This window comes from Taudactylus pleione, unplaced genomic scaffold (genome assembly GCF_031769625.1).
Source record: "Taudactylus pleione unplaced genomic scaffold, aTauple2 ptg000556l, whole genome shotgun sequence".
Taxonomy (NCBI): domain Eukaryota; kingdom Metazoa; phylum Chordata; class Amphibia; order Anura; family Myobatrachidae; genus Taudactylus; species Taudactylus pleione.
Window position 1 is genome coordinate 1,299,430 of NW_028284958.1, and position 144,179 is coordinate 1,443,608.

Here is a 144,179-nt window from a genome sequence, read left to right on the forward strand (position 1 = left end):
TGAAAAAGATATTGAAAAAATATATATAAAAATACCATTAACCATATTCCCTGAGCACACTGCCCGTATCAGAAAAATATACAAACTTAGAAGTATCCCTGTACCCATAGCTCTAGAGATAGCAATGTAATCCTAAATTTTCATTTAACCCGCGTGGTGCCAAAGCATCCAATGTAAAAATCCAACGGGATTCACATTGGAGTAGTCTGCGGGACCTATCACCTCCTCTAATAGATTTTGGAATATGATCAATGATCATGTATTTTAATGAGGCAACACTGTGACCACTTGTGGCAAAATGACGAGCCACAGGCTGGTCACTGCTCCCGGAAGATATGGCGGCCCTTATAGCCGACCGATGTAACGCCATTCGTTCCCTCAAAGTTCTGTCAGTTTTGCCGACATAAATGAGCCCACAAGGGCAAGTGATTACATATACGATAAACCTAGTGGTACATGTCATCAGGCACCGTTTGACATGTACCACTAGGTTTATCGTATATGTAATCACTTGCCCTTGTGGGCTCATTTATGTCGGCAAAACTGACAGAACTTTGAGGGAACGAATGGCGTTACATCGGTCGGCTATAAGGGCCGCCATATCTTCCGGGAGCAGTGACCAGCCTGTGGCTCGTCATTTTGCCACAAGTGGTCACAGTGTTGCCTCATTAAAATACATGATCATTGATCATATTCCAAAATCTATTAGAGGAGGTGATAGGTCCCGCAGACTACTCCAATGTGAATCCCGTTGGATTTTTACATTGGATGCTTTGGCACCACGCGGGTTAAATGAAAATTTAGGATTACATTGCTATCTCTAGAGCTATCGGTACAGGGATACTTCTAAGTTTGTATATTTTTCTGATACGGGCAGTGTGCTCAGGGAATATGGTTAATGGTATTTTCATATATATTTTTTCAATATCTTTTTCATATTTTTCCAATTTTGGTTAATCTTTTCAACTTTATCTACATTATTTTATGATTGTCAATTGTCATGATATTGTCATCGTTTATGATGTTCAGATAATGATGGAAACATCATTAAGTTGTCTCTCTGAGTTCAGTAGGTCTTTTTGTAGTATTTACAAGTAAATTATCGACTGCTCTAATATTGCAGATTGATTGTGTCAAGTATTATATGTTGTATTGTTAATGTGATATATGTATTATTGTATATGTCTTTGTTTTTTCTATTGTGGTCCAGTGACTGCGCGTTGTCATGACGAGGGGAGACCAGGCTGTGGGCGTCTCCACTCTCCTGGGGCTGACGCTGTTGTAGCGCCGGTGTGCAGGAGAGGTAGGGTGATGTCATCAGCGGGGGACCTGGTCATGGACAGCGCGCGGCACGGACAGCATACGTGGAGTCTAGTGAGTATAAATGTTTATGTCATTTGTATTGTGGTGTTGTACCTTGATAAAGGGGCTATATTAAAGGCTCCGAAACGTCGGTGTTATACATTACACCTCTTGTATTGTTATATTTGGAGGACAGAGTGCCGCCTGTGTGGACGTGTACATGAGAGGTCATCTTTGGCTGACCTTTTCTTGGAGGGCACCTGCTACAGTATTTTTCATACATGGGAGTGCCACCCTAAGGAGGACTTTATATATATATATATATATATATATATATATATATATGTATACAGTATATATATACATATATATATACACAGTATATATATATATATATAATATATATATATATACACAGTATATATATATATATATATATATATAATATATATGCCTGGACTTTCTATAATGACACTGGTGGTATGTAACTATTGAATAATCTTCTTATTGTTGCAATGGTATATATATATATATATATATATATATACCGTTGCAACAATAAGAAAATTTTATATATATATATATATATATATATATATAGAAGGCACATAACAGGCTCCCCGGGTCAAAGTTCTTAGCAGCGTACATCAACGGGAGGTCCAACCGGGACTTCAACCCCCTAGTATGTCTTCTGGGATCTAATGTTACCAGTCTGTGAAGTTTTCGTCCAAATCCATTTAGTGGAAGGCTCAGAACAGTTTTGCCCAGCGTATGCCAACGGGAGGTTTGTTTGGGACCCTAACCCCTCTAAAACCTGGCCAGGATCAAACTGGACCACCTTGCATTGGTTTCATCCCAATCGGTGCAGGGGTGTTTCTTCAAGTTATTAAGCTTTATTATGTGATATCATCCAAATCCATCCAGTGGAAGGCCCAGAACAGGCTCCCTGGGTCAAAGTTCTGCCCGGCACACTCCGCCATGAGGTCCAACTGGGACCCCAACCCCTCCATTAGATATCCCAGACCAATTTTAACCCCACTGTGAAGTTTTCATCCAAATACATCAAGGGGATGACCCAGAACAGGCTCCTTGGGTCAAAGTTCTGCCAAGTGTACACCAACAGGAAGTCCAACCGGGACCTCAACCCCCCTAGTATAGCTTCTAGGATCAAATGTTACCACTTTGTGAAGTTTTCATCCAAATCCATTCAGTCCATCCAAACAGGCTTCCTGGGTCAAAGTTCTGCCTGGCGCACACCCCCATTAAGTCTGACTAGGACCCCAACCACTCCATTAGGCATCCCAGACTAATTGCCACCCCTCTGTGAAGTTTTTACCAATGAGAGGTCCGACCGGGATCTAAACCCCCCTAAAACCTGTCCAGATTCCAACTGGACCATGTCGATTTGGTTTCATCCCAATCGGTAATCTGGTTTTCATTATGGTCCACAAATATATTGATTGATTAGACTGATGTGCCTGAATAAAGTCATAGAGGGTATATTTACTGAAGGTCGATTTTAAGCAATTTTGATGGAATTAAAATCGACTGAAACCGATCAACATCAATGTTGTGTTTCTGTGGCTAAATCACACATTTACTAATACTTAAAAAAAAAAAAGAGTCTGTTAGTAAATGTGTAATTTAGTCCCAGAAACACAACATCTATGTTGATCAATCTTTGATCGATTAAATTTGAACTTTAGTAAATATACTTCATACTGTATGTGCCAACATTGGGAGATTCCAAATTAGAATGGAGGTGTTGTGCTTGCAGCATACTGAAACTATGACTGCATTATCGTAGGCACGGGCACTTCTGTGGTGGGCATGAGAACACCCCTTCCCTGCTGTGTGGGTTTAGCATTAAAACCTGTCGCAGCAGTGCAGGCACCAGAATGGCAAATTATAATGTTGAGAGGTATGAAAATAAATCTTCTCTGTTCACTGCTAAAATATATTCTGACACTATGATATAAAATATAATAATTATAATAATAATTTGTTTTCCATCTGAAAGTTTAATGCACACTACAGTATCTGGGGAATGTAATAGGGTCCGACTTTGCAAAAGTGATGATTTCATTTTTCTGCAAATTTGCAGCAGGATTTAAAGCTGATTTTTTTTTTTTATAGGCAAGTAGATTATTCCTATAATACTGTAAATCGCCACTTTAAATCCAGCACTAAAATTGCAAAAAATGTTTTTATAATAAAATGAGCTATAGATAAACCATGTGGTAGAGAGTATGGAACAGGTATTTCTTACACTGAAATATTTGAGATGGTTTTCATCTCTGAGCCTGTCACTGCGAATTACCTTCTATGATTCTTACTGTCAGCCATTCCTTAATGTCAACTGCATGTCATACAATAGAGGGAGGCAATGAAGAGGAAAATTGACCTTGCCTTTTAAGTTGGTGGACAATACTGAAAATGTAACTACATTAATGTATTTTTTTAATTTTACACTTTTAACTATGTAAACATTGATCATGAGTGCCTGTATCAAAGCCACCAACATAGGTTTATGAGGCTATAGACAGGTACCTTTAAATGAAATTTTATTCCCTTATATTAGACACCAATGGTGAGCTGTATGTATTTATATTGTAAACTGTTCTAAAATTTAATTCGATGCAGTAATAAGTCTTAAGCTGCATACACACGTAAAGATTCTCTGTCCAACCATGCAACTAGTTGATTGGTTTAAATGAAAATCTGGTAACGTATGGGAGTAAATGATGATCAGCAATTTGCTCCTAAATGCCAGAAAACAGATGAAAATGGTCGTCACCGAAGTTTGTTAAATGTTTGATCTAAACAATTTGTTCAAACAACAGTTTTTATCCATTTTCCGGCGTTTGGGAGCAAATTGCTGATTGTCATTTGCATTCGTACCTTACCAGATTTTCATTCCAACCAATCAATTAGTTGGATGGTTGGACAGAAAATCTTTACGTGTGTATGCACCTTAAGAGACAATAGGAAAATCATTTATCCATGCATGTATAGTTTCTGTAATACCACAAGTTTACAAAATGAGACATAACTGCTGGATCCCAATATACACGTGTGTGAAAATATGAACAAATAGCAAAGCAGATGCCTTTATAAGCAGCTGTATTTATGTATATAGTACCTTTATAAGGTGCTGTATTATGGGCCTGATTCAGAGCCGCTCGTAAGCGGCCGCTCGTTCGCTATGAGCGATGTTCGCACAACTGCGCATGCATATGGGTTGTAATGCGCATGTGCAAACCAGTCATTGCGGTCGGGAATCGTGCGCTCACAAAACAGCGAGGGACTGCTAATTTGATTGACAGAATGTACCGTTTGTGGGTGGTAACAGGGGAAGGTGTTTGAAAACGGGGGAGTGGAGATCCGAACGCAGGCGTGCCAAACGGTAAAAAGGGCATTTAATGGGAGTGCATAATTAGTAAAGGAGCGTCATCAACCACGTCACTTGGTTGTCTTTTAGCCTGAACTGCTCGCAGTGATAGCGGTAGGAAAAACCTACCACAAGCACTGCGAGCAGTTCAGATGCCTTTCGATGTACCCGATTAATCAAATAAATACTGGGGATGACGTGTGATGCGAACGGCAAAGGGGCGTCTTTACAAAACAGCGAGCGCATTTTTCATTCGCTCGCTCAGACATAGAGGCGTCAACAAACCGCAATGAGCGAGCGCTCTATTTAAATAGCCGGCCCCTTTTTGGGAACGACCGTCCGCAAATAGCGTCCGGCTCTGAATCAGGCCCTATGTTCATATGTCTATATATCCATAAGATGCTACATGTATGTATGCACCTCCATTAGGTGATGTAAATATGTCTGCTGTGATTGCTATTATCTTTTAGTTGTATGTCAGCACCATGTGTGCGTAGCATCATATAGTGAGAATAAACAAACAATACAATATAAATAAACTCAAACTGACAGTGCAGGGCAAAAATTAAACAGTGAGATAATGATGCAACAAAATGAGACACAGTTATTAACAGTAGCAATCTGTGTCCCTGTGCCTGGGAAGGGTGGACAGAAAGGATCAGAGTCTCTGACTATGAGTGGGAGCACACTGGAGACAAGGATAGTGTAGGGTGAGAACCAAAAGGGTGGAAGGCCCTGCTCACAAGAGCTTACAGTCTCAAAGTTGAGGGGTAAAACTGGAAAGTGAACTAGGAAGAGTTTAGTAGGGAGGATAGAGGATGTGAGTTATAGGTGTGAGGCGTGTTTTCAGGGCATGTTTGAATCCCTGCATACTGGTAGACATTTTGATCGGATGGAGAAGAGAGTTCCAAAGGTTGGGAGCAGCATTGGAGAAGTTTTGGATGTGGGTGTGGAAGGAGGTAAACAGCAAGGAGGCAAGGCACCAATCAGAGGAAGAGAGAGCGAGAGGTAGTGTAGATGAGGTAAAAATGAAGAAGGGCAGGTGTGAATTAGTACTTTGAAGGTAACTGAATTTTGAGGGTGACAGGAAGACAGTAAAGAAGTTGAAGGAGCAGAGAGGTTGAATCAAAATGATGAGATAGAAGGATGAGATGAGCAGCAGCATTGAGGATAGTTTTGAGAGGGCAAGAGAGAGCGGAAGACCAGAGTGTAGGAGACTACAGAAAGTCAGATGTTAAGATGACAAGGGAAGGAGGAAAGACAATAAGCTCAGTCTTAGACTAGTTGAACTTACGTAAGAGCTGGGGTATCTAGTTACATAAAATAGAGAGACCTGCATAGATGAGAGCAAGGGTGGGGAGGAGAGGTCAGGGGAGAAGAAGTAGATTTGTATATCATCAGCATAAAGGTGGAATATTAGACTGAAAGAGTTAATGAGATCACCAATGGAGGAAATGTAGAGAGATAAGAGTTGGGAGCCAATGATAGAACCCAACAGGAAGAGAGGGAGAGGTAAAGTTGGGAGTAGAGACATAGAAGGAGCGATTAGAAAGGTAGCCATACAGTCATTAAAAGGTAGTGTCACAGAGCCTAAAGACACTACAAAAGGCTACTGACAGTTCAAAAAGGATCAGAACTGGAAAACTGACCCTTAAACTTAGAAGTCATTGGTGACCATGGTAAGGGCAGTTTATGTGGAAGTAAGGGGGTGAACTGGAAGACAAGTCGCTCCAAGAGTTATTAGGTAAATGGGAGAAGAGAGATTGGTTGGTAGTTTAAGAAGGAGTAAGGATCCAGAGCGAGCTTTTTTTTTAGAATAGGAGATATGAGGGCATGTTTAAAGGACAAGGCAACTGTAACAGTGGAAAGAAAGAGGTGGCCCAAGGTGGGGATAAGTGTGAAGATAGAGCACGTGGAGTAGATGGGAGGCACTGGGATGAAGGGGGCAAGTAGATGGGAGGACTATTAAAGGAATCAGAGGACTTTGTCACCAGTGACATAGCAGAAGGAGAAAAGGGTATGTTGGCTAGCAATAAAAGGTAGAGAGAGGGGAGCAGAACAAGGATTAGAGGAGGAAATGTAATGATGGTAGCAATTTTGGAGGAAAAGTAAGCAACAAATTTAAGGATCATGAGGGAAAGGGGTAGGGGAGACAAAGGAGGGAAGTGATGGTGGTGAAGAAGTGTCAGGAGTTGAAAGATTGAGACTTACGGATCCATGTACTAAGCCTTGAAGAAGTGATAAAGTGGAGAGTGATATACCAACAAATCAGCTCCTGTTTCACTTTACTGGCTGTGTTTGAAATATGGCAGTTAGGAGCTGATTGGTTGGTACATTATCACTCTCCACTTTAACACTTTTCAAGGCTTAGTACATCTCCCCAAAGATGAGAAATGAGAAAAGTTATTTATAAGGTGCTGTATTTATATCTATAACTCTATAAGATGCTGTAAGTATGTTTCTTTGGTATTGCATGTCTATACCTTTATATAGTACTAGGTGTATGTACTGTATATACCTCCATGATGTGCTGTATGCATATGTATACCTCTATAAGGTGCTTTATGTATGTCTAAACCTTTTTATTGTGATGTATGTATGTCTATACCTTTTTATGGTGATGTATGTATGTCTACATCTCTATAAGGTGATGTATGTATGTCTATACCATATTGTACGCATGGCTATACCACCACAGTATGATGTATGTATATATACTGTATACATTTATAAGATGGTCGGTATATGTATGTCTGTAGCTCTAATAGGTGCTGTATGAATGTCTATACCTTTATATGGTGATGTATGTATGTCTATACCTTTATAAGGTGGTGTATTGTATGTATGTATGTATGGCTATACCACCACAGTATGATGTATGTATATACATTTATTAGATGGTCGGTGTAGGTATGTCTGTAGCTCTTTAAGGTGCTCGATGTATGCCTATACCTCTGTAGTAATACATAAGTTGCTGAAGGTTAACTATGCCAGTTTTGCAATGCCTTCTATCGCTAGTCTCTGCATAGGTATTCCCACTAAATATAATAAGATGCTTTCTGAAAAGAATACCGGCCTACTTATCACCCTATTGATAACATTAGCATTGAGCCCACGTTTACCAGCCAGATGGTAAGCCTGCCACTACAGGTAACATAAGATAAAGCTTATGCAAAAACAATAATCAAAAGCTTAATAATCACCATTAATGTTACCTAAACAAAACAATAAGATGTTCTTCATCTTCTTCAATCTGTTGAGTGCTACAGTATATATATGGAACATCGTCATGATGATTTTCTTTAGTTTTTATCCCATCTAAAACTTTGTATAAAATGTAATTGGGCATTTTAGAATTCATGTAGTCTTATTGATTTGCTAGTTGCTCACACAAAGGCAGGATAAATCTCCCACAATGTTCTGTTCTGTTTCTTGTCTGATATATTTTACATAATAGAACCTGTCAAAAATTAGATTCAGGTATCTATTATATTGTAGCAACAACAACTGCAGTATTGATCTCTTAGCATCTACTAATAGCCATGTGTTTGGTTTAATGTGCAATTCCAGTAGTGTGAGTTCTGCATTAACTGTTACAAAAACGACACTACAACACAAGCACATGGCCTACGGGGATCTCATTCCCTTTAGAATAAGATGTTAATAGAAATGGAAAATCTATAAGCAGCCCTTGTGAAGCTCCTTTTTTTTCAATGAAGCAAAGTAGAATGGACTCCAGGGTACTTATAGCGATGATTTACAGTGTATGAATTAAATGAATGACATCTCCATTGTTTAGACCAGAGATTTAATTTAAACCTAAAGAGGTACATAAAAACCTAAAAAAAAAAGAATATCATTAGCTAGCATATAAATTATTTCATGTTGGTTATCGTTAGTTCTTTTTTACAGATTTTGGTGGATAATCTTTTTTGGTCAACATGATGCTAACTGCATAGTGTAGAATATTGGGCAGCTTAATAAGAAGCTCAAATATAGTGGTATTGACATTGGATGTTCCAGAGATGGTGAAAATATAACATAAAAATGCCATGTTTTCTGGATGATAACCTCCATTCAACACTCTAATCACATTTGACATGTGTTTCTTATACAAAGGAAGAATCAGTGTGTTAAGGTTTGACCATAAAATTCTTTGTTTTAAAAAATGTCCCAATGGTTGATCTATGTGGTACAGTTTTTGTTATGTTCGCTGTTCTCAACAGATATTGTTTTTCTGTATGATGCCTTAGTTAAAATTTATTTAGTGATGTAATTAAACTAAAAATGGATGACAATCAATTCCAGTGCTTATTTCATATGAAAAGGCAATATGTGCTGTTGCAGTGTGGTGTATGTGACATAAAGGGGGCACTATGTGCTGTTGCAGTGTGGTGTATGTGACATAAAGGGGGCACTATGTGCTCTTGCAGTGTGGTGTATGTAACATAAAGGGGGCACTATGTGCTCTTGCAGTGTGGTGTATGTAACATAAAGGGGCACTATGTGCTCTTGCAGTGTGGTGTACATGACATAAAGGGGGCACTATGTGATGTTGCAGTGTGGTGTATGTGACATAAAGGGGGCACTATGTGCTCTTGCAGTGTGGTGTATGTAACATAAAGGGGGCACTATGTGCTCTTGCAGTGTGGTGTATGTAACATAAAGGGGCACTATGTGCTCTTGCAGTGTGGTGTACATGACATAAAGGGGGCACTATGTGATGTTGCAGTGTGGTGTATGTGACATAAAGGAGGCACTATGTGCTGTTGCAGTGTGGTGTACATGACATAAAGGGGGCACTATGTGATGTTGCAGTGTGGTGTATGTGACATAAAGGAGGCACTATGTGCTGTTGCAGTGTGGTATATGTGACATAAAGGAGGCACTATGTGCTGTTGCAGTGTGGTGTATGTGACATAAAGGAGGTAATATGTGCTGTTTCAGTGTGGTGTACGTGACATAAAGGACGCACTATGTGCTGTTGCAGTGTGGAGTATGTGACAGGAAGGAGGCACTATGTGCTCTTGCAGTGTGGTGTACATGACATAAAGAAGGCACTATGTGCTGTTGCAGTGTGGTGTATGTGACATAAAGGAGGCACTATGTGCTGTTTCAGTGTGGTGCATGTGACATAAAGGAGGCACTATGTGCTGTTGCAGTGTGGTGTACATGACATAAAGGGGGAATTAAGTGCTCTTCCAGTGTGGTGTACATGACATAAAGGGGGAATTATGTACTCTTCCAGTGTGGTGTACATGACATAAAGGGGGAATTAAGTACTCTTCCAGTGTGGTGTACATGACATAAAGGGGGCACTATGTACTCTTCCATTGTGGTGTACGTGACATGAAGGGGACACTATGTGCTCTTGCAGTGTGGTGTACGTGACATGAAGGGGACACTATGTGCTCTTGCAGTATGGTGTACGTGACATGAAGGGGACACTATGTGCTCTTGCATTGTGGTGTACGTGACATGAAGGGGACACTATGTGCTGTTGCAGTGTGGTGTACATGACATAAAGTGGGGCACTATGTGCTCTTGCAGTGTGGTGTATGTGACATAAAGGGGGCACTATGTGCTATTGCAGTGTGGTGTATGTAACATAAAGGGGGCACTATGTGCTCTTGCAGTGTGGTGTATGTAACATAAAGGGGCACTATGTGCTCTTGCAGTGTGGTGTACATGACATAAAGGGGGCACTATGTGATGTTGCAGTGTGGTGTATGTGACATAAAGGAGGCACTATGTGCTGTTGCAGTGTGGTGTATGTGACATAAAGGAGGCACTATGTGCTGTTGCAGTGTGGTGTATGTGACATAAAGGGGGTAATATGTGCTGTTTCAGTGTGGTGTACGTGACATAAAGGACGCACTATGTGCTGTTGCAGTGTGGAGTATGTGACAGGAAGGAGGCACTATGTGCTCTTGCAGTGTGGTGTACATGACATAAAGAAGGCACTATGTGCTGTTGCAGTGTGGTGTATGTGACATAAAGGAGGCACTATGTGCTGTTTCAGTGTGGTGCATGTGACATAAAGGAGGCACTATGTGCTGTTGCAGTGTGGTGTACATGACATAAAGGGGGAATTAAGTGCTCTTGCTGTGTGGTGTACATGACATAAAGGGGGAATTATGTACTCTTCCAGTGTGGTGTACATGACATAAAGGGGGAATTATGTACTCTTCCAGTGTGGTGTACATGACATAAAGGGGGAATTAAGTACTCTTCCAGTGTGGTGTACATGACATAAAGGGGGCACTATGTACTCTTCCATTGTGGTGTACGTGACATGAAGGGGACACTATGTGCTCTTGCAGTGTGGTGTACGTGACATGAAGGGGACACTATGTGCTCTTGCAGTATGGTGTACGTGACATGAAGGGGACACTATGTGCTCTTGCATTGTGTTGTACGTGACATGAAGGGGAAACTATGTGCTATTGCAGTGTGGTGTATGTGACATAAAGGGGGCACTATGTGCTCTTGCAGAGTGGTGTATGTGACATGAAGGGGACACTATGTGCTCTTGCATTGTGGTATGCATGACATGAAGGGGACACTATGTGCTCTTGCAGTGTGGTGTACATGACATAAAGGGGGCACTATGTGCTCTTGCAGTGTGGTGTATGTGACATAAAGGGGGAATTATGTACTCTTCCAGTGTCGTGTACATGACATAAAGGGGGAATTATGTACTATTCCAGTGTGGTGTACATGACATAAAGGGGGAATTTTGTACTCTTCCAGTGTGGTGTACATGACATAAAGGGGGCACTATGTACTCTTCCAGTGTGGTGTACATGACATGAAGGGGACACTATGTGCTCTTGCAGTGTGGTGTATGTGACATAAAGAGCACACTATGTGCTGTTGCAGTGTGGTGTATGTGACATAAAGGAAACACTTTGTGCTGTTGCAGTGTGGTGTACATGACATGAAGGGGACACTATGTGCTGTTGCAGTGTGGTGTATGTGACATAAAGGAGGCACTATGTGCTCTTGTAGTGTGGTGTATGTGACATAAAGGGGCACTATGTGCTGTTGCATTGTGGTGTATGTGACATAAAAGGGGCACTATGTGCTCTTGTAGTGTGGTGTATGTGACATAAAGGGGGCGCTATGTGCTGTTTCAGTGTGGCGTATGTGACATAAAGGAGGCACTATATGTTGTTGTAGTGTGGTGTATGTGACATAATGGAGGCACTATGGTGGTCATTCAGACCCGGTCGTTAGCGCCGATGCGCTCGGACAGGGTCGATGGCCCCCTACAGAGCATGCGCACAATGGCGCCGGCGCCGTCATGCGCATGCGTGAGACCTGCTACGACCGACAGCGCCGGTCATAGCGGGTCTCGATCCAAAGGGGGTGAGCTGTCGATGTTGATTGACAGCTCACCCCGTTTGGAAGGCGGGCCGGGGGGTGGCAGCCCAAATGGAGGCGTTCCCACTGACATCACTAGTGATGTCTGTGGAGAGCTTCCGGCTCAGACAGAGCCGAAAGCTCTCCGGGGTTTATGACAAGGGAGACCCTACCCTAGGGTCTCGTCGTAAGCCCCGATTGTCCCGATGGTCTTGACCATCGCGACCATTACCTTAGGCGGTCGTAATGCTGTGGGGGTTAACCCACAGCCTTACCACCGCAAAGGAGGACGTCTTGAAAATTCAAGAGGTACTCCCCTCATTCAGACCGACTGGATGCTCTATGCAAACGGCTCTGAATGAGGTCCTATGTGGTCTTGCAGTGTGGTGTATGTGTCTTAAAGGAGGCACTATGTGCTCTTGCAGTGTGGTGTATGTGACATAAAGGAGGCACTATGTGCTGTTGCAGTGTGGTGTATGTGACATAAAGGAGGCACAATGTGCTCTTACAGTGTGGTGTATGTGACATAAAGGGGGCACTATGTGCTCTTGCAGTGTGGTGTATGTAACATAAAGGGGCACTATGTGCTCTTGCAGTGTGGTGTATGTAACATAAATGGGGCACTAAGTGCTCTTGCAGTGTGGTGTATGTGACATAAAGGGGGCACTATGTGCTGTTGCAGTGTGGTGTATGTAACATAAATGGGGCACTAAGTGCTCTTGCAGTGTGGTGTATGTGACATAAAGGGGGCACTATGTGCTGTTTCAGTGTGGTGTACATGACATAAAGGAGGCACTATGTGCTGTTGCAGTGTGGTGTACATGACATAAAGGGGGCACTATGTGCTGTTGCAGTGTGGTGTATTTGACATAAAGGAGGCACTATGTGCTGTTGCAGTGTGGAGTATGTGACATGAAGGAGGCACTATGTGCTCTTGCAGTGTGGTGTACATGACATAAAGAAGGCACTATGTGCTCTTGCAGTGTGGTGTATGTGACATAAAGGAGGCACTATGTGCTGTTTCAGTGTGGTGTATGTGACATAAAGGAGGCACTATGTGCTGTTGCAGTGTGGTGTACATGACATAAAGCGGGAATTAAGTGCTCTTGCTGTGTGGTGTACATGACATAAAGGGGGAATTATGTACTCTTCCAGTGTGGTGTACATGACATAAAGGGGGAATTATGTACTCTTCCAGTGTGGTGTACATGACATAAAGGGGGAATTAAGTACTCTTCCAGTGTGGTGTACATGACATAAAGGGGGCACTATGTACTCTTCCATTGTGGTGTACGTGACATGAAGGGGACACTATGTGCTCTTGCAGTGTGGTGTATGTGACATGAAGGGGACACTATGTGCTCTTGCAGTATGGTGTACGTGACATGAAGGGGACACTATGTGCTCTTGCATTGTGGTGTACGTGACATGAAGGGGAAACTATGTACTCTTGCAGTGTGGTGTATGTGACATAAAGGGGGCACTATGTGCTCTTGCAGTGTGGTGTACATGACATAAAGGGGGCACTATGTGCTCTTTCAGAGTGGTGTATGTGACATGAAGGGGACACTATGTGCTCTTGGAGTGTGATGTAATGTATTTAACGTAACGAGAGCACTAATGTGCTCTTGCAGTGTGGTGCAAGTGACATGAAGGGGGCACTATGTGCTCTTGCAGTGTGGTGAACGTGACGTAAAGGGGGCACTATGTGCTCTTGCAGTGTGGTGTATTTGACATAAAGGGGGCACTATGTGCTCTTGCAGTGTGGTGTACATAACATAAAGAGGACACTATTTGCTGTTGCAGTGTGGTGTATGTGACATAAAGGAGGCACTAAGTGCTGTTGCAGTGTGGTGTACATGACATAAAGGAGGCACTATGTGCTGTTGCAGTGTGCTGTATTTGACATAAAGGAGGCACTATGTGCTCTTGCAGTGTGGTGTATGTGACATAAAGGGGAATTATGTACTCTTCCAGTGTCGTATACATGACATAAAGGGGGAATTATGTACTATTCTAGTGTGGTGTACATGACATAAAGGGGGAATTTTGTACTCTTCCAGTGTGGCGTACATGACATAAAGGGGGCACTATGTACTCTTCCAGTGTGGTATACATGACATGAAGGGGACACTATGTGCTCTTGCAGTGTGGTGTATGTGACATAAAGAGCACACTATGTGCTGTTGCAGTGTGGTGTATGTGACATAAAGGAGGCACTATGTGCTGTTGCAGTGTGGTGTACATGACATGAAGGGGACACTCTGTGCTGTTGCAGTGTGGTGTATGTGACATAAAGGAGGCACTATGTGCTCTTGTAGTGTGGTGTATGTGACATAAAGGGGCACTATGTGCTGTTGCATTGTGGTGTATGTGACATAATAGGGGCACTATATGCTCTTGCAGTGTGGTGTATGTGACATAAAGGGGGCACTATGTGCTGTTGCAGTGTGGCGTATGTGACATAAAGGAGGCACTATGTGTTGTTGTAGTGTGGTGTATGTGACATAATGGAGGCACTATGGTGGTCATTCAGACCCGGTCGTTAGCGCCGATGCGCTCGGACGGGGTCGATGGCCCCCTACAGAGCATGTGCACAATGGCGCCGGCGCCGTCATGCGCATGCGTGAGACCTGCTACGACTGACAGCGCCGGTCATAGCAGGTCTCGATCCAAAGGGGGCGAGCTGTCGATGTTGATTGACAGCTCGCCCCGTTTGGAAGGCGGGCCAGGGGGGTGGCAGCCCAAATGGAGGCGTTCCCACTGACATCACTAGTGATGTCAGTGGAGAGCTTCCGGCTCAGACAGAGCCAAAAGCTCTCTGGGGTTTATGACAAGGGAAACCCTACCCTAGGGTCTCGTCGTAAGCCCCGATTGTCCCGATGGTCTTGACCATCGTGACCATTACCTTAGGCGGTCGTAAGGCTGTGGGGGTTAACCCACAGCCTTACCACCGCAAAGGAGGATGTCTTGAAAATTCAAGAGGTACTCCCCTCATTCAGACCGACCGGATGATCTGTGCGAACGGCTCTGAATGAGGTCCTATGTGGTCTTGCAGTGTGGTGTATGTGACTTAAAGGAGGCACTATGTGCTCTTGCAGTTTGGTGTATGTGACATAAAGGAGGCACTATGTGCTCTTACAGTGTGGTGTATGTGACATAAAGGGGGAATTATGTACTCTTCCAGTGTGGTGTACATGACATAAAGGGGGAATTATGTACTCTTCCAGTGTGGTGTACATGACATAAAGGGGGAATAATGTACTCTTCCAGTGTGCTGTACATGACATAAAGGGCGCACTATGTACTCTTCCAGTGTGGTGTACGTGACATGAAGGGGACATTATGTGCTCTTGCAGTGTGGTGTACATGACATGAAGGGGGCACTCTGTGCTGTTGCAGTGTGGTGTATGTGACATAAAGGGGGCACTATGTGCTCTTGCAGTGTGGTGTACATGACATAAAGGGGGTACTATGTGCTCTTGCATTGTGGTGTACGTGACATGAAGGGGACACTATGTGTTGTTGCAGTGTGGTGTATTTGACATAAAGGGGTACTATGTGCTCTTGAAGTGTGTTGTACATGACATAAAGGAGGCACTATGTGCTGTTACAGTGTGGTGTACATGACATAAAGGGGGCACTATGTGCTGTTGCAGTGTAGTGTATGTGACATAAAGGAGGCACTATGTGCTGTTGCAGTGTGGTGTATGTGACATAAAGGAGGCACTATGTGCTGTTGCAGTATGGTGTACGTGACATGAAGGGGGTACTATGTGCTTTTCCAATGTGGTGTACGTGACATGAAGGGGGAATTATGTGCTCTTCCAGTGTGGTGTACATGACATAAGGGGGAATTATGTACTCTTCCAGTGTGGTGTACATGACATAAAGGGGGAATTATGTACTCTTCCAGTGTGGTGCACATGACATAAAGGGGGCACTATGTACTTTTCCAGTGTGGTGTACGTGACATGAAGGGGACACTATGTGCTCTTGCAGTGTGGTGTATGTGACTTAAAGGAGGCACTATGTGCTCTTACAGTGTGGTGTATGTTACATAAAGGAGGCACTATGTGCTGTTGCATTGTGGTGTATGTGACATTAAGGAGGCACTATGTGCTCTTGCAGTGTGGTGTATGTGACATAAAGGGGGAATTATGTACTCTTCCAGTGTGGTGTACATGACATAAAGGGGGAATTATGTACTCTTCCAATGTGGTGTACGTGACATGAAGGGGACACTATGTGCTCTTGCAGTGTGGTGTACGTGACATGAAGGGGACACTATGTGCTATTGCAGTTTGGTGTACATGACATGAAGGGGACACTATGTGCTCTTGCAGTGTGGTGTACGTGACATGAAGGGCACACTATGTGCTATAGCAGTTTGGTGTACGTGACATGAAGGGGGCACTATGTGCTCTTGCAGTGTGGTGTACATGACATAAAGGGGGCACTATGTACTCTTGAAGTGTGGTGTACGTGATATGAAGGGGACACTATGTGCTGCTGCAGTGTGGTGTATGTGACATAAAGGGACACTGTGTGCTCTTGCAGTGTGGTGTACATGACATAAAGGGGGCACTATGTGATCTTGCAGTGTGGTGTACGTTACATGAAGGGGACATTATGTGCTGTTGCAGTGTGGTGTATGAGACATAAAGGGGTACTATGTGCTCTTGAAGTGTGGTGTACATGACATAAAGGAGGAACTGTGTGCTGTTGCATTGTGGTGTACATGACATAAAGGGGGCACTATGTGCTGTTGCAGTGTGGTGTATGTGACATAAAGGAGGCACTATGTGCTGTTGCAGTGTAGTGTATGTGACACAAAGGAGGCACTATGTGCTGTTGCAGTATGGTGTACGTGATATGAAGGGGGTACTATGTGCTTTTCCAATGTGGTGTACGTGACATAAAGGGAGAATTATGTGCTCTTCCAGTGTGGTGTACATGACATTAGGGGGAATTATGTACTCTTCCAGTGTGGTGTACATGACATAAAGGGGGAATTGTGTACTCTTCAAGTGTTGTGTACATGACATAAACAGGGAATTATGTACTCTTCCAGTGTGGTGCACATGACATAAAGGGGGCACTATGTACTTTTCCAGTGTGGTGTACGTGACATGAAGGGGACACTATGTGCTCTTGCAGTGTGGTGTACGTGACATGAAGGGGACACTATGTGCTCTTGCAGTGTGGTGTACGTGACAAGAAGGGGACACTATGTGCTCTTGCAGTGTGGTGTACGTGACATAAAAGGGGCACTATGTGCTCTTGCAGTGTGGTATGCATGACATGAAGGGGACACTATGTGCTCTTGGAATGTGGTGATCGTGACATAAAGGGGGCACTATGTGCTCTTGCAGTGTGGTGTATGTGACATAAAGGGGGCACTATGTGCTCTTGCAGTGTGGTGTATTTAACATAAAAAAGACACTATTTGCTGTTGCAGTGTGTTGTATGTGACATAAAGGGGCACTATGTGCTGTTGCAGTGTGATGTATGTGACATAAAGGGACACTGTGTGCTCTTGCAGTGTGGTGTACATGACATAAAGGGGGCACTATGTGATCTTGCAGTGTGGTGTACGTGACATGAAGGGGACATTATGTGCTGTTGCAGTGTGGTGTATGAGACATAAAGGGGTACTATGTGCTCTTGAAGTGTGGTGTACATGACATAAAGGAGGAACTGTGTGCTGTTGCAGTGTGGTGTACATGACATAAAGGGGGCACTATGTGCTGTTGCAGTGTGGTGTATGTGACATAAAGGAGGCACTATGTGCTGTTGCAGTGTAGTGTATGTGACACAAAGGAGGCACTATGTGCTGTTGCAGTATGGTGTACGTGACATGAAGGGGGTACTATGTGCTTTTCCAATGTGGTGTACGTGACATAAAGGGGGAATTATGTGCTCTTCCAGTGTGGTGTACATGACATTAGGGGGAATTATGTACTCTTCCAGTGTGGTGTACATGACATAAAGGGGAAATTGTGTACTCTTCAAGTGTTGTGTACATGACATAATCGGGGAATTATGTACTCTTCCAGTGTGGTGCACATGACATAAAGGGGGCACTATGTACTTTTCCAGTGTGGTGTACGTGACATGAAGGGGACACTATGTGCTCTTGCTGTGTGGTGTACGTGACATGAAGGGGACACTATGTGCTCTTGCAGTGTGGTGTACGTGACAAGAAGGGGACACTATGTGCTCTTGCAGTGTGGTGTACGTGACATAAAAGGGGCACTATGTGCTCTTGCAGTGTGGTATGCATGACATGAAGGGGACACTATGTGCTCTTGGAATGTGGTGATCGTGACATAAAGGGGGCACTATGTGCTCTTGCAGTGTGGTGTATGTGACATAAAGGGGGCACTATGTGCTCTTGCAGTGTGGTGTATTTAACATAAAAAAGACACTATTTGCTGTTGCAGTGTGTTGTATGTGACATAAAGGGGCACTATGTGCTGTTGCAGTGTGATGTATGTGACATAAAGGGACACTGTGTGCTCTTGCAGTGTGGTGTACATGACATAAAGGGGGCACTATGTGATCTTGCAGTGTGGTGTACGTGACATAAAGAGCACACTATGTGCTGTTGCAGTGTGGTGTATGTGACATAAAGGAGGCACTATGTGCTGTTGCAGTGTGGTGTACATGACATGAAGGGGACACTCTGTGCTGTTGCAGTGTGGTGTATGTGACATAAAGGAGGCACTATGTGCTCTTGTAGTGTGGTGTATGTGACATAAAGGGGCACTATGTGCTGTTGCATTGTGGTGTATGTGACATAATAGGGGCACTATATGCTCTTGCAGTGTGGTGTATGTGACATAAAGGGGGCACTATGTGCTGTTGCAGTGTGGCGTATGTGACATAAAGGAGGCACTATGTGTTGTTGTAGTGTGGTGTATGTGACATAATGGAGGCACTATGGTGGTCATTCAGACCCGGTCGTTAGCGCCGATGCGCTCGGACGGGGTCGATGGCCCCCTACAGAGCATGTGCACAATGGCGCCGGCGCCGTCATGCGCATGCGTGAGACCTGCTACGACTGACAGCGCCGGTCATAGCAGGTCTCGATCCAAAGGGGGCGAGCTGTCGATGTTGATTGACAGCTCGCCCCGTTTGGAAGGCGGGCCAGGGGGGTGGCAGCCCAAATGGAGGCGTTCCCACTGACATCACTAGTGATGTCAGTGGAGAGCTTCCGGCTCAGACAGAGCCAAAAGCTCTCTGGGGTTTATGACAAGGGAAACCCTACCCTAGGGTCTCGTCGTAAGCCCCGATTGTCCCGATGGTCTTGACCATCGTGACCATTACCTTAGGCGGTCGTAAGGCTGTGGGGGTTAACCCACAGCCTTACCACCGCAAAGGAGGATGTCTTGAAAATTCAAGAGGTACTCCCCTCATTCAGACCGACCGGATGATCTGTGCGAACGGCTCTGAATGAGGTCCTATGTGGTCTTGCAGTGTGGTGTATGTGACTTAAAGGAGGCACTATGTGCTCTTGCAGTTTGGTGTATGTGACATAAAGGAGGCACTATGTGCTCTTACAGTGTGGTGTATGTGACATAAAGGGGGAATTATGTACTCTTCCAGTGTGGTGTACATGACATAAAGGGGGAATTATGTACTCTTCCAGTGTGGTGTACATGACATAAAGGGGGAATAATGTACTCTTCCAGTGTGCTGTACATGACATAAAGGGCGCACTATGTACTCTTCCAGTGTGGTGTACGTGACATGAAGGGGACATTATGTGCTCTTGCAGTGTGGTGTACATGACATGAAGGGGGCACTCTGTGCTGTTGCAGTGTGGTGTATGTGACATAAAGGGGGCACTATGTGCTCTTGCAGTGTGGTGTACATGACATAAAGGGGGTACTATGTGCTCTTGCATTGTGGTGTACGTGACATGAAGGGGACACTATGTGTTGTTGCAGTGTGGTGTATTTGACATAAAGGGGTACTATGTGCTCTTGAAGTGTGTTGTACATGACATAAAGGAGGCACTATGTGCTGTTACAGTGTGGTGTACATGACATAAAGGGGGCACTATGTGCTGTTGCAGTGTAGTGTATGTGACATAAAGGAGGCACTATGTGCTGTTGCAGTGTGGTGTATGTGACATAAAGGAGGCACTATGTGCTGTTGCAGTATGGTGTACGTGACATGAAGGGGGTACTATGTGCTTTTCCAATGTGGTGTACGTGACATGAAGGGGGAATTATGTGCTCTTCCAGTGTGGTGTACATGACATAAGGGGGAATTATGTACTCTTCCAGTGTGGTGTACATGACATAAAGGGGGAATTATGTACTCTTCCAGTGTGGTGCACATGACATAAAGGGGGCACTATGTACTTTTCCAGTGTGGTGTACGTGACATGAAGGGGACACTATGTGCTCTTGCAGTGTGGTGTATGTGACTTAAAGGAGGCACTATGTGCTCTTACAGTGTGGTGTATGTTACATAAAGGAGGCACTATGTGCTGTTGCATTGTGGTGTATGTGACATAAAGGAGGCACTATGTGCTCTTGCAGTGTGGTGTATGTGACATAAAGGGGGAATTATGTACTCTTCCAGTGTGGTGTACATGACATAAAGGGGGAATTATGTACTCTTCCAGTGTGGTGTACATGACATAAAGGGCGCACTATGTACTCTTCCAATGTGGTGTACGTGACATGAAGGGGACACTATGTGCTCTTGCAGTGTGGTGTACGTGACATGAAGGGGACACTATGTGCTATTGCAGTTTGGTGTACATGACATGAAGGGGACACTATGTGCTCTTGCAGTGTGGTGTACGTGACATGAAGGGCACACTATGTGCTATAGCAGTTTGGTGTACGTGACATGAAGGGGGCACTATGTACTCTTGAAGTGTGGTGTACGTGATATGAAGGGGACACTATGTGCTGCTGCAGTGTGGTGTATGTGACATAAAGGGACACTGTGTGCTCTTGCAGTGTGGTGTACATGACATAAAGGGGGCACTATGTGATCTTGCAGTGTGGTGTACGTTACATGAAGGGGACATTATGTGCTGTTGCAGTGTGGTGTATGAGACATAAAGGGGTACTATGTGCTCTTGAAGTGTGGTGTACATGACATAAAGGAGGAACTGTGTGCTGTTGCATTGTGGTGTACATGACATAAAGGGGGCACTATGTGCTGTTGCAGTGTGGTGTATGTGACATAAAGGAGGCACTATGTGCTGTTGCAGTGTAGTGTATGTGACACAAAGGAGGCACTATGTGCTGTTGCAGTATGGTGTACGTGATATGAAGGGGGTACTATGTGCTTTTCCAATGTGGTGTACGTGACATAAAGGGAGAATTATGTGCTCTTCCAGTGTGGTGTACATGACATTAGGGGGAATTATGTACTCTTCCAGTGTGGTGTACATGACATAAAGGGGGAATTGTGTACTCTTCAAGTGTTGTGTACATGACATAAACAGGGAATTATGTACTCTTCCAGTGTGGTGCACATGACATAAAGGGGGCACTATGTACTTTTCCAGTGTGGTGTACGTGACATGAAGGGGACACTATGTGCTCTTGCAGTGTGGTGTACGTGACATGAAGGGGACACTATGTGCTCTTGCAGTGTGGTGTACGTGACAAGAAGGGGACACTATGTGCTCTTGCAGTGTGGTGTACGTGACATAAAAGGGGCACTATGTGCTCTTGCAGTGTGGTATGCATGACATGAAGGGGACACTATGTGCTCTTGGAATGTGGTGATCGTGACATAAAGGGGGCACTATGTGCTCTTGCAGTGTGGTGTATGTGACATAAAGGGGGCACTATGTGCTCTTGCAGTGTGGTGTATTTAACATAAAAAAGACACTATTTGCTGTTGCAGTGTGTTGTATGTGACATAAAGGGGCACTATGTGCTGTTGCAGTGTGATGTATGTGACATAAAGGGACACTGTGTGCTCTTGCAGTGTGGTGTACATGACATAAAGGGGGCACTATGTGATCTTGCAGTGTGGTGTACGTGACATGAAGGGGACATTATGTGCTGTTGCAGTGTGGTGTATGAGACATAAAGGGGTACTATGTGCTCTTGAAGTGTGGTGTACATGACATAAAGGAGGAACTGTGTGCTGTTGCAGTGTGGTGTACATGACATAAAGGGGGCACTATGTGCTGTTGCAGTGTGGTGTATGTGACATAAAGGAGGCACTATGTGCTGTTGCAGTGTAGTGTATGTGACACAAAGGAGGCACTATGTGCTGTTGCAGTATGGTGTACGTGACATGAAGGGGGTACTATGTGCTTTTCCAATGTGGTGTACGTGACATAAAGGGGGAATTATGTGCTCTTCCAGTGTGGTGTACATGACATTAGGGGGAATTATGTACTCTTCCAGTGTGGTGTACATGACATAAAGGGGAAATTGTGTACTCTTCAAGTGTTGTGTACATGACATAATCGGGGAATTATGTACTCTTCCAGTGTGGTGCACATGACATAAAGGGGGCACTATGTACTTTTCCAGTGTGGTGTACGTGACATGAAGGGGACACTATGTGCTCTTGCTGTGTGGTGTACGTGACATGAAGGGGACACTATGTGCTCTTGCAGTGTGGTGTACGTGACAAGAAGGGGACACTATGTGCTCTTGCAGTGTGGTGTACGTGACATAAAAGGGGCACTATGTGCTCTTGCAGTGTGGTATGCATGACATGAAGGGGACACTATGTGCTCTTGGAATGTGGTGATCGTGACATAAAGGGGGCACTATGTGCTCTTGCAGTGTGGTGTATGTGACATAAAGGGGGCACTATGTGCTCTTGCAGTGTGGTGTATTTAACATAAAAAAGACACTATTTGCTGTTGCAGTGTGTTGTATGTGACATAAAGGGGCACTATGTGCTGTTGCAGTGTGATGTATGTGACATAAAGGGACACTGTGTGCTCTTGCAGTGTGGTGTACATGACATAAAGGGGGCACTATGTGATCTTGCAGTGTGGTGTACGTGACATGAAGGGGACATTATGTGCTGTTGCAGTGTGGTGTATGAGACATAAAGGGGTACTATGTGCTCTTGAAGTGTGGTGTACATGACATAAAGGAGTAACTGTGTGCTGTTGCAGTGTGGTGTACATGACATAAAGGGGGCACTATGTGCTGTTGCAGTGTGGTGTATGTGACATAAAGGAGGCACTATGTGCTGTTGCAGTGTAATGTATGTGACACAAAGGAGGCACTATGTGCTGTTGCAGTATGGTGTACGTGACATGAAGGGGGTACTATGTGCTTTTCCAATGTGGTGTACGTGACATAAAGGGGGAATTATGTGCTCTCCCAGTGTGGTGTACATGACATTAGGGGGAATTATGTACTTTTCCAGTGTGGTGTACATGACATAAAGGGGGAATTGTGTACTCTTCAAGTGTTGTGTACATGACATAAACGGGGAATTATGTACTCTTCCAGTGTGGTGCACATGACATAAAGGGGGCACTATGTACTTTTCCAGTGTGGTGTACGTGACATGAAGGGGACACTATGTGCTCTTGCAGTGTGGTGTACGTGACATGAAGGGGCCACTATGTGCTCTTGCAGTGTGGTGTACGTGACAAGAAGGGGACACTATGTGCTCTTGCAGTGTGGTGTACGTGACATAAAAGGGGCACTATGTGCTCTTGCAGTGTGGTATGCATGACATGAAGGGGACACTATGTGCTCTTGGAATGTGGTGATCGTGACATAAAGTGGGCACTATGTGCTCTTGCAGTGTGGTGTATGTGACATAAAGGGGGCACTATGTGCTCTTGCAGTGTGGTGTATTTAACATAAAAAAGACACTATTTGCTGTTGCAGTGTGTTGTATGTGACATAAAGGGGCACTATGTGCTGTTGCAGTGTGATGTATGTGACATAAAGGGGTACTATGTGCTCTTGCAGTGTGGTGTACGTGACATAAAGGGGGCACTATGTGCTGTTGCAGTGTGGTGTATGTGACATAAAGGGGCACTATGTGCTCTTGCAGTGTGGTGTTTGTGACATAAAGGGGGCACTATGTGCTGTTGCAGTGTGGTGTATGTGACATAAAGGAGGCACTATGTGCTGTTGCAATGTGGTGTATGTGACATAAAGGAGGCACTATGTGCTCTTGCAGTGTGGTGTATGTGACATAAAGGGGGCACTATGGGCCTGATTCAGAGCCGGTCGCTATTAGCGCTCGCTCGTTCAGAAAAAGGGGGTGGCTATTCAAATGAACCGTTCGCTCTTTGTGGTCTGTTGCCGCCTCTATGTCTGAATGAGCAAACAAAACATGCGGTCTTTTTTTTATAAAAACGCCCCCTGGCCGCTCTCATCATACGTCATGTCCGCTATTTATTAGATTAATCGAGTACATCGATCAGCGTATGAACTGCTCGCTATTCTTGTGGTTGGTTTTTCCTACCACAAATTTGTGAGCAGTTCTGACTAAAAAATAACTCATTGACGTGGTCAGTGATGCTGCTGTATTAATTATGCACACCCATAAAACGCCCGTTTTGACCTTTAAGCACGCCTGCGTTCTGATCTCCACTCCCCGTTTTCAAGCACCTTGCCCTGTTACCACCCACATACGCCTCCTCCTGTCACTCATATTAGCAGACATCCGCTATTTAGCGAACAAACGATTTTCAGCCGCACTGACTGGTTCGCGCATGCGTATTACAATCCGTACGCATGCGCAGTTGGGCAAATATCGCTCGGAACGAACGAGCGGCCACTTACGAGCGGCTCTGAATCAGGCCCTATGTGCTGTTGCAGTGTGGTGTATGTGACATAAAGGGGCACTATGTGCTCTTGCAGTGTGGTGTATGTGACATAAAGAGGGCACTATGGGCTTTATTCAGAGGCGGCCGTACGGTCTACGACCACACGGGCCGCCTCGATGTTTGTCTAGTGCGCATGCGCACGAGGGAGCCGGCTCCTTCGTGCGCATGCGTGAGACCCGCTCCGACCGACAGCGCCGGTCGTAGCGGGTCTCATTCCAAAGGGGGCGAGCTGTCGATGTTGATTGACAGCTCGCCCCGTTTGGAAGGCGGGCCGGGGGGGTGGCAGCCCAAAACGGAGGCATTCCCATGGGAATGCCTGCCCTTTGAGGGAGGCCCCACTGACATCACTAGTGATGTCAGTGGAGAGCTTCCGGCTCTGACAGAGCCAGAAGCTCTACGGGGCTTACGACAAGTGTGACCCTACCCTAGGGACTCGTCGTAAGCCCCGATGGTCGCGATGGTCAATGACCATCGCGACCATCACCATAGAGGTCATTAGAGCTGTGGGTGTTAACCTACAGCCTAACGACCGAAACAGATGCGGGCGGTCAGGATGCAAGCGGCCGCCCAGTTTCTGAGCGACCGCTTGCATCCTCCGACCGCCTCTGAATGAGGGCCTATGTGCTGTTGCAGTGTGGTGTACATGACATAAACGAGGCACTATGTGCTCTTGCAGTGTGGTGTATGTGACATAAAGGAGGCACTATGTGCTGTTGCAGTGTGGTGTATGTGACATAAAGGAGGCACTATGTGCTCTTGCAGTGTGGTGTATGTGACATAAATGGGCACTATAAGCTCTTGCAGTGTGGTGTTCCTGACAAAGTTGGCAGTATGTTCTCTTACACTGTTATAGTGCCACCTTCATGTTAGGTACCCATCTCTTGCACTGTGGTGTACCTCACATAAAGTTGGTAGTATGTGCTCTTGCACTGTTGTGTGCCTAACATGAAGGTAGCACTATGTGCACTTGCAGTGTGGTGTACGTGACATAAAGGAGGCACTATGTGCTCTTGCAGTGTGGTGTATGTGACATAAAGGGGGCACTATGTGCTCTTGCAGTGTGGTGTACATGACATAAAGGGGGCACTATGTGCTCTTGCAGTGTGGTGTACGTGACATGAAGGGGAAACTATGTGCTCTTGCAGTGTGGTGTATGTGACATAAAGGGGGCACTATGTGCTCTTGCAGTGTGGTGTACATGACATAAAGGGGGCACTATGTGCTCTTGCAGTGTGGTGTACGTGACATGAAGGGGGTACTATGTGCTTTTCCAATGTGGTGTACGTGACATAAAGGGGGAATTATGTGCTCTTCCAGTGTGGTGTACATGACATTAGGGGGAATTATGTACTCTTCCAGTGTGGTGTACATGACATAAAGGGGGAATTGTGTACTCTTCAAGTGTGGTGTACATGACATAAACGGGGAATTATGTACTCTTCCAGTGTGGTGCACATGACATAAAGGGGGCACTATGTACTTTTCCAGTGTGGTGTACGTGACATGAAGGGGACACTATGTGCTCTTGCAGTGTGGTGTACGTGACATGAAGGGGACACTATGTGCTTTTGCAGTGTGGTGTATGTGACATAGAAGGGGTACTATGTGCTCTTACATTGTTGTTTGCCTAACATGAAGGTGGCACTATAAGCTCTTACACTGTGGTGTACCTCACATAAAGTTGGCAGTATGTGCTCTTACACTGTTGTTTGCCTAAAATGAAGGTGGCACTATGTGCACTTGCAATGTGACATGCGTAACATTCAGGTTGCACCTGGAAATTGCATTAAATAAATCTACAATCTGAATTTACTATGGGGTTTATGTATCAAACTACGAAAAGCGTGGAGAAGTGGAGCAGTTTCCATAGCAATCAATCAGCTTCTACCTATTACTTTACAGACTGTAATTGATAAATGCTACTTCAAACCTGATTGGTTGCTATAGGGCAACTTCTCCACTGGTCCACTTCTCTACGCTTTGCACTGCTTGATACATAAACCCCTATATATCATTAATTTTCTGACGCTGCATTGAATATATTTGTTTTTGCACACAGTATACTGCTTTAGCTAATCTTTTGCTGTGGTATTAAGACCAGATTATAACATTCTGCCTTTTGGGCAATGTGGGCACATTCTCCATAAGTGAGATGCTCTGTGTTTTTTTTATTTAAGGTTTGTGTTAAGAATACTGTACATTACTTGAAGCCAAGAAACTCGCTCATGTTTTCTTTTAGGCTAGAAGCATTAAGTGGACTTGGGGCCTGATTCAGAGCCGGACGCTCTGACCAGAGCGCTCGCTCTGAATCAGGGCCCTCCTCCATTAAAATGGAGCGTCCTCCTGGACGCTCGTATAGCTGTGGGTGACCACCCACAGCATATACGAGCATCCAAAAAGATGGTCGCGATGGTCTTGACCATCGCGACCATTGGACTTGCGACGGAGACCCTGCGGTAGGGTCTCCCTGCCACAAGCCCTGGAGTGATTTTGGCCAAAATCACTCCCACTGACATCATTAGTGATGTCAGTGGGGCCGGCTTCAGACGGTAGGCGTTCCCATGGGAACGCCTCCGTCTGGCAGGCACGCCCCCGGCATGCCCACCAAAGGGGGCGTGCTGTCAGTCACCATCGACAGCACGCCCCCTGTGGTGCGAGACCTGGAGCGACAGCTTGGCTGTCGCAGTCCGGGTCTCGCGCATGCGCACGATGAAGCTCCCTCCGTCGGGCGCATGCGCAGTGGGGAACATCGACCCACTTGCGAGCGTACTGCCGCTTGCGAGTGGATCTGAATTACCCCCTTGGACAGTTAACCTTCAGACTTGAAAGTTAATTTACAAGGTAAATTAATGTAAAGAGAGGGAAAATATAGAAGAAGAGTGCTTTGGTCAACAGGGATCATGCCAAAATCTTTTTCCCTTTTGGCAAAGAGAACATCTGAAGTTTGACAGTACGCCACACACATTTTCTCCATCAGCGACAGTTTTTATTCGGCTACCTTACCTACCAAGTGTTTTCCAAAACTACTAGATTGTGAATTAATTTGGGCAGAGACATATAACATTTTTCATGTAATTGCATGTCCTGTGCAGGGCGGAACTAGGGCTGTGCGACCGCTGCTGGATATAATAACAATGGAACATCATCTGTATATGGCTTACAGGTTGCCTGGAGAGCTCCTTAGTATGCTCCTGGAGCTCAATTTCCAGGTCCCCTCTTTCGTGAAGTCATGACGTCATGTATGCTGGGGATGGAGATGAGGACTGGGCAGTTCAGGGTGTTTTAGTGCCCTGCTACGGCACTGGTACTATGCTTGTAGTATGTTACTCTCAATTTACTGGACTGCATCATTTGCTGGTGCTTTACAAATAGAGAATAGTAATAATAATAATAATTATTATTATTATATTTGAGGCAATATAAGGTTGCTTGATTATTTAATTATACCCAGAACTCAAAATGAGTATTCCATGGGTATACTGATGAGGGGGATACAAAGAATGGTATTTGAAGCTACTTAATGTCAACTTAAGATCTTTCTGAACATCCATGTAGGCACTTTCCCACTCACATAGAATGGTGCCAATGGAGCGACTTTACTAAGTTATGTGAGCCAAGCTCCCCATGAGCCAACGGATATACTATACCTTCATTATTGAGTCAGGGCCTTGATGCATAGGAAATTATTCTGTTTTGGAAGTGGTGGCTAGGTACAGATCCCGAAAGACTCCTTATATTGGGAGTAAACTAGTTTTCTCTAATTTTATTCAACCCATCCACAATATACAGTTTTTGCTCCATGTCTCAAGTGAACCTCCTAGAACTATGACAAGATCAAGCAAGTTTGGGGAGTCCCACAGACTCCTGGAAGAGTGCACTTCCTGCACACTTCCTATTGAAATTGGATGGAGAGCAAAATGATTTACAGTATATTGTGGATTCATGAGGGGGCAGAGTTTGCAAGAAAATTCAGAATGCCATTTCTACATGAAGTAGCGATGGGTTGGATACGGGATGCTGGTGGTCGGGATCCCGTCGATCAGAATCCCAATGCCGGTATCGCAACAGGGTTAGAATGCTGACACTTGTCGGTCAATATTCTAACCCTCCCCCTTTCCCTACCCCTAACCCTCCCTCCCTGGTGCCTGACCCTAACCTCCCCCCTAGTGCCTGAAACTAACCTTCCCCTCCCCACATCCTAAACCTAACCCTCCCCCTTAGTGCCTAACCCCTAACCCTCCCCTTAACCCCAGTACTTACTTTTGGGATGTTCGTTCAAACAACAAATGATATATCGATAGCGCATCGGTGGTTGTGTACATCTGATATGTATGTGAACGATGTCGGTCACATTCATATCAGGTCATCCCTGCAACATGCCAATGCCGATATATCATGTAGATATAATAGTGCACCTGCATGTGTGTACAGGCGGTCTGCCAACCGCCCATACACTGGCTACAGGGACCACACACAGTGACATCAAACCTGGGCGGGCAAATTTAAATGCCTGTCCAGTTGTGATGTCTGACCAGACATATCTAGTGGGCGATTATTAAGTATTAAGTATTATTAAGAATTATAGCTTATAAATCAGCCGCCCAGTCAGCGCCATGGCCGGTTGGCCGCTGGGTTGAGTAAGTGTATATCCAGCTTAAGTAATGCTCAACTTCGCCACCTCAGAGACTAAAGGATGGGAGGGAGCAGGTTAATAGGCCACATGTCAATTGTCATATATGTGTTTGCTTGCTCCACTTCAACTCTCCACTTCAACAAATGGCCAAGCACAGCAGCTCTCCAAAAGCAAATATGGAGGAAGCAGTGGGAATGCACTATCCTTTCCTCCATATTTGCCTTGAAAATTGCTATGTAAAGTTTTACTGCATCTTTATACATAAACAACCTGAAGTTTTTTTTTATTATTGTTTCTCTCTTCTTGCCACCACACACGCACACATGATTTAATGCTAGACAGTGCAGCCGCCAGTCAACAAGCTCCTTTCCCATTCCAGGCAGTATAACTTATCTGGCTCTCATCACATGAGGACGAGAGGTTCTATCAGGATGACTCATCCACTTATTGATCTGTCAGTGTACATGTGAGGGGAGCCTGCAAACCTGCTTTGTTGTAAGGGAGCTCCGAGCAGTTACATTGAAACAACCTGAGCCAATAGAGTCTTCAGCAGACTACACTGTTCCTTCAGAAAGTTGAAAGCAATGTGTCTGTGTGTTCAGAGACTTACAAGGACATGCAGTTTTGTCAAGAGCTATCTGCTTTTGTGATCTGAGCCCTGAGACGTTTCAAGAGAAATTGGGTGTCCTTTCATGTCAAACCCACACAATTTTCACTGCAGCTGAATGTCTGTTCTGTTGATGCATATTGACATAGCGTTAACAAAAAAAAGAGCTTTGGTTTTTACAGCATAATCAATGCAAGAAAGCGTCTTGCAAAGTACCGAAGGTCAGCTATTATCATTATAATGAAACATTTATACTATGCCGGCATACACTGAAGCTTTATAAATGGGGTATTAATTATGGTGGTATAAACAGTAACAGCGAGAGACTCATACTTGAACCAGTCCTTAGTTTAGGTAGCAGACAGTATGGTTCTGAATTATAATCTAATTATTAAAAACAAAACAAACCTGTATGAGCACTATAATACTAAGCGTTATGAGATGTATTACTGTGCCAGTTGAATGGGATGTAGTTTATATCCCGGCGTGTGGGATGCTGGTGCTCAGAATGCCAGTGCCGGAATCCCGACACCAGTCAGAATCCCGATACCGGCATACCGACTGCCAGCATCCCGATGGCACGTAGTGGGTTAGGCACTGGGGGGGAGAGTTAAGCACTAGGGGGGAGGTTAGTTTTAGGGTGCGGGGAGGGAGGCTTAGGGGTAGGGTTAAGGTACTTACCGGCAGCTGACGGTATCTTAACCCTGTCGGGATGCCGGCGTCGGGATTCTGACCGCCGGAATCCCGAGCGCCGGCATCCCGTACGCAACCCAGTTGAACATATTGGGGCTTATGTATAATTGGACGCATGAGCACTTTTTTTTGGTGTAAAATATGCATTTTTGTACGCCAACTGTGCATTAATATACATCTGTATACAGATTCCTTTGCATCTTTGGGCCTGATTCAGAATCACATGCAGCCGCGTCCTTTGCTGCATCTGTGTATTATGCTAATGCCAGGACTGCTTTCATTAATACTGAGATGTCCACTTGCAGCCTTTTACGATGGTGAATTTCCTTCTTGGTGCGTCTTAAGCCATATGGCGGCCACAGTTTCTCCATCTGACCATGACCTCCTGGGTGAGTTGCTGTGTTTCTTTAGCTACTTACAGCGACATGTCCACATCTGCTTAGCCTCCTCCCCTCCCCCCCGTTACCTCCCAGAAGCACTCAATGAATTCCACATGTATAGAAGGAAAAACACTGGGCCTGATTCACTATCGTACGTAACTGTGAATACGCACGTAATCGTCAGATTGTTTCGCACTGTGCATGTGTACGCATCGCAGTGCGCGTGCGCGAACCGGCCACTGTGATGGGGACTGCAATCACGCTGACTATGCAGACCCATTGCAGAGTGATTGACAGGAAGTACCATTTGTGGGTGGTGGCGGGGGGGGGAGTCACACTCCGTTGCAGGGGCGTGCATAAATTATCCTCTGCGATAGCCTACGCAATCTGAGGTCTCATAGCGTGCGTGGTTGTTAGCAATTTCTGAGTAAGGTCAGAGCTTGTGCAAGTGTGGGTGAGGCTGTGATGGTACTCGATTGTATCGATGGTTTCGCTATTTTGCTAAGTATTATGGATGTGTGTAAAGTGGGCGTCCTTATGTAGTGCTGGGTTTGCATTGCGATCACAATAGATTAGCATACTATCGCAGTTGAACTGTGTGCATACGCAATATTCCGATCCGTTATGAACCAAACCCATTGTCCAATTGTCCGATTGTGCAAACATCGGCATTGCATATGACTCTGAATTAGGTCTCTTGCGCTTACACCACTTACACAGAGAGGCGGAACTGGGATGCACATATCAATGCATACTGACCGAGGAAGTGTTAGGCACAGGTTTATTGCTGTGCTGGCGTTATCACTCACCTGTCCTGCTGATATAATCTAAGCAAATTGCTGCAATAACAAACGTTCTATCACTGAAATAAGCAACAGAAACTCTTTCTTATCATTGCATATTAGTATATAGGGGCCCAAAAAAACATACTGGTTGGGGCAGGGATTTATGCGATTGACAAATATGGTGATGCTATGTAAACAATATTAGTAAACCTTGCCCTACCTACGCCAACTGCTGGTACAGAAGAAGAGCACATGAGTGGGCAGTTCTCTTCTCTCTGCTACCAGTGCTGGCGGTGCACAGTTGAAATTAATTTATGATAGGGTAGGTGTGGGCATCGAAAGGGCACATGGCAGGGTTGTTGGCAAATAATTATAAGTGCAGTTAGAAGTGTAAACTAATCCTGCTTTTTAAAGTAGCACTACAACCTAGCAGAAGATAACCCTAAGGTGCTCTTCACCCTAGCCAGAGCCCTGGTAGTTCCAGCCACCGTTTTCTCAACGCTTTTTCCTCTTAAAGCCCCTGTTGAAAACTAGGGGAAGGGGAGTGATGACCAATCACATTCTGCAATCAAGAGTATTGGAAGTAAACGGCTACACGCACTTTAGTAGCCCCCACAGCTCTGGCTCTGTGTAGGGGGACCTTAATAAATATTTTGCCTAGGTGGTGCAGTTTTAGGCATAATAGGCATATGCAAATTGCAAATTGATTGTATAGTTCAAACAGTAAAATATGAATATAAGTATAGAGTTTTGTAAACTAATAATCTGTAAATTATTAAAACAAAGAACAAAGAGTGGTACTCTGCAAAATAATATTTACTAAACTCTTTAGAGAATTACATTTCCCTATCCAAACTACCCTGTAGATACATAAAGCTCTGTTCTGGGATTTACTACATAATCTCCTGTTCCTGTCAGTCCAGCACCCTCATACCCATTTTCATCTGACTAGAGTATGACAGCTGCACTGCTAGATCATGAGTTAGGAGCTAGCATAGATGCTGCACTCTGATCTGCTTGCAGGGGAAGGTAGGGAATATATTAAACATAGTATGATGGAGGATAACAGAACAACACAGTTCTAGTCAGAAATGATGTTACAGATGGAAACGGATGTTGTCATAATTCCATTATAACTATATAGCACAGGCTGTAAATTCTAAGCAGACCATTGTTTTGATCACTTCAGTTTTGCATACTTTGTTTTGCGTTTAATTACATGGTATCCCAAATCACAGATTTTAAAGACAGTTAAACACACTTTCACATTCATATTACAAAGCAACTTATCAGTGACAACTGCCTCATAAAGGGGCATATTTATCAGTACTAGTTTGCACCCTAAAACAGAAATTTTTGGGGCAAATACCAGCAAAAATTAGGTATACCAAGAAAGTAAGAGGGCCGGCCAGTGGCGACACAAGGGGGGTGCGTGCCGCACCCGGGTGCCACCCGCCGAGGGGTGACACCAAGGTGAAGACTCCCCCATGGTGACAGGAGCTGAGTGCTGCTCTGTAGTATTAAGTGCAGCACTCGGCTCCTGACACTGCACACAACGCAGTCCGCCCCTCCTGCACACCCCCCGGTAAGAAGCACGGGACCACGGGATTCGGGCCGTGAGGCCACGCCCCCTTACGGCACACAGCACCACTCCCCGCATCAGGTGACACCGTGGGAGAGACGCCACTGGGTGGGACCGAAGCGGAAATTGAAGATATCTGCTGCAGTCCCTCCATTTTGATTAGCCCAAGCAGTCCTGATAGTGGCTGCTAAAATATGAAATGAGCCAATAATCTTTAGCTACCATTAGCCATTGTAGCCTAGGAGATACATTATGCAAAGTTTTTGGTTCCTTCCCCGGTAATGTCGGCTTGCACATACATGTGCCAGGGTCCGAACCTGGAAGTAAAGTGACCACAAGCTCTTATCGGAGTCCAGGTTGACTGTGATTTAATACATACTGGCAAAAAAAAAATCCTTATTGCCGCAATTTGCAGCTATAAAGAAATTTAGTTTTCAGGAGTGGACCACATTTAATAATAAATATTCCCCCAATGACAATAAGGATGTACTAAGTAGAGGGTTTCTGTTTGATTTGCAAACCACCACATATCACATGTAGTTTTCATGACCATATTTTGACAGATAGGCTAACCGCTGGTTTGGAGATTGAAAACTGAAACTGCGTGTAGTGTTTGGCGGCTGTTTGCAAAATCCGAAACGGCCAAACAAAAAAGGCAAAGTTTTTAGGTAAGGTTCTGACAGGTGAACCAGCGTGCTGTTTCACCCAAATGGCCTGTCACAACAGATAAATAAATAAATAAGGTAAGGATTTATAAAAAAAAACAACAATTCAATTATGGGGAGAATAATAATTTAATTATAAACCAACTAATATTAATTTGTTATTTTATTAATGAGCCAATATAAATATTGAATTTTATTACAGGGCAATATTAGACACAAGGACAGTGTTAATGTATTTATTTATTACAGGTGTAATATATATGTATTATTTTAAAACAGGTAATATAAATGCATTATTCTATTATGGGGTTAACACTTCTTGATGTATAATATAATATTAACAGTATATAGCCCCTGTCATAAATTAATACATTTATTTACCCGCCATTTTAAAATAAAAAAATTGCCCTTATGATATGGTGATTTCTGCTAATTACATTCTTAAGGATTTAATGATTTCTCTTTGGATTATAAATTCTTTCAGCAGGTGAGAAATGCAATTATTTTTAATGGACCGAGCAGTGTGTCAAATGTATTATTCTCCAATGTGCCAAAGGTGTCGATTTGGCAGTGAATTTGCAGCTGTTAGATTGACAGATAAACTTTAAAATATTGTCTACATGAAGTACCTACTTATGTGCTGTACTGTGGTAAATGACTATGGAGTTAGTGGCACTTGTCTACCACTGGGGGCAGCACAGGAAGGCCTCCCTTAATTCATTAACATATATGAAAGATAAGGTAACCTACAGTATAGTACAGTAAACTTAACAATACTTCTAATGTGTAATTTAAACATAATTATTCTTGAATGGATTAAGAGTTTATTTTTTATCAGTACCATCATGGACTAAACAGTAGATGAGGACCCTGTATTTCTACAATAAGATGGTGGACCACAGTTTTGAATAGACTGGTTGACTCTTGACAAAACCAAATGTTATAAACAAAAAACAAAGCTTCTGTCACATCTGGAGCAAAGGAGATGAAGGAAATTACTTTGGAGTTTTGCCAGTTGGCAGTAAATAGGCAGACGGATAGTGGTTACTAATTGCTATTGTGTGTGCAATAAAATTCATTCTTCCTACAGAATGAAGCTCTGAGATGTAGCCAGAGGAAATGTCTTCAGATTGAACAAATTAATTGAATGCTACTCTTACTCCAATTTTAAATTATTATTTAAGGGGATGTAGACACCAGAGCATTTCTTTGAAATGGCTCCTTCTCCCTGATTAGCAGTAGAGTTTGATCCATTTCCAAAAACAACCAACATTCTCTGGGCATATCCTTCATGACCCATTCTGAAGGACATCTGCAACATTCATCCCATAAAGTGCCTCTGCACCTACATTCCCAATACGGCAGTATCTGATTAATATATAGCGTTTTAGGTTGCTTACTCTAGAAGTCACAGCTGGGGTCTAAGAGGAGGAACCCCACCTTGTTAAGGTGAGTGCAAGCTTTAGAGAAAATATGCCTTATGTCTGACATTCCCTACAAAAAAGAGACTATACAGTCCGAATTCACGCGAAAGGGCTCTGAGCAAAATTGTACGAATTTGGGCTCAGAGCCGGTCGAGAGGGGTGTGAGATGCGGTGCTGTTGACGATGCTTTAACACCATGGCAACGGCAGTGCGCACTCTTCGCGGCTAATTGGATTGAGCCCTTATAGGAGCTAGATATTTGGTTGCAGGTTGTGTGTTATACACTGTACACTGTATATATACATTTTAAAGGCCTATTTCAATAGAGGATACAGTCACCATGTCATAATGCCGACACCAGATTGTTGAAAGTTATGATGTTGATATTGTTGAAATCTCAACATGGAACATGCCAACATCTGCAAATTAATGTTGCAAGGTTCACAATGTCGATAATTGAAATGGCAACATTCTGAAGAATTCCGATTTTAGGGTTAGGCTGCGGGGTGAAGGGTACGGTTAGGGATTAGCGTACTTACAGCTGGAACCACTGGATTAAATGAAATCCACATCACCTGGCATCGCCTGTTCTGGAGTCAAAGCTGCACCGCCGGAGGTGAATGGCGGTGATTGCCACACTGCTGGCGTCCATTGTTTTGTCGACATTTTGAGCATGTTGACATTTCATCAGTACTGAGTCTGACATGTTGGAATAGTCAATGTGAACATGCTAAACATGTCGACATGCTACATGTCAACATTCAGACCATGTCGACATTACGTCTGAATGTTGACAAAATACAATGAAGCCTTCAACAGCAACTCCACTGATTGAGTTAAATGTTCCTGTTTACAAAACGTCTTCTTTCTCAATTTATACAACATTTTAAAATTAAACTGACAATAAAATTAGCACCTGCTGTTAGGAAAAATGGATTACTGCCATATTTTTACATTTCAGTAATAACACTTATCTGCTATTCATTAGCTTAGTCATCCTTGTTATTTACATTTCCTGCAATTAAATGATGTATTAGAATTCCGGGAAATTATATCAATGCAGAAAAACCTTTACAATGCACACTTTCAATGGTTCATTTTGAGTATCAAACCTTTAAACTAAGTACTTCTTCAATAGAAAAAATAATAATAATATATATATATATATATATATATATATATGTATAACTTAAGGCTATGAAGCATACATTTTTATGGGTAAACCAGCCAGTATAACCAATACTAACATGTTATTTTCCTGTTCCCAGTTACCTTGCTGCAATGTACAGATGTAGTAGTTTTAGCAATCACAATATTGTTTGTCTGAAGCACGTCCTTTATCCATATTATTTTGGTGGATATAATAGAAATACATAAATGTACGAATTATTCCATTAGCCCATTTTCAATTTTCATTTCCCAATATCAGATTACACTGCATTTTCATATTTTTCATTTTTATTTTACCTCTTCTGGTGTCACACTAATCCCTTCTGCGCTTAGCTCTTGTGTTTCTTTCTGTGGATTTAGCATGAGTCTTCGTTTTTTCCTTTAAATTGACAGTTTTATTATCATAAGCAATTCCTTTTCCGTATTTGACTGTCCCCGCTAAAATTAAAGTAAATCTTAGTTCATTTATCTGCCTTATCTATATACACAAACACGTGTGGGAATGAATTTGAAAAACATTCATCTCTTTGGTACTTTGTTGCGCTAATAGCAATTGTAAATACAATACTGTTAATATGTCATCCCACCCACGTGAATCCCACTGAAAGTGACATGAGACCCTAAATCGTGTCACCTGGCAATGATAATGCAAACTATCACTATGTACAGATGAAGAAACTTCATCTGTGGCAGTAGGCGGAACACATTTTACTGACGGTCTGATTTCAATGGAAGCAGTATCCCGCCAAGTCTTCCAATTCTTCTAAATGAGAATAATCAGCGTTACGTTGCCATATGAAACATAAACTGTGCAAAAATATTTGTGCTATGTGTAAGTCAATAATTAATAGGTTTTAGATGTAGCTGGTTGTTTTATTTCTAAAGTCTGCATATACTGTAGGAATATTCAGATCTAGGTATGCAATATACTGTGTGATCTATAAATGCACATTATGAATATTTTATAGTAAACATATTAACAGTCTAATATAATAATCATAAAACCTTAATATAATATGTATATATTAAATGTATGGTCAATACATCATTATTTAGTCAATGTATATTAAGCACATGTATATGAGATTATATTTAGTGTAATAAAGATTGTCTTGGTTCAAGCATACAGAGGTCTTCAAAATGTCCTGTACATCTAGTAGTGAATAGGACACTACTATCAGCAGAGGTATCATTTATTCATGTGCTATAGTCAGAGCATTTGCTGTATCATGAATGTATCAAGTAACATTGTTATCCGGCCATTCTTTTTAAAATGCCCAGTTGTGCATAGTCATCTCATTTAACTCTTGTCCATCAAATGAACAGATCATTTTGAAGACTTTCCTGAACTTGATCACTAACATGAGACATATGGGTTTATGTACTAAGCCTTGGAGAGAGATAAAGTGGATGGAAATAAAGTACCAACCAATCAGTCATGTTACAGGCTGTGTATGAAAAATGACAGCTTAGAACTGATTGGTTGGTACTTTATCTTCGTACACTTAGTCTCTCTCCAAGGCTTAGTACATAGACCCCATAATGCCCAGACTACAGTACACCAAGCTGTGTGGCTCAGTCAGTGCCATGAGTCTCTTTTCAACAGTATTGTTTCCAGTGTTATGGTGTGAATATGAGGACGGGTGTTCGGGAGAATGTTGTGGAAACCTCGTAGGTGCTAGCAGTTCTTCATTGTGATAGACCTCTGTAATTAAGCTACATACTGTAGATCTTATGGTGACTCTGCAAGTACAGATCATGAAGTTACAATTGTGTACAACAAAACTTGTGTTGGCATGTGAATGTATAGGTTTTGTGTAATAAAAATCCATATGACATAAAGCTGCTCCTTGCATATGTCTTTTTTTTTTTAGGGGAGGTGGCAAGTTTTGCAACATGGTCATTAATTAGTAAAAGCTACTATTACTAAAACTTACGTACCATGTATCATTATTAAGAAAATGCATAAAGATGTGCACATTCCTATCTGCTTAATACATCCTGCTCAAGGTTAAATTAGCTTCTATAATGGGCTGAAGATTCAGTGACACTAATTTCATATAATCATTTGGAGCCTATGGGGTAAATGTAATAGCCTGCGACTTGCAGACATTGGCGACTTCCCGGTGAAATTGACTGAAGTTTTAAAGGAGCAATCATTAACAAGGAAAAACCAACCCGGTTTGGCCTTTTTAAATGATTGCCCCTTTAAGACAACAGGCAGACTCATCGAGAACACGCCCATGCCTACAAGTCACAGGCTATTACATTTACTCCTATGTGCTAATATTGTGCCACTGGCTACAGTTTGATGATGTAGTAATGGTCACAAGTAACACCAGTAAATAAGCCCCAATAGACAGGCTAAATATTGCCGTCACCAGAGAGGCTTACCCATGAGATCTTGCGAGACGGGGAACCCGGAAGTTACTCTGGGACTCGGCTGTTCTCTGCAGCACCATGTTGGTGTGTGGCTTACACACACTGGAATATTGGCACAGCAGAAGAAAGCCAGAGACAGGGAAAATCCCAAACTTAGAGACCACTGCACCCATGGGAAACCTTGGCAGAGTAGTATAGCGACCATAAGAAGGAATGTTGCTACCACCAGAGACTCCACCATGGATGTATCATCAGGGCAGTTCCCTGACTACTCACATGGCAGGATCCACTGTGGTAACATGGTGTATAGCAGAGGTGTGGAAGACCACCCTCTGTACCACCCAACCAATCCAACATCTATATTATAGACTCTTTGCACACAGACTTGGCTAAAGGAGAGCACGCAGCATCTGTGGCAGTATTACCTGGGACTACTACATGGTCCATTTTGACTCATCCAGGAATACTGTGTGCTTTGCTCTTAAATCACTGTGCATTTTTCTTTTGATATGGGCACACATGTATAATTTTTAATGAGAGCCTTTGATCTCACTTGCTTTGAATATTATTTATATACTCTGACATACATGTAGGGTTGAGTGCTATACTTGTGTCTATTTATAATTAGGCTGGTACCTCCATACAACATCAGTACCATAATCTAAGTGTGCAGGGAACCCCTGGCATTTTCATATTTAGTAGCCTCTTTCCCAGAGAACTTAATGTGTTCACTAGTACTCAGTTGCCATCTGGTCTTGAGCACCTAGCAATAGTTGCTGACTAGTATGTTTGCAATTAGCTACCGACAAAAGAACAATAGAGTCAAATTAGACAAAGTCATGTACAACAGGCAACAGTGGTAGAAATCAGGGTAGGCAACATGGAATGATGGAATAAAGCAAAGGACAGCAACAGTAATCCAATTAGACAATAACACCCAAGACGGATAGCAACACCTATAATTGACAGCCAAAAGATGCCAGTCCGCGACTTGCATAAGCTTTTTCTTTTTATGATACGGGTATGCGTTTGAGTGGTTGAAACCCTGCATGTGGTCCATGAGAAGGCCACAATCGGTTAAGTAACGTTGCTAAGAAGTCACCGGACATGTATGTATATTACAGATGCCACAGAGTACATGATGTTCACACTCTCAGTAATACTCAAAAATAATTAAGACAGCTTGCAGGTGGTTAACTTTAGCGGTCTTGCAAATATATTGATTTAGATGGAACGACTGTATGTACAGTAGCTTGTACAGGCAGTAAATGTATTGCGTTTGCTTAGTTATATATTGTCTGTTCAGGTATATATTTAATATGCAGTTATGATCATGTGACACATACACAGACACACAGTAAGACATCACCTGGTAGCAATTTAACTCAATGTTCAACTAACATCCCAAACAAATCACGCTCCAGAGCCCCCTGGCTGTTGTTTGATACACATTATATGAATTTATACTGCACAACAATTATTGGTATGTTTGCTAAATAACTTTTTTTAAGTTTGCGCTGTTTTTTAATGTTACCTCATGTAATTTCATATATTAACAGAAATATGACAAATTTTCACTTGAAATCTAATAAAAAATACAATTTATCTAGTAAATGAAGTACTCAAGAATTGATATAATAGAGGGGACGGCATATATCACCACAGACCTACTTCAGAATCACTTATCATTTAGAATTAATAATATGTCGTCTGTAGAAATTATAGAGAATTGCAGCTTTTCTAGGAAAATAAAGTGTCCAGCCGCTGAAAGATGATAACGGCCTTTTCTTGCATTTCAGATAATGATTGTTAATTACATAATATAAATCTATAAGTGCTATTGCTGACTGCCGTCTGTCTTCTCACTGCAGGTTTACTCAGCTAACGTTGCTGCGCAGTGATTGTGGGAGTTATGAAACAATTAGACCATCTGTTACAATCACGGGAGAGATACTACCGATGCGATAGGATTCTGCCTCTTGTCTACCATTTATCATATATGCCAGACAATGTAAAACTGTTCATCCAATATGCTAAATAAATAAAACATAGTTGCTAAGAGTGGAATCAGGATAACGTTTGTTTATGTATTTTTTTTCTTTGTCAGAAATCTGTTCCTTTGCCTTTTGGACTTCAGTGAGCTTAAATGTAAGCAACCAGGTCACAGATGTCATTTTTCTGTCTCAAGTTGGACAAATAAGAGCTTTCATCTAATTGGTTGTTATGGAATACAGCACATGTCTATGTATACTGTAACATAATTTTATAAGATAACCTCAAATGTGACAACATTCATAAAAACTATTATTGGATCTGACATTTTCCATAAAAAACGGGCCTGTCTACCCGTTATTCTGCTTGCATTATTTGTATCTATCACTTGTGTTTGATTAAAATGATGTGGACAAATATATATATATATATATATATATATATATATTATTGGCTATTTGTTGTGTAAGACTTGTATTGTTAGAGCCAGAGCTTTTATATGGTAATTTGTGTTGACAAGGAAGCAGTATGAAATATATCGGTCAGTCTGATTTTCTGGGAGAGTTAAGTGTATCTTATTCAAGGGATCCACAATGCTGTATGCTGTAGTGGCAATGACTCAGGCACTTTGTAAAGGGCGCAGCTACTTCTATCACAAAATTTGCCCATTTCCTATCAGTCTCTCATTCTTGGCAGGGATTTACACCTTCTTCTCCAAGTTATTATTTAAGTTTAAATGATCTAAAATTGTTTGCAGAAGGCCATTGTGTTCCTGACTACCGCTGATTTCTTTTAGTGTTATGTCTAGTTTAGTAGCAATAGGCATTTTGTTAATATGTAGTTACCTACTGGTAAACTGCAGGTGCAACATCTGTGCTGTAGTAAACAAACTATTCTCTGTACTGTAGAAGTGACAAAAGAAAAAGAAATATATAATACAACTGCAGGTTTTGCTTGTTGGGTGCACAGAACAGACTCCACATGGAATGCAATCAGCACACAATAACCAAAAATGTGTATCTTTTCAATGGATCGCTTCAAAGCATTACACAACAATATGAAGTCAGCACAATATCAGAAATGAACAGTGTTTCTGAAACAGGGTCAGAAACTGACTTAAACGGGAATTTCTTTATGCATATTTACTAAGATACTGAACAATTGTTTAACATACTGGGTTAAACTAATGTCTTGTTAATGGAAATGTACAATTGTTCTTTTACCTCTGCACGCTTTCCGGGATACAATGATGTGTATTTTGACACATTTATTTTTCGATACTGTTTACAAATAGAATATTTATTGATACAATGCCAAGGAACAATCTGTTGCATCTATAGTTAAAATGAATTTAAATTTACAAGTCCATCAATTTGTCTACAATAAAGATGCATGGCAATAATAATAACAATCTGTTTATATATTTTGTGTTCTTGGAGTTTACATATTTATATTTTATTGATGCTTTACTTGTTATGTATTGTTAGAAAACTTAATTGGATTATTGAAATAATTTTGTTCTCCCTCAAGAATTGGTACTTTAGGGTGGTATTACATGGCAGATTTTCAATGATGTGCATTCCCAACTAATATAGTGCTATGGTCCTATTTGTGGCATGTGTGAGTGTAGGTTACACACTCCTCCTCCCCATCATAGCACAGAAGACATTGTAGCTTCATCTTCAGATATGAAGCACACTTACTTGACCTGTATTTCCATTTTACATCCATGTGACTTAGCCATTATGAACATTGCTGTACACATTTAAATGCCACCCTTGGGCACACAGAGGGTTATAATATTGCTCCAAGGAGTTAATCTGCACTAAAACCCTAGCAACCATTCAGGTATTTGCTTTCATTATCTAGCCTTCGCTAGACAGATAATAGGTCATTTCAGATTAGATGCTAGGGTTTCAGTGCGAATTTGAACCTTTGAGAAATGATAATAAATAATTCTCAGTATCGGAAACATTGTACCTATAGTCATAGATGCCAATTGTCCCTTAATTTCATGTGACTGTATTTTTTCTCTTAGAAATGCCTCCTTTTCTCGGTTTTGAAAAGCTACACAGTACATGTCAAGTCAAATCAAATGATTAATGTATCGGGCATTATTGGTAAAGTAGTTATTTTGACTTCAAAACTAATTTAGTTAACCTGAGTTATTAAGTTATATTGATTATTTGACATGGGTGTATTTCTTGGTATCATATTGGTGGCTGGATACACTCTAGAATCCTCAGTCAAAAATGACTAATAGACTATAGTTATGATGAATACAAAAACACAAAAAAACTATTTACTGTACTGCAGTAAAAATAGAGATGGCCATTGACAGATGGTAGAAACATATTAGACTTTTGGGACATCTAGACATATGTTTGGGTGGCAGAGAAAATACCTACACCTACCAATCCATTAGCTTGAATTGCTCTGCCAACATACAACACAGATAATTCCCAGTATCAACCTCTGCTTTTAAAAGCAGGGAAATGTTTATTTCCGATAATTAATAATATTTTGTGTGTCACTGTGTTCCTCAATAATATTTTACCAGGATCGAATTGCACCTACTGTGAGTTGGCATAGTTTAAAATACCCAATCACATTGAAAAAAAAAACACGTGAATTAAATTAAACACTATCTGAAAAACTCATTATTATGCATTAATATACATTTTAATATGTGAGTCAATTCAATTAGAGAAAAGTCAGTGCTCTAATAATTTTGGGTAATGATATATAAGCTATAATAAAACTAAATGGTTTTAAATTAATGTAAAACAGTAATAATGACTAAAACATAATATATTTGTTTTATCTGCTTTTCATAAAAAAAGAAAATTAGCATTCAGATAAAAATCCCATTTTAATAGAGCACTTTAAAAATGCATAAATTTGCATTAGAATAGATGCAGATATTGAATTAAAGAAAAATAATCCAGTATTATTATTCCTTCATTTAATAATAACAATAGTTGTTTATGAATAGTGTAGCAAATATATAAGAATCATCATTATTTTAGCATTGTAACAGCTCACCAACATTTTCCATGTGTCACCTAATTTTCAGCTGCAATTTTAAAAGAATGGAGAAAGGTAAACGTACTAATAGTTTAATATTCCCTGTCAGTGCCATACTACACTCAACCCAATAATCAAGTTTTCCAATGTTATACTAATTAGTTGTGCTAACACATTAAACTTACTATGTCATTTTACAAAGTTAAAAGTACTTGTTACACTTAATATAGTGCTATTTTTAACTTATGCTATCAGCCATATCTATTATTTATTTATTTTATTTTCTATTGCCCAGAAAGGGGTATTTATGTACTGTACATGATGCTCTATATTGTGTTCACTTGCAATATAATGTGATAAAGCAAGCCTAAAAGGTCGAAAAAACTAAGGACAGTTGAGAGATACTAAGTCACTTATGTACATTAGCAGGCCTTTTATACTCGTTAGCCTCATATTTTAATTAATGTCCAGTAGAGAAGTTATTAATCTCACATATCAGTATTTTATGTGTTCATTGTATTTTATACATAAGAGTGGGAGTGCATGGTATATACTAAAATCAGCAAACAGCTTGATATTAGCAAACCCAGTGGCTAGTTATGCTGTACTATATTCAACATGCTGTAGTACTCTAGTACTAGAGCATGTAGAGTACTGAGTTGTATTCCAGTTGTACAATATGTATTGCATCAAAAACTGTATGTGGGAAAAAAATGCTTTTTAGATTCTAAAATATATGGCACTGACATTCAGCATTGCTGACACTGAACATGCAAACTCAATAGTAACTGTAGTAAGTTATGTTACTCCATTTGTTTTATTCACTACTCATAAGCTTAATATTGAACTAAGAAAAATGATCTTCCATTAGGCTCCATACTACTCTCAATACGTAAAGAAGACACATTTCTTCCATATTTGGGGGGCAATTTGGAAGCATTCACTTTTCGTTTCACTTTTGCAGCAAAAAAAGTGTTATGATTTTTATTTTCGTCAGCCATAAAGGCTATAAAAATATCTCATGTATAAATTATCAATGTTTACAAATATCACTCAATTTGTTATTATTTTACATTTTAATGTATGCTTTACATTTACAAAGGTAACGCAGCAGAGTATACTTAATTTTATTAATTAAATCTTTCAGAAAAAGATCTTGTGCCCCACTGTTGTGCTAAAGCGCAAATGAGAGAGAGAAAGAGAGAGATAGGTGATAGCTAGATATTAGACACATAGATATGGGAGATAAAGATAATTGATAGATAAATATATATTCAATAAATAGATAGATAGATAGATAGATAGATAGATAGATAGATAGATAGATAGATAGATACTGTAGAGTAGTGCACACAACACATGTATAAAAGGCACTTAATATATGATATATTTTTTTAGCATATTTTTCATATCTGTGAAAAGAGCACAGACCTTACAAGTGCTTTCTCCGTAGAAAACAGGATGTCACTTCTTTCCTTGACATTCTCTCATCTCAGTCTGGCTAGATGTTTTTCTCTTGGGCAGTGCCTTTGCGCTCAGACTAGAAAAATCTGTAAAGGTAAAATGAATATACTGGTATGTTGAGTCACATTGTAGTATACTGGGAATTTTAATAAATGATTCAATAAATCAGACATGGTAAAAGCAGGAATATCACTGTTGAAAAATAATTCCAACTATACGCTTGTTAACATCGCCTAATAAAGTATTCTAATAAAGTGTTTTAGTGATAAGTTTTGAAATATCACATCCATCTCATTGTCCATGTAATGAATCAAAAATAGAACAAAGGTTAAAAAAATATATTGCAATACTATCATTAAAGCTTTTGTTCATTGCATACTCTTTCATTCTCTCTCTCCTCACATACTGTATGCTACTTTTTGTGATGATGTGTGCCTACAAATAATACTATGGGTGGAATTAATTAAGTTATGGTTTGGTACATCACGCCTCTAACAACTGCAACTGACGTCAGTGTTTTCTCTGTGCTCACGATATACTACAACCTAGCAAAATCCACTTTTTTCACCAAACCCTGAGGACAAAAATAAAAATACAACATAAATGTCAAACACTCCACAAAATGTGAGTCAAGAAGTGAATGTAAATTCTGAAAAACTTTAAACATGAGTATTGAAGAATTATTCTGCAGAAAGTACAGAGACCCCTGAGTAAATGAGCCACAGATAATTATATATATATATATATATATATATTTATTTATTTTTTTAAATCCAGCTACATTACATAAATAACGTACCAGATTCCAAAAATTATTTGTAAAAAATAAAATCGCTTAAGGTGATGGTAATACAAGCACAATTATTTTGTTGCTTTAGTTGTATTTGGCAGTACAAAGGCACGGTGGTTGGTATTGCTGCCTCACAACACTGATGTCATGGGTTCTATTTTAACCAGTGCATTATTATGTAGTTTGTATGTTCTTCCCATATTTACATGAGTTTCCTCCCACTCCAAAAATGTACTGGTAGGTTAATTGGTTTATGACAAAATTAACCTGTGTGTGTAGTAAATAAGTTAGACTGTTTAAAGTACTGCATGTTATGAAGATACTGTGTAATTACAGGTCAGCAATAACAACTAATCAAAATGTATTTGGAATTATAATTTTTTAAGGTTTTTTTTTATAAAAATAAACTATGACTGAAATATAATAATTATATTTCAATATAATGCCAAAACAATTTTAAAAATAAAATTATTTTAGAACCCGTTTGCATGAGAAAAAGATATAGATGAAAATATGATTTTGCAAAAATTACACAAATTGAGTAATCAAATTAATCAAATTAAATTAAACAGAAATACTGATTTACAAACATGTAAAAAAGGTATAAGTATGAGCACATATAAAATAACTGATCCCTTATTTTGTGTTAAATGTGATTATGCCTCTTCTTTGTGTCTTTTCCAATACCATGGAAATGCTAAAGACACCATATTGGATTTGCATAATTAGATATCTTGATCTAGTCAAGTTGACTGATACTGTACATATAATAATTGCTATATGTTATTTTCCTTATAACATTCCATTGAAATAATTCCTACAGAGTACATAATTTTAAAATAATTTTCAACATATGATTGCAGTTATTATAGTCAATCAATCATTTTAGGTGTTAGCGGCAAAGTTAGGAAAAGAAAAAGAAAATTGTATTTTATGTTATTTATATTTATTTTCTGATACAATAAAATTTCATTAATGCCTATTCATTTGAAATAAAGAAATTATCGCGACTACTTCTATATTCATACATACCATATATATTTATATATATATATATGTGTGGGTGTAACACTTTTCATAATAATCAATTCATCCATTCGTCAACGTAAGTTATTGAAATAGAATGATGACAAAGACGACAGAATGTAGTTTCAACAGTCTATAACACAATTTCATATGTGCGGGCTGAACTTGGGATCGCTGTCCAAAGGTCTGGTGCTGAATGTGCTTGCATTAAAATGCCACTCTTCTGGCTTTCTTAAAGAGCATTGGTTTTAAGTCTGAGGGAGGGGATATTTAATAATTAATATTTTTTTTTTATCAAATTGCTGCAAGCTTTATCAGACAATATTTATAGTGTTATATTCAATTTTACAAAAAAAATAACTATTTTGGTAAAATTGGTACACACCTAGTATTCCACACAAACTAACTTATTCTCAGTGTTTAAAAAAAATTAAATAAAATAAACAGCAATGCCCATTACAACTCCTACAATAGAAAGGCGTGAGATTGTTTTAAAGCTACAAGTAGAATACTTTTTGCTGAGGTGGTTTTGTAGATTAGTTTGCTTGAATTGAACTGAGGATCTATTCACTAGGGTGGTGCTGAAAGTACCTTAATGAAAATCTCTGGTTACCATTCAAACCAACAGTACAAAGCCAGGCCAATCTACCTGCTCAATTATTAACCACAATACATTACTGGAGCGATGGCTGGAAGATTAAAAGTTCACCATTTCTTATCACAATGCCTTATCTCTATTCAACAGATGGAAAAACACACACAACACATACACTCTGCACACACAACACACATACACACAAACTGCACAATATATATAAATGCATGGGTAATGAGACTAAATACTTAAAGACATATTTCACTGTAATTTTTATATATAATTTTTTTATATTCTAGAATTTTTTTTAATGAAAGTTGCATGTTTTAATTATCTCTGTAGGGTTAAATATTAATCAGTTTCCACTCACATACTAACTTTGATGGGTGTTTTTTTAGCATTTATCTTTCAGTTTTGTGTATGTTTGAAGATATATATATAAAATGAATGTATTACTGTGCAGAATAACACTCTGCTGTATATACATTTAGCTGTGTGTCTGGGAAAAGGGGCATACTGTATGACCAAAGCAAATACTTTGTTAGAACTAAATGTAATTGATATATAATGTAATTTTGTACCAAGGATTTTTTTTCTCTGCTTTGTTGGAGGAAATCCAGAAATCCACACAGTCCAGTAATATTACATTACAATGCACTAATGAAATAAGGATTTTCTAAATCTCATTATCATCCAAGCATTCTGATCTGTTTATTTTCTATTAATACACATTTTGGAAATGTACAGCTGAAAGGAAAAACACAACTCTTCAGAGCCTTGTTCAGCCTTTGCCTTATGCCATTAAGTTAGACACAAACTACAGTTTGATATTTGAGTTACATGAAAGGTCTGCAACATAAATGTTTGCATGATTCTGGAATTAACATAGTGCAGAGAATGATACTATTAAAAACACACTACCACCAATCAAATACTAGCCACACAAAGTTAGCATGGTTATAATAAAGTATCTCAGTCTACAGTGACATCCTGATGATCCATCAATTTACACAACACCTATATATATTAGATCTAATTTTTAATACATTACTTCCCAGTATTATTTGTCAGCATATAATATGCTTTAATAGTGGACATATCTCTTCATATAACATCTGTTCGTAGTTCTCTCATATAGCAAATAGCTAGGACACCTGTTCAAATAAAGCAATTGATTTTTCCTTTCTGCACAAAACTTTAAGTTCAGAGTGAAGAGACATCATCTTCTATATTTGAATCAATCAATAAAGCTATGATCTGCGTGATGTGTGCTGTGTACAGTACATGTTCAAATACACACAGGCATTAGCCTATCTCTTACAATATATGCTCTCTATGTACTTAAGACTACTTGCAGAAATACACCTAATCTATCCATCTGCCTGCTAGTTTGTTTCTTAGTCATTCCAGTTATAATAGAATAGCAAGTATCTGGTTTCTTACCTCTTTCTTATGTAGCTGTGTGTGTCCTTCTTTAAAGTTTTTAGATGACTTCTGTTCTCTTTGCAACAGTGATCTTGTTCTATTGGCTGATTTGTGTTTCTTTAAGGAAAGAGGATTTCACTTGATACTCTGTAATAAAAAGGAGGTGTGGGGGGAATGTTCTTCTCTGCCCAGACACCTGGCAATTATATCATGCCAACTTCATCAAGTCTTCATCTCTTCATCAAGATCGTGTTTAGTCTGGAGCTTCTTGGAAACTGAGCTAGGGAAAAGAATTGCCCCCCATCTTTATATCAGCATCTCAGACAATAGCCAGGGCTAGTGTTGCAGCTGGAGGCTGTCTCTTTAAACCTCCAACCCAAAGGTGGCCTGTCACATCCATGGACATCTATGACGTCATCTGATAGAAGCATGAAAAAAATCCCTTTTCATAACAAAAGTCCCAGGGCGACCATGGCAACAGACTGCAAATGTCACTGTATATCCATCAGGATGCTGCTAAGCAGCTTTCCCTTTGCCTCCCACATTGCAGAGAAACAGTGTGAATCTACTGCAATTAGCACTATTGCCAAGCTTCATTTGTAATGGGAGAGGAAGTCATTGTGAGTGTGGCATAGGTTGGCATCAGTTATATTAGCTGCAATTTATCTTTTCATGCTACTCAGCTGTTCCACTCCTCTTCCTGTATGCTTTAATCCAATGCGCTCCTTTCTCTATGCTTTGTTAATGGTATAATGTGGGCTGCAGCAAGCAGCAAGCATGATGCAAATCCCCTCCTTCAAAATTGCATTATCCAGAGAATACAGAAAAAGATACATTTGGTATCTTATCTCTCAGAACTGTCACTTTCTCTCTTGTGTTAATGCTTCACCGGTGACCATCTGTTTCAAAATGAACAAATATCCATTTTTGTTTTGTTTTTTGTAAATACTGGCATTTTATAGTAATTTTATTAGTAACTGAAAGTTCATTGACAAGAAGTGAATATGTGAATAATAAATAGCAGCACCTTTTTTAGTACTATATATACTATATAACAGCTCCATACTCATAACCACACCCTACTACACTAGCAATTGCACACAGAAAAAAATAGTTATAAAAGAACACAGGACAGAATAGGCACTGAAGTTACTACATGGCTATTTTAAAAACAGATTTACACAATTGTTATATACTGTAATCTTAAATAATATAAAGTAAGGTAGATTGAGAACAGTTCAAAGTTTACTTGCTATATTGTTTAAATGTTTTAAAACAATACTAAATGACCATATTTACCAAACAGTAAAATGTTAAACAGTAATTAAATAAAATGCACATAATAGTGCAGAGTCATATAAAATGCACATAATAATTTGTTTTATTGAAAGGTTTATTCAATTTTGTTTCTTATTACCTGCCACCCTATGCGATTTTATGTTGTTAATTATATTTTAACATTTATTTTTTAACCACAAATTTATTTTATTGATACAAATAAACAGAGTAAAAAATACAATAGTGTGCATATAATTAATCACTATGCCATAAATAAAATAATAACTACATGGTATGACTGCCTTTAGCAATATTACATAGTCAATAATGTACAGTATATCAGAGAAAAATACTTTGTAGTTTTTTCTCCATACACTATGAAAGTTTTAAAAAAATAGCCCATTGCTTTGGTAAGCCAATAATATTCACAGTGGGGATATGAGTGGGCGTATATTTACCTTTCAGAAAAAAATCCTAACACTGTAATATCCCACTTTTACATATATTTGTTTTGTTGATCTTTTACAAAAATATTAAATGGCAGATGCTTTTTTAAAGCACTTTATTCCTGCATTAGAGCAGAACTCCACTTTTGTAAATGAAGACAAATAAGTGCCCTTACACAAGTGGTTTCTAAACTTAATTATTTTCATTGAGTTTTTTATTGTTTCATACCATTAATGATATCAAATAATATGTTAATGATTTGCACTCTCCCAACCTCCCATAAGCAGGATTTGTAATATGCACTAGTAATATTATTACTAAATTGATTTTGTATGTCGACATTCTGACTACAGTATGTTTAGGTTTTTGTTATCAACATATATTATGTGTGTGTCTATCTTTTGCATGTCAAAAATGTGTCTGTGTTTTTAATGTCGGCAATTTGATTGAGTCAACATTTTGACATGTCAACATTTTGACTTATATTTATTCAATGTTGACATTTTGACTGTGTCTACATTTGAACTGTTGACCTTATGTCCCTGTTGACCATGTTGACATTTTGTCAGCCGACATTTCGATTGTCTAAATATTGACTACATCCTGCCACAACACACTGCTTGTGATGCCATATTTGCTGTTTGTTATTTTAATGTTTTAAAACAAAAGTTACTGCACAGGTAATATCTAACAGAGCCATGATGTCACTATGGAGGCTCCAGTGCATAGATACAATTGATTACTAGAATTGTCATGATGGTTTGGTGAAGCCAGATCTCTACAGATCATATCCACTGGGATAACTCAAAGATTTGACTTTTTTTTTTCCAAAGATAATCATTTATAAAGCAACAGCAGAACACAGTGCAAAGGCCATTTACTTCTGATTGTATTGTGACATTCTGGACCCATTATTACACAGTTCCATTCAATTCAATTCAGACTTTATTGTCATTGAACAAAACATAAACATGTATTGACAACTTTTTTCTGCAGATTACACACATTTTATCTCAGCAGGATGCAGATGAGTAAATATTAGTTCAGAATGGGAGATAGACTGGAGCAATACATTTTACTGCGATGGATTACGTCCAGATTAAAATCAGCTCATATTGATGCAATTGCGCATGTATTATAAGGTGTTCCAGATTAAGTGTCAGGAACCAGGAGTGGATCCAGGAGATGAGTGGGCATCAAGGTCATATCCCCCTGTAACACTTCTCCCCTGCCCACTACCATTGGCCACTGTTTAGCAGCATAGCAGTGCATCAGATAGGGAGGACAGACAATGTTGATGCTCAGCAGGAGCAGTCTCCTTCCAAAGACATGCTGCTGTGTGCTGGTCTGGGGAGGGTCCTGTTAGGCTGCTGCCACTGGGCAGCAGCAGTCTCTGTTCTCCCACTGCCTGATGTGCCACTGCGGTGTTATATAGTGGCCAGCGGTATTAGGCATGGGAGAAGTGATACGTGGGGAAAAGGGGGGGAATTGCCTTGATCACCCTCCCTGGATCTGCCACTGTTAGGAACCAGTGCTAACAGGGGCGGGTGAAGGCATGGGTTGACAGGGCTGTTGCCCAGAGAGCCATAGCCTAAGGGGTGCTGTCCTGCAGCCCCAACTGCCACCTGAACTGTTGTCGTTAAAGATCCCCTTCGTCTGACTAAGGCAAGAGTTGGGGCCATAGGCAGGTGCATAGCCAGGGGCAGGGTCACAGGCAGCGGCATAGAAGACCTCAAGGATAGCAAGTTAGTGCTAAAGGTGTGAGGGGTGGTTTCAGTGCGATCTGTGAGGGGTGGCTGTGTGAGGGGGCAATGTGATCTGTGAGGGGGCAGTACGATCTGTGAGGAGGGGTGTTGTGTGAAGGGGCAGTGCGATATGTGAGGAGGGGTGCTGTGTGAGGGGGCAGTGCGATCTGTGAGGGGGGCAGTTCGATCTGTGTTGAGAGGCACTGTGTGAGGGGGCAGTGCGATCTGTGAGCAGGGGGGCTGAGTGATCTGTATGGGGGTCTGTGTTAGGGTGCAGTGTGAGGAGGAAGTGTGATCTGTGTGGGGGCTGTCTGAGAAGGCTGTGTGATCTGTGAGTAGGCAGTGTGATCTGTGAGCAGGGGGGCTGTGTGATCTGTGAGGGGGGTCTGTGTGAGGGAGCAGTGTGATCTGTGAGAGGGCAGTGTGATCTGTGAGGGAACTGTGTGATCTGTGAGGGTGTAGTCTGATCTGTGAGGGGGGTCTGTGTGAGGGAGCAATGTGATCTGTGAAGGGGGTCTGTGTGAGGGGGGTCTGTGCGAGGAAGCAGTGTGATCTGTGAGGGAGCAGTGTGATCTGTGAGGGGGCGGTGTGATCTGTGAGGGGACCGTCTGATCTGTGAGAAGGCAGTGTGATCTGTGAGGAGGTTTGTGTGAGAAGGCAGTGTGATCTGTAAGGGGGTTTGTGTGAAAAGGCAGTGTGATCTGTAAGGGGGTTTGTGTGAGAAGGTAGTGTGATCTGTGAGGAAGGCTGTGGGTGGAAGCAGTGTGATCTATGAGGGGGGCAGTGAAAGGGGGGGGATGTGAGGGGACAGTGGTACCTGAGAAGGGCTGTGTAAAGGGAGGAATGTGAGGGGGCAGTGGTATCTAAGAGGGGCTGTGTAAGGGAGGGTATGATCTTAGAGGGGGCAGTGTGATTTGTAAGATGGAGCAGTGTGATCTGTGAGGGGGCAGTGTGATCTGTAAGGGGGTAGTGTGAGGGGGCAATGTAATCTGTGAGGGGAGCAGTGTGTGCGTGAAGCTATGGGGAGCAATGTGTTGGTGAGGCTATGGGGAGCAGTGTAGGGATGTGCAGGCCCGGATAGGTTCGAGTTTGCACATTGAGTTCGGATTTTTCCCTCCAAAAAAACGGAACTCAGAAAGAGGCTAAACGTCATCTTACATGGACGAACATCATCTTTCCTGGACTTTTGTCCAGGAATGATGATGTTCGTCCTTGTAAGATGACGTTTAGCCTCTTTCTGAATTCCGTTTTTTTTTAGGGAAAAATCCGAACTCAACGTGCAAACTCAAACCTATCCGAGCCTGCACATCCCTAGAGCAGTGTGTGTGAGGCTATGGGGCCAGTGTACGTGTGTGTGTGAGGCTATGGGGAGCAGTGTGTTGGTGAGGCTAAGCGGAGCAGTGTGTGTGTGAGGCTATGGGGAGCAATGTGTTGGTGAGGCTATGGGGAGCAGTGTGCAGGTGAGGCTAAGTGGAGCAGTGTGTGTGTGAGGCTATGGGGAGCAGTGTGTGTGTGATGCTAAGGGGGCAGTGTGCCTGTGTGTGTGTGAGGCTATGGGGAGCAGTGTGCATGTAAGGCTATTGGGAGCAGTGTGTGTGTGATGCTATGGGGCAGTGTGCGTGTGTGTGTGATGTGAGGCTATGGAGAGCAATGTGTTGGTGAGGCTATGGGGAGCAGTGTGCAGGTAAGGCTATTGGGAGCAGTGTGTGTGTGATGCTATGGGGCAGTGTGCGTGTGTGTGTGATGTGAGGCTATGGAGAGCAATGTGTTAGTGAGGCTATGGGGAGCAGTGTGCAGGTGAGGCTATTGGGAGCAGTGTTTGTGTGAGGCTATGGCGGCAGTGTGTGTCTGAAAATAAATTCTCGCTCTGGGCTCCACTTGGTCTAGAATTGGCCCTGAGTCCTAAGTCATAACATTCCATAGGGCTTAGCTCAGTCTAGGGACTCTTGGTAGCTGCCATGTCCTTTACTATCAGGAATTAAAATGAAGAGAAGAGAAGTGAGCAGATCATTAGGAGTGAAAAGGAAAGTTAAGAATGAGATGTTATAATAGTATTGACGTGATTTTCACTAGTACCCACCAGATGTGTTTCAATTACAGTAAAAAATCTGTAGTTATTGTGCTAAGTACTTGTGCAGATTAAACATGACATTTCATAATAATCATCTCTATGCTGATGATACTCAAATCTACCTCTCCCCCTCGCTCCTTACCCGTATCTCCAACTGTCTCTCTGCTATCTCTTCATGGATGACCCAGCGCTTTCTTAAACTTAACATGTCTAGGACTAAGCTTATCATCTTCCCAATCTCTTCCATTACCTCACTTCCACAATTTCATTATCCATTGATGGCACAACTACTGTAACGCCTCTAGTCCCAAAGAGCACTGTTTTGGAGTTCTCCTAGACTCCTTCCTCTCCTTTAATCCAAACATTCAGCACCTCTCGCAGTCCTGCCATTTTCACCTAAAAAATATTTCCAGGATTAGACCCTCACCCAGGATGCTACTAAAACCCTCATCCACTCGCTGGTCATCTCCAGATAGACTACTGTAACATTCTCCTAACTGGCTTCCCAGTCCCCCACCTCTCACCACTACAAGCTGCCCTCAATGTTGCTGCTCAGCTCATCTTCCTCTCCAAATGTTCTACATCTGCTTCGCCTCTCCTTCAAGCCCTACACTTGCTCCTCTTCCCCTTCAGATGTCAAATCAAGGTTCTTACACTCACCTACGAAGCCCTCATCCAATCCTCTCTCACTTACATTTCTGAACTTCTCTCCCTTCACACTCCCACCTGTCCACTTCACTCAACAAATGCATGCCGCCTCTCTTGCCAACTGATTACTTCCTCCCACTCCCACCTACAAGATTTTGCCCATGCTGCCCATCTTTGGAACTCTCTCCCTCTCCCTATCAGACTCTCCACCTCTCTACAAATCTCAAATGGGCTCTCAAGACCCACTACTTCACCAAGGCCTACCAGCTCTCATCCTAATCCACTTCATGCTCTTTCCTCTCTATCTACCCCTTCTGTGTCACGCCTGTCTGCCTCCCTCCCCTTTAGAATGTAAGCTCTCACAAGCAGGGACTTCTTCCCTCGTGCTTCTCTTTACATTTTCTTCTACTCATTACTCCCCATAAGGGCACCTAACACGTGACTGCCAACTCCCTGCTGCTGATTATGAGTGTTTTAATTGCTATTGCAGCTATGTATATAAACCATGTCCTTGTCCTGCACTGTAATGTGCTGTAAGTTACTTGTTTCTTGTTCACTTATTATTTTATGTACTCTGTAAGGCGCTGCGGAACTCTTGTGGCGCCATATAAATAAAGGATAATAATAATAATACATGACTTCTAAGAGCTCCATTACAAAGGTATATGAGTATATCAACATTAGCAAACTTAGGCCCTCATTCAGAGCCGCACGTTAACAACAGTACGCTCATTGCGTTCCGATGTTGACTAACCGCGCATGCATCGGTGTTACACTGCGCATGTGCGTACGGCAGATTGCGAGCTCAACGATGGTGCTGCGATTAATCGCGGCTGGTCAGTAAAGTAATTAGTGTTGGATTGAAAACCGGCTTGGTATGTGTTTGGAAAGCAGTTTATTGGGATAGCACAAAAGCGTACGCAGGTGGAAATCAGAGCTGCTAATGTCATGATTACACAATCAATTAGCGTACATTTTTGGTGTTTTATTTTGGCCACAATTTGTTGGTTATGGCCTATTGTAACAATAATGTCATCATGTTTTAATTAGCTCCCCTTTTTTTTGGTTTACTGTGGAATTTGCATCGCTATGTGATTTTTTAAACGTTCCTTAAAGAGGCCTTTTTTTTTTTTTAAGAGGGTCAGTTTTTGCCTTTAGGGCCAGGATTAAATATAACCCATTTGTACAATAATGTCACAATACAATGTCAGTTTTTTGTTTTAAATTTATTGTTTAAACACAAACAAATTGGCCTAATATTTTGTTGCCTTTTTTTTGTGGCAAAGATATTTGTTGAAAAAAAAAAAAAAGCCATAACTGGTAACATAAACGTAAATACCAAAATGAAAAACATTTCACAAGAAAGGAGAGGGAAGTTTTGACCAGAAAGGAATATGAGCCAAGCACAGAAGGAGTGTGGGAAAAGTCGCCATTGCTGTCACCGTTTTCTCGCCCGTTTGGCTGGGTGAGGGTGGGCGCCAGACCGGGTCCGGGATGCCATCGGGCTGGCCTGTCCAGAGGCAGATGTTGTGGCCTCTGGACTAGGCACAGGGCTAGGCACATTTGGAGGATTGGCTGATGTTGTGCCAGAGGTGGAGGATCCGGATGTTCCGGCAGGAAGGGAGGTCGGCTCCACCATGTGCTGGCGAACGAGCTGCTCCAAGGCATCGGCGATGCGGATGTTGGCCCTGGTATTTTCCGCCAGGGCCTGAGCAATGGTCACGTTGGCCGCAGCATTTTGCTCCAGGGCCTCAGCCACCCGTATCAGACTGGCGTCCATCCTCTGCAGAATCTCCGTATGGAAATCCGATTTAAAATTGAGTTCTGTGAGGAGGCCCACTGCCTGCGAGGGGGCACGCCCTGGACTGGCTTCTGCAGGGTCCTCAGCCGGATGTACTGGTTCCTCCCCTGCAGAGCCAGCAGAAATTCTGCGGCCAAGGCTCCCCTCTGGAGCAGACTCATCCGCCTCTGTCTCTGTTAGGAAAAATGCGAAAAGACTCACATTAGAATCTACATATTGGCACAATAGCATTTCAGAGTTGGTGACATCACAAGACTTACCTTGGCCAACATGAGGAGCCTCAAAGTCTGGCATGTCCGTATCCATGTTGGACACGCCAAACACCTCCACAGCCTGCACACACCCCTGTGCCAGCTCTTCTAAGTCTGTCAACTCCAATGACACAGGGGTGGGACCCCCACCTGTCCCCCTTGCATGCCTAGCCCTGTCGGCAAGTTTTTGCTTGAGACGATATTTGAAGTCTGCCCATCTGTGGAATGAAATTGGAACCATTATCCTTTTTTTTACAATGGGGTTTGTTTATAGGATGGGAAAGTGTTTACTTACCGCCGTTTGACATCCCGGGCTAGACGGACATAATCACCCACCCTATTGACAGCAACGGCGACCTCCTCCCACATTCTCCACTTCTGGCTTTGGCTCATATTCCTGGCTGCCTGGGGCAGGATGTCAACGCACTTCTGGATCAAAACCTCCATCTCCTTGCTTGTGAAATGTGGCTGCCTTTTTTTTTTGCCAGCTTTGGCGGGTTGACTGGGGCCAGCAGTCTCTTCCATGTCATCCTCCTCACCTATTTGGGTAAATATGCAGATTTAGCCACTTCACAACTTGCACAATATTATGTTTTAAAAGAATCATTGAGACAAAATGCATGAAGGCCTTACCGCCGGAATTTTGGCCATTGTTTCCCTGGTCTGAAGCCATGTCTCTGCTTCCAGAATGAAATCAACCAGAAATTAAATGTGATTTCGTGACGTATTTATACATGCGTCCTTAGTTTGCGGCCGCATCATTGATTGTGCGTCCCTATGATTCATCCTTAATTTGTGCGGGAAAATAAACACTATTTATGGCTTGGTGTGTGTGGAGTCGAGGTTGCGTTGTTGGATTGTTGGCGGTTAAGTTGGTTGGATTTTGTTGTTTGCGGTTGGAGGATTTGGCGGTGTTTGTATTGTTTTGGTTTGCTACAGTTGTTTTGGTTTTCCGTTCGCATTTTTTTTGTTTATTTTTTGCCATCGTTTCCTGATTTGGTAAGTTTTGTGCAGTCTAATTTGTGGCCAATTGGTGTCTACTTCTGGTTTTTTGTTTGATATTTTTTTTTTCACACTAATTTCATCTATTTTAGTTTGTTTTGGCTTTCGGACCCAAAGACCTTTTTGAGGGAAATCTTATATATTCGATTTTGGTAAGTCCATTATTTTTCTTGCATTTGCGAACTAATTAACGCATTTTTGACTGTTGGTGTAGTGACTTGCATTTGCGAACTAATTAACGCATTTTTGACTGTTGGTGTAGTGACTTGCATTTGCGAACTAATTAACGCATTTTTGACTGTTGGTGTAGTGACTTGCATTTGCGAACTAATTAACGCATTTTTGACTGTTGGTGTAGTGACTTGCATTTGCGAACTAATTAACGCATTTTTCGAGGCTTATTCATCATGTAAACCAGTTTTGCTTTTCCCTTTTCCATTTTTGGGGTCCATTTGACCCCTATTTGACGTACGGTGTGCAATGTCGTTTTCATCGATGGCCAAATGTGTGTTTCGCCTATTTTATGTGTTGGCTTGCACCAATTTGACAAACATAAAATCACCCTCTAAATTTTTGATGTCTCATTTTTGGCTTTTTTACAGTTTATATGTATCATGACAATACCCCGGCATGTAAGCAGCTATGGATGGTATCATAAAGCTAAGTTGTTTTATGTTACTTTTGGGGTGGCTCAAAAGCCTTACATTGTAAACTTTGAATTTCAGGTAGATCTGGGGCGAATTGTTCTGGCCCTGCTCCCGGAAGACGACCAACCTCAAACTCGTCCCAGGCGTAGGCATCGTAGGCATGCAAGGCCCCAGATATTTCGAACACGTGTCACCCTTTTTGGAATGCCCGATGATGAGGTTTTAAGACGCTACCGTCTACCTCCCAAAATCATCATAGACACTCTCTCATTAATAGAAAGTGATCTTGAGCGGCAAATTGACAGTCCAACAGCAATACCACTACTGACGCAATTTATGGCGGTGTTACATTTCTGTGCCTCAGGATCGTTTCAAACAACGGTGGGAATAGTGGCGGGCATCTCCCAATCCTCCTTTTCCCGGATCCTGAGGGCAGTGATGGAGGCACTTTTCAAGCACCTCCATCATTTTATTAAAATGCCTTTGGATATGGGTGCCCTTAGTGTGGCCAAGGCCAATTTTTACCAAATAGCTGGCTTCCCACACATCATAGGGGTTGTGGATGGTACTCACATACCACTTCAGCCTCCAGCACGGCTGGAGGCAATATTTAGAAACCGTAAACACTATCACTCCCTGAATGTAATGGTGGTATGTGATGCCTCCCTCCAGATCCTGTCCCTGAATGCTAAATTACCAGGAAGTGCTCATGACTCCTTCGTCATCCGGCAATCAGGGATATGGCAGAAATTAACCAACCTACAAGCTGGTGATGCGTGGCTTCTGGGTAAGTGGAGACCTTTAGTACATAACAATGTTAAGCTTGATACACAGTGTTCCTGATGTTGTCTATTTTTTTTCACAGGAGACAGTGGATACCCTTGCATGTCCTGGCTGCTCACTCCTTATTTGGCTCCCACACCAGGGCCACAAAGTGCGTATAATTCCGCACTTACAGCCACCAGGCAAGTGGTGGAGCGCTGTATCGGCCTTTTAAAAGGCCGATTCAGATGCCTCCACCGCTCTGGTGGCGAGCTCATGTATGTGCCGGATATGGTGTCTAAAATTGTGGTCCTGTGTGGGATATTTCACAACATTGCCATAAGGAGTGGTGTCCCAATGCAGCCAGAGGATACCTTACCTGAGGATGGCCCCCCCGAGGTTGGTCGGAGGTCAGTATGTGGGGGGGCCATACGCGATGATGTTGTGGCCAGATTTTTTAGGTAAGTTGTAACAAAACTACAGTGTTTATACCTAATGTGTTTGTGTTTGTTTGCGAACATCTAATTTTGTGTTTTTTTCCTCACCATCTTCTGTTTGTTCACATAATCTTTGGCACTCCAACGCTCACTACTTCCTGCTACCCTTACCAAACCTGGATCTGGTCCTTTTGGGCATATATTCTGGAACCCATATCGCAACGCCATGTTTGTGGAATCATGTTGGCATGGTCCTTCGTCAACCAGTTCTTGATTTTTTGTTTTTATTTAATTATTTCTTGGTATGTGTTGTATTTGAATTTATCACTGTGTTCTTTTTTTGGGAGTGACCACTTTGTTTTCTCTGTTATGTTGTGAATAAATGTTTGGAGAGTGAAATGGTCTTCCTTTTTTGGGACGTTAACAGCAAGTGTAACCAGGTTAACACAAGTTACATTTGACTAAGGGGTAATCCAGTACTGACGCCAGTTGAGCTAAACTGAAATATGTTTTCAGCTTCCCAACCCACACCAAAAGGAAGCCTGGCCCAACCTTGGGATTTGTAAGATTGGCCTAAGCAGCTTGCGCACCAACTAGGAACCTGTAAAATGTAGAAATATGTAATTGACACTACACCCAAAAAGGGAAATGACATTGTTACTGTTATGTGTTTCTTGTGTCTGTTTGACATACAAAGACAAAACACAATCTAACTTTTAAAAAAGGGAAATCCTTGCAGGAACAGTCTACTTATGTCAGGCTAAACTATCTTGGTTTTGGATTTAAAAAATGAGCCAGAACGTATATTTGTATGAAAAAATTTATTTTGAAAAGTTAACAAAAATAAAAAAACTACTGGCGAAGGAGGCCAGACAGCCGGTCGAGGGCCACAAGAATGCCAATTACATGTTGGCGCATCTGGCCAACACAATCCGCCACCTCTTGCCGACGCCTCTGTTCCTCTGTGGGTGAGAAAAGTGTGTGGGTTAATACAACAATAGGGAATCCACATTAAAAAAACAAAAACACAACGAAATCACTCCTAGACCTAAAAAAAAAAAAAAAAAGGGGGTGCTGCCAAAAATACAAGGCCTATGTACAAATTCCCACAGGTGTGATATGTGTATGTTGAAATCACCAGGAAGAGGTAAAGGCAAACTGCTAAATCACCAAAAGTCAAGCCACAAAAACACGAAGAAAGGCACGACACATGATTACATACAAACAGTTTGTGCTTTAAAAAAAAACAAAATAAAAACATACCGGGAGCCAAAACGGGAGCTCCGGAAATGCCTCCATGATCCTCCTCGGAGGATCCGTCATTCCCCAAAGAATGGGGAGGAGTTATGATGGACTCCGGGGAGGGGGTAATTGGAAGAGGGGTGGGTGGAGGAGAGGGGGAAGTGGGACGGAGGGGAAGGAGGCCCGACATTTCCGGGAGAGGGTCTGGGAAGGATGGGGAGGAGTGGGGAATAGGGGAAAGATTTGGGGTGGAGTGTTGGCTGGGGGTTGGGGATAGTGGCCGGGAACGCCGTCTGGACGGACGGTGACGGCGGAGTCTTGGCTGTCCCCCTAAAATATGTCAAAGAAATTGCGGTTAGTTTATGGACAAATCCGGGGACCAAAACTAAAAAAAAACACAACCCAAAAAATAAGCCAAATAGGAGTAGAATGAATAAATCAGAAATAGAGGGAAAACATGCACACGCAGATATGAGTACAAATAATAAATAGGACAGACAGGAAAACATGCACACGCAGATATGAGTACAAATAATAAATAGGACAGACAGGAAAACATGCACACGCAGATATGAGTACAAATAATAAATAGGACAGACAGGAAAACATGCACACGCAGATATGAGTACAAATAATAAATAGACAGACAGGAAAACATGCACACGCAGATATGAGTACAAATAATAAATAGACAGACAGGAAAACATGCACACGCAGATATGAGTACAAATAATAAATAGGACAGACAGGAAAACATGCACACGCAGATATGAGTACAAATAATAAATAGGACAGACAGGAAAACATGCACACGCAGATATGAGTACAAATAATAAATAGGACAGACAGGAAAACATGCACACGCAGTTTGCCCCACAAACACAAACATTAAAACCACAATACATAACACTTACTTTCCTCGATCTGCATACGAAAGCATGCCAGCAAGCGGGGCGTTCGCCGTTGCAGGTCGGACCACCTGCGCTCCAGCTGCCCGATGTTGCGGCGTGAGCCGAAGGACCGCAGGCGGGACCGTGCCTCCGCATACGCGGAGCGCTTCTGCCGGTTGGTGATGGGTGGAGGCTGGCTGGTGATCCGGCGATCCATGACCTCCGTAAGCACCAGCAGCTCGCGCCTGGTGAATGCGGAGGCTCTCATGATGGCAATGGTGTTTTTCTTAAAAATCATTTTTGATAAAGTGTGTAAAAATTTTCTGATTGGCTAATGTATTTTGGAAATTAACAGGAGCAATTTTATTGGTTAGTGTATGAGTCATGTGTTCGACAGGGCCAGAAATCTCTGGAGAGTTATGATAGGCTTGATGCAGTGACATGCGTAAGCAAATTTAAATAAAGAAATGAACCCAGGGAAATATGCGGGGATCCACAGCAATAGAACAATTGTTTAATTGTGGTTCACATGTTTTTTGAACAATAAAAGCGAATGTTTCATCCGTACGTATTCTGCGGGTAAACACAAACACGGACAAGAGTAAAGTTTCTTGCATTGTGTTGAAAAAAAACAAACAATTAAGCTAATTGATACATTGATTGGCATGATACGATTGATGGAGGTAGGCAGAATAAAGGAGCAGGTAATCGACATCAGACAAGGCCACTTCCTGTTTATACTTGTGCGTGCGTTCCTTTTAAGCCATTTCGGGGATGTACGCTCGCTATTTCGTACGCTCGTTAGTTAGAGGAGGGGTCGTCAGAGTTTAGGGAGGAATTTTAGATGCGATCGAAAATACGAGCGAGCCATTGAATTTAAATATTTTTGTACGTACGCCTAACGTACGTGCGCCCGCTTGCGAGTGGGTCTGAATCAGGGCCTTAGCCTATACTAAACAGCAATATACAGTTTTGCATCATATAAATACTGACATCACGATTTGGAAAAAGAAATAATAAAAAACAATGGTTTATCACTAACAGTTATTATATTTAATTTTTTATTGATTCATACATGGTTCATTTACTATTTATCCCCTATATGTATATACTGAATAGTAATAAATAAATAAATGTAACAAATTCTAAGCACATAATTGGGGTAGATGCATACATTCCTACTTTTGAAAAAGCATTTCAGGGAGACTGTGAAAGCAACACCTACAGAATGAGCGTGCGTTACAGTGCACGTGTACTGCTACATCTGAGAGGTTGTGTCTTAAAATTTACTTAAATCCAAATGTAAACCAGCCCCAAAGCAGTTAGTAAGATCTATTTGTTGATGAAAACACATGGATTCTTTTTAGAAAATGCATGTAGCCATAGGAATCATTGTGCTTTATAACCAATGCATGGAAATGATACTAACGATCCCATTTGAATCTATATTTCTATTTTTTTTATATATAACTGCTTCATAATGGGGATAAGGTGCAATCAGGGAGATTGCTAGGTGTAAATTTACTAAGATTCGAGTTTGGTCGAGTTTTTTAGTTTTTAAACTCACTTTGCTTCACCAAAACTCAGGTGAGTTTTCCCTTATCAAACTAGCAAATTTGAGTTTTTCAATGGTGAAGCAGATCGAGTTTTTTCTTCCAAATTGCGTGTTTAAAGGAGAGTTTAGAGGTGAGTTTAAGGAGAGTTTAGGTGAGATTACTCACCTGAGATTGCAGTGTTTTCTCTCTTCCAAACTCACCCAAGCAAGCAGCCTGCACATATCAGTAAGAGATGTGTAAGCCGCTTGTGTGTTAAGACCTGTAAAAAAACGGGTTAAATAATTTTACAAAAACAAATTACATAATGTCCCCCCCCCTAAAACTTAACCAGCCCTGGACTTGCCAGCCTGTCCTGGTATCTAAAATTACGGGGAACAAAACGAGTAGGGTTCAATCCTTAAATTAAGTACCAGCACCAGGCTGCAGGGCCAGTCCTGGTTTTAATTATAGGGGTAAAAAATTTGCGTAGAGGTACCCCTAAAATTAAAACCAGCACTGGACCCTTTCTAGTGGGGGGCTGATGCCACAAGCCAGGGGTGCCATTTCACCGGGTGCCCCAGCCACAGCATCAGCCCTGACCACTAGTCAGCCCAGGCCAGGGAGTTGGGGACCCATCCAATAAAGGGGACCCCCTCTCCAGGGCACCCCTGGCTTAGGCTGATAACCGGGGCTATCCCCGCCACCGTTGGGCGGTGGGTGGCAGGTTGATAGTGCAGGTGTAGAGTTAAAAATTTAATTAACAACATTGTCTTTACAGTTGAACTGCAGGTCCCAGCAAGAGAACCACAAGTACCAGCATGTGGGGCATTAAGGGGCCACTGGTACCTGTAGTTCACCTGTAATGAAATGTGTAAAAAAAATATAAGACACACTGTCGAAGCTGGATAATTGGCTGAGACAAGATCAGTTTAAAATGAGACCGCAAGACGCCATTTTGCGAATGGCCGCCTAAGCGCCATTTTAGATAAACTCACACTTTAGTACATGTGGCGATATTACTATTAGCATCATGCGATTGCATCTGTGACCATCGCCATAAGTTACGGTAATTCATCAAAAGCCCATTTCATGACTTTACGTAGTTTGGGTGCTCTGGATAAAGTGTGTATATTATTATAATTCCCCTAAAGGATATATTTCAGAAATGGCTGTACAGTATGTCAAAATTGGATTGCATTAGCTAAACAGAGCAAATGGCCACGTGACAACTAGCTTGTGAAGACAAGCTTCATGGACATAACGTCTGCTCTCACTCCAGGTGGGCCTGCTCGAATACAGCAAGAGGGTCGTTTGTAGCACCTTACATTAGCAGGCTTCCTACAATAAAATACCTTCAAAGCCAAGAGTGTTATCTGAGGTTTGGGTCTTGTAGCTGTGCTAATTTGCATCCACACAGGCCCTGGGAGAACAAAGACCAGTATTTTGGAGCCTGAAAAGGGTGGGGGCTGCTGGGGCATGTGCAAGTCATGGAACTATAAGGCTCAGCATTCCACACTGCTAGGTGTTCACTTAGTTTAAGTGAGATTTAAGTGCACCATTTCTCATACACACATTAATACGCACAACTGCGCTGTTAACTAGTCGCATATTAGCGAATGCATAAGATCCTGTATGAAAACGCTGTTTATTAGCTTCATGCGCATGCATCTGCCCCAAGTTAACTAGCGTCTTTACATCACACCCCGCAAACTTACACATTACATATTCACATAAAAGGTTTAATAAGCTTTAAAGTATAAAATTTAAGTTTGTTCATTTAGCATAAATGCTGTGAAATAAAGATTATTTGGTAACTAAGGTTTTATACATGATAAGTAAGCCGTGATTGGTATTGTACTGATGCGTACTCTTTCAACAGTATTCCGGTACCATCGGAGTGGAGATCGCATCATGTATTCTCAACTTATGGACCGGATAGACTTCAAGCAACAAAATGTACATTATATGAACAACTGTTAGGATGTTGCATGAGGCAGGAAACCAGAGACCCCCAGTTGTTAGAGGCTGGGTTGTGTCTATTTGAATCAACCTGTTAAATGCCTTGTAACATATGCTCTCTCCTTTAGGACCAATGGTATTAGCAACAAACTTCTCTATTGTGTTGTTTATTTCTGGGGGGTATAAATATGTGTGCTCTGACCCTGGGTTCCTAGTCTTTGTGCTGAATGCTGATTGACGAGGGGTGTCTTGCTGATGTCTAACATCTGGACCAGAGAGCGCGGCATATGTATAATTGTACTTGGGTCTGTATAATCTCTTTGCGCTAAGATTATATGAGGATCATAGCGTGTAACTGCTGTACTTTTACTTGAATAATACTTTGTGCTTTGGAACCACAGATTCTAGGTCTGGAGTCTTTATTTACTGTATGACTGCGTAAGCAAATTAGAGGTTTATAGGTAGGATCTTAGAAGGTATAGGCAGGGGTATATAGAGGTTCAAAGGCAGTATCTTTACACACACACCGTGAAAATAACGTTTTATTACATACATACATACACATACATACTCACCTGCTCCCAGATGTTCACGTCCCCTTCTCAACGTAAAGTATCCAATGGTTGTACCTGTAAAAAAAGATCCAATACTCACCTTTTGTCCAACAATGTTCTCCGCAGTATTCCAAAGAGGGCGCTACAGCATATTGTTACAGTATCGCTAATGACAGCTCCAGGCTTGAGCTATCATTAGTGCTGCGGTGCAAGCCAATCAGCGGCGGCTTCCATTAGAGGTTGCTCATTGGCTGGGACGAGAACATCGTGGAACAAAATGTGAGTATTGGATCTTTTTTTCAGGTACAACCATTGGATACTTTATGTTGAGAATGGGACGTGAACATCTGGGAGCAGGTAAGTATGTGTGTGTATGTATGTAGTCTTTATTTTCAAGGTGTGTGTTGTGTTTTTTTACACATTTCTTTACAGGTGAACTACATGTACCATTGAGCCCTTAATGCCCTGCATGCTGGTACTTCTGGTTCTCCAAATACCAGCATGCGGTGGAGGTTTGCTGGGATCTGTAGTTCCACTGTAATGACAATGTGAATTATTCTAATTTTTACACACTACACCTACACTATCAACCCGCCACTCACCACCCAGGGGTGGCGGGGATAGCCCCAGGCTATCAGCCTCAGCCAGGGGTGCCCTGGAGAGGAGGACTCCTTTATTGGAGGGGTCCCCAACTCCCCAGGAATCCCTGGCATGGGCTGACTAGCGGTCAGGGCTGATGCTGCGGTTGGGGGGCCCGTTGAAAGGACTCCCCTGGCTGTGGCATCAGTCCCCCGCTAGAAAGGGTCTGGAGCTGGTGTTAAAAATAGGTGGAAACTCACGCCATTTTTTTTTTCAACCTATTATTAAAACCAGGTCTGGCCCTGCTGCCTGGTGCTGGTTCTTAAAATACGGTGGAACACTATTCATTTTGTTCCCCATAATTTAGCCGACAATCAGCTCCCTCCCGGAAGGCTGGAGATGATTGTCGGCAAGTATGCTCTAAAGTGACAGGAGCTGATTGGCTGGTACTTTATCTCTCTCCACTTTATCACTCTCCAAGGCTTAGTACATAGACCCCACAGGCAGAAAAATCTTAATGTCCTTATTTTCCCAGTTACCACATTTGGGTCTTCATAGAGAGGCTTACCATGGATAAAGTTATTCTTTCTCCTGTGGCGCCTCTGCTTTCTTTAAGCATCGCATCACCATACTTTACTAAGAAACGGAAAGCTTTGTTTTCTGTTTTGTTTACTGGAACAGATTTTCTGACTGTGGATGGCATAATCTGTTTGTTCCTGTGTTAAGGACATGGAAGTGGAATACTTCCCTGTCCTTCAGGCACTTCTCTGTGATGGCTCTGCCCCCTTCCTGTGACAGCAGCCAATCAGAGTAGCCCAGGGCATATGCGTTAACTAGGTTGCCTCCTTCTGACTGTCCGCTGCCCAGTCAGTGTCCCCTTGCTCTGCCCTACCCCTGCCGCCTTACACACATACACAGCCCCTGTAAAGCAGTGGAAAGTCCCTAGGCATTCCAGTCATCCTAGACATTTGCTTAGAGTGCCTATGCCTAGTGCCAGATCTGCACAGCAATATATTTGTACTGTACTTACATACAGTATATTCTTAAACCACAAACTGTGTAGACATAAATGGCTGGATGGAAGCTCCTGATATGTGTGGACAACTTCTCAGAATGCAGGAGCTCATTCAGAGTCGGCTGTGAGCGCTGAGTGCTCACGACCGACTCGATATTGCCCCACAGCACATGCGCACGACGGAGCCGGCTCCGTCATGCGCATGCGCAAGACCCGGCTAACGACGGGCGCTCCGTCGTTAGGAGTCTCGTAGCAGACTGGGTGAGCTGTCGATGTTGAGTGACAGCTGACCCTGCTTGCTGGGCGGGCCGGGGGCGTGCCCGGCCAAATGGAGGCGTTCCAGTCGGAATGCTTGCAGTTTGGGGGCGGCCCCACTGACATCAGAGCAGGAAGCTCCCTGGGGCTTACGAGTGCCCAGACCCTACCCTAGGGTCTGGTCGTAAGTCCCGATGGTCGCGATGGTCTTGACCATCGCGACCATCACCCATGTCGGTCGTTAGAGCTGTGGGTGTTAACCCACAGCTTAACGATCGACAAGGAGGCGGACGTTCAGGATGCAAGCGGCCTCCCTGATTCGGAGCGACCGCTTGCACCTAACGACCGCCTCTAAATGAGGCTCACAGTGCCTGACCAGACACTGTTTTGTAATAAGGTCAAGTGACGCAGCAGAATCTCTGGATCCAGCTGAAGACTTTTCCGGTGTTTTTGAGGCTTATGCATTAATGACAAATGAAGCTATGAGAAGGAATCAGCACAGCCAGCTTTATAGTAACTTTTGTTACGCATTTATAACTTTTACTAATCATCTGAGAATTGCTCAATATTCACCAAATACACTTCCTTCACTCCCCAAGCCACAAGTCTTCAATAGCTATCACATGTATTTGGAAAACCATTTGCAAAGCTTACAGTAATTACATTGCATTTGGATCTACTTGTATCTACAAACATAGGGGTCAGAAAGGTGGAGGGGGGGCAATGGGGCTATGCTTTATAGTAATAGGCTGCACGGACCCTGCACTGCACGGAGGAGGAGGGGGTGTAATATGTGGTCTTTAAGTAAAAGAACGCACATTACACCTCCTGCTCCTCTGTGCAATGCAGGGGCCAGTGGCTAAACTAGGGTCTTTGGCGTCCAGGGCCAGATGAATAATGCCTACTCCCACCTTCGGTACGCACACCAAAAAAATGGATGTGGCCACATGCCACAAGGGGTGTGGCCACTGAAAAATAGGGAGCATCTCACTCTGGGAACATTCCTTTCCATATGCACCTTAATGTCCCCAGTAGTACTGCCTCTTATACAGTGCCCTCAGTAGTAGTGCCCCTTATGCAGTGCCCCTTATACAGGGCCCCTAGTAGTAGTGCTCCTTATGCAGTGCCCCCAGTAGTAGAGCCCCTTATACAGTGCCCCCAGTAGTAGTGCCCCTTATACAGTGCCCCCAGTAGTAGTGCACCTTACACATAAAGACACAGACACACAAACACACACAACACAATACTTTACTTACCTGAAGCTCCACTCCTGCACCAGACTGCTCCGTCCTCAGTCCTCGCAATGAGCAATATGGGAGAGACGTCATTCTGTCTCACCCTTCACCCACTGCGGGAGCTGGAAGGCGGAGCTCAGAAGTGAGCTCCTGCTGCCGCTGCAGGGAAGGAACTGCCGGGCGCCAGCTGGTAACAAAATCTCAGGAGTCGCCCGGCAAATGGAGTAGGCAGCTGTGACACCTGTCCAGCTTGCCCTGGGTGTAGCAGCCAATAAGAATCTGCTGACTCTTATTGACTGCTCGTGGACGGGGGCCAGCGGCGCCTCACCCCCTGCCACCGGGGGCACGACCCCCCTGGTTAGGCCACTAGCTATAAAACGCAGCTACTAACCGTCTGCATCCGCCTCCAGTCCCTGCCTCCTGCTGCTCCGGTGCCTATGCCAGCAACAGGTAAGTTAAAATCTTACCTTGTTAAAATCTTAAATCTTGTCAACGCTGTGATGCTGGCATAGTGTCACTGATGACATAATGAATCTATCCCCTTCTTACAATTACATACCTTTCATCATCATGTTGTAATGAACTCTTGGGGCTTTATTTACGAAGACACTGCTTCCTGGCAGGTTCCTTGCTTTGCAGTACACTGACGTCTTAAATTTTCACCTGGAACCCACCAGAAAGCAGAAGCTTACAAAAGCAGCTGCTTCCTAAATAAAGCCCATAGTCTTTGGTCAAGAGAGATGTTTGGTCACAAATTGTGATTTCTACCGTAATACAATGATTTCAATAGTTTGTACATTTGTAATGTTGCCATTATATAAATAAAAGGAAAAAAAAAAATTTTTTTTAATAGAAATAATTCTATGATTTGCTTAAATTGCTTAAATCAGTGCTTCAAAAATCATTATTTCATCTTCACAGAATTATATTTGTTATAATAATTTGACAACTGTATACAGAATGAATGTATTTTTTCCCAAAAGAAACCCATCAGCTTCTATTGTGTACTAAGTAGGGATGAGCGGGTTCGGTTCCCTGAGAACCGAACCCACCCGAACTTCGGGGATCCGGGGCGATCCGAGCCCAAGCTCGGATCTCCCTGTCTGCCCCGGATCCCTCTCCCGAGGCAAAACCTCGAGATCTGCTGTCGGATCTCGAGGTTTTGCCTCGAGCGGCCATTTAAAAAAAAATGCCTTTGCCTTTAATGGGCAAAGTGCTGATTGGCTGACAGAGCCGTCTGTCATGGCTCTCAGCCAATCAGCATTATGGTGCTCATTTGCATGTAGCACGGACTCGTGAGATCCGTGCTACATGCATCTGTGTGATTGACAGTGACACAGAGCACAGATGGGTCAGTGAGACCCGTCTGTGCTGCTGTGTATTTCAATGACACAGATGCACGCACGGACCAGGAGATCCGTGCTACTTGCATCTGTGTCATTGACACAGAGCACTAACGGGTCCGTGAGACCCGTCTGTGCTGCTGTGGTAAATAAAAAAAAAAAAACCTGTGTAAAAAGAGAAAAAAATGGCGTCCTCCCCCCCCAAAAAAGAGCAACCAGCCCCGGGCATTAGTGACCCAGTGCTGGGTGTGCTTAAATACAGGGGACAAACGACATAGGGGTCCCCTGTACTTAAACACAACCAGCACCGGGCTAGTCAGAACCAGAGCTGGTTGCCAAAATACGGGGGACAAACGACGTAGGGGTCCCCCGTATTCTGCGCAACCAGCTCTGGGCTCTGATCCGGTCCTGGTTCTGGAAATACAGGGGAAAAAAATGAGTAGGGTTCCCCTGTATGTTCCAGAACCAGCACTGGACTTTTTCTAGCGGGGGGCTGATGCCACAGCCAGGGGAGCCCTTTCACCGGGCCCCCCAGCCGCAGCATCAGCCCTGACCTCTAGTCAGCCCAGGCCGGGGATCCCTGGAGAGCTGGGGACCCCCCCAATAAAGGGGTCACCCTCTCCAGGGCACCCCAGGCCCAGGCTGATAGCCCGGGGCTATCCCCGCCACCCCTGGTGGCGGTGGGTGGCGGGTTGATTGTGTGGTGTGGTGTAAATAAAGAATATCAAACATTGTCTTTACAAGTAGAACTGCAAGTCCCAGCTAGCCTGCCCCGCATGCTGGTACTTGGAGAACCACAAGTACCAGCATGCAGGGCATTAAGGGCCCACTAGTACCTGTAGTTCACCTGTAAAAAAAATGTTTAAAAAAACACAGGACACACACACCGTGACAGTATAAGTTTATTAAACATACATACACACACACACACACACACATGTACACATACTCACCTATGTAACCCTGTAGCATCGGTCCACTTGTCCGGTAAAGTATCCATAGGGGACCTGTGAAAAAAAACATACTCACCATCTCCTATGCGAGGTTCTGTCCTCTTCGTTCCAAAGTAGGCATCCCCGGACTTGGCAAAAAAAAAAACGAAAACGCGATCCACGAACTTAGTACCGTTCTATAGAACGGTACTTCCCGAATGAGAGCTTAGCGGCGGGGTATCACCATGGAAACCCCGCTGCTAAGCGTTCATTGGCTGAGAGAGGCCATCTCCCGTCTCTCTCAGCCAATGAACGGCTCCCTCCATTGTAGTCAATGCTGGGAGCCGCAAGGTTATTAAAGTTTACCCTGCGGTTCCCACCATTGACTACAATGGAGGGAGCCGTTCATTGGCTGAGAGACGGGAGATGACCTCTCTCAGCCAATGAACGCTTAGCAGCGGGGTTTCCATGGTGATACCCCGCCGCTAAGCTCTCATTCGGGAAGTACCGTTCTATAGAACGGTACTAAGTTCGTGGATCGCGTTTTCGTTTTTTTTTTTTTGCCAAGTCCGGGGATGCCTACTTTGGAACGAAGAGGACAGAACCTCGCATAGGAGATGGTGAGTATGTTTTTTTTCACAGGTCCCCTATGGATACTTTACCGGACAAGTGGACCGATGCTACAGGGTTACATAGGTGAGTATGTGTACATGTGTGTGTGTGTGTGTGTGTGTGTATGTATGTTTAATAAACTTATACTGTCACGGTGTGTGTGTCCTGTGTTTTTTTAAACATTTTTTTTACAGGTGAACTACAGGTACTAGTGGGCCCTTAATGCCCTGCATGCTGGTACTTGTGGTTCTCCAAGTACCAGCATGCGGGGCAGGCTAGCTGGGACTTGCAGTTCTACTTGTAAAGACAATGTTTGATATTCTTTATTTACACCACACCACACAATCAACCCGCCACCCACCGCCACCAGGGGTGGCGGGGATAGCCCCGGGCTATCAGCCTGGGCCTGGGGTGCCCTGGAGAGGGTGACCCCTTTATTGGGGGGGTCCCCAGCTCTCCAGGGATCCCCGGCCTGGGCTGACTAGCGGTCAGGGTTGATGCTGCGGCTGGGGGGCCCGGTGAAAGGGCTCCCCTGGCTGTGGCATCAGCCCCCCGCTAGAAAAAGTCCAGTGCTGGTTCTGGAACATACAGGGGAACCCTACTCATTTTTTGTCCCCTATATTTCCAGAACCAGGACCGGATCAGAGCCCAGAGCTGGTTGCGCAGAATACAGGGGACCCCTACGTCGTTTGTCCCCCGTATTTTGGCAACCAGCGCTGGTTCTGACTAGCCCGGTGCTGGTTGTGCTTAAGTACAGGGGACCCCTACGTCGTTTGTCCCCTGTATTTAAGCACACCCAGCACTGGGTTACTAATGCCCGGGGCTGGTTGCTCTTTTTTGGGGGGGTGCACGCCATTTTTTTCTTTTTTTACACAGGTTTTTTTTTTTTTTTTTACCACAGCAGCACAGACGGGTCTCACGGACCTGTCATTGCTCTGTGCCAATCACACAGATGCATGTAGCACGGATCTCCCGGGTTCGTGCTACATGCAAATGGGCACCATAACGCTGATTGGCTTCCTGTCTGCCACTGCAGTGCCACTCCTAGATGGGCCACGTGTTTGTGCCGCCCCCTTGTGTCGCTTAGCATAGTCATCCAGCTTCCTCGGTACAACCTTTTGGCCTAAAAACAATATTGTGAGGTGTGAGGTGTTCAGAATAGAGTGGAAATGAGTGGAAATTAATGTTATTGGGGTTATTAATAGCGTAGGAACAAAAAAAGGCCCATTTATGTGATTTTAGCGGGTTTTTTTTATTTTTTAAGAAAAAATCCAGATCCAAAACACAAAACCCAGAACCCAAAACACGGAAGGGTGGTTTTGGCAAAACCAATCCAGATCCAAAACACGAAGAAAGATCCAGATCCAAAACCAAAACACAAAACACGAAAAGTGTCCGGTGCACACCCCTAGTACTAAGCAACAACAACCTAAATACCTACACCCTTAATGCCAGCATTTTGATGCAGCATAACATATTTCATACTTGTCAGTGTTGATGATAATCACAGCGCCCAGGGCACGTGCCCCACTCGACCCCCCCTGGTTACACCATTGGCAGGGGCCCTGCAGCCTATTGCTATAAAGCACAGCTTCTAACCATCTGTGCCCGCCGCTTCAGTCCCTGCCTCCTGCTGCTCTGGTGCCTATGCCAGCAACAGGTAAGTTGGAGGGAGGGAGGGAGGGAGGGGGTGGCTGGGGTATGGAGGAGAGTGGGGGGGGCACAGAGTGGAGGGTGCCAAAATGAAATGATATATTGTCCCCCATGTGAAATAGTTTTGACCCTGTCTACAAATAAATTAATAAATGCAGGTTTCTTTATCTAACTGATAACGTCCATAAATGTTTGGGCAAATAAAGATATTGAAGAGACTTTAAGATCTCAGAAACGTATTATTAGAATTTGTAGCCTAAAATGGAAAATAACAATAACTTTATTTTATCTAGTTATTAATACTACATTCAATGTATTAGGACTGACACCCAATTATGCTTTATGACAGGGATATTCAACATACTGTGGCAGCAGGGGCCGATCTATGGGAGACAATGGAGGCGCCTGCTGCCGGGCTCCAGTTCTGAAGGGGCACCTCCTCCATTGCCCACAATATATTCACCCCACTTAGGACTATAACTATGTACTTGGAGTGTACCATCACGGCCGCCCAATACATGGTACCTCTTCCCGGCACTTGAGAAGCCACCATACACTAGTAGAGAGCTTCATGTCAGACCATCAGCTGCTGTCTCTGTCTATATATAGCCTGACCCTACTCATTGGTGTCGCTGCTAATCAGCAGCCTCTTATGTTAGTGTGACACAACCGGCACCCCCTCACCCACAACTCTCTGTCTCACTCCTCCTTGGTGGCAGTCCTAGCCACTTGGACCCGTGAAGCATTCCCGGCGCATCCCCTCACCAACAACTCCTTATTCCACTCATCCCTGGGGACAGAGGCGTAGCGTGGAACCATGGCGCCTGGAGAAAGTGCATGCCGTAGCGCCCCCCCCTCTCCCTCCCTGCACTCAACTGTGCCAGTGGGGTAAGGTGACCCTGCAAGGGAATACTGAAATGAAGAGAAAAACAGCAAACAGTGGTAGTATCATGCTGGCCATTGAGGTCCCATTGCAGGAATAGAATTCTTCAGTGATACAATTTCTGACATTAAGGAGTAGCTTCTTTGTCAATGCTTTATTTATGTATAGCACCTGGGATCTGACTTTTATCTCATTTGAATTAGGGGTGTGCACCGGCCACTATTCGTGTTTTGTGTTTTGGTTTTGGATCTGGATCTTTCTTCGTGTTTTGGATCTGGATTGGTTTTGCCAAAACCACCCTTCCGTGTTTTGGGTTCTGGGTTTTGTGTTTTGGATCAGTATTTTTTTTTTAAAAAAAGCATAAAAACAGCTAAACTCACAGAATTTGTAGGTTTTTCTGCTCCTATGCTATTATTAACGTCAATAACCATAATTTCCACTCATTTCCAGTCTACTCTGAACACCTCACACCTCACAATAGTGTTTTTATGTCCAAAAGGTTGCACCGAGGTAGCTGGATGACTATGCTAAGCGACACGAGTGGGCGGCAAAAACACGTGGTCCATCTAGGAGTGACACTGCAGTGGCAGACAGGATGGCAGTTTGAAAAACTAGGCCCCAAACACTACATAATGCAAAGAAAAAAAAGAGGTGCAAGATGGAATTGTCCTTGGGCCCTCCCACCCACCCTTATGTTGTATAAACAGGACATGCACACTTTAACAAACCAATCATTTCAGCGACAGGGTCTGCCACACGACTGTGGCTGAAATGATTGGTTCGTTTGGGCTCCCACAAAACAAGCTGGCAATTAATCTGTCCCTGCACAAACTGGCTCTACGGAGGCAAGATGTCATCCTCATCCTCCTCATCCACCGATTCCTCACCCTCTTCAGTGTTGTTTACATCCTCATCCTCACAGAGTATTAATTCGACCCCGCTGGAATCCACAACCACAGGTCCCTCTGTACGTTGTGGAGGCTGGTCTCCCTGGAAGAGTTGATAAATCATTTTTATGAACATCATCTTCTCCACATTTTGTGGAAGCAACGTCCGATGTCTTTCGCTGACAAGATTCCCGGCTGCACTAACCACTCTTTCGGAGTACACACTGGAGGGGGGGCAACTCAGGTAAAATAGAGCCAGTTTGTACAGGGGCCTCCAAATTGCCTCTTTTTCCTGCCAGTACAGGTATGGACTGTCTGACATGCCTACTTGGATGCTGTCACCGATGTAATCCTTTAACAGACAGACGCATGCTTGTCGCTGCTGCTTTAAGGATGCAGGTGCGACTACAGCCCACACATTTCACAAAGACAGAAAAAAAAGAAGAATTTTTTTATTGTTTGTGGAGCACACTTTGAGGGTTACACCACCCTTTAAAAGACAGACGCACGCTTGTCGCTGCTGCTTTAAGGATGCAGGTGCGGCTACAGCCCACACATTTCACAAAGACAGAAAAAAAAGAAGAATTTTTTTATTGTTTGTGGAGCGCACTTTGAGGGTTACAGCACCCTTTAACAGACAGCCGCACGCTTGTCGCTGCTGCTTTGAGGATGCAGGTGGAATCTAGACGGGATTTGGAACCGGGGACACACTACCTCCATCAATTGTCTAAATCCCACTGCACTAATGACGGATACCGGACGCACGTCTAACACCAACATAGCAGTCAAGGCCTCAGTTATACATTTTGCTTCAGGATGACTGCTGTCGTACTTCATCCTCCTCTCTAGGGACTGTTGGAGGGTCAATTGTTTAGTAAAAGTAGTGGTGTTCCTACTTCCTCTCTGAGATGATGAACAACTCCCAGCAGCAGCAACAGCACTAGGAGGAAGTGGTTCTTGATCTTTCCCTATTTTATTTTTTTCAGAGAAAGTTTGGTCCTCCATTTATGTTATATTGATATATATGTGCGGCTAAGGCGCACACAAACACAGAAAATATTTTTTTATTTTTGCTGGAGATTAGTGCACTTTGTGGGTTACACCACCCTTTAAGAAATGAGCCAGCCGGCCCTTTACTTATGGGACACAAGCGCATGCTTGGCGCTGCTCCTTTGTTGATGCACGTGCAGCCACAGTGCACACAATTCACAAACACAGAAAATATTTTTTTATTTTGTTTGGAGTGTACTTTGGGGGTTACAGCACCCTTTAACGGACAAGCCAGCTGGCCCTTTACTTATGGGAGACAGGCGCACGCTTGGCGCTGCTCCTTTGTTGATGCACGTGCTGCCACAGTGCACACAATTCACAAGCACAGGAAAAAAAAAATATTTTGTTTGGAGTGCCCTTTGGGGGTTACAGCACCCTTTAGCGGTCAATCCAACCGGCCCATTATTTATGGGACACAGGCGCACGCTTGGCACTACTTTGTTGATGCACGTGCGGCTACTGCGCACACAATTCACAAACACAAAAACATATATTTTTTTATTTTGTTTGGAGTGCCCTTTGGGGGTTACAGCACCCTTTAGCGGTCAATCCAGCTGGCCCTTTATTTATGGGACACAGGCGCATGCTTGGCACTACTTTGTTGATGCACGTGCGGCTACTGCGCACACAATTCACAAAAAAATATATATTTTTATTTTGTTTGGAGTGCCCTTTGGGGGTTACAGCACCCTTTAGCGGTCAATCCAGCTGGCCCTTTATTTATGGGACACAGGCGCACGCTTGCCACTACTTTGTTGATGTACGTGCGGCTACTGCGCACACAATTCACAAACACAAAAAAAAAAAATTTTTTATTTTGTTTGGAGTGCCCTTTGGGGGTTACAGCACCCTTTAGTGGTCAATCCAGCTAGCCCTTTATTTATGGGACACAGGCGCACGCTTGCCACTACTTTGTTGATGCACGTGCGGCTACTGCGCACACAATTCACAAACACAAAAAAATATATATTTTTATTTTGTTTGGCCTTCTACTTATGGGACACAGGCGCACGCTTGGTGCTGCTCCTTTGTTGATGGTCGTGCAGCCACAGTGCACACAATTCACAAACACAGAAAAAATATTTTTTTTTTGCACTTGGGGGGAGCACCCCTGACGGACAGAGCACCCCCTGGACAACACTACAGCACCCCTTTAGGACTGGGACACTGCACAGGACTTTGGAGTGGACACAGCCCCTATGGACAACAGCAGCACAGCACAACACAGCCAGCCCCTATGGACTTTGAAGTAGTGGACACAGCCCCTATGGACAACAGCAGCACAGCGCAGCACAGCACAGCACAACACTACACTGCACTACGCTACACTGCACAGCCAGCCCTAACTCCCACCCTCCCTCTTCACTGTCCACAGCCGAGTGAGAAAATGGCGCAGACGCAGGTACCTTATACAGGATCCAAAACCCGTGATACCCGGAAGGTGGGATGATGAAGTTTTGCCTCGATTTCAGATCCGAGTCAGGCAGGAAAAGTCGAGCCTGACTCGGATCGGCCTCGGATCGGGGGGGTTCGGATTTCAGAAATCCGAACCCGCTCACCCCTAATTTGAATCATTGTTATTAGTCAATAGAGAAGATTGTATTATATATTCTGGTCATTTAAATTAAATTGACAGAATACATGTGCTAGAGTAAGATTCCACAAAGTGCACAGCTTATTACTGCAGTTACTGCCCCAAGTAGTTTTCATTGGAGTGGGAACACCTATGGGAAGCTCCCTTCTCAGCTATGCTCCTACTTCACAGATATACATTGCACCTATACTATGTGAATACTACTAATCATGTTCTGTCTACCACCATTATTTCAGGTCTTCTAATACAGTATTTTATAAAAGACCTTTCAAATAACACTTTGTGGTCATGCCTAGGAACACCTCATTACTTTAAAAAGCAAAGCAGTGACTTTTTTTAAACTCATACCTGCCAGTAAGAAAAGGAGAGGAGAGGGGTGGTGACAGAAGCTAATAAGACAGCATAAGGGAGGGACAAAGGGTTGATCAGAGAGGGGTGGTGACAGAAACCAAAAAGAAAGGAGTGGACAGCAGCAAAGAGCCTATCCCATGGATGATAGGGGAGGGAATTAAAGAGGTGAAAAGTGAATGTAAGCAATCTGACAGGAAAGGGGAGGTGACAGAAGATGATCACAGAGGAGGGAGGGCCGGAGGGGAGGCAATATGGGCATCTTGAGGGAGCATGAAATGTAGAAGCGAATCTCAGATCCGTAACTTATTTAGGATATAGAGCAAACAAATCGAGATAAAACTAACAGGCGGCCATCATACTGTGCAGCGCTCCATGAATTCCGGAAACCTGAATGGCGCCCTCTGTCCATTTTGGTGCCCAGAGCTCAGGCTCCACTGGAACCACCCTTGCTACTCCGCTGCCTGGGGTATCAGGAGGGCTCCCCATCCCATATCAGGTAGTTTTTCCTTCCATTAGGGGTATCAGGAGGGCTCCCCACCCCACATCAGGTGGTTTTTCCCTCCATTAGGGGTATCAGGAGGGCTCCCCACCCCACTTCAGGTGGTTTTCCCCTCCATTAGGGGTATCAGGAGGGCTTCCCACCCCACATCAGGTGGTTTTCCCCTCCATTAGGGGTATCAGGAGGGCTTCCCACCCCACATCAGGTGGTTTTTCCTTCCATTAGGGGTATCAGGAGGGCTCCCCACCCCACATCAGGTGGCTTTCGCCTCCAACAGGAGGACTCTGAGCCTCATGCTAATTGAATCATACAGGTCACTATATTATCTGTGACTAATGCATACAGATGTGTCTACATGCATCTATAATGCGTGAGCGCAGAGTGACTCGGTAGCGCCAAGCATCTTTTTGTGTGAATTTTTCCTTTCAAATGCGTCTCATTCGCACAGTGATGTGAATAGGACGCACAAGCAGCTTCTGTTGATTAAAATGATCTATGTCGTGCCTGTATTCTGTGTGCAATTGCGGGTGTATCTGCATGTGAAATGCTACATTAAAGTGTCAGCGGCTGTTATGGGGGGACAGCAAATTATAACTTGCCTCCGGGCATCTGGGATGAATTTATGCCACTGCGTGGCAGGGCATGCTGGGATGCCTAATTCCACAGGAGCTGGAGCGCTACATGTTGCATACCCCTGCTATATGATATAACAGGTTATGATTTCTGCTTTCATAGCTTATATTATATAGTTCTCCTTCTTTATATGCACTTGATTGTGGTAGAAAGGAAATACTAGGTGGTGCATCTTTATGTCAATGTTCAGCTCAGATGTAGTCAGGTATGGTTGTCTCCTTATAAGTAAGGATGAATTAAATTTCCTGCAGAATGAAGCACAATTCGCATTTTGTGGTGGAACAGGCTGTTCCAATAAAGTCCCAGCAAAACAACCTTTGAGTTCTTCGTCTCCTTACATGTTCCCCCACTATATTTGTAAATTCACATTTTGTTTAAAACAAAAATAGAGTTGGGATAACAACAATCAGTTCATTCTGTGTGATTGAGACTAGGAACATGTAAGGTCAAATTCCACATAAGAAATGTACGAAATTCAAGTGCAGAAGAGACAAATATTTAATGAAATACTTTAAAATATTTTGCTCCTGTCTAGTGATTCAGAGCATTTTATAAAGGCTACAGTACAACATTCCTAACTCTGTATATAACACAGTTACAGATAAGTAGAATAATGTCACAATATTTATGACTTATTTGGAAAAAATAGTGTACCTGTACTGTATAATGCATTTGGTTACAAAGTAAATCTCAGCAATTTGTCAGCTCACTGAGGGCCTGATTCAGAGCCGGACGCTCTTTCAGAGCGCTCGCTCTGAATCAGTGCCCTCCCTCTCTTTTTTTAGAACGGCCTCCTGGCCGTTCTAAAAAAACGGCCTCCTGGGCCACAGCTATAGCGAGCGGCCAAAAAGATGGTCGCGGTGGTCAAGACCATCGCGACCATCGGACTTGCGACGAGACCCTTGTGGTAGGGTCTCATCTACCGCAAGCCCTGGAGTGCTTTTGGCTCTATCAGAGCCAAAAGCACTCCGACTGACATCATTTGTGATGTCAGTGGGGCCGGCCCCAGACGGTTGGCGTTCCCATGGGAACGCCTCCGTCTGGGCATCCACGCCCCCAGCACGCTCACCAAAGGGGGCATGCTGTCACTCAACATCGACAGCACGCCCCCTTTGTAGCAAGACCCATAGCAACGGCTTGCCCGTCGCTATACGGGTCTCGCGCATGCACACGAAGGAGCCGGCTCCCTCGTGCGCATGCGCACTTGGACAACATCGATCCGCTTGCGAGCGCTCGCGAGCGGGTCTGAATCAGGCCCTGAATCTCTATCTTACTATATCAATTAATTTATGTTGTGCCATTACTGCAAAATTTCCATAGGGTGGGAATAAAGCTGGGTACACACTATAAGATATATATCGTACGATATATTGTTCCAACGTGGAACGTACAGTGTATACGCTTGATTGCGTGTGCAAGGCTGTAGTTTATCGCATGTGGTGAATGACCAGGTGCAGTTATAGGCATCGCACCCTAGTACACCTGATCATGCAGTGGGTACGGCTGCTTAAGTGTCTCCATTGTATTCTTGCCTGATGGAGAGGGTGAATTTTCCTTGAGACATTGCAATCTCTAATGTGTGAAGTCATTGAAAAATATCATGCATGCTCTTTAAATCATTTATATGTACTGTATAGTAGTTTGCAACATTGTAGCATGCTGGGACATTACACCTGCATCAAGATGTTACACTTGTACCTGTCCCCATTAACCATGACTGAGAAGAGCCTGTACACCTTTGATCTAAACATGTCTAGATAGAGCCACTATTACTTTTGATAATTTGCCACTTTGCCGCTACCACGGGTAAAAATATGGTATGATCATACTTACAGTACCAAACTTTCCATGACATCATAGACCACTTACTGGAGCACTTTGCTGATCAAGGCTTGAGATTTGTGACTGTGTACATCCCAAATTGTCATTTGCTGACATTACTACATCCATTTATTTTTATACATTTCAAGGATACACAGTGTAAGTGTAATTAATAAAAGCTGACATTAAATATGCCCACAGTGGCTACTTAAAGCATTTTCATAGTGTCAGTAGTATTGAAACATGCTGTTACACAGTGTTACATGCTGTTACACTGTGGTCCTGGCATAGTGTCACTGACGACATAATGAATCTATCCCCTTCTTACAATTACATACCTGTCATCATGTTGTAATGAACTCATGGGGCTTTATTTACGAAGACGCTGCTTCCTGGCGGGTTGCGGATAAAATGTTAAAGCATGCTTTACCCTCACTGCTGATGCCGTTTTAAATTTTCACCTGGAACCCGCCAGAAAGCAGAAGCTTACAAAAGCCGCTGCTTCCTAAATAAAGCCCATAGTCTTTGGTCAAGAGAGATCTTTGGTCACAAATTGTGATCTCTACTATAAAACAATGATTTCAATAGTTTGTTACAGTTGTTATGTTGCCATTATATAAATAAAAGGTTAAAAAACACATTTTTTATAAAAATATTTGTATGATTTGCTTTTCCAGAATAATCCGAAGAGTTAAATCAGTTCTTCAAAAATCATTATTTCATCTTCACAGAATTATATTTATAATAATAATAATACAACTGTATACAGAATGAATGTATTTTTTTCCCAAAAGAAACCCATCAGCTTCTATTGTGTACTAAGCAACAACACCCTAAATACCTACACCCTTAATACCAGTATTTTGATGCAGCACAACACATTTCACAAAGTTCATCATTGATTTACAATATCTTGTAAATACATACTTGTCAGTGTTGATGATAATCACAAAATAATTATACAGAAGTGTTTACTGGGCGAAGAGGTTACTATTTCCAAAACATGCAGAGAGAGCATACATACATACAGACAAGTCAAATACACGGATATTTGTTTGCATCAAGCCTCTGAATGCCGTTTTTCCTGGTGGAGTTTGTATATGAAAATCATTGGAAAGAGCACCGGAGCTATTTAACCCTTTGAGGGAGTGTCGGCAGTTGGTGGATTTATATATATATATATATATATATATATATATATACATACTGTGACACAGTCAGGTTAGGGACTCCTTCTTTACACACACCGCAGCCAGAGAAACAGGACACAACTCTGGGGTTCTCGTACAAGCTGGTCGGAGCCAGTCTTTATTGTGCCAGGAACATAAATATAACAAAACATAAACAAAATCCTAACCCGTCTGGGTTCTAACTAGACAGTAAGTTCTCTCACTATCAGAACACTAAACAAAATCCCTGTCCACAGTACCTTCTGGTTTACAGCCAAGAGTGTCTCAGAGCAAGGTAACCTGCGGCCTGCTCTCCCAGGTATGAGACACTCAGCTACAACTGAACACAGTTTAAATCAGCCAGTTCCAGGTGTAACCCCTAATGAGCCTGCTATCAGGCTGAAAGGCCCAAAACCTGGAGTGGCCTGTGGATGGAGCCCTCCCTCTCCTCACATCCAAACCCCCAGGACCCAAACCAGCTTTTCCAAAAGCCGATACTCTGTTCTGTTTACAAAACAGACTTCACCTGGGGTTTTTTAGAACACATAGGCCAAAAACCTAGGACAAACGTACCTGCCATTGACCACTTTACCAGTGCTTCTATCATATATAAGAGATGTTCACCGACCCATGTGTTGTGGTTTTGAACCTGGAATGACTTTTGTGTTTTGGTTTCGGTTCTGGTTTTGCAAAACCATCCTTCCGTGTTTTTGGTTTTGGTTTTGAATCTGGATTAACTTTCGTGTTTTGGTTTTGGTTCTCGTTTTGCAAAACCAACCTCACGTGTTTTGGTTTTGGATCTGTATTTTTTTTTTTTAAATAATAAAAACAGCTATAATCACATAATTTAGACCTGTTTTTGATCCTACAGTATTATTAACCTCAATAACATGAATTTCAAGTAATTTCCAGTCAATTTCGACCACAATAATGTGTTCACTACTTTTAACCAATATAGGCCCAAAGGCTGCAGTGAGCTAGCTGGCTAAAGTAAGCGACAGAGGCGCAGCAAAAATGCATGGCAGTTATTTCGGTTAAAAAATGTTTAGCAAATTAGTAATGTATTAGCAATAACCAATTAAACAAACTCACAAGTACGTTCAATAGAATCCCACACAACACAGAAATTTACTAAAAATCGTGCGTGGAATATCCTTGCCTAAAACAAAAGTAGTCGTAGTTGTCAAGCAGCAAGGAAAAAAACCCTAAACCATGCGTCTGTATTGAAAGTTTGTTTTGCAATTGTGGGTCTGCAACATCCCCCCACCATTAGTTTGTTGAACAAATTGCTCATACACTCCCTCCCCTTGTACCAGCTGATCCAGCATCTCCTACAAAGGGGAATCATTTTAAAGCCTGCAAAGGCTTGGCCTACACACTATAGCCTGCATCCATCGTAAGCATGTCATCTGAAGCATGTCATCATAAGCATGTCATCTGAAGCATGTCATCATAAGCATGTCATCATAAGCATGTCATCATAAGCATGTCATCTGAAGCATGTCATCTGAAGCATGTCATGGCAAGCATGTCATCTGAAGCATGTCATCATAAGCATGTCATCATAAGCATGTCATCATAAACATGTCATCTGAAGCATGTCATCTGAAGCATGTCATGGCAAGCATGTCATCATAAGCATGTCATCTGAAGCATGTCATCTGAAGCATGTCATCTGAAGCATGTCATGGCAAGTATGTCATCATAAGCATGTCATCATAAACATGTCATCTGAAGCATAGAGTTAGAACCAGAGTATGAACTGGATTTGGACTTTGTACTACTTTGTAAACCAAAATGGAACAATTTCTCAAACACTGTAGCTCAGGAATGCTAACACTCCATCTTCAATTCAACCTTCCCCTCTTAGACTGGGTTTGGGGGCAGTCTCATGCTGCATTCCAGTCGCACTCATCCAACTTCTGGATGCGACAAGCTCTCACACTCGAACAAGGGAAACGCTTGGTGCAGTCATGTTACCTCGTACAGTTTACACCGTTATTTTTAATTTCTGATTAACTTCAGCATGGTTTTTACTAGGGGTGTGCACCGGCCACTTTTCGTGTTTCGTGTTTTGGTTTTGGATCTGGATCTTTCTTCGTGTTTTGGATCTGGATTGGTTTTGCCAAAACCATCCTTCCGTGTTTTGGGTTCTGGGTTTTGTGTTTTGGATCTGTATTTTTTTGAAAAAAAGCATAAAAACAGCTAAAATCACAGAATTTGTAGGTTTTTCTGCTCCTATGCTACTATTAACCTCAATAACCTTAATTTCCACTCATTTCCAGTCTATTCTGAACACCTCACACCTCACAATAGTGTTTTTATGTCCAAAAGGTTGCACCGAGGTAGCTGGATGACTATGCTAAGTGACACGAGTGGGCGGCACAAACACGTGACCCATCTAGGAGTGACACTGCAGTGGCAGACAGGATGGCAGTTAGAAAAACTAGGCCCCAAACTGTACATAATGCAAAGAAAAAAAAGAGGTGCAAGATGGAATTGTCCTTGGGCCCTCCCACCCACCCTTATGTTGTATAAACAGGACATGCACACTTTAACAAATCAATAATTTCAGCGCCAGGGTCTGCCACACAACTGTGGCTGAAATGATTGGTTCGTTTGGGCCCCCACAAAACAAGCTGGCAATTAATCTGTCCCTGCACAAACTGGCTCTACGGAGGCAAGATGTCATCCTCATCCTCCTCATCCACCGATTCCTCACCCTCTTCAGTGTGTACATCCTCATCCTCACAAAGTATTAACTCGTCCCCACTTGAATCCACCACCACAGGTCCCTCTGTACCTTCTGGAGGCTGGTCTCCCTGGAAGAGCTGATAATTCATTTTGATGAAGATCATCTTCTCCACATTCTGTGGAAGCAACCTCCTACGCCTTTCGCTGACAAGGTTCCCGGCTGCACTAAACACTCTTTCGGAGTACACACTGGAGGGGGGGCAACTCAGGTAAAATAGAGCCAGTTTGTACAGGGGCCTCCAAATTGCCTCTTTTTCCTGCCAGTACAGGTATGGACTGTCTGACATGCCTAATTGGATGCTGTCACCGATGTAATCCTCCACCATTCTGTCAATGGTGACAGTATCATATGCAGTGACAGTAGACATGTCAGAAATTGTTGCCAGGTCCTTCAGTCCGGACCAGATGTCCAAACTTGGTCCTGCCTGCCCTGCATCACCGCCAGCGGGTTGCTTAGGATACCTAAGTTTTTTCCTGGCACCCCCAGTTGCGGGAGAAAATGAAGAAGGAGCTGTTGACGTGTCACGTTCCGCTTCAGCTGACAGTGTGTTCACCAGCAGGTCTTTGCACCTCTGCAGGCTTGTGTCGGCCGGAAAGAGAGACACCACATAGGCTTTAAACCTAGGATCGAGCACGGTGGCCAAAATGTAGTGGTCTGATTTCAACAGATTGACCACCCTGGAATCCTGGCAAAGCGAATGAAGGGCTTCATCCACAAGTCCCACATGCCGAGCGGAATCGCTCCGTCTTAGCTCCTCCTTCACTTTCTCCAGCTGCTTCTGCAAAAGCCTGATGAGGGGAATGACCTTACTCAAGCTGGCAGTGTCTGAACTGACTTCACGTGTGGCAAGTTCGAAGGGCTGGAGAACCTTGCACAACACGGAAATCATTCTCCACTGCGCTTGAGTCAGGTGCATACCCCCAACTTTGCCTATGTCATAGGTGGATGTATAGGCTTGTATGGCCTTTTGCTGCTCCTCCATCCTCTGAAGCATATAGAGGGTTGAGTTCCACCGCGTCACAACCTCTTGCTTCAGGTGATGGCGGGGCAGGTTCAAGAGTGTTTGCTGGCGCTCCAGTCTTCGGCACGCAGTCGCTGAATGGCGAAAGTGGCCAGAAATTTTTCGGGCCACCCAAAGCGTCTCCTGCACGCCCCTGTCGCTTTTCAGAAAATTCTGCACCACCAAGTTTATTGTGTGAGCAAAACATGGGACGTGCTGGAATTTGCCCAGATGTAATGCCCGCACAATATTGGTGGCGTTGTCAGATATCACAAATCCCCAGGAGAGTCTAAGTGGGGTAAGCCACTGGGCGATGATTTCCCTCAGTTTCTCTAAGAGGTTGTCGGCGGTGTGCCTCTTACTGAAACCGGTGATACACAGCGTAGCCTGCCTTGTAACGAGCTGGCGTTTCTGAGATGCTGCTACTGGTGACGCTGCTGCTGTTGCTGCGTAAGGTGATACATCTACCCAGTGGGATGTCACAGTCATATAGTCCTTAGTCTGCCCTGTTCCACTTGTCCACATTTCCGTGGTTAAGTGGACATTGTGTACAACGGCATTTTTCAGGACACTGAGGACACTTTTTCTGACGTTTCTGTACAGTCTCGGTATCGCCTGCCTAGTGAAGTGGAATCTAGACGGGATTTGGAACCGGGGACACACTACCTCCATCAATTGTCTAAATCCCACTGCACTAATGGCGGATACCGGACGCACGTCTAACACCAACATAGCAGTCAAGGCCTCAGTTATACGTTTTGCTTCAGGATGACTGCTGTCGTACTTCATCCTCCTCGCTAAGGACTGTTGGAGGGTCAATTGTTTAGTAAAAGTAGTGGTGTTCCTACTTCCTCTCTGGGATGATGAACGACTCCCAGCAGCAGCAACAGCAGCAGCGGCAGCAGGAGGCGTAGCAATGCAGGATCCTCCGGAGGAATCCCGGATAGGAGAGTCAGTCATGCCAGTGACATGGCCTGCAGGACTACTTCCGATCCTGACTAAGGAGGAAATTGACGAGGAGGGAGTTGACGGTGTGGTTTGCAGGCGCTTGGATACAACAGGACAATGGGATTTAGGTGTCCTTGGACTGCTTACGGTCTTAGCCAAAGTTTCTGAACTTGACAGTAACTTTTTATGAACGCGCTGCAGGTGCCGTATAAGGGAGGATGTTCCTAGGTGGTTGACGTCCCTACCCCTACTTATTTCACCTTTACATATGGTACATATGGCAAGACAGTTGTTGTCCGGATTTGGATAGAAATATTGCCAGACCAAAGAGGTGGAATGTTTGGTCTTCTGCCCAGGCATGACCGTGATGGGGTTTTTCATCCCACGGACAATAACTGTCTCCCCCGGAGCCTGATTTAAACAAACCACATCACCATCAGAATCCTCCTCGTCAACTTCCTCCTCAGCGCCAGCTACACCAGTATCCTCATCCTGTTGTACTTCAACAGTGACATCTTCAATTTGCATATCAGCAAGTGGACTGTGGGTGCTCCTTTCAGCACTTGCAGGGGGCGTGCAAATGGTGGAAAGAGCCACCTCTTCCCGTCCAGTGCTGGGAAGGTCAGGCATCGCAACCACCACCACACTTGGACTCTCCTTGGGGATTTGTGATATCTTCTTAGAAAGCACAGTTCTTCGCTGTGCTTTTGCCAGCTTAACTCTTTTGATTTTTTTAGTGGGAGGAGGGCTTCCATCGTCATGTGAAGCTGAACCACTAGTCATGAACATACTAGGGATCGACCTTAGCCGTTCCTTGCCACTCCGTGTCGTAAATGGCATATTGGCAAGTTTACGTTTCTCTTCAGCTGATTTAAATGTCTTTTTCAAGGTCATTTTCCTGAACTTTGCCATTTGGGATTGTATGTGCCCTCTACTATGACATTGGGCATCGGCCTTGGCAGACGACGTTGATGGCATGTTATCGTCTATGTCATGACTAGTGGCAGCAGCTTCAGCACTAGGAGGAAGTGGTTCTTGATCTTTCTCTATTTTATTTTTATCGAAGAAAGTTTGGTCCTCCATTTATGTTATATCAATTTGATATATACGTGCGGCTAAACACAGAAAATAATTTTTTTTTTGGTTTGGACTGGAGTGTACTTTCGGGGGCTACAGCACCCTTAACGGTCAAGCCAGCCGGCCCTTTACTTATGACACAGGCGCACGCTTGGCACTACTTTGTTGATGCACGTGCAGCAACTGCGCACACAATTCACAAACACAGAAAATAATTTTTTTTTTGGTTTGGACTGGAGTGTACTTTGGGGGTTACAGCACCCTTAACGGTCAAGCCAGCCGGCCCTTTACTTATGACACAGGCGCACGCTTGGCACTACTTTGTTGATGCACGTGCGGCTACTGCGCACACAATTCACAAACACAGAAAATAATTTTTTTTTTGGTTTGTACTAGAGTGTACTTTGGGGGTTACAGCACCCTTTAACGGTCAAGCCAGCCGGCCCTTTACTTATGACACAGGTGCACGCTTGGCACTACTTTGTTGATGCACGTGCGGCTACTGCGCACACAATTCACAAACACAGAAAATAATTTTTTTTTTGGTTTGGACTGGAGTGTACTTTGGGGGTTACAGCACCCTTTAACGGTCAAGCCAGCCGGCCCTTTACTTATGACACAGGCGCACGCTTGGCACTACTTTGTTGATGCACGTGCGGCTACTGCGCACACAATTCACAAACACAGAAAATAATTTTTTTTTTGGTTTGGACTGGAGTGTACTTTCGGGGGTTACAGCACCCTTAACGGTCAAGCCAGCAGGCCCTTTACTTATGACACAGGCGCACGCTTGGCACTACTTTGTTGATGCACGTGCGGCTACTGCGCACACAATTCACAAACACAGAAAATAATTTTTTTTTTGGTTTGGACTGGAGTGTACTTTCGGGGGTTACAGCACCCTTAACGGTCAAGCCAGCCGGCCCTTTACTTATGACACAGGCGCACGCTTGGCACTACTTTGTTGATGCACGTGCGGCTACTGCGCACACAATTCACAAACACAGAAAATAATTTTTTTTTTGGTTTGGACTGGAGTGTACTTTGGGGTTTACAGCACCCTTTAACGGTCAAGCCAGCCGGCCCTTTACTTATGACACAGGCGCACGCTTGGCACTACTTTGTTGATGCACGTGCGGCTACTGCGCACACAATTCACAAACACAGTAAATAATTTTTTTTTTGGTTTGGACTGGAGTGTACTTTGGGGGTTACAGCACCCTTTAACGGTCAAGCCAGCCGGCCCTTTACTTATGACACAGGCGCACGCTTGGCACTACTTTGTTGATGCACGTGTGGCTACTGCGCACACAATTCACAAACACAGAAAATAATTTTTTTTTTGGTTTGGACTGGAGTGTACTTTCGGGGGTTACAGCACCCTTAACGGTCAAGCCAGCTGGCCCTTTACTTATGACACAGGCGCACGCTTGGCACTACTTTGTTGATGCACGTGCGGCTACTGCGCACACAATTCACAAACACAGAAAATAATTTTTTTTTTGGGTTTGGACTGGAGTGTACTTTCGGGGGTTACAGCACCCTTAACGGTCAAGCCAGCCGGCCCTTTACTTATGACACAGGCGCACGCTTGGCACTACTTTGTTGATGCACGTGTGGCTACTGCGCACACAATTCACAAACACAGAAAATAATTTTTTTTTTGGTTTGGACTGGAGTGTACTTTTGGGGGTTACAGCACCCTTAACGGTCAAGCCAGCCGGCCCTTTACTTATGACACAGGCGCACGCTTGGCACTACTTTGTTGATGCACATGCGGCTACTGCGCACACAATTCACAAACACAGAAAATAATTTTTTTTTTGGTTTGGACTGGAGTGTACTTTCGGGGGTTACAGCACCCTTTAACGGTCAAGCCAGCCGGCCCTTTACCTATGACACAGGCGCACGCTTGGCACTACTTTGTTGATGCACGTGCGGCTACTGCGCACACAATTCACAAACACAGAAAATAATTATTTTTTTGTTTTGGACTGGAGTGTACTTTGGGGGTTACAGCACCCTTAACGGTCAAGCCAGCCGGCCCTTTACTTATGACACAGGCGCACGCTTGTCACTACTTTGTTGATGCACGTGCGGCTACTGCGCACACAATTCACAAACACAGAAAATATATTATTTTTTTAGCACTTGGGGGGAGCACCCCTGATGGACAGAGCACCCCCTGGACAACACTACAGCACCCCTTTAGGACTGGGACACTGCACAGGACTTTGGAGTGGACACAGCCCCTATGGAGAACTGACTGCACAACACAGTCCAGCCAGCCCCTATGGACCTTGAAGTAGTGGACACAGCCCCTATTAACAACAGCAGCACAGCACAACACAGCCAGCCCCTATGGACTTTGAAGTAGTGGACAACAGCAGCACTACACTACACTACACTACACAGCCCTTACTCCCACCCTCCCTCTTCACTGTCCACAGCCGAGTGAGAAAATGGCGCCGACGCGGGTACCTTATATAGGATCCAAAACCCGCGAGACTCGGAAGGCGGGATGATGACGTTTTGCCTCGATTTCAGATCCGAGTCAGGCGGGAAAAGTCGAGCCTGACTCGGATCGGACTCGGATCGGGGGGGCTCGGGGGGGTTCGGATTTCAGAAATCCGAACCCGCTCACCCCTAGTTTTTACCTTATAATGCTGTCGTTATTCTTTTAAGTTGGCCTTTTTATAGCTTTATATTTAGCCTATCATTCATTATTTTCATTTTCTCTCCGCCTGGATGTTATACTTCCACTACTTGCATACCCTGCCAGATGTTACCTACACAATGCACCCCAGATGGCTGCCTGGATGGTTATTTCTTGGGCAGGATGAACAAACACGTGGATCTATTCAGTCAGGGTGTATTATATTACTAATGTTTCAGTCACCCATATACATCATGCCCAAACTGCATTACTGTTTGCTACTGCGTTTTGAACCATGTACTTCCGCCCCACTGTATAATATGCCTGCATGCTATACCTCCAATGAAGTGCATCCTCCATAAGCAGGATGTACTTCACATGATCTATTCATACTGGGTATATCATACTGCCACACACATGTCAGTTTTCCCATATATGCCTTGGGTCCTTGTACGGCTTATCTCCCACATTGTAACCTACGTAGTGCGCCCAACATGGCTGCCTCACCTGGTACACTCGTAGATGGGATGAAAAATACATGGACCTGACGATTATGGTGGGACCCTACTCCTAGCATCAGGATGCTGCAACCACCCATTTTGTGTCATCTCTTCTAGGCATAACCTATTCCACCCAAGGTAATACTATGTAGTGCTCCCAAAATGGCTGCCTCATCTGGTACCTTTTGTTGGTGAAATATATAACATGTGGAAGTTATTTCTCAAAATGTCTGAACCAACCCTGCAATATGTTTATTGTGCTCTCTAGGTTCTGGTTGTTTTTATTTATCTCCGTGTGGTTTTCTATCTTCTGCAATACGTAATCCATGAACAATGTACCATGTTTTCTGATGTCTGTAAAAGTGACTCTGAGTCCTGCGGGAGAAAAGCGCTATATAACTACTATAATTATAAATGACTTCCTCACATACTGTAAAATAGGAATCCACCCATCTGTCATCCTAACCCTCTGTCCCATGCTTATTGTCTACACCATCTGTGTCACCCCTATCTGTCTGCACCTCCCCTTTAAAATGTAAGCTCTCACGAGCAGGGCCCTCTTCCCTCATGTGTTTTTCCTTCCTTTACTTACATCGTTATCTACTCTATACTCCAAATGTTTATATACCATGTACTTGACCTGCAATGTCTTGTTCTGTATGTCACTGTTTTCTTGTTTTGTTCAAATGTTTATGTACTGTTTATGGACTTTGTTTATGTACTTTGTAAGGTGCTGCAGAACCCTTGTGGCGCCATATAAATAAAAGATAATAATAATAATAATAATGTGTAAATAGCAACAGCAGACATGAATGCCCCCTACACAAGTTTACATGCCTCCAGCACTTGCCTATTCTCAGTTTGCAATTTGTATTTCCCTCAAGGTGGCGCTGGGCCATTGACGACTGGCACTCTGTGCCCATGTAAAGCCCCGATCAATCAGCCTTTTTGTTCAGCACTTTCCTAAAATCTCTCTAACCATAAAAACAGCGTTCTGTACCTGCTGGTCATATACAGTGCAGGTTACAGTGCAGATCAGATACACTGCGGGTTGGATAAAATGCAGGTTGGATACGGTGCGAGTTAGATACAGTGTTGGTCGGATTCAGTGTGGGATATAGGGTCTGATTCATTAAGAATCTCAACTGCGATTGCAATAGCCGGCTATTTAAATTGAGCGCTCGCTCTTTGCGGTTTGTTGACGCCTCTATGTCTGAGCGAGCGAACGAAAAATGCGCTCGCTATTTTGTAAAGACGCCCCTTTGCCGTTCGCATCAGACATCATCTCCGGTATTTATTAGATTAATCGGGTACATCAAAAGGCATCTGAACTGCTCGCAGTGCTTGTGGTAGGTTTTACTTCCCGCAATCACTGCGAGCAGTTCAGGCTAAAAGACAACCAAGTGACGTGGTCGATGACGCTCCCTTACTAATTATGCACTCCCATTAAACGCCCTTCTGACCGTTAGGCACGCCTGTGTTCGGATCTCCACTCCCCCGTTTTCAAGCACCTTCCCCTGTTACCACCCACAAACGGTACATTCTGTCAATCAAATTAGCAGCCCCTTCGCTGTTTTGCGAGCGCACGATTTCTGACCGCAATGACTGGTTGATGCATTCGCATTACGACCCATACGCATGCGCAGTTGTGCGAACATCGCTCAGAGCTAACGAGCGGCCGCTTACGAGTGGCTCTGAATCAGGCCCTCAGTGTGGGATACATATGTGGGCTGCATACAGTGCAGGTCAGATACAATATAGGTTGGATACAGTGCAGGATACAGTATGGGTTGGATACAGTGCAGGTTGGATACAGTGCAGGTGACAGTGCAGGTCGGATACAGTGTGGGTTGGATACACCAATAGTGCACTTACTGTGTTGGCGGTGTCCTCACTGTAGAGGTGCTGGTGGTGTCAGCAGTGCAGGGGTTCCGGCGGTGTCCTCAGTGCAGGGGTGGCAGCCGAGTTGGCAATGGGGGGGTGATGGTGGTGTCAACAAGTGCAGTCGGCGGTGTCCTTAGTGCAGGATCTTGTGGTTTTGCCTCGGATAGGGATCTGGGGCAGGCGCGGAGATCTGAGCTGTGTCTTGGATCCCCGCTCATCTCTAATAGATAGATCTTAATCTTGAATGCAGGTTAATCCATCAGGATAACCTTGTTAGTTTTTGCTCACACCTCATAGAGGTGTAAGCAGTGGCGTAACTAGGGCAGGGCAAGCGGGGCACATGTCCTGGGCACCGTGGGACCGGCGGCGGGGAGAGGTGGGCCCCGCCGGCCACGGTACAGGCCCGTCCAAGTTACCCTGTGTAGTGCCGACCACAGTGAGTGCGGTCAGCACTACATATTTACACAGGACCGGCGCTAGGCTTCCCTGTGCTGCACAGCTGAGCCCCTTCCCTCCCCCTGAGCGCTTGCCCAATAGCACCAGGAGGAGGGTGGCAGGTGGGCGAGCTCAGGCTGTGCTAACACACACATCACAGCCGCGCGGTTTCCCACCTGATCGAATCTCGAAACCGAGGCAAAACCATAGAGTCAAAAATCTCGCGGTTAGCGAGCTTACGTCTCTATGATCAATGTAATATATAACGACCTCGCGGCGGATGCCATTTCACTCCGGCTGTGGAGACTGAACAGGGAGGGTGGGTAGTGTAGTGCTGGGAGAGTGGAGCTGTGTCCTGTGTCCTGGGCTGGTGCAATGCTTATCCATTCCGGGCTGGTGCTGATCCATTCTGGGCTGGTGCTCTGCTGTCTGCTGTATCCTGGGTATACAATCGGGAAACCGGCTGCCTTAATACCGGTAGCCGGCTTCCCGACTGTCATAACCCGGCGAGGGTGAAATGCCAGGCGTCTAGATGTAGACACCTGACATTTCCCCGATGCCGGGAGACCAGCGCCCGGCATCCCGATCGAAGGATGCCGGGCGCCGTGAGCGGGGAGCCACGGGGGGGGAGGGTCAGGTTTGGGGCACCCGGGGGGACAGGGTTGGGCACCCCCCCGGGAGGGTTAGGCTAGGGGGGAGGGAGGGTTAGGGTTAGGCATTTAGAGGGGGGATTAGGATTAGGCACTTGGGGGAGAGGTTTTCGTTAGGCACCCCTAAGGAGGGTTAGGGTTAGGGGGTTAGGTTAGTTTATTCTTACCTTAGCGACGATCGGGATTTCCAGCGCTGTCAGGCTTCCGCTGCCGGGCTCTGCGATACCGATTCCATGTCCCGTGTGCTGCAGTGGTGATCCATTCTGGGCTGGTGCTCTCCTGTCTGCTGTGTCCATCTGGGCTGGTGCTGCGTCCATCTGGGCCCAACTTCTGGACTCCCCCCCAAAAAATAAAAATATATATATATATATATATTGTAAAAAAAAAAAGTGTCTTTTTGTGTAATATTTTATGTGTGCGTGTGCGTGTTAGGCTTAACCGTACAAGATCCAGCCAGCAACGCAACTTGCAACCTAGTGCTGCCCGACTCCAGTCGTGATCAATCGGTGCTCTGGGGCCAAGTTCTGGAGCATAAAAAATATAAAAATATATTGTCTTTTTTTTATCTTTAACTGTCTGTGTGTATGTATCCAGCCAGCAACGCAACTTGCAACCTAGTGCTGCCCAACTCCAGTCGTGATCAATCGGTGGTCTGGGTCCAAGTTCAGGAGCATAATAAAATAAAATAAATTGTCATTTTTTTGATCTTTAACTTTAACTGTCTGTGTGTGTGCGTTTATCCAGCCAGCAACGCAACTTGCAACCTAGAGCTGCCCGACTCCAGTCGTGATCAATCAGTGCTCTGGGCTCAAGTTCTGGAGCATAAAAAAATAAAAATAAATTGTCTTTTTTTTAATCTTTAACTTTAACTGTGTGTGTGTATGCGTGTATCGAGCCAGCAATGCAACTTGCAACCTAGTGCTGCCCGACTCCAAACGTGATCAATCTGTGCTCTGGGCCCAAGTTCTGGAGCTGAAAAAAGATAAAAATATGTGGTCTTTTTTTTGTCAAATATTTTCCGTGTGCATGTCAGCCACACCTGGCTGTCACTGTCATTGGCATAGGTGCGCATGGGTGCTGTGCTCCTGTCTGTCGAGGGGCAGCTGCCCAAAATAATAAATAAACAATTTTTATTGTGTGCATGTCAGTCACACCTGGCTGTCACTGTCATTGGCGTAGGTGTGCAAGGGTGCTGTGCTGATGTCTGTCAAGGGGCTGCATGAATATTGCAATGAAAACTTTTTTTTAAGCTACTGGGTCAGAAAAAGTTTTTTTTTTTAATCTTAAACATAGCAGAAATGTTATCCTAACAGTTTATAAAGTTATATGCTCTAAAAAACTAAAGCCTATATTTATTTACAAACCTATATAGAGTAGACATCCTAAATTCTAAAACTGTTCTATTCAAAAATGTAAACAAAAGTCAGGAGAGGCCTGAGAACATGAAAAAAGATGCTCTAGGTGCTGAACTTCAAGGGATTTCTCCATCATGTTCTGCAGTGTGGAAAGGTTTCATTCACATGTTTTCTATAAAGCAGTTCAAAGTTAAAGCCTTCAAAGTGTCTGGCTATAACACCCACCTTTGCCAGGAATTACCAAAGATTATTACAAGCAAATGATTCATATGTCCGGAATCTGTCTGGGAATTCATGGATCTTATTTGGCCTGAATGCACTAAGACATCCAGTGATTCTGTCACTGTGTTCTGTGTTTATTCCTACCTGAATCACAAACTGAAATACGGAATAGTAAGCACAGACAACATGGAGGCCTTTGTTATTTCGCTGCCTGCATGCCAACCAACACCTCCCAGACTATACCGACTGGGGGGACCAGGTCTTGATAATGACCATCCCTGCATAAGAGCCACCACTACTGGGGACTTTGGATACTGGGGGTACTGTACAAGGGCACTACTGTGGGCCTGCATAAGGCGGACTGTATAAGGAGCACTACAGGGGTTAAGGTCCATATGGAAAGGAATGTTAAGAGTGACGAGAAAGGGGTATCTGTTGTTAGGCCTTCTTCTTCCAAATCATCCATCCTGGACTTCCTGTCCAAAGAGGGTGAGCAGGGTACAGAAAGAGGAGCTAGAGGTCCCCGATGACATTTTTTTTCAACTATAATAGATGATGTGGAGAGATAAGAGCTTCAGATGTTGGAACAGGGGCTCCCACCTATTTGGCTTCCCTCCAGAGAACAGAGCTCTGTTCCTCAGGAAGTGTCTATACCTGAGCTGATAGGTAGTCTCTGTATGTTAGTAAACACACTTCAGGAGATGGCAACCCAAAATAACAACAACTATAATAAATGTGTCCACTGATAACCAGTCTGATCCCTTAACAGCAACATACCCCATATGGCCAACTCATCTCATGACACCCAGTTTGCAGCCTCCTCTTCCTTATGACACTAATCCCGTCACCATCGTTGATCAATCAGCCATGTGTAGTCCAACCAATTTTTGGCCTTCTACATTCTGAAAATGCAGTAAAACCCCCCAAAATGCAGTTTATTGGCATTACCCAATAGAAGCCTATGGGCTTGACCTTGGGAGGGATCCAATCGGATCCCTCAAATCACCCCCCATGGCCCGCAATGCGCAGAAGGATGCCAGAGGGACTTCTGGGTGTTAAACCCGGAAGTTCCTCTTTCCAGAGCGATTGCAAAGGACAGCTCTTATCAGGAGAGCTGTCCTTTGCAATATTCTTGGTACATACTGGGGTATGTAGCCAAAGATAGAGGGGATGAACCGCATCATTGATGCGATACTTAGTACATCCCACCCACTGTGCTATGTGGACAATATAGTGAAAATCCATATGGTATATAAACAACAGTGTATGATTGTGCAATGCGCTACTAATTTGGAAATAGAGGGAGTGGAAACAATACACTGCAAACTAAAATGCACGATTTAGGGGTGAAATTGGGGTGCTGCTGCTGGTATTCCAATGCACATCTCCTCCATTGTCTGCACATTGCCACTCAATGAATCAACCTCTTAGAATTTCTATTTCTAATTGGTTATTAATGATTAACAGTGCTTTTAATCATGGGGGATGTAGTCAAAAGGTCGACAATAACAATGTCGACATTATGACATTGGCAACTGGTCGACTTTCTCAGACTGTCAACAGGTGAAATATCAACATTGTCAGAATGTCGACATTAAAGTTAGACAGCAAGTAGGTGGGATAGGGTTAGCCTGCGGGGGGCAGTTAGGGTTAGGCTGCAGAGGGGGGGTTAGGCTGCGGGGTGAGGTTAGGGTTAGGCTGCGGGGGGCAGTTAAGGTTAAGCTGCGGGGGGGGTTAGGGTTAGGCTTCAGGGGGGGTTAGGTACTAGAGAAGGGATTAGGGGTAGGAGTTAGGAGAAAAATGCTTACTGGAATGCCGGAGGGTCAGAGCTCTCACGAAGAAGTGACAGTCACAAGACAACTGGAAACCACATCTGCCAGGAGAAGGTAAGTCACCTTTGGGCTACCAGGATGAAATGTCAACATTCTAAAATGTTGACATTTCATCACTGTCTACATAGTGAATATCGACATGGTCAATGCTGACATTATGACCAAGTCAACATTCTCATATCGACATGAATGTCAACATTATGGCTTTCAACATTTCGTACCCAACCCTTATTATGGTTATCTGTGCACCGTTTTTCATAAATATCCTTCATTATGTAAAATAGCAACAAGCTGAGTTGGAATGCATTTGCTTTTAAACCTACAAAAATGCATTCACTATTATTGCAACAGCCTGCATATGTATAGATGCAAAAATTGCAGGATGTGTGCAGCAGCAGCATCAAATGCACCAGGTTTACATCAAGCATACATACATTTACTTCCAATTTAGAAGACTGATGATTGCTATTAGTTTTTATATAATAATAATAATAATACCCTATTAAGTACTATTCTTCTTGTTTCCGATAAAAAAAAAATTACATTTGTAAAACACACCCACAGGATTATATAGTATAAATGATCAATAGTGAAAGTGCCTATCAGCTTCAAAGATGCATCTACAAACAGCCAAATCAGAAGCGGATAATTAGTGCTAGCAGCCGTATTCATCATCAGCATGTATTTGCACCCTCTCTCAGACACCTGTAACTGATATAGCTTTGACAGGTGTATATGTATATGTGTCACTGTGTAGGCATGGATCTGTCTGTTCACCATTATGCGAAAACATCATTATTGTATGATAATGAATTAGACTAAATCAGTACTTCTAAAACTGTAGCTTATAAACAATTAAAAAACAGCTAAACAATACAACAGTGATGGAATACATTGGGCCTGTTATACAGTATGTTGTCACACATTTTACAATTTGACTGGGTGTTATTAAAAAATAGATATAAATAGTTTTTTTAGACAATGACTTGTTTTCTTTTGTAAATCTACAATCCTTTTGTTGCACTAAAAAAATAAATTCTAGCAACAATATATAGTGTACACCTTCTATTAATACTGGAAACATCCAAAGATTAAGATCTCAAAGATATAGCAACAGAACTATTAAACAAGCATTCAGGGAAAGAGAGAATTACACCAGAGACCAACTTCTAGTCCCAAAAAAGAAAAAAGAGGAGAATGCACAGCAAAATGTTAGATTTGTGGGGACATTTTGCAATGAATGGGGAGCCATTCAAACTATCCTGATTCAACATATGAACATATTTCAAACAAATCCTGACCTCGCTACGATTCTTGGGGGCAGAATTCAGATGAGTTGGAGAAGATCCAAAAATGTACGCGATTTCTTGGTACATACATAGTCACCTTCACCTAAAAGATACATGAAAATTCCCTTCTCTCGGAAAAGGTTCCATGAAATGTGAAACATGCAAAGCATGTTCTACCATGACAACTACTTATACATACTGTGACACATTTAACAAAGTCTGGTCCATTGATGAGCATAAAGATTGTAATACACTGGCTGTAATTTATAATCTACAATATCCCTGTCATAAAAGCTATACTGGCAAAACGAAGAGACAAAAAAATTATTCTAGAACATTAGGAATGCTAAGAGAGACCAACAACTATTTAAACCGCTAACCCCAATAGCTCAACAGTTTTAAAGTATCAAAGCAATCCCAGAGAATTAACAGCTTTTGGTATGAAGAAAATCAGTCTCAATATAAGAGGGGACATGGAAAACTCCTAAAACAGGAAACTAGACTAATCTTTTTGATGGATACATTAACACCCAAAGGACTCAACGAAGAAAATAATTACACAGCTTTTCTTACACAAATATGAAATTAATTTTCTATTTTCTTTTTGTCTAATATCTTATTGAATATCGTCAATACATTTAATAACAATTCTATCCTAATTAGGTCATCTTAATATTTATGGTTTTTCACAAAATTTATTTTTCTATTTTGGTCACTTTCATGATTTTTATTAGATTCTTTTATGACATTTTTTACACAAACTTTCACCTATTGGATTTAGAATAAGGTATTATCCCTGAAACATAACCACGGTATTTACACTAGGACATTAATTAATTATTCACTTATGTTAAACTTTTTCTTTGCCTATTTTTGGCATTCTATATTCATTATCATGCATATTAAGTTATAATAAGTCATTTCACTTATATCTTTTACCTAATCAAGACAGATAATATTATCAATACACCAATATTTTTGTTATTATGGTATTAGATATTTATTTATATATTTATTGAACATGGATTTATATTATTATGTTAATAATTTTTCTGTATTATTTATGAATTGGACTAGTCTTGTTGTTATTATTATATTGTATATTTACAACATTTAACTTGAATGACTAGGGTTAAAAGAGATGAAGATCGATATTTTGATACTGACCTTACATACCTGTGACTTTCCATATATTTTTCATATATTTTTTTTATTAGTAGCTGTGGTCATGCGACTAAATAGATCCTTTGAGTTTGATAAATATCATCTACACAGTATTAGGTACATACCTGGATCTCCATTATATATTGACATCTTATATAATTTCATCAATATTTATTTTAAATGATCTTTTATGATTACTCAATCTGGGTAATAGGTGCTCCCATGATTAGGGCTAGGAAAGATCATTGTAATGGGCATTCAATTCTGTAACCTGAAACACTCGAGGGAATAGGGCAGAACTTACTACGGGATCGCCACTGATTGGCCAGACGTCAATGTTAGAGATTTCCATTGGCAGGTAACTCCACACTAGGAGTATATAAGACAGTTCTGGCGGGCAGCTCGGTTTGCCTTGAAAAAGCTAGAAAGTGAAACGCTGCGTTGGCAGTTCCGCTGTGTGTATAACATGCCTATTACTTGGTCTTACTGATACAGTCACTATGTTATTGCTATGAAACTAATCGTGTCATTAGGTTACTGAAGAGACAGAAAAAGAGACAGATTATTGATGCGTGTTTTTGCTGATACTAATGCTGTTCTTGAAAGCACTTACACAGCATATATCATACTGTGAAATTATATGTATAGGAATTGTATTGCAGTCTGAATACCAGTATAACCCATATAAGAAATACAGATACAGTACATATAAGGTTGAATGGGTGCATGCTGGAGAACTAAACAACCAGCAGACCGTGCATATCAATAACTAATCTGCATATACATTTACCCATAAGCAATGGGGAATAATCCATTTTACATATGTTGGGCAAAGTAACAAAGAAATGTAGTCTGAATCATGTGGATAAGGACACTTATATAACTATTGTGGATAAATATTAACCTACTGCTGTACTGACCTAGATGCTATACATATATCTATACTCACCATAACCTCACAGATGTGTGAGGAGAAGTAAGATTTACCTTCAGATAGCTATTCAGAGGTGCAATAAGACTAGGAGTTTTAGTACATAAATTTAAACACTGTCTCTAATAAAGTGTTGCCTCCTAAAAGATGAAAAAGAACTATTAACTATTATAGGAGTATATTACTGAGCTTATAAGTATTCCAAGCCCAGATTATACCTCATAATAACATATTGTTTTTAAATAATATGGGGATATCTCTGCGGAATGCCTATATATATATACATATATATATATGATACCAAACTAGGCGGCACTCAGGAGTCTGCGATGAAGTATATGATAAAAATCCTTTATTCAGCCGACGTTTCGGGAGCTACCCCGTCATCAGGGACAAGATGACGGGGTAGCTCCCGAAACGTCAGCTGAATAAAGGATTTTTATCATATACTTCATCGCAGACTCCTGAGTGCCGCCTAGTTTGGTATCATGTGTATGGGTTTCTCACCCCAGGATGGCACCGGAGCATTCGTTTTGATCACAGGAGTGCCGGGTATAGCTATACCTATATATATATATATATATATATATATATATATATATATATATATATATTAGGGATGTGCAGGCTCAGATAGGTTCGAGTTTGCACGTGGAGTTCGGATTTTTCCCTCCAAAAAAACGGAACTCAGAAAGAGGCAAAACGTCATCTTACATGTACGAACATCATCATTCCTGGACAAAAGTCCAGGAATGATGATGTTCGTCCATGTAAGATGACGTTTTGCCTCTTTCTGAGTTCCGTTTTTTTGGAGGGAAAAATCCGAACTCTACGTGCAAACTCGAACCTATCCGAGCCTGCACATCCCTAATATATATATATATATATATATATATATATATATATATATATATATATATATATAGAATGCTGTTGGACCGGCACTCCAATCCGCGTTGTGATGCTGCCTGTGTGCCTTTGCTCAGATTCAAATACACAAAGATGTGTTCTCCCTCCGGGCATGAAGAGCACTGCACGGCACTACAGGTCTTTAAGAAATAATCTTTATTACCACGACGTTTCGGGGTCCGTAACCCCGTCCTCAGGTGAATATACAAACAAAGGACAAACAAATAATGCCTACCTTATATCCCACACCACGCTGTGTGATTTGCTTCCACTCTCCGTCCAGGTTCAGACTCCAGCGAGCTTCCGGTAGGCGGCGACTGATGATGACATCACCCATCCTCAGGAAGATAGTTGCTAGGCAACACCAAGCTGGATACCGGAACCCAGCGGCTGTAGGATAAACATACAATATATATAAATACACCACTCCCAGTAGTAAAGCCCTGAAAAATATGTTAATAATAATGAAGATTAACTCTATATTGTAAAAGTTAGAACCATACAGAGAACACGCTATATATGAAAAATTAGATGAGGAAATTTGTTAAATGGGCTGAACAGGGAGTACCTAAAAAAATGGCTATGCATAAAAAGAGATATACAGGGAGATCCAAAAAAAAACAAATAAACTCAAAGAATATCATTAATCCTAATAAAGTATATCATAAATCATAATAAGGTGTTCCAAGAGATTCGTTTGTTAAGTCCTCTGGGAGCTACTGTATCGAGTTTGTAAATCCAAGATGCCTCTCCGCAAAAGTGCTTTTGATCTATCTCCACCCCTGATGGATTCCGGAATATGATCTATAATCTTATATCTTAATGATGTGAGTTGATGACCATGCTCCTTAAAGTGTACTGCTACTGGTTGTTACATATTTTTGCCCGCTAGTGCTGCTTTTATAGCGGACCTATGGAGTGCCATCCATTCTTTAAATTTACGGGTAGTCATACCATACCTCCCAACATGACCCTCTCCAGGAGGGACACAATGCTCTGGTCCTGGACTTCCCTGGTAATTTATGATTGGAGGAGGCTCCAGGGGTGGGGCTGCAGTACAGTCCATAATTCAAATAGGGGAGTCGCACCAACTGCCAGTGAGTCCCAGCCAGTGGTGTTTGGCAGCGTGTTAAATGACAGTTGGTGTGACTCCCCTTTTTGAATTTTGGACTGCGCTGCAGCCCCACCTCTTACCAGGGAAGTCCAGGACCAGAGCATTGTGTCCCTCCTGGAGAGGGTCATGTTGGGAGGTATGTCATACCCACATAATATTTACCACAGGGACAAATAATAATATAAATAACAAAACGAGTATCGCACGTAAGTACGTGTTGAATATGAAACATTTTCCCTGTGTGTGGATGTTTGAAAGTTGTTCCATTAATGAGGTAATTGCAAGTCACACAATTGGGGCATTTATAACACCCAGGATGTTTTCTGCTAACTCCAGGTGTACACACCATATCCATGCCAGAGATATCAGTTTTGACTAATAAGTCCCTTAAATTTCTTCCACGTCCATAACAAGCCATAGGTCTCACTGAACGAAGACTGGGTAAATCCTTATCTGAAGCAATTATCGGCCATAAAGGTCTACTGGCCTTTGGTATTACTGGGCTTTATGTATTAAACGTAGTAATCCAAGGAAATGTTTGCTCCGTTTTATTTTTAGAAGAATTATCTGACTTCAATAAATCATCTCTATTCTTCCTAAGGACTGTTTACTTTGTTTCCAATAAAGGTGTCAATTTATAACCTCTTTGATGAAATTTTGACACGATGTAGTCTAGTTGTGTTGGTAAATCTTCTTTAATGCTGCATATTCTGGCAGCTCTAAGCATTTGCGAGAGTGGCAAGCCTTTTTTCAAAGATGGTGAGTGATGACTGTTAGATTGGAGCAAGGTATTCCTATCTGTCTCTTTATAGTAAATAGTAGTAGAGATTTGTTTGTTAACAAGTAATAACTTAACATCCAAAAAGTTAATACTGGTATTGCTCCACACGTAGGTAAATTTAATAGGAGAAGGTAACATGTTGATTTGATTCATCATAGTTTCAATCGCTTGACTGCCTCCATTCCACAGCAAAAAAAGATTGTCAATGAAACGGCAAAAAAAAGGAATATACTAATGATACATGTGTGAAAAAAATAATTGTTGCTCTTGTTTAAACATAAAAATATTTGCGTAAGAAGGTGCCACCGCTTACGCAAGCAGTGGCACCTTCTTACGCAAACATTTTCTGCTTCTCAATGACAGTTTAATGAATTACATACTTATGACATGGAGTGAAGACATTACACACAGCATTTCCTTTAATCACTTGCTATCTTTTCTCATCACTTCTAACTATTTTTTATTCATATTTTCACATTTTATCTATATGTATATTTTAAGAATATTTACATTAAAAGTTATATTCCTGAGTGCACCACTTATGACACTTCCTTTGTTGTTCTCTCAATATTTGTGTATAAATCTGTGTCAGTGGTAGCACCCCCCCTTAAGATTGTCAGATATATGGGGTTTTTTGCTACTTTAAAAATATATATTTATCATCCTGTGTGACTGGATCTTTGTCTGTTGGTCCCTCTAGCGGTCAACAGCATGGATAAAAATGGTCATATGATGGACTTCAAATTGGAAATTGCTCATCTTCTCCTTCACTGTCATCCTCCCTCTCTGTCCTTGACTATTACCAAAATTGAACCACCCACAGTGCCATCTTCTCTCTTCAACTTCCTCCCCTCACCAAAGACATTTATGACCTTTTTACAGTCAAATTCAATGGTCACTTCTCTCTCCTCATTCTACTTGATCTGTCTGATGCCTGACACTTCTCCAAACTCTCCTCTCTTTGGGCCTCCATGACTTTTTTTATTATGATCTAGTTCCTACCTCTCCAACTGCTCTTTCTCTGTCTCTACTACCCCTTCACTTCCTCTACATGCTTCCCTCAAAGGTCTGTTTTCAGCCCTCTTTGGCTCTCTCTCTATACATCCTCCCTTGGAAAACTCAAAAGCTCCTTGGCACCTTCAATACCGTCTATACTCTATTGACACCAATACCTACCTCTCCTCCCTTGACCTCTCTCCTTTCCTCTATCACACACTCCCAACTGCCTGTCTCAGTAATTCATACATAGCCAAGACTTTACTATTTTTCCCCATTCAGGGCCCCTCCATCACTGCCTCTCTCTCTCTCTTTCAATAGCATCACCCTTTCTTCTGTCCCTCAAATTTGTTACCTGAGTGCATCCTCTATATATATGCTCTTTCCTTCACTCCCCATATTAAGGCCATCTGTCAATCTTGCTATGTCAAGCTCTGGAACATCACCAGAATCAGGTCCTTCCTTTCCCCCAATGCCACCAGAACTTTCACGCTCTCATAATTGCCCACCTAGACTACTGTACACTCCTCCACCCATCTACTAAATAATTTTCCCAGTTAACCCTCAACCCACCCTATCATTTAATATGTAAGTTCTTATGGGCAGAGTTCTTCACACTCTTGTTCTTCTTCAACACTATCCATGTCACCAGTGCTCTTGTCCTTTTCCCTTTGCAGCTTCTCAGACTCTGTTTGCTCACCCATTGGTTGGGTACAGGATCTCTGAGCAATTAATCAACTCACCTCTGTATGCTCTTGCTACAGGTAGCTCCAGCGAGTTGCACTACCTCTGCCATTTCCCAGTCTGTAGTGTGATGTTTGGTACTTATATGCTTTGATCCTTTGTTGTATTAAGCATATTGTATTTATGTTATGTTGTCCTGATTACTATTTTCTATGTATACATAATATAGCACTGCATACACCTTGTGGCGCCTTATAAATAAAAGTTAATAATAATAATTAAGAGTGAGTGTGTAAGACAACAAGGAATGTAACAATTTTTAGACAGAACAGGTGGCTGTATCGCACATTCTCAAGTGATGCTGTTCATGACAAGTTAGAACTAGGTCTGTGACATCCAATATATTAAATCTTTTAAAATATGCTCTTTAATAGCTTATATTGTACAAGATGAGAGAGGGGCAGTCACATTAGAGAGACAACAACCAAAGTACACTGCTGTTAAAAGAAGGATACATTTTAGTGAACTCTGATTGGCTGCTGCCATTCATTGACCAAATGAATGAACAGCCAATGACACATGAACTCCCAAAAGTCCAATCCACCAAAAACAAGTAAGCTTGTATCTTTCTATTAGTAGACATAACACTTTTAATGTAGAGAACAGGCTAACTGAGGTGCCATATTGGAGCAGTATAGTTCCTAACAGTCCCTCAGGATACTTTTAACTGGAAGGCACTGGTCTGAATCTGGATGCAATCTGGGCATGATAACAGCTGTGAAATTTTACACTTTTCTCATGTAATTTGGTGGACAGTATTACTAGTCCTATCGAAGCCACACCACAAAACCAAAGCCTGATTAAGCACCCATAGAACCCTAAGCTAGGCACTGGTTTGGGCCCCATTTCCCCCTGTTTAAAAAAAAAAAAAAAACAACAACTCATACATAAAAAGGGTTACAGTGATCCAGGCCCCACTCTGAGCCTTAAACAGGAGCCTGTTGTTACCTAATGGATAATTCGGCTCTGCACATAACTGAATGAATTGACTGTTGTTGTCTCAAGTTTATTCAAAATTTCTAGCATTGTAACTACATACCTCTGTAAAATGGGCTCCAATACAAAACTTGATATCCTGATACACCTTTGCTCATCTCTAATAAATAATTTTCCTTATGATAAAAATGAATAAATCAGTGTTGGAAAAGGAGCGCTCATGCTCTGCCACCATCCATAGCGCCAAATGGGTAACTAAACCGGCAGTCTCTAGGACCTGCCAGAGCTCAGTAGGAGGCCTGACCTCCTACATGTACTACTGTGCCTCTTCCTCCCTGGTGTTCTCCATTAATGGATGCACCTCTGAGTCTCTCCTATGACAGCAGCCCTGCAGTGCCTACTAGAAGCCCGCAAGTACACTGTATCACCACAGCTATATTAGAGGGGCATAGCGCTACCTTACACCAAAGAACATACTACCCATACACCCAGGGCACTACAACACACAACGATACCTTAACAATCCAGGCTGCATCAGTACTATTATTAACACACCTGTTATATCCCTGTGTTATACTGTATGCTACTGTACTTCTCTACCTGGTTCAATATACCTAAGACCTGGTTAAGCTACTGTATATCATGTATGGACTAATCACCACCAGCACTAAACAACTGCGCAACACATTTAACTCCTTCTGCACTCTGACCAATTGTATTGTCTACTACTTAGAGATCGTACAACACCAATTCCTCCCAGTGATGTCCCGCTGCACAATTCCGCTACTGGTGCTCTGCTAATAATCAGGCCATGGGGAGCCCTTGGAACTGGTGATCCCTATCTGTTTTAGCTGAGTAAAATAAAACTGGTTCCCACCTTTTTTCTATCTGCAGTAAGATGTCTGAATGAAATAATGCAGTTAGTGTATACTACGTTGTGCCAGCTAGCATTAAAGGGAACATCACTGGCTGACAGTGCATTGATAAATAGCACTAAATCATGAGGTAGATTTTTCCTCTCACTTGCCTGTTTCTCAGGGGATTTATGCACATCTCAATGTAATACACAAGAGGGAGATTTTAATGTTGATTTCTTTGACAGGCTGGACGCCTGAAGTGGCACTGTGCCCTCAAATAATCTAGAGTTGGCAGAGATAAAAGAGAAGATTAATCTTAATGTTTAATGATTAATGTTAATGCTCTGAAACTACATAATTGAGCTCAAATATGGGGCTAGTGCTGCCATTATTCTTAAACCTGTCTTGTCAAATGGCACCTTGGGTGAATCATATACAATATCTGGGATTACATTTGCCCCATGCACAAAAAGAAAGGTTTCTATTTATCAGTGGATATCAGATTAAAAGATTTTTGTTTTTCAATGTAAGGGCAGACGGAATGTAAGCATGACGCGGCAGATGTGACTTGTCTGTGCAACAGAGTATCCTGTTACTGCATTTCCTTAGTAACAGCATTGAGAAGAAAACCCAGGGACACCAAGGTAAATGGCAGTCTAAACCTTGCTTTAGTATCCCACAGTCAACAACTTTTAACTCTTGTTGTTAATTCAGAGGTATTGTACAATTATTGGAGTGTGGCATGCTGGGAGACCATCTGCTCTTTGTCAGGGATAAATCTCTTGGATCCTGTACTTTACATTGCACTCTCAGCAATTCTGTTACAAGCTGTTCGGAGCAGGAATTTATTGCAAAAGTAAATCATACTTGCCCAACTCTCCCTGATTGTCAGGGAGACTCCCTGAAATAGTAGCAATATCCCTGACTCCCTGAACTACAGCAATCTCCCTTACCCCCATTATGAAGCTGTTATACAAAAGAAAAAACAGAGATATATACATGCAAATGGAATAATTAGTATAATTTCCCTGCATTGGGTATAAGGCACAATGATCCCATGATTCCTTTGGCAACATGCATTTTCTGAAAACTAGTATGTGCTTGTGTGTGTGTACAAATATACAATACAAGAAGTAATGTACAATACAGGGAAATAGATACTTTAGCTAGCATTGAAATAACACGAGTAACGGGTCCCAGGGAGCCTAAGGTCCACTAATACCCCTTTCATACAGAGAAAACAACTCAGTAATTTACTGGCACGAGCCAGGTCGAACCAGGATGTTTTTCTGTGTGAAAGGAATAACCCGGGTCTAAATTCACCAGGGTTTTTCCTGGATCTGACACGGGTTCCCCGCTGTGTGAAAGGGCGTGACATGGGTTTTTCAAACCGGGACGTGGTAACCAGCACTGGTTGGCCTAGCTGACATGGCAAATAGTATGGACGTAATGCTGGCAAAAATCAGAGCTCCCCTGTGTATATACCGGCTTCGAGTATTAGCCCTCTCTGCCAGAAATTGTGCCCTTCTGTTCCTTACATAACATTGTGCCAGGTAGCCCAGTGTAAGCAGCTGTGTCATTTGCTGTTTGAAACAGCAAAAAACAATAATAACTTAGGCACTCCGGGCTATTCAGTAGTAACTCGTCAGTCATGGTTAATGCAATACAGTGAGCAGCCAACACCAACTTTTCATGACCTCATCTCTGTGTGCCCAAAAAACAAACCATTTCTTATGACACACTGTATATTGCAGAGCTGACCTGGGATCAATGTGAAAGGGGTCGACCTGGGAATAACCCGGGTCCAAGGTGTCGTGTGAAAGGGGGGTATGCACTCTGACCCAAGTCTAACCCGATTGAAAAAAATGGGAAAAACCCGGGTCCAAGCCCCGGCTACTGTCTGAAAGTGGTAATAGAAACAAAATGTTATAACTTAGGGCCTGATTCAGAAATGGATGGATTTGCAGAGCTGCACACAAGCAGCTTTGCAATTCCGTCCATCTTAATGCAAGTGCAGAAGGAGGTGTCCGATACCTCCTGTCTGCATTTGTGAGCATCATCGCAACCATTGCGACCTATGGTCCTGATGGTTGCTCTTTTAATCAGGCTACGGGAGCTGAAGCTTCCTGCAGCCTGACCGGGTGCTGGTCACTTCAGAGGCCAGGAATCTGCGTACACTGACGCAGACCCTGGCCTTGTGCCTCCAGAAAACGGGGGTGACATGCAAGCCACACCAGCACTCCTCCCCCATATGCCGTAGCATGTCAATCATGGTGTGGTTTGGGGTGGTCTGCAAATGTAATTGCAGGACCCATTCTGCACATGCGTAAAACAAGTCCTGTGCAGGTGCAGACCACTAACCATCAGTAATGTATATTCATCATCGGAAGAACGTACATCTCTGAATCAGGTCCTTAGTGCATATTGTATATGGACACCGATGACTGTCTTATGCTATAGAGCAGCGGCGGATCCTACCCTCTTGGATGAGGGGGGCTGCCGCTGCTGCAAGGGAGAAGGGGATGGGGGAGATACTCCCATCCAACTTGGGTCCGGGCACCTGCATAATAGATCTGACAGGCGTCGGCACTGGTGCATGCGCACTAGCAACAGGGAGCCGCGCATGTGCATATCACCAGCTACTAAGGGCTGCTTCGGCTGCAGCCCTTAGTAGCCAGGTAGTGCTGGTTGAAATGCAGAGGAGCGACTTCCTACTGGAAGCCACTCTCTCCTAATAGCAGCCCGGACTGGCAATCCCAGGAGACACCTCCCCCTGAGACTGCCTGTTGTCTATGTGACTGGCAGGCAAAGCTTCCAATGGGAAGCCACTGCCAGTCACAGTGTAGCCAGTGCAATGCAGTTTTCCCTCCTCATACAGACTACAGACCCCCCCCCACACACACACACAGCTCTCCGCACTCACTCAGATCCCCACACATAGCTCTCTCCCCCTCACACAGCTCCCCTCCCCCAAAAAACATACAGGGCTAAACACTTCCACTGATCCCCCTCCTCGCACAGCTCGTCTCTCCTCACTCAGTTTCCCCTCACACAGATCCCCCCTCATGCAAATCTCCTCCCCTCACGCAGATCTCCACCCTCACTCAAATCCCCCACCTCACACAGATCCCCTCCTCACACACAGCTCTCCTCACACTCAGAGGCCCACCCAGAGCACCCCTCACCTCAAACACATACAGCGCTCTAGCCTCTCACAGTTCTTCCTCCCCATCTTACACAGATCATCTTTTCACCAATGTTCCTTCCTCACTGCCGCAGATCTCAGCTCACTGCGGGAAGGATCACCTGCTGAGCACATAGAGAGTTAGGTGCCTCCATACTGGGGGCGGGAACAGTGAGCGCTGCTCCGCCTACACCACACCCTTGGCTCAATAGGTTCTTTGTTGTCAACACATACCTCAGGTGGTTGAGACTTGGGCCTTGCGGATAATCCGGCTGCTGACACTGGAGCAATGGAGGAAGTGCCCCTTCAAGGCTGACACACGGAGACAGGTGCCATTGTCTCCTGTAGTTCGGCCCCAGTGAGGAGACCTTGAACTGTAGCTCCTTCCACCCATTATTAATCTGGACCTAGTCCTAGGTTAAAGGTGAGTGCAGCTCTGTGAATCAGGGGTGTGCCTGGTGCAATGGGCTGATTTAAATTTTATCCCTACAATATTATGATAAACACTTCTGACCTTCTGTTTTAGTGAAAATTTAAACAAAAATAAAGTTAAAAATAAAATGTACTGTATGTTTTCTTTACTAATTTACTATTGGGAGATGCAGAGTGTATTAAATAACCATCCTGTTTAGAGAGATTGACATGTTTGTGTTGAAAGGAGAGCTGAAGCATTTTCCTTCCATGATTGTGTATGCTGTCACTTATCACTCGTCTAAAAGAGTGAATTTGACTAAATGCATAGAATCAATTAACCTTTGTGTTTTCCAAGTGGCCACATTTTGCAGAGATGGAAGTGATCTGTTACTGAGGGAAGTGAGCATGTTCTTTGTTTAATGAAGCATATAGTACAATGGAGAATGTGTATGCTAGACCTTATGTGTTATGTTTTCTCTATGTGCCGGCTAACAGGATGCTCAGGGGGTTGTGCATACTCGATCTTTGTCATTTCCAGATTATATGTAGTTCCTATGATGAAAATATCCTGCTGCTCCTATAGAGTTGCCATATTGTCAGAAGCCTTCATTTTGGAAATGCTATTCAACACCATGATACTAGGGCACCATTGTATACAATTAATTGGACTTAAGGATTTCAAACATGCAGGTTACCCTATGAGTATGCTTTATGTATAGTGTTGAACAATGCACTTTGACATTGTCTTTACCATACATGCCTACCCTCCCGGTTTTCGCGGGAGGCTCCCGATTTTTCGGGTAACCCCCCGCACCCCCGGAAGGGTAGGCATTTCTCCCGCATTCTGCCCACTTCCTAGTGAAGTGGGCAGAATGAGAATACCCGCGGAAATCGAGGCTCTCCGTGAAGGGGGTGGGGCTTAAGACATGATTCTGCATGAATCACAGCTTTTGGCCCCGCCCCCTATGTAAATTTTACCCAATCGCAGCAATTTTACCATGAGGAGGTGGGGCTTAATGATGCAAATCGTCAAGCCCGCCCCCGTCGGGCCCCTGCTGCTTCTCTTACCCGGGCTTCTCCCGGGAAGAGATTATTAAAGGTAGGCAAGTATGCTTTACTTCTGGGACTACTAGCTGGCTTTGCCATCAATTCTCACCAATCCCAGACATTTCAACCCATATGTCTGTGCGGTAACTCCACATAGGCTTCTAGTATGATTAAACCACTTCAACACTAGATATTGATAAAAAACATGGTTAGACAAGTGAATACTCACATCTTTACTTACTGAATGGACTGGAACACTCATTTCTTTAATATGTGTTTCTTCTATACAATGGATACACTGGAGGAACTGATTATCTCTTTAACTCCCTATGTAAATGAGACTAACAAAATGTGTATCATGGTTCAGGGGAAAATTAATTCATTGTAACGGTATATTTACTAAAGGTCGATTTTAATCGATTGAGGATAAAGCACACAATTGCTAATACTTAAAAAAAAAAAAAAAAATTGTCTGTTAGTAAATGTGTTTAGTACCAAAAAAACAACAACAATGTTGATCGATTTTAAATAAATCAACATCAATTAAAATCCACCTTTAGTAAGTATAGCCCTAAGTATCATATCCACCAATATAACTATTCTTTTATACCTAACTTTCTTGCTCACATTATGTTTGCGGTGAACACTATGCATTTGGGATGGTGGCTATAACCTTATTCCACTTTTTCAATAGATATCTGAAATATCTGTACTATGTTAACTCAGGGGAAGATAAACCATTACCAGAATTTTCATGGACATTTCCTCTTAATCATTTTCATCATATCTGTGCTTTTCCTGCCTTACATACATCTGATTTGGAACAGCTACACAAATCTACCACTGACTTATAGCAACCCCCATTCCCTTAAGCTGGGTACACACTAGGATGATGGATCGGCCGTCTGGCCAATCCACCGTCTTATCCGACTATTGGTAAGTGCATACACACTTACCAATCATTGGTCCGATGTGTCGTACATAATGTCACAACTGGGTGGGCATTTACATGTGCCCGCCCAGTTATGTAGTCAGTCATGGTGGCCTCTGCAGCAAGTGTATTAGCGGTCGGCTGACCACCTGTACACACAGCAGGATGTGCAGATATATCTGCAGATATACTGGCCATCGGCTGTATTTGTCTGTGTACAACGTCAATCAGAGACATTTTGCTGGTACACACCTGCTGACGTGTCAACAATATATCGGGCATTTAATTGGATGGCCAATATAGCGGCCAGTGTGTACCCAGCATTAGAGTACTATGTGTTCAAAGTACTTTTTTGTGCTCAGGACATAAGCTCCAGGTAGTCATGACCTATCTTAGTGCTATTTCTGACGCTATGGGGGAGATGTATCAAGCCTTGGATTGTGATTGAGTGGAGATGTTGCACCTAAAGTAACCAACCAACTTTTAACTTTCATTTATCTAGCACAGTCTTTTGACAGTAAGAAGCTGATTGGTTGCTTTGGGCAACTTCTTTACTTTATCACTCTCCAAGACTTGATACATCTTCCCATACGTAGGAGACTAGTAAAATAAATGATAACTAACTTGATTACATCGTACCAGGGTACAAGATGGAGATATTATAAAGGGGTATTCAATATGGGAGCGAAAACTCAGTTTTTGCGTTAATATCGCACATATGACGTCATTATCGCAGGTTTTAGTTTTACACCGTATTCAATTTCAAAGACTTTTCGCAGGTTCGAAAAGTCTTTGATAAAAAACGGTGATAACTTTTCACCATTGAATAGGTGTCGAAAAAAAGTGCAGAATTGGGGTTTAGGGGTGCAGGCTTAAAAAAAATAGCCTGCACCCCTGGAAATGACATTTAAAAAAGAACTGTGTCAAAAAAAGTTTAAAAAAAAAATAGGGACACCCCAAAAAATGTATTTAAAAATTGGGGTGAAAAAATAAAATGGGAAAAAATTGTTTAACAATAGGGAAATAGGTTCAGGGCTATTCTGCAAGTATGCGGCAGGTGTTTTCTAGAATAGATTTATAGCGGCAGGTGCACAATTGCAGAATTTTTAAAAACTTACTTTAGGGACATCAAAATATGCTAGAACCCATTTTCATGTACCCCAAATTTGATGGGACCACTTAAAAAAACGAAAAAAATAACCTAAGTGCTCTTCTGCAACACTTCTTCAATGTCGGGAAAAAACACCTGCTGCGGCTATTTAAATCCCCGACTTTCATTTAAAGGCTAAACCGGGGGTACCCATAGTGATCCCCCATGTTTTTACAACTTTAGGGGGTCCTACAATTTTTTAAGGAAAATTTCGTAACTTTACGCAAATCCCACTTCGCAGGCTCCCGTTTTCGTTAGTTTCATATTGAATACAGGGATAAGCGGGCGCGCGCCCGATACTTTATCCCAGGTAAAAGCTCCGATATGAAACGTAAACTTCGACCACGAAGTTTACGTTTCATATTGAATTCCCCTGTGGTTAAACTTCAGAATGGCAGCCAGCAGGCAAAGACCAGACAGAGCAGGCAACACTGTAGCAAACTCAAGGAACTGTCAGATGTCAGCACAGTTGCAAAGCAAAAAGAGAGTTGAAGTACTGTACACAAGCAAAATCAGTCCAAGGATCAATCAAATAGCAGAGCTGAGTTACACAACCAAAGGTTGCAACAAAAGGTGCATAACATAAGTTATCAAGGGCATGGGATAACTATCATGGAATACTACTAAAAATTATTTCATGCTGCAACTGCCATATAAAGCAGCAGAGGCCATTCAGGAAGTGGCATAGGCAGGGGCGTTTCTAGAGAGGAGGGGGCCCGTGTTCAGTCTCTGAGTGGTGCGCGGCCAGCACCGCACTTATAGACTCTGGGCACTAGAGAGTGCCCAGAGTCTATAGCGCATGCGCAGTTCACCGTGAAAATGGCTGCTGTGGCCATTTTCCCTGTACTGCGCATGCGCAAACGACAGGAAAATGGCCGTGGTGGCCATTTTCCAGCCATTTTTTACAGCGCAGACACTGGCACCAATGTGGGACTCCGGAGAGGTGAGTATAATATGGGTGCAGGGTGTGCAGTGTGGTCCCCCCTAGACCCAGGGGCCTTTGAGCCCTGCACACCCTGCACCCATTATAAATACGCCCCTGGGCATAGGGCAAGTGCCCAAAGCAGGAGAGAGCACAGTCGGCTTGATAGTTGGAATGAACTCTGACCCTTCCCACCAGTGTCCAGCATAACACACATTTACAGTCTCCAGACTGTTATTTCCCATACTGACTCATCACACACCTTCTCATGGTGACTCCTGAAAAACAACCAATAAACATTTCCACAACCTAAAATGTAGAACAATATAGAAGAAAGGAAAAAGACATTCAGTATAAAGATGCACAGACCACATACAGAGAAGAAAGAGTGAGGGTGTCCCAAAAAGTACAATCTGAAGCTGAAAAGAAAAAATTATGATGATGATGATCTATATAAAAGTCAAGTGCTGATAAAAATTATGTCATCATGTTGGTGCACATTGAACCTAATGAGAAAGAGCTATAGACGGATGAGTTGGAAGAGAGTGATGTGATGTAATAGGGGGAGAGAGAACAGGAGAAACGGGGGCAGCTGAAGAGGCAGAGGAGGAAAGAGAGGTGAGAGTGAGAGAAAAGCCCAGGCAAAAGCTAATATATACTGTATATTAACAACTTATTGCTTGTCTTAAAGATTCAGGTGAAACAACAGATGAGATAGAGTTTCAGTGGGGTGACTCAAGGTCTGACGCTAATGCTATTGCAGCTGCTACCAGAGATCCACGCCACCGTTTGGGGAAATGGAGGAAATTGCTGCCCCCTCCCTGCTCAGAAAAGGCAGCAGACTGTCAATCACTGACAGTCTGCTGCAGCTCAGCCTGCGATTACGCAAGACCCGTACTGCACATGCACAGTACGGGTCTTACGCCGACGCAGAACGGCACAATCAGAGATGTGCACTAACATCGGGTTAGCGCACGCCTCTGAATTAGCCCCTGTGTGTGCTTCATGCTGTACATGAAGTAGCGACGTAGAAAGGTCTGATGTGAGTGCACACAAAATACCCAGGAAAAAAAATTATAGTACTAAGGAGTGGATCATGTTGTTTATGTAAAGAAAACTTCTAGATAAAGCTTCTACAGTACTTTACTATTCTTAGAACCTCAAACTCTAAAAACCTATCGATAGCCTTAAGCTTAGAGGGTATTTTCAACTTGACTAAGTGCTTGTACATTGGTTGGATCCATGAAGAAACCACCTGCAGAGACAGTATATCCCAAAAACAACTTTCTTGTTTTCTAATTCATATTTTTCTAATTGTCATAAAGTTAATATTCCCATTAATTCTGTAGAACAAGACGAGCATGAATGAGGATGATGAGTATTTGAATAAATTAGAATTAAAAATATACCCAAGAATTCATGAAGGACATCATTGTATAACCACGGGGGACGTTGCACAGGCCAAAATTATTATTATTATTATTATCCTTTATTTATATGGCGCTACAATGGTTCTGCAGCGCCTTACACAGTACATAAATGAGCACACAAGAAAAGCAGTTAATAGTAACACAAAACAATGCAGGACGAGGACATGGTTTATAAACATTTGTGCATAACACAAGTAGCAGGGCCTCAGCAGCTAAGTGTTAGGTGCCAATTGAGGAGTTAGGAGTAAATGATACTATAAGTAGGGGGAGGAGACGCACATAAGGGACGAGAGTCCTGCTCGTGAAAGCTTACTTTCTAAAGGGGAGGGGCAGACAGACAAGGGTGAAGAGATGGGTTAGATAGTGAGGAAGGAGCATAAAGCAGTGGGTTAGGATACGTGCTGTGGAATGCATGTGTTTAAGATAACCTAATGTTATGTCAAAATTAGGGGTGAGCGGGTTCGGATTTCTGAAATCCGAACCCCCCCGAGCCCCCCCGATCCGAGGCCGATCCGAGTCAGGCTCGACTTTTCCCGCCTGACTCGGATCTGAAATCGAGGCAAAACGTCATCATCCCGCCTTCCGGGTCTCGCGGGTTTTGGATCCTATATAAGGTACCCGCGTCGGCGCCATTTTCTCACTCGGCTGTGGACAGTGAAGAGGGAGGGTGGGAGTTAGGGCTGGCTGGGCTGTGTAGTGTAGTGTAGTGCAGAGTAGTGTTGTGTTGTGCTGCTGTTGTCCACTACTTCAAAGTCCATAGGGGCTGGCTGTGTTGTGCTGTGCTGCTGTTGTTAATAGGGGCTGTGTCCACTACTTCAAAGTCCATAGGGGCTGGGTGGACTGTGTTGTGCAGTCAGTTCTCCATAGGGGCTGTGTCCACTCCAAAGTCCTGTGCAGTGTCCCAGTCCTAAAGGGGTGCTGTAGTGTTGTCCAGTGGGTGCTCTGTCCATCAGGGGTGCTCCCCCCAAGTGCTAAAAAAATAATATTTTTTCTGTGTTTGTGAATTGTGTGCGCAGTAGCCGCACGTGCATCAACAAAGTAGTGCCAAGCGTGCGCCTGTGTCATAAGTAAAGGGCAGGCTGGCTTGACCGTTAAAGGGTGCTGTAACCCCTAAAGTACACTCCAGTCCAAACCCCAAAAAAAAATATTTTCTGTGTTTGTGAATTGTGTGCGCAGTAGCCGCACGTGCATCAACAAAGTAGTGCCAAGCGTGCGCCTGTGTCATAAGTAAAGGGCCGGCTGGCTTGACCATTAAAGGGTGCTGTAACCCCCAAAGTACACTCCAGTCCAAACCCCCAAAAAATATATTTTCTGTGTTTGTGAATTGTGTGCGCAGTAGCCGCACGTGCATCAACAAAGTAGTGCCAAGCGTGCGCCTGTGTCATAAGTAAAGGGCCGGCTGGCTTGACCGTTAAAGGGTGCTGTAACCCCCAAAGTACACTCCAGTCCAAACCAAAAAAAAAATTATTTTCTGTGTTTGTGAATTGTGTGCGCAGTAGCCGCACGTGCATCAACAAAGTAGTGCCAAGCGTGCGTCTGTGTCATAAGTAAAGGGCCGGCTGGCTTGACGTTAAAGGGTGCTGTAACCCCCAAAGTACACTCCAAACCAAATAACAAAATAATTTTTCTGTGTTTGTGAATTGTGTGCGCTGTAGCCGCACGTGCATCAACAAAGTAGTGCCAAGCGTGCGCCTGTGTCATAAGTAAAGGGCCGGCTGGCTTGACCGTTAAAGGGTGCTGTAACCCCCAAAGTACACTCCAAACCAAATAACAAAATATTTTTTCTGTGTTTGTGAATTGTGTGCGTAGTAGCCGCACGTGCATCAACAAAGTAGTGCCAAGCGTGCGCCTGTGTCATAAGTAAAGGGCCGGCTGGCTTGACCGTTAAAGGGTGCTGTAACCCCCAAAGTACACTCCAGTCCAAACCAAATAAAAAAATATTTTCTGTGTTTGTGATTTGTGTGCGCAGTAACCGCATGTGCATCAACAAAGTAGTGCCAAGCGTGCGCCTGTGTCATAAGTAAAGGGCCGGCTGGCTTGACCGTTAAAGGGTGCTGTAACCCCCAAAGTACACTCCAAACCAAATAACAAAATATTTTCTGTGTTTGTGAATTGTGTGCGCAGTAGCCGCACGTGCATCAACAAAGTAGTGCCAAGCGTGCGCCTGTGTCATAAGTAAAGGGCCGGCTGGCTTGACCATTAAAGGGTGCTGTAACCCCCAAAGTACACTCCAGTCCAAACCAAAAAAAAAAATATTTTCTGTGTTTGTGACTTGTGTGCACTGTGGCTGCACATGCATCAACAAAGGAGCAGCGCCAAGCGTGCGCCTGTGTCCCATAAGTAAAGAGCCGGCTGGCTCATTTCTTAAAGGGTGGTGTAACCCACAAAGTGCACTACTCTCCAGCAAAAATAAAAAAATATTTTCTGTGTTTGTGTGCGCTTTAGCCGCACGTATATATCAATATAACATAAATGGAGGACCAAACTTTCTCTGATAAAAATAAAATAGGGAAAGATTAAGAACCACTTCCTCCTAGTGCTGTTGCTGTTGCTGGGAGTTGTTCATCATCCCAGAGAGGAAGTAGGAACACCACCACTTTTACTAAACAATTGACCCTCCAACAGTCCCTAGCGATGAGGATGAAGTACGACAGCAGTCATCCTGAAGCAAAACGTATAACTGAGGCCTTGACTGCTATGTTGGTGTTAGATGTGGGTCCGGTATCCGCCATTAGTGCAGTGGGATTTAGACAATTGATGGAGGTAGTGTGTCCCCGGTTCCAAATCCCGTCTAGATTCCACCAGCATCCTCAAAGCAGCAGCGACAAGCGTGCGTCTGTCTGTTAAAGGGTGGTGTAACCCTCAAAGTGCTCCAAAAAATAAAAAATATTTTTTTTATGTGTTTGTGACTTGAGTGCGATGTAGCCGCACATGCAGCAACACAGTAGCAGCGCCAAGCGTGCGCCTGTGTCATAAGTCAAGGGCCGTTTTGGACATCTGGTCCAGACTGAAGGACGTGCCAACAATTTCTGACAAGTCTACTGTCACTGCATATGATACTGTCCTCAAAGCAGCAGCGACAAGCGTGCATCTGTCTGTTAAAGGGTGGTGTAACCCTCAAAATGCGCTCCACAAACAATTAAAAAATTCTTATTTTTTTTTCTGTCTTTGTGAAATGTGTGGGCTGTAGCCGCACCTGCATCCTTAAAGCAGCAGCGACAAGCGTGCGTCGGTCTGTTAAAGGGTGGTGACACCCTCAAAGTGCGCTCCGCAAACAAGAAAAATATTCTTCTTTTTTTTCTGTTTTTGTGAAATGTGTGGGCTGTAGCCGCACCTGCATCCTTAAAGCAGCAGCGACAAGCGTGCGTCTGTCTGTTAATGGATTACATCGGTGACAGCATCCAAGTAGGCATGTCAGACAGTCCGTACCTGTACTGGCAGGAAAAAGAAGCAATTTGGAGGTCCCTGTACAAACTGACTCTATTTTACCTGAGTTGCCCCCGCTCCAGTGTGTACTCCGAAAGAGTGTTTAGTGCAGCCGGGAACCTTGTCAGCAAAAGGCGTAGGAGGTTGCTTCCACAAAATGTGGAGAAGATGATGTTCATAAAATGAATTATCAACTCTTCCAGGGAGACCAGCCTCCAGAACGTACAGAGGGACCTGTGGTTGTGGATTCCAGCGGGGACGAATTAATACTCTGTGAGGATGAGGATGTACACAACACTGAAGAGGGTGAGGAATCGGAGGATGAGGACGACATCTTGCCTCCGTAGAGCCAGTTTGTGCAGGGACAGATTAATTGCCAGCTTGTTTTGTGGGGGTCCAAACGAACCAATCATTTCAGCCACAGTCGTGTGGCAGACCCTGGCGCTGAAATGTTTGGTTTGTTAAAGTGTGCATGTCCTGTTTATACAACATAAGGGTGGGTGGGAGGACAATTCCATCTTGCACCTCTTTTTTTTCTTTGAATTATGTACTGTTTGGGGCCTAGTTTTTCAAACTGCCATCCTGTCTGCCACTGCAGTGTCACTCCTAGATGGACCACGAGTTTGTGCCGCCCACTCGTATCTCTTAGCATAGTCATCCAGCTACCTCGGTGCAACCTTTTGGATATAAAAACACTATTGTGAGGTGTGAGGTGTTCAGAATAGACTGGAAATGAGTGGAAATTAAGGTTATTGAGGTTAATAATAGCATAGGAGCAGAAAAACACACAAATTCTGTGATTTTAGCTGTTTTTATGCTTTTTTAAAAAAAAATACAGATCCAAAACACAAAACCCAGAACCCAAAACACGGCTGGACTGTGTTGTGCAGTCAGTTGTCCATAGCGGCTGTGTCCACTCCAAAGTCCTGTGCAGTGTCCCAGTCCTAAAGGGGTGCTGTAGTGTTGTCCAGGGGGTGCTCTGTCCATCATGGGTGCTCCCCCCAAGTGCTAAAAAAAAATATTTTTTTTCTGTGTTTGTGAATTGTGTGCGCAGTAGCCGCACGTGCATCAACATAGTAGTGCCAAGCGTGCGCCTGTGTCATAAGTAAAGGGCCGGCTGGCTTGACCGTTAAAGGGTGCTGTAACCCCCAAAGTACACTCCAAACCAAATAACAAAATATTTTTTCTGTGTTTGTGAATTGTGTGCGTAGTAGCCGCACGTGCATCAACAAAGTAGTGCCAAGCGTGCGCCTGTGTCATAAGTAAAGGGCCGGCTGGCTTGACCGTTAAAGGGTGCTGTAACCCCCAAAGTACACTCCAGTCCAAACCAAATAAAAAAATATTTTCTGTGTTTGTGAAGTGTGTGCGCAGTAGCCGCATGTGCATCAACAAAGTAGTGCCAAGCGTGCGCCTGTGTCATAAGTAAAGGGCCGGCTGGCTTGACCGTTAAAGGGTGCTGTAACCCCCAAAGTACACTCCAAACCAAATAACAAAATATTTTCTGTGTTTGTGAATTGTGTGCGCAGTAGCCGCACGTGCATCAACAAAGTAGTGCCAAGCGTGCGCCTGTGTCATAAGTAAAGGGCCGGCTGGCTTGACCGTTAAAGGGTGCTGTAACCCCCAAAGTACACTCCAGTCCAAACCAAAAAAAAAAATATTTTCTGTGTTTGTGACTTGTGTGCACTGTGGCTGCACATGCATCAACAAAGGAGCAGTGCCAAGCGTGCGCCTGTGTCCCATAAGTAAAGAGCCGGCTGGCTCATTTCTTAAAGGGTGGTGTAACCCACAAAGTGCACTACTCTCCAGCAAAAATAAAAAAATATTTTCTGTGTTTGTGTGCGCTTTAGCCGCACGTATATATCAATATAACATAAATGGAGGACCAAACTTTCTCTGATAAAAATAAAATAGGGAAAGATCAAGAACCACTTCCTCCTAGTGCTGTTGCTGTTGCTGTTGCTGGGAGTTGTTCATCATCCCAGAGAGGAAGTAGGAACACCACCACTTTTACTAAACAATTGACCCTCCAACAGTCCCTAGCAATGAGGATGAAGTACGACAGCAGTCATCCTGAAGCAAAACGTATAACTGAGGCCTTGACTGCTATGTTGGTGTTAGATGTGGGTCCGGTATCCGCCATTAGTGCAGTGGGATTTAGACAATTGATGGAGGTAGTGTGTCCCCGGTTCCAAATCCCGTCTAGATTCCACCTGCATCCTCAAAGCAGCAGCGACAAACGTGCGTCTGTCTGTTAAAGGGTGGTGTAACCCTCAAAGTGCTCCAAAAAAAAAAAAATATTTTTTTTATGTGTTTGTGACTTGAGTGCGATGTAGCCGCACGTGCAGCAACACAGTAGCAGCACCAAGCGTGCGCCTGTGTCATAAGTCAAGGGCCGTTTTGGACATCTGGTCCGGACTGAAGGACGTGCCAACAATTTCTGACAAGTCTACTGTCACTGCATATGATACTGTCCTCAAAGCAGCAGCGACAAGCGTGCATCTGTCTGTTAAAGGGTGGTGTAACCCTCAAAATGCGCTCCACAAACAATTAAAAAATTCTTATTTTTTTTTCTGTCTTTGTGAAATGTGTGGGCTGTAGCCGCACCTGCATCCTTAAAGCAGCAGCGACAAGCGTGCGTCGGTCTGTTAAAGGGTGGTGACACCCTCAAAGTGCGCTCCGCAAACAAGAAAAATATTCTTCTTTTTTTTTCTGACTTTGTGAAATGTGTGGGCTGTAGCCGCACCTGCATCCTTAAAGCAGCAGCGACAAGCGTGCGTCTGTCTGTTAATGGATTACATCGGTGACAGCATCCAAGTAGGCATGTCAGACAGTCCGTACCTGTACTGGCAGGAAAAAGAAGCAATTTGGAGGTCCCTGTACAAACTGACTCTATTTTACCTGAGTTGCCCCCCCTCCAGTGTGTACTCCGAAAGAGTGTTTAGTGCAGCCGGGAACCTTGTCAGCAAAAGGCGTAGGAGGTTGCTTCCACAAAATGTGGAGAAGATGATGTTCATAAAATGAATTATCAACTCTTCCAGGGAGACCAGCCTCCAGAACGTACAGAGGGACCTGTGGTTGTGGATTCCAGCGGGGACGAATTAATACTCTGTGAGGATGAGGATGTACACAACACTGAAGAGGGTGAGGAATCGGAGGATGAGGACGACATCTTGCCTCCGTAGAGCCAGTTTGTGCAGGGACAGATTAATTGCCAGCTTGTTTTGTGGGGGTCCAAACGAACCAATCATTTCAGCCACAGTCGTGTGGCAGACCCTGGCGCTGAAATGTTTGGTTTGTTAAGGTGTGCATGTCCTGTTTATACAACATAAGGGTGGGTGGGAGGACAATTCCATCTTGCACCTCTTTTTTTTCTTTGAATTATGTACTGTTTGGGGCCTAGTTTTTCAAACTGCCATCCTGTCTGCCACTGCAGTGTCACTCCTAGATGGACCACGAGTTTGTGCCGCCCACTCGTATCTCTTAGCATAGTCATCCAGCTACCTCGGTGCAACCTTTTGGATATAAAAACACTATTGTGAGGTGTGAGGTGTTCAGAATAGACTGGAAATGAGTGGAAATTAAGGTTATTGAGGTTAATAATAGCATAGGAGCAGAAAAACACACAAATTCTGTGATTTTAGCTGTTTTTATGCTTTTTTTAAAAAAAATACAGATCCAAAACACAAAACCCAGAACCCAAAATACGGCTGGACTGTGTTGTGTAGTCAGTTGTCCATAGGGGCTGTGTCCACTCCAAAGTCCTGTGCAGTGTCCCAGTCCTAAAGGGGTGCTGTAGTGTTGTCCAGGGGGTGCTCTGTCCATCATGGGTGCTCCCCCCAAGTGCTAAAAAAAATATTTTTTTTCTGTGTTTGTGAATTGTGTGCGCAGTAGCCGCACGTGCATCAACAAAGTAGTGCCAAGCGTGCGCCTGTGTCATAAGTAAAGGGCCGGCTGGCTTGACCGTTAAAGGGTGCTGTAACCCCCAAAGTACACTCCAGTCCAAACCAAATAAAAAAATATTTTCTGTGTTTGTGAATTGTGTGCGCAGTAGCCGCATGTGCATCAACAAAGTAGTGCCAAGCGTGCGCCTGTGTCATAAGTAAAGGGCCGGCTGGCTTGACCATTAAAGGGTGCTGTAACCCCCAAAGTACACTCCAAACCAAATAACAAAATATTTTCTGTGTTTGTGAATTGTGTGCGCAGTAGCCGCACGTGCATCAACAAAGTAGTGCCAAGCGTGCGCCTGTGTCATAAGTAAAGGGCCGGCTGGCTTGACCGTTAAAGGGTGCTGTAACCCCCAAAGTTCACTCCAGTCCAAACCAAAAAAATAAATATTTTCTGTGTTTGTGACTTGTGTGCACTGTGGCTGCACATGCATCAACAAAGGAGCAGCGCCAAGCGTGCGCCTGTGTCCCATAAGTAAAGAGCCGGCTGGCTCATTTCTTAAAGGGTGGTGTAACCCACAAAGTGCACTACTCTCCAGCAAAAATAAAAAAATATTTTCTGTGTTTGTGTGCGCTTTAGCCGCACGTATATATCAATATAACATAAATGGAGGACCAAACTTTCTCTGATAAAAATAAAATAGGGAAAGATCAAGAACCACTTCCTCCTAGTGCTGTTGCTGTTGCCGGGAGTTGTTCATCATCCCAGAGAGGAAGTAGGAACACCACCACTTTTACTAAACAATTGACCCTCCAACAGTCCCTAGCGATGAGGATGAAGTACGACAGCAGTCATCCTGAAGCAAAACGTATAACTGAGGCCTTGACTGCTATGTTGGTGTTAGATGTGGGTCCGGTATCCGCCATTAGTGCAGTGGGATTTAGACAATTGATGGAGGTAGTGTGTCCCCGGTTCCAAATCCCGTCTAGATTCCACCTGCATCCTCAAAGCAGCAGCGACAAGCGTGCGTCTGTCTGTTAAAGGGTGGTGTAACCCTCAAAGTGCTCCAAAAAAAAAAAATTATTTTTTTTATGTGTGTGTGACTTGAGTGCGATGTAGCCGCACGTGCAGCAACACAGTAGCAGCGCCAAGCGTGCGCCTGTGTCATAAGTCAAGGGCCGTTTTGGACATCTGGTCCGGACTGAAGGACGTGCCAACAATTTCTGACAAGTCTACTGTCACTGCATATGATACTGTCCTCAAAGCAGCAGCGACAAGCGTGCGTCTGTCTGTTAAAGGGTGGTGTAACCCTCAAAATGCGCTCCACAAACAATTAAAAAATTCTTATTTTTTTTTCTGTCTTTGTGAAATGTGTGGGCTGTAGCCGCACCTACATCCTTAAAGCAGCAGCGACCAGCGTGCGTCGGTCTGTTAAAGGGTGGTGTAACCCTCAAAGTGCGCTCCGCAAACAAGAAAAATATTCTTCTTTTTTTTTCTGTCTTTGTGAAATGTGTGGGCTGTAGCCGCACCTGCATCCTTAAAGCAGCAGCGACAAGCGTGCGTCTGTCTGTTAATGGATTACATCGGTGACAGCATCCAAGTAGGCATGTCAGACAGTCCGTACCTGTACTGGCAGGAAAAAGAAGCAATTTGGAGGTCCCTGTACAAACTGGCTCTATTTTACCTGAGTTGCTCCCCCTCCAGTGTGTACTCCGAAAGATTGTTTAGTGCAGCCGGGAACCTTGTCAGCAAAAGGCGTAGGAGGTTGCTTCCACAAAATGTGGAGAAGATGATGTTCATAAAATGAATTATCAACTCTTCCAGGGAGACCAGCCTCCAGAACGTACAGAGGGACCTGTGGTTGTGGATTCCAGCGGGGACGAATTAATACTCTGTGAGGATGAGGATGTACACAACACTGAAGAGGGTGAGGAATCGGAGGATGAGGACGACATCTTGCCTCCGTAGAGCCAGTTTGTGCAGGGACAGATTAATTGCCAGCTTGTTTTGTGGGGGTCCAAACGAACCAATCATTTCAGCCACAGTCGTGTGGCAGACCCTGGCGCTGAAATGTTTGGTTTGTTAAAGTGTGCATGTCCTGTTTATACAACATAAGGGTGGGTGGGAGGACAATTCCATCTTGCACCTCTTTTTTTTCTTTGAATTATGTACTGTTTGGGGCCTAGTTTTTCAAACTGCCATCCTGTCTGCCACTGCAGTGTCACTCCTAGATGGACCACGTGTTTGTGCCGCCCACTCGTATCTCTTAGCATAGTCATCCAGCTACCTCGGTGCAACCTTTTGGATATAAAAACACTATTGTGAGGTGTGAGGTGTTCAGAATAGACTGGAAATGAGTGGAAATTAAGGTTATTGAGGTTAATAATAGCATAGGAGCAGAAAAACACACAAATTCTGTGATTTTAGCTGTTTTTATGCTTTTTTAAAAAAAAATACAGATCCAAAACACAAAACCCAGAACCCAAAACACGGCTGGACTGTGTTGTGCAGTCAGTTTTCCATAGGGGCTGTGTCCACTCCAAAGTCCTGTGCAGTGTCCCAGTCCTAAAGGGGTGCTGTAGTGTTGTCCAGGGGGTGCTCTGTCCATCATGGGTGCTCCCCCCAAGTGCTAAAAAAAAATATTTTTTTTCTGTGTTTGTGAATTGTGTGCGCAGTAGCCGCACATGCATCAACAAAGTAGTGCCAAGCGTGCGCCTGTGTCATATGTAAAGGGCCGGCTGGCTTGTCCGTTAAAGGGTGCTGTAACCCCCAAAGTACACTCCAAACAAAATAAAAAAATATTTTCTGTGTTTGTGAATTGTGTGCACTGTAGTGCACGTGCATCAACAAAGTAGTGCCAAGCGTGCGCCTGTGTCATAAGTAAAAGGCCAGCTGGCTTGACCGTTAAAGGGTGCTGTAACCCCCAAAGTACACTCCAAACAAACTAAAAAAATATTTTCTGTTTGTGAATTGTGTGCACTGTGGCTGCACGTGCATCAACAAAGAAGCAGCGCCAAGCATGCGCCTGTGTCCCATAAGTAAAGAGCCGGCTGGCTCATTTCTTAAAGGGTGGTGTAACCCACAAAGTGCACTACTCTCCAGCAAAAATAAAAAAATACTTTCTGTGTTTGTGTGCGCCTTAGCCGCACGTATATATCAATATAACATAAATGGAGGACCAAACTTTCTCCGATAAAAATAAAATAGGGAAAGATCAAGAACCACTTCCTCCTAGTGCTGAAGCTGCTGCCACTAGTCATGACATAGACGATAACATGCCATCAACGTCGTCTGCCAAGGCCGATGCCCAATGTCATAGTAGAGGGCACATACAATCCCAAATGACAAAGTTCAGGAAAATGACCTTGAAAAAAACATTTAAATCATCTGAAGAGAAACGTAAACTTGCCAATATGCCATTTACGATACGGAGTGGCAAGGAACGGCTAAGGTCTTTCCCTATGTTCATGACTAGTGGTTCAGCTTCACATGACGATGGAAGCCCTCCTCCCGCTAAAAAAATCAAACGAGTTAAGCTGGACGGGAAGAGGTGGCTCTTTCCACCATTTGCACGCCCCCTGCAAGTGCTGAAAGGAGCACCCACAGTCCACTTGCTGATATGCAAATTGAAGATGTCACTGTTGAAGTACAACAGGATGAGGATACTGGTATAGCTGGCACTGAGGAGGAAGTTGGCGAGGAGGATTCTGATGGTAATGTGGTTTGTTTAAATCAGGCTCCGGGGGAGACAGTTGTTGTCTGTGGGATGAAAAAGCCCATCACGGTCATGCCTGGACAGAAGACCAAACATTCCACCTCTTTGGTCTGGCAATATTTCTATCCAAATCCGGACAACAACTGTCTTGCCATATGTACCATATGTAAAGGTGAAATAAGTAGGGGTAGGGACGTTAACCACCTAGGAACATCCTCCCTTATACGGCACCTGCAGCGCATTCATAAAAAGTTACTGTCAAGTTCAGAAACTTTGGCTAAGACCGTAAGCAGTCCAGGGACACCTAAATCCCTTTTTCCTGTTTTATCCAAGGAATCGGTGGATGAGGAGGATGAGGACGACATCTTGCCTCCGTAGAGCCAATTTGTGCAGGGACACATTAATTGCCAGCTTGTTTTGTGGGGACCCAAACGAACCAATCATTTCAGCCCCAGTCATGTGGCAGACCCTGGCGCTGAAATGATTGGTTTGTTAAAGTGTGCATGTCCTATTTATACAACATAAGGGTGGGTGGGAGGGCCCAAGGACAATTCCATTTTGCACCTCTTTTTTTTTCTTTGTATTATGTAATGTTTGGGGCCTAGTTTTTCAAACTGCCATCCTGTCTGCCACTGCAGTGTCACTCCTAGATGGGCCACGTGTTTGTGCCGCCCACTCGTGTCGCTTAGCATGGTCATCCAGCTACCTTGGTGCAATCTTTTGGCCATAAAAACAATATTGTGAGGTGTGATGTGTTCAGAATAGACTGGAAATGAGTGGAAATGAAGGTTATTGAGGTTAATAATTGCATAGGAGCAGAAAAACCCACAAATTCTGTGATTTAAGCTGTTTTTATGCTTTTTTTCAAAAAAATACAGATCCAAAACACAAAACCCAGAACCCAAAACACGGAAGGGTGGTTTTGGCAAAACCAATCCAGATCCAAAACACGAAGAAAGATCCAGATCCAAAACCAAAACACAAAACACGAAAAGTGGCCGGTGCACACCCCTAGTCAAAATTAAGTCCTTCATTCATCTATCTCTATGACAAAAAAATAGATTTTGTTTATTTGTTATTTACATGATAGATGTACAAAATAAAGTTGTATCACTTTCATTTTTGCCTGTTACATTTTAGCATCTAAATACAACCAGCTAAAAATGCAGCAATTATGGGACTGTTCCGCCATCCTAATACAGTAGTGACTACTTTAGTCCCAGCTGCTGGGTGGTATGCCATGCTCCTGTGAGTGGGTGCATCTCACAAAATGTATAATACAATACTTGTAGTGTCCTCAGTGAATATTAGGGGGAGAACTCATTATGTATGGGGTTTTTCCAGCAGCTGATTGAACATGTTGCCCGATTCAACTAGCTGCGGGAATTCTGCGCGCTAAGCTATAGAGGGTGGATTTTTCCTTGCAGCCACAGGACCTGCGAGGTAAAAATCTGCTTTAAAATTTAGAATCTGGAAAATGCTGATTCATTGAATATTGTAGCTTCAGATGTGAAACCCAGAACTACGGTATTCCCAGAGTGGCAAACTTGAGATATTTAAAACCTGGAATAAGGCCAATATTACAATTTTGTGTGGATCATTAGGTCTACAGTAATTAGATAGATGGTGTTTGGGTAGACAACGGAAGTTAGACAGGCAATAAGTCGACAGGGTCTGAAGATCGTCACACTAAAGGTTGACTACTAAGAAGGTTGACAGGGTCATTAGGTCGACACACAAATGGTCGACACGTTTTGTTTTTCTATCCCTAATCTTCACCCTAACCCTCCCCTTGGTGCTTAACCCTAACCGTCCCTCTTGGTGCCTAACCCTAACCGTCAGAGTAGGTGCCTGATCCTAACCGTCATTTCTAGTCCCTAATCCTCTGGTAAGTGCCTAACCCTCCTTCCTGGTGCCTAACCCTAACTGTCGAAGTAAGTGTCTAACCCTAACCCACCGGTAAGTGCCTAACCCTAACACACACACAAAAAAATGTGTTGACCATTTGTTTGTTGACCATTTGTGTGTCAACCTAATGGCCCTTTCGACCTTCTGTACCTGTTGACCTTCTTACTAGTCTACCTTCAGACCCTGTCGACCTTCAGACTCTGTCGACCTATTGTCTGTCTAACTTCCATTGTCTACCCAAATATTGGCTATCTAGTTACTGTAAACGTAATGACCGTATACCAGTACAATCAGATTGGCATAGTGGTGAAATTTATGCAGCTTCTTTACAAAATGCATTGACAATATTGATAGAAAGTGAGTATAGCTTTGATAGATGCTAAGGCCATGTAGATAGGCTTAGAAAGACAGGTGCAGAAATAGGATTTACCCAATTAAGGTAATTCTCTGGCTCATGTGTGAACCAGCAAAGCCAGTGATGCTGGGGACTTACTATCATGTAATGGTTTTAAAGCTCAGCTCTCACTTGCAAATCATGTGCTGTTTGCATTCATCTACCGCAAACATGCTGTGATGTCTCAGTTCCTGCTTATAGAATGTTCTTGTAATACAATAGGATGACATGGCTGTTAAAGCTCTAACATTACTCACATTTCTCTTCATTATACTGTATAGGCTGATGTAACTTTACATGTATCTACCAGATGTATTATACTTTAACCAGGCCTAAGTAATTGAGAGAACGAGTGTCACTGGCATCATGTCATTTCCTTCTGTCCAGTCATTTCCGTTTTATGGAAGTGAAAAGGGAGCAGGCTATTACTTTGTGTGGAAATTGATTTTTATGGCTTTGTATGTAATGAAGCCTACACATATTGCTCTCGGCTGTCTTAACATGCTGGACAACAATGCATAGAATACCTCTTTTCAGCAATCTTTAATAGATAATGAAAGTATTTATAAATTAAAATATGCAGTGTTTGCACATATTTAGGAAACCTTCACTTGATCTGACTTTTGTCTCCTTGACACTTTGGGGAATATTTACCAAAAGTCGATTTTAATCAATTCTGATCGATTTAAAATGTATGAAAATCGATCAACATCGATGTAGTTTTTTAAGTATTAGTAAATGTGTGATTTAGCCCCAGAAACACAACATTGATGTTGATCAATTTTCATCATTTTTAAATTGATCAACTCGATTAAAATCCACCTTTAGTAAATATACACCTTCATCTCTAACCTTTCCTATCCGTCTAAACAGAGGAATGAACTGCTGCAACCATCTCATTTACATTCTCTTTACTTACTTTTCTCCTGAATCATTTGTGTCTGTCTGTCTGCCCATTTCTCACTTGGGAGCCTATACATCATCGATAAATGGCCCAGTAACCATGCAGAAACGCTAGTTTCCACATATTTTAGTTATTGGGCTATTCATCATCAGGGGTCCCAACTGGACCACCTGATATTCAGCAAACTCCGAAAACTTCCTATGGGAAGGAGTTCCGGGGATGAGAAGAGGGATCAGAGCGGATACCTCCGCTGCCTTCTCACTACCTACCCGGTGGCTTTGTGCATGCGTGACCTCGCAGCCGTGCCAATGGGGAGGAGGTAAGTAATGCAGCTGCTTCTGTAGCTGCGATACTGAGGGGACAGCTGCTTTTCAGAGCAGGTTTCCCCGCACTGGAGCAATGATGACTTGGACCGGTGCAAAGCTTCCCCATCTGCGAGTTGGATACTTAAGTATCCCTCAAAGCGGGATCATTACTTAATCATCGGGGGCCATATGGCCTCCTATGAGTAATAGTCCCTTTGAATTCCCCTTGACCAGTCTGACATTCTCCATTGACATACTGTAAGTGGGACTGCATTCTCCTAGATAGCTATCATTCAGATTATTTATTTGATACCATGAGAAGCCATTGCATGTTGTACTGTATATTGAATTCTCAGTAGGTAGGGGCCAATGCTTGGGTGGGCCTCTGTTCTTTTTATTTCACACTGTCTGGGTTGGAAAACTCATAAATTACTTTGCTTTTTAATACAAATCTGTATGAGGATGACACTTAATTTCACATTTCTGACTATGACCTCCATCTGCCATGACTGATTCTTTATCATTTTTAATCCCAGTGATGCAAATTATTTGCTCTATATATATTATAATATAATACCTACAATAAAAATTATACTGTGGGGTATATTTATTAATGTACACATTTTTAGAAGTGGAGTTGTTGCCCATAGAAACCAATCAGATTCTAGCTATTATCTTCTAGAAGGTGCTAGAGAAATGATAAGTAGAATCTGATTAGTTGCTATGTGTAACAACTCCACTTCTAAAAATCAGCAACTTTAGTAAATATATTGCTTTGTTTCTTCTTACATGTCCACAGGCACTTGATGATGCTAAAGAAGGACACAAAAAAGAACCTTTTGAGAACACCTTCAGAAAAGTGCACTTCGATCATAAGCAGTCTACAAACAGGTGCATTAAACTAGTACTATTGCACACAATATTACGCAAATGTATATAAAATTTGTAAACCTGAAAAGCCGCATGCAATAACACAAAAAGCCATTTATTTCTCACACATGGTAAATTAGAACCTAGGCTGTGATAAACAAATCCCTTTATCTTCACATAATACAGTTCCTCAGCATGCAAACTCCACCCCACCCCCAGACACTCACATCCCTGTATAAAAGCTCACATATATATCATAATTTCTCTTTGATTTTGTTAATGCATGTTACCACACTGAGCCATGCTACATAATAATTATGCTTTATAATTGGGGCTGTGTATTTCACCGACTGCTGTGAATCCAATGAGCCAATTAATTAGTCATATGAAGACCTTTTATATTATAAGGATGGCAGGGCACACTTACGCTAATGATAAAACTAGCATCTTAATGACACAATGCCAAGTCTTAGAGAGCACAGTATATAATACTGTGACAATGGATATGCTACCTCATGGATTCATGTTTTATCACAACCCATTTAAAGTCAATAAAGAGCCAGTACTATAGAGTAATGTTACTTTCAATTCATTTAAAAGAGTAGGGTGCCCTTATAAAAATAACATTGCGGTCATTTCAATTTGCACCAGTAGGGAAACTATGTTTGTACAATATAGGTTAAAGCCGTGTTGCCATCACCCACAAGGATGTGAGATATACAGACCTTTTGCAGGGGTCAGGTCTCTGTGGCTTCCTGAATACACAATAATTGACATTCTCTGCTCCTTGAAGCTTTCCAAAATATCCAGTTCCAAAAAAAAAAAACCAAGTGCATAAGTGTATGTAGTATACATTCAGCAGGAACAACCCAATGCCATCAGGATGATCTACTGCACTCCATCAGTTGAAGCCATTTTAAGTCATACATATACCGTTATAAACAGATGCATTTTAACAAAAAATAGGCCCGTCATTAAATACCACTGCAGGCTCACATTTTTCTAGTTTAATATATGACCTTTAGAAAGTTAGTGGCTGTATAAAGAGGAGAGGTGGTCTGAATTCTTCCTAAAATTGAATATTTGTTTTAACTGCTATTAGCTTTTTCACTAACTGCTCTCCTTGAGGCTAATGCAGGGATGTACGTATGTCAGCCGTAATTGCACCCATATTGGAACTAAATGTTACCACCCAGTTGTGCCCACTTCAGCCGCAAATGGAGATGCAATTAGTTGCATATGACTGAGGGGAGCAGCTAGTGAAGGCAGGTGGGGCACATGCCCCAGGTAATGGAGGGAGGAACCTGCACAGAATCTGGAGTTATGGTAGGAGTAGGGAGGGAGGGCGGTCAGCATATGGTTATCCCCTCCCAGGGGCAATTGTCAATAGGCTGCACAGCCCTTTTCTCCCCTGTCTCTGCATGGCCCCTCCTCCTCCGCAATGGCATCAGCCTTACCAGGGCCTGTCAGACTGGATTTTGTTTCCTGATTCCTAAATGCTGGGTGGCTGCAACAGAGGGACACATGAGATCACCAACAGGTAAGCTAGGGTATAGAGGGGTGGGGTTTGGAATAGCTTATGGTAGACATTAGTAAAAATAAGGGTTTAAAATGTAATGCTTTAATTGGGTTAATTAAGATGATTTTTTCATGAGACAAAGGGGGGAATTCAATTCAGTGTAATGTTACTAGCTACGAGAGGGAGCTCCCGAAGCTATTCAATACACCGCGTTGTTTGGACGGGCTAAGGCTTTCTTATCACACCCCCCTGGGGATGCGAGGAGAAATCCGACCAAAGAAGTTTTTCTGCAAAGCGCGGCGAGAACAGCCGCGCGCCCGGCACTTTGGTCAGAGAATGTCAGTTACCGCACCTTAACACCCTTGCTAAGGCGCGAGAACCGGCATTCTCCAACCAGACAGTGCACTGAATTGAATAGCTCCGGGAGATCGCTCCCGATGCTATTCAATTCGTGTTGAATTGACTTCCCCCCAAAGGTAATAAGTGGGTTAATGTACATGAATGGAATTATTTTATGATGTTTGGGCTAATTAATAATGGGGATTATGAAGGTAATTATTGTAAAGGGGTTAATTATATTAATTACATTGAATGAGGTAGTTAAAATGATGCTGAAGTTGTTAATAGCTTTTGAGGAAGTGTTCATTATTGATGAGAAAATTATATTGTAAGGCAAAAATACAGAACTCTCTATTGTATGGCTCTTACTGGAGCTCACTGCAGTATATGGCAGCCACTGAAGCTCTGTGTATTTTATGGTGGTCACTGTGATGATATCTGCATTAAATGGCAGTCAATGATTCTCTCTGGATTATTTGGAGGTCACTGATGCTCTACTTATTGTAAGACTGTCACTGATGATCTCTGTATTATATAACAGTCACCGTGATGTTTGTTTTCTGCATTATATGTGTCATAAAATTGACTTACATACAAATGTAAACCAGCCCCAAAGCAGTTAGTAAGATCTACTTGTTGATAAAAACACACTGATACTTTTCAGAAAATGCATGTAGCCATAGGGATCATTGTGCTCAATAACCAATGCAGGGAAATTATACTAATGATCCCATTTGGATGTATATATCTCTGTTTTTTACATATAAAGTTTCACCATGGGTGTAAGATGTAATCAGGGAGATTGGTAGACTCTTCAGGGAGACAGGGAGATTGCTACTATTTCAGGGAGTCTCCCTGACAATCAGGGAGAGTTGGCAAGTATGATTAACATACTGCAGCTTCCTGCTTTTTTCACTGCTCAACAATACTACAACAGCAATGGTGCATTTTATCCATTCTAGATTACCAACCCTCCATCTGACCCTGCATTCTCTGCTCTCCCTCTTCTCAAGTTGTGTCCAGATTGTAAAGTCACATGAGCAGGGCTCTCTCACCTTTGTATTCTCTACATCATTTTTAATTATGCTAACTGCTCACTGTACAGTGTGTGAACTTATATACTGTCTGTGTTAGTCCATACTTATGTTTCCTGGTGTCATTTTTACCCCCTTGTCACACCTTATAATTAAAAGACAATAATAAATCATCATCACCATCATCATTTTGGATCACTGACCCATGTCATAATGACAAATACAAATACAGTATCAGAGAGATATTCTATGTTTAAGGGGCATGTTTATTAAGTAACATATTTATTCCCCGTAAACATTATTTTTTTACCATTGTATACCACAACAATAAGAAATTATTTTCTGTGCCAATTTATCAATAATCTTCTGCCAGGACAATGGCTCTGATAAGAACTTGTCTCTGTAAAGAAGACTGGCAAGCCGAGAGAGGATGAAGGGACGGGTACTAATTTCCTGACCCGTGCCTTCTGGAGGGGCATGGGGGGGCCAGGCCTGCTGCTAAGGGGACAAATAGAACTTTTCGTAGCTATTTTTCGAAGGTGGGGGAGTGTGGCCATGCATCCCAGATTTGCCCACACCCCCTTTAGTACCTGGGCTCCATGGCTGTCCCACCTTCCCCCCGAGCTACTACCCTGTTCCACCCCACCCACCCCTGGGTCGATTGTCATAACAGCATTGTGCCTACTAATAAACCAATTGACCCAACACCACTGCCTCGGTTTCTCTGTTCCACATTACACTGCACACATACCAACACCACACATTCCCACACCAATAGAGAGCGCACCTTAACAAACCTTTACAAGTCCTATTATCAGCTAGGAACAGGTACTCCTACCTTAGGTGCAGCACTCTTACCTTCCCCACCCCCAGCACTTCAGATACACAGACATACCCATACATCTTTCGCCCCGCCTTCTAAACCAGCCCCCCCACCTCTCCCCGCCCCACAGAAACACCATTGAGCATGGTTCACCCACCTATAATTGAAATACCTAGTGGCATCCCAAGCCTAGAGCAAGTGGTAATTTTTTTTTCTTTAAGCTGGCTCTGGCACTGATTGCTATCTCAGTGATCCGAGCCAGCCAGGAGAAGAAGTCAGGACTGAGGCTGTAGAAGTGGAGAGCCGATAGTCTCACACAGACACAAAGTGTGTTTATTTTCACTTTCTGCCTGAGGCTGAGCAGCTGCAGAGGAAGCCAGGCAATGCGCGTGGAGCTGCAGGATCCTGCCCCAGCCAGACAAAGGTAAAAGCTGGATGAGGGGGAGACTGATATATATGGGGAGTGGGGCTCAGGGGCTGATGACAGTGCTATTGGAGGGGGTGACAAAGAAATATGGGAAGTAGGGGCTCAGGGAGCTGATGATACTGCTATGGGGGAGTTGGAGGCGGCTACATATGGGGAGTAGGGGCTCAAAGGGATGATAACACTGTTATGGGGAGTAGGGGGAGGCAGAGACATGGGGTGTTGGAGGGAGTTCTGGGTTGATGACACGGCTATTGGGGGGTGGCACATGAGTCAGAGACACATAGGTAGTGATGGCCATTGGTATGGTTACCATCGATGGCAAAATAGAAAGTGGCCATCGATGGTAAAAACAATGCAATGGACAGTGCCGGCCCAAGCCTAAATTTTTTGGTAAGCGAATATAGATTTTGGCGCCCCTTACATGATAATTGTGTGATTTAAATTTAGCTTAAATATTTGTCCCGTACTCCAGGAACATCTGATATTAATAATTGTATAGTTTGTAATAATCTAGTTCTATATGGAATAAAAATAGATGTATTTTTTTCGTTTTATGAAGATTTCCAATAAGGCCAGATGTAGCCTTAGCCATTATGGGTGACAGACAGGTAAAGCTGAGACAATTCGAAATTTTTCTTCATGTAGGGTGAGGATAAACGATGTGGGGTCTGGCACTACATTCACCCTAAACCTAACACCCCTTCCCCGATGCCTAAACCTAACCTCCCTCTCCCAAAACACTAACACACCCTCCCCGGTGCCTAAACCTATCCTCCTCCCTTAGTGACCATACATAACCTCGCCCTCCCCACACACCCTAATTCTAACCCTCCCTCTCCGGGGCCTAACCCTAACCCCTCTAGCTAATGCTACCCTACCACCAGGGCCGGCGCTAGGCAGTGCTGCGCCCAGCACTGTATTGAGTTGCAGCCCCTTCCCTCTTCCGCTCCCTCCCCCTGAGCTTACATTATCCCTCTACCGCCAGGCGGGTGGTGGGAGATTCCTGCGCCCTCCGGATACAGTGGCGCTCCGGGCGATGGACCGGTTTGCCCGTGCCTGGAGCCACTACTGCCTACCACTGCACCTTTACTTCACTACTTACCTTTGGGATGCTGATGGTTGGGATACTGGTGCCGAGATCCCAATCTGTCGGGAGTTCGGCGCCAGTATTAAGACCGTCAGCATCCCGCATGCCGGGATGCCAACTACACATATATTATATATACATATATATATATATATATCTATATATATATACATATATCTATATATATGTATACACACACACATACTGTACATAGGTAGATAGAGATCCGGAGGCATTCAAGTCTTTTTAAAATAAATTTAAAATGGTCCTTTATTAGGTCTCCAACATTTTGAGATTCACCCTGTCATTAGGGACAAGCAATGCATACATATACAGTATGTATATATATATATATACATACCATGCAAATACACACACACATATGTATATATATATATATATATATACACACAAATACATACAGTACATACAATAAATATACATACATTAGTGCCAGACATTACACACCGACCTGTGGGAAGGTACTTTGGTTGTGCATGCATGCTGGTTTTTTTCTTATGGCTGGTGGCAGCAGCTCAGCCTCTGCGCTATACCCGCAGGGCTGACTTTTCTCATCATGTGTGTGCCCAGAGCTCAGTTACCGAGGGAGGCAGGTTGGGGCACTGGGGGATGATCGAGCGACCCAAGCTTCTGGGGAACAAACGGCCCTGGGATGCTTTAGCACTACATGGGGGCGGAGCTTCCGATTGCATGCAGAGACTATTTGGCTGGCCAGACTCCCAGTCCTTTCCAAGCGCAACCGGCCGTGGCAATGGAGGACCATCGATGGCTTCACCAACCGATGGTCATCCCTGTTCCATGACTGACTGGCCCGTGGGCCCATCAGAACCAGGGGGCATGGCTTTGCGGATGTCAGGGTGGCAGAGCTATGCTCCATATCTCGGCCCCTTGGAAAAAAAATAACTATTTGGTTATGTTCTTCCATCGATGGAGGGAGACCATCTGGTTCTCCCCCATTGATGGGAAAACATTCTACATACATTGCTTTTCATCTGTGCATGTGTCTGAATCACACTGCGCATGTGTCCCGATTTTGTATGTACAAAGCCGCAGTACAGATTTAATTGTGTGGTCGCAGAAATATGAAGGGCGTTCCGTTCCTGGGCAGTGACTGGGAGGTAACAGGGGGTGGATAAAAAGGTGCATGGAGATGTTGCAAGCATGTCAGTAATAGTGGTTGTGTACAGAGACGCTGAACCTCTCACATACTCAGACAAAGAAACTGCTGAAGGGCTGGTGCAAGTTTCGAAGGGGCGACCAATGGTCCATTGATACCCTAGGCAACCACCTATTTTTGGCCAGTGGTAGTGCTGGCCCTTATTACACTGATGTTCAGCTTCTCATTCTAGTTTGTTCATTAAACATCATGATCTGTCTACATCAAACAGAAATACTGTATGTGTGAAGTACTCTGCATGGCCCAAGAAGCAATATTGCTGCCCCCTGAGCTTTACATGGTAGCATCTCTTTGGTAAGAGTGAGTGAACAGAAGTTATCACTGCTCATATTTGTCCCTTATGACACAATGATGTTAATCGCGCCACTGAGCAGTGGGGGGTGGGGCTATGTGTATGATGATGTGGTTTGCCTTGTGACCCTCACTAGAATGCATTCATTTAGGTTTCTATGCAGTTTCCCGACTGCATACCTAGCCATGTTTGAGTCCAGATGGTTAAATCAAATTGACTGAGGTACTAATTAAGACACTTGTGCTCAAGCATGGATATCCTTAAAATCTTGTCCTAGACTGTAATGGTGGAGTTTGGGAAACTTTGCACTAATAGTCAGGGCTTCAGTTGCAACCCTGGGGACGGATTATAAGTGACTCAGTAGTTGGAACACTTTGGCAACAGAACAGCCCTATAGTCCAGCTCAGAACCAATAATGTATTGAAGCAGAGCAGTCAAAGTTAGACAATCACAGAGTATTCAGGTTTATGCAGAAAACAGCAAACAGCTCTTAAACAGAATAAATCCCCATATTAAAAGCACTTCAATCGCACAGTGAATATTAGAAGAGGCTGGCATAAATAATCTGTGTGCTTATTTAATGTGTTGCCAGCCCTTTCATCAGAGGATGGCTGGCAACACTTTGCCTTGCGGACAAAACCAAGGTTCCCCACAGAGCAGCAGCCTTGACCCTCCCGTACGGCTGAAAGCAGCACACCTACGCACTTTCATCTAGCTTCTATGCAGCGTGAATGCCTGACAAACTAGATTTTAAAAAAATGTATTTAATATAAAACATACTGATTTCAGCAGCACCATTTACCTCTCTGCATTACCTGTACAGTGTGTCTCTTTATTCCCAACATAGCATGTTGCATGCTTATTCATTAACACATGTTTTCCCATCCAGTGCACTGGTGTCATGGTTTCATGTGAAGTGTATGGAACACATCTGACAGTAAATCATAATATGGAAAATGTAAAGCTTGCACATTTGTATGTTATAAGGTACCATGCTCTATTTGATTAACTTAGATTTTGAAGTAAATAAATTACAGTACACAATATAGATTTTTCATGTGGTGGCATCTGACATAAGTTTTCTGTGTTCATAAACAATGAAACTTGACCACATCTCTGATAGAAACCTTTGATCACTAGTGGCATTCCTGCCAAGTGGCAGTCTTCACGTTGAATCAAATGATTTCAAATGTATTTTATTTCATTGTCCATTCTATTTTATGTGCCCTGACCTTTAACAGCCATGCTAATGTTTTCAGGAAAGAAGATGTCACTATACACAGTGTTTTCCAGCACAGGTCAGACAGGAAAGCAGTATGTGATTCGATCAACAACCAGCAGATAAAAACAGCCAGGTGCTACCACATTACAAATCTCAGTTATATACAGTACATGCAGTTATTGATGTCAATCTGCATATGTGTATGCTACTAAATGTATACAAAATAGCCGTTAAATCCATACATAAAAATATAAATATCACAGGCCATATTTTATACCGTACTTCCTCTTTGTACCACCCCATTTATATTGCCATCACGGCTTAAACAAAGTTACATTCAATTGTTTTAATGAACTGATGCATTGAGAGATCAGTTTACTGTCATTAGGAGGATCTTACGCATACTGCTCACTACACTGACTTAGGGCTAGACTTATGCACACAAATGAATAATAATTGTGCTGCAATTTTGGCAATAGTGCTGAGTCTGAGATGGACGCTAAGTGGCTGTTTTTGTGTGATGCTGAGGACGCCAGACAGGGCCTGCAACAGAAATCTTGGGGCACTATCTCTGGGGGCCCCTCTCCCACCTCAACACAACCCACACATCCCTCCCAATACATGTATCACCAAATATATACAATGTAATTGTGCTATCTATCTATACAACAGTAGAAAAGGCCAGGTGCCCTCCATGGTGAAGCAATAATCAAAGACGTTTAGGAAGACAGCGGCACTCGGAGAAAGGAATATACCTCTTCATATGAAAATATATGAGTTTACCTTGACAAAAGGGCTAGCAGGCCCTGAAATGTTGGTATGTTTGGAACAAATATATGAACCACTAAAAAGTCTCAGAGTGCTGCCATCTTCCTTCACGTCTGTGTATGGGGGGCGGAGGGGGGAGAAAGAGAGAGAGAGATCTGGATGGCACTCTGGAATAACAATGCAATAAGAATTGTATTCTACAACACAAAAGTTGTAGACAAGAGTTGTAGACTACAACATCCGTGTGGACTGGTTTATTGCATTGTTATTCTGGAGTGCCATCCCGTACCCTTTCTCTATTTTATCGATTCCTACCTATCTATACACTCTAAAATTGTCGCTATTTAGCGTTAAGAGTCACACAAGAAATAATTGCTTTCAGACTTTGATTGTGGTTCCAAAGCACAAAAAGTTATTATTCACCATCAAAGCAGATAGTTACATGCTGTAATCTAAATTACAATAAACGCAAACAAATTATACAGTCACAAGGTACAGTCATTACATACGCACGCGCTCTGGATCCAGATCCCGTTATTAAAGATGAAACCTCCGTCAACAGCAAAGAAAGATGACTGGCATCTAGTTTCAGAGAGCCTGCATATATACTCTTACAGAGATAGGTAATACAATAGAACAGGTTGGCATGATTCCATTGGTTCTTCTTCCTGGTTCTTCTGTTACAGTACAGTTCATAGGTCAATTCATATGGTCACAGTCCAGGCTCCAACAGCTCTTTGTGTCCATTTTACCGCTGCATAACAAATCTAAACTGGCTGCATTACAGGATACATTTTAATGCCTAACTCTCTATGATCCATAATATGCAGACACATGTTGCGATCTCCTCACCGATGAAACCGGAAATCTGCAAAGACACAGTGGTTTAGAATGACACCAAACACGGTCTGCTTATCAAGCACTAAACCGTAGATATCAAATAACATGTATTTCACAACATTACTGATAATAAATAAAACCTTAAATATTAACCTTAATGCTAGGGATCCTTTTTATGTAAGTGTGCAGTGTGTAAGTATTGGGGTTATTGAGAAAAGACGCTAGTTAGCGTTGTGCGACTACATGTTTGTGGAGTACACCATGGTACGTGTTTTGCTGGATTGATCATATTATATGTTTATATCAATGTATGCATTTATATAAAGGGGACTTTTAACAATGTTCTATTGCGCGGGAATCGCATGACGCTAAATAATAGCATCGTCGTATGTACTTATGTGTGAGATTCGCTAAAATGGCGCTGGGCTGCCAGTGGCAAAATGGCGTCTTGCGGCCATTCACAAAATGGCATTGTGCAGATTTAATTTTTAACAGATTCTGTCTCAGCCAATCATCCGGCTTCGACAATATGCTGTTGCAATACAATTGCAATTACAGTACAATACAATTGCAATGGAGATTTTATTAAGTGGACAGCCGGGCATTGACTGTCGTGTGTGTGTGTGTATATATAATATATATATATATATATATATATAGGAATATCCAATTGGCAGCACTCGAACAAATGACACAGATAGCGGTGGACAGACCAACGTTTCAATGCTCTAATATGGCATTTTCGTCAGGGCGCCATATTAGAGCATTGAAACGTTGGTCTATCCAACGCTGTCTGTGTCATTTGCTCGAGTGCCGCCGATTGGATACTTCTATTGCAGTGATTCTCAACCTTGGTCCTCAAGGCACACTAACAGTCCTGGTTTTAGTGATATCCATGAATGTGCACAGATGGTTAAATCAATATAACTGAGGTACTAATTAAGTCACTTGTGCTCAAGTATGGCTATCCCTAAAACCTGGACTGTTAGTGTGCCTTGAGGACCGTGGTTGGGAACCCCTGTTCTATTGTGACTGCACCAGGTTATTGCAGCCTCTGACAGGCACCGCTTTATTGGCCTATAAAGGATTTCTTCTTTGTGAGGAGTGCCGCTTCCAAAATGTTCTATATATATATATATATATATATATATATATATATATATACACTACCATGCACAAGTTTGGGGTCACTTAGAAATTTCCTTATTTTTGAAAGGAAAGCACAGTTTTTTTCAATAAAGATAACATTAAATTAATCAGAAATACACTCTATACATTGTTAATGTGGTAAATGACTATACTAACTGCAAATGTCTGTTTTTTAAAGGAATATCTACATAGGTGTATAGAGGCCCATTTCCAGAAACCATCACTCCAGTGTTCTAATGGTACATTGTGTTTGCTAATTGTGCTAGAAGACTAATGGATGATTAGAAAACCCTTGAAAACCCTTGTGCAATTATGTTAACACAGCTGAAAATGGGTTTGCTCGTTAGCGAAGCTATAAAACTGGCCTTTCTTTGAGATAGTTGAGTATCTGGAGCATCACATTTGTGGGTTCAATTATACTCTCCAAATGGCCAGAAAGAGAACTTTCATGTGAAACTCGACAGTCTATTCTTGTTCTTCGAAATGAAGGCTATTCCATGCGAGAAATTGCCAAGAAACTGAACATTTCCTACAACGGTGTGTACTACTCCCTTCAGAGAACAGCACAAACAGGCTCTAACCAGAGTAGAAAGAGAAGTGGGAGGCCCCGGTGCACAACTGTGCAAGAAGACAAGTTCATTAGAGTCTCTAGTTTGAGAAATAGATGCCTCACAAGCA